Here is a 144,179-nt window from a genome sequence, read left to right as displayed (position 1 = left end):
TCTAAATCTCACAGCACTAATCTACTGCAGAATGTAGTCATCTGGCTTTAGATTAATAAGCAATGTTCCAGAGCATTGGTCTAATTCGCCAGCAGTGTTTTGCCAATATTGTTTGAGTCTCTGATATATATCGATCTGCAGTTCATTTTAAATATAAATGGTATAAGTGTAATTTGTCATAAAGTGTAAAATAGCACATTAAGTTTCTATATACATAGAATGTTTGCTGTTTTCACAGTTTGAAGAATGTTTGTATATTGCTGTGAATGGGGACGGTGAGGAGACTGATGAGGATCTAAAAAGAAAGATCTTTGTACTGAAGAAATTTACAGAGATCCTGTTTGGCATGGTGACCCTCAGCAGCTCCCTCTACAGAAAAGAGTAATAACTTCATTCATGTTGCTAGATGTTCTTTACTATTTCAAACCAGTTTGAAATGGCACCGCAACATTTTTTCACAACTTGTGGTACTTGGCATTAATTACCACATTATTATCATTTTGATTTTTTTTTTTTTCTTTTTCATTTTACTTATATTCAGATTGCGGCCGCCAGACACAGAGCAGAGAAACCGTGTATGGAAAAAGCTGCAGAGACTCCTTGAAACATACAGCCGCTTACGAGAGCAGGACCAAAGTTTTCTAGTTGAGGTAAGTTTTATAATGTATACTATCCCCTCCAAAAGTATTGGATTAACGTCAGTTCTTTTGTACACTGAAGAAATTTCTGTTTGAGGTCATAAGATGAATAGTCTATATTATATTATGTTAACACAATGGTATAATAATATATATTATTCTGAATATTTTCTATATAACTCTTTATACTTTAAATATATATTATTCTAATGTATTTTAGAATGTCTGTCTGTGTTATCAAATTGCAATTACAGAGAACAGTTTTAATGTTTATGCATAAACTTTGCTTTTATTAGGCGGTTGAGAGGTTAATCCACCCCACACTGTGTGAGCAGTGCATTGAGTTTTTGGAGCGGCGACTGATGCAGCAAATAAACAGCAGTGCAGAGAGAGCAGGAGAGGAGGTGCTGCATGCCTTCATACTTGTGCACACCAAGTTGTTAGCTTTCTATTCAAGGTATTGCATGTGCTTACTCAAACAAGAAAAATGTAACAGTTATGTAGAAATTTGTTTTGTTTAAGGCTAATAAAATGTCGTAAACTTTTAAAAATGGCTTGTTCTTGTAAATCTGTAACAAGACAATTTTTAGTTTTAAAAAAGGGGGAATTTAATTTCCCATGTGCCTAGTTCATATAGATATTATAAATATATATACAAATATATACTATAAAAATATATAAATATATAAAAATATATACTATATTTGTTCATATAGATATTATAAAATAAATCGTACATTTGTATTGCATACATGAATGAGGAACACAATGTAGGGAACAGACCAGAAGGATTAAGAAATGGTTTGTCCATTCTGTGATTAACTCAGAGGTCAACTTGTGAAACCCCACACAGAAATGAGTCTTCACATGGTTTGTAATGTGTTTTTTTTTTTTTTTTTTGTGCAGTCGTAATGCCAGCACTCTTAGTTCTTCCGACCTGCTAGCAATGATCACTATTGTGCAAGATCTTTATCCCAGCAACATTGAGCCTGACGAAACTCTGTCTGAGGTGCGTTATCTACTATTCATAGTCATCCGTAGTATATTATCTTACTATGTATATATGTATATAATATGTACACTGTTTCTATTATTTATTTTGTACCCTATCCATTGCACGTTTTTATAAGAACCACACACTAGCCATTTATAGTTAGATGTTATGTTGGGGAACATTCTAAAAATCTATTTTTATTCCATTCAGCATCACAGTAGTCTTTGTAAATTAGATGTAATTATAGTAACAATGTCTATTAAGAAAAATAGGATTTGTCTCCCAGCTGACATTACTGTCATTCACACTGTTATAGAAAATGAAACATTTTGACCGAGTAGAACTGAAACTTCAGTCCTGCTGTGGTATAAAATAGATTAATGAATATTGTTTGTGCCTGGTGGTGTGTTTAGGAGGTGGACAGCACATCAGCACCTGAAATTTTCTATACTCCAGAGCCTTCTCCCATTGAGCGAGACTCAGGTGAGCCACATTTTACTCTTTCAAACACACATCGCTTTTAAAATCTGAAGGAGTTTACCTTTTATATAATCAAGAAAGCCAAAAATGAGGGGTTAGGGATAGGATAGTTTCCATGACATTGAGGCAAAAGGTGCTTCTACAAAGTATAAGTTTGGATGGGTGTTCAGACTTTTTTTTTTAATATTCCCAATAATTAGATATTTCTTTTTTCCCCTCTGGATTTCTGTTTGTTGGAATGTTGGTTTATATATCGTCGCTGAGGGCGGAATCCTCGTATCTCCAAAACCGTTATTTTTCAGGAAATTAAAAAAACGGCGTACCTTATCTGCAATGCACAGGGTTTAGTCCGCGTTGCAGTGGATTGTCTTGCGCTAAATTCCTGTCATCAGATGAGCACCAGAACTAGCGGGGGGTCAAGATTTTTTTTCTTTGAGCCCAGTGTTTTGAAGACATTTACCTCAGAAGACGTGTTGATTCGTTGCGACTCTTCTTGAGGAGAAATATGCCGCGAAGCTCTCCCGCGGAGTGAGGAAGAGGTGGACAGTTGAAGTGTCCAATGGAGTTATGAGATTTGCGCTCAAGCTATTTTCAAGACTTTAGATTGGTTAATAACTTGTAAAAATAACAGACACACGTGGGGACTGACCAATAGCATCGATATGTGAAAAAATATGAAATGGACAAAATTTGGACATACGAGGTTTCCGCCCGACAGCGACGATATGTAACAAGGCAGACATTTATGTCGTAGTTAATTCTGTCTTTATAATTTTTTTATATCCACTGTATGCTGAATCTTTTGAATCCACCCACACAGGTCACCTGAGTAATGACGGTGCTCCTGTCTTCCAGTTTGTGGATCCTGATATTCAGGTAAGTAATCTCCATCAATCTGGCATCACTTTTTCTCATACACAGTAGATATCTTTATCTGCATTTATATTTCTGCATCAATAATATTTCTCACAGTGCCGATGTAATTTTAGATGGCTGAAGACAGTCTACAGACTCTTCAGCTCCCATTGCCAGACCCCATGACTCCAACCAGAGTATTCCTGGAAGCAACATATAAAGAGGGATTCTTTCCCATGATGCCCCACTCCATGTATTGTTTACCTCTGTGGCCTGGAATTACACTAGTGCTGCTGACCAAGGTGACATGTTTGATTTGTGTTCTGAAAACTATTATGTTTAACTGTGACTTTTTTTGAACAAATGAAATACTGCATATGACATATAATATATGGCCAAAAGTAAGTGGACACCTAGCCATCACACTCATATGTGTTTCTTTCCCAAACTGCTGCTACAAATGTGGAAGCACACAGTTGTAAAGGATGTCTTTGTATTCAATTACAATTTCCCTTTACTGGAACCTGGCCCAAAACCAAGCATGACAGTGTTTTTGTGCACAAAGCGAGCTCCATGAAGACATAGTTTGTCAAAGTTTTGTGTTGTGGCGCTCAGGTGGCCTGCACAGAGCTTTGACCTCAACCCCATTGAAGGCATTTAGGATGAGTTTAACACTGACTGCATTCCAGGATTTCTCATCTGATATCAGTTTCTAACCTCACTAATGCTGTTGTGGCTAAATAGACAAATCCCCACAGCTTCACTCTAAATCTAGCAGAAATCCTTCCCAGAAGAGTGGAGGGTATTATAAAGGGGGAGCTAAATCTGGAATGGGATATTCTCACCAGGCAAATGTAAGACTGATGAAAAGATGTCCACATGCTTTCGCCATATAGATTATATAACATATAAAACCCTATAGAATTATTTAAACATTTTTTTTAAGGATCACTTGTTGTATATCCAGTTTTCTTTAATGTAATCAGTGTGAACACTGGTCATATTCTAATCCAAATTGTTACTGTAGTGAAGCACAGTTTGAAGAGCAAAGAAGTTGAAATAGTTCAGTGAAGCAGGATCATTTTGGTTTCATATAGTAGTTGCTAGTATAATATGACAGAGAGCCACTAGGTGGCACTACTGCCTGAATGCTATATTACATTAACACTTCAGTGTTTTCCTGATTTAACAAATCTTGAGAAATATTGCATGACAGCTGTATACACTGAAAAATCTGGTTCCAGTATAACAATTGCTTTCCAATGTGCAATGGAACTTGTTTTGTTTGGATCTGTAGGATATCTTTCAACACAGAGACTTTAAATGTTCAGTTTATTTTTAATGTTTGGATTTTCTGAGGATTTGATCAGAGACTGTGGCTGTTTCTGTTTGCTTCCCTAGATTCCTAACAGCCAGGTGGCCATGTCTGTTTACGTGTTACTGGAGGCTTTTGCTAAGCTCGAAAAGAGGCTGGGTGAAGGTTTAGAAGGGACAGCGGCCTTGCGTGGTCAACCCCCAATCCAGGAACTCCGTAACAGGGTGGACAAGTTCATCAGAATGCTGACCAGCATGGACATCCTGGTTAGGATTTAGTGAAATATATTTTCAATAAGAAGATTTTCAATATTTAATACTATATATTAAATATATAGTAAATTCATTATATATTAAGTGCATTAGAATTTAATCTGTGTAAGGTTTATAATTGCTTTTTAGTGTGTAACTTTCATTCATTTGGTTTCACTATTCGTATGTTTAGACCACTCAACTTCAAAACACCTGGGCAGAGTTCAAGAACAAGGCTTTCACCCGGGCTGGACACGGCATCACAAAAGCGTAAGAGACTGTTTTTGTAAATCTTAAGCAGGGGTTTCAGTTGGTGGGTGACAGTTCACATCAGTCACATCTAGACAATCTATCTATATATTAGTGGACTGAACAGAGTATTTGAAAAAGTTGGCATAATGACGCTAGTTTTCTAACATGAACATTATACACTCATGTATTTTTGTCAATGATATAGGCAGCTCATCAGACCAAAGACTACTAATAAGCTTAAGACATTGGTTTATTTACACTCTTTGGCTTACTGTAGCAAACATCATATGGTTTATTAAAAAAAGAAAAAAGTATTATCCTACATCAAATTCGAAACAGTCGTCTCATCTTTTCTTTATTCGCTTCATTTTCATAGCTATGATCTAACATTAATTAATATTAACATTAATTTTAATCGATAACTGTTGTTGTCATTCAGTCATGTTAATTTCTTTTTTTGAAATAAATTTTTTTTTTTAGCTGAAACACTTCTAGACTGTAGGATTATCCATATGAGCCACTATATTGTTGGAATTTTGGCATGCCTGAATTCTCTCCCCTTGAATAGTGCACGATTTAATCCCAGTGTTTTATGGCTTATGTTTGTGCAGGTTGTTGCCTACATGTCGTAACATTAGGACTCAGCTGTGTGGTGTGTACCAGCAGTGTTTCGCAGCTGTGTGTATGGGTGCTAATCAGCGTCTGGCCACTACACTTCAAGCACGGGCCCTGAACATGATGCAGTATGTTTGATGAGTATGTTTAAAAATTGGATAATTTCATACAGAGCTTCAGCATGCATCCCTCTCTGTTTCAGAGAAAAACTGATGGACTGGAAGGACTTTCTGTTGGTGAAGAGTAAGAGAAATATAACCATGGTGTCATATCCTTGCTTTCAGTGGCACTGTGTGGTCCTTTACTCTAATACAGTGTAGTATTACAGTACATCACAGTGTATTTGTTAAGCTGAGGTCTACGGTTAGGTTTTCTGTGCAGTCGGTACTTAGATATTTCCACATTTGTGGGTGTAAAGGTAAATCTTTACAGATTCAATCAGATAAATAAATTCACTGAAATGGGAAGTGGGTGTGGGATACATGCTTCTACCTGAGGCTATTTTCAGCTTACAATAACTTCAGTCTAGGTGAAGTTTGATCTTGTAGTGCAATAGACTTGACATGTCTTGTGAGGCAATAGAATGCAGTGGGGTGGGACTGTGGTATGTTTGGTCAGGTTAAAATCACCCTGAATTATGCCTTGCTAAATGATTACTGTTGCTTGTCACACATCTGATTAAAAATAAACTGAGCAGAAATTCCACTGACATACAATAGAGTTCTGTTGTTTTCTCTATGCCTTTTTAGAAATGTTGCCATCTCTGCTATCAGATGTGGTGAGAAAATAGATATATAATGATGTCAATGTTAATTTTGGATATATTACTGGATATTCTCAATATTCTGGGTATATTACTAACACCATTTGTAATATTCAATAATTATACAAATGAGTTCCCTTAAACCTATATTCCGTCAGCTTGTTATTAATTCCAGTGTGCTTATATTGAACAGAGTTGGATACGTGATTAAACGAGTAAATGCAGACTGCTTAGAAAATAAGTATGCATTTCTTGTATTTGGGTGTATTTACTTTAACCATGTTCTCACTTACCTGGAGGAATTCCCGGGTCTAGTGCATTTTATTTACGTGGATCGCACTGCAGGACAAATGATTGCGCCATCGCTCAGTGTGACCGAGGGCTCTGCTTCAGAGCTGGGAAAAGGCCCCATAGCACACTTTATTAAAAACAAGGTTTGTATGAAACATACCATCGCACCGCACACTTGTTCTGTTGTGTAATTTGTATATATAAAGCACGTATGGGGCTGTGTTTATTCTGAACTCTTACCCTTTGCCGTGTCCTGTACATTAACCACTGTCATAACATTACACTGTTTGTTTTCTGACAGCTTTGGAGTCTTGTTGCAACAACAAGGCATTGTTTGCAGAAAGGCTATACCACTGTGACTCTACGAGATGGAGACTTCTACTTCTGCTACTTCTTGTGGTTTGAGAATGAAACGGTATGTGTAAAAATCATTGTTATTTTTAAGCCTCAGGGTTTGTCTGAGGTACAGCAGAGGTGAAACGGTGTGCAAACACATCTAAACTTTAATGAGTGCATCCAAATACAAGAAACTAAGATATCTTTGTTCAAATGAAGTTCGTTTGTGTCTTGATTCTTGGCAGGGTTACAAGCTAGAGGTGGTAGATATTCCTAACCTACCTGATGACTCCGCTCCCATAGGAATGCTTGCTTGGGATTATTACAGGTAACATATTTAGCAAATATCAGTCTAGGAGTGAAATGAAAAATTTCTTATAGAATATATACAACAGGTTATATATACATTACAGCACAGTGAATTGAATAATATTTTTGCATATCCCTGCTTAGGAGGTTGGGTTCGGGCTGAGTTGCAAAGTCAACCATGACACGGAGTCCCTATATAACTTACGTTGCCACTCTAAAGCTGACTATTGACCAGTATTCCTCTTATGCCTGAGCGATTTGTCAAGAATTATCTCTTCATCTTAATTCATTAATGAACGACAAACCTTACTTTTACTAGCCAACACATAATATAAATGCCTGTTATGTTACCAAAAAAGGCAAAAGCAAAGAAAATCATACTGACTGCTACCAACTAGTGACTGTCAAGACTCAATAAATGTCCCCTTTTGGAACATTTCACCACATAGTCAATATGTTTTTCTTTGTTAAATGACATGTTTTTTTATGTGTGTACTAGTCAAGTCCCTTCAAATAGGCTATGAGAATATTAATTATGAACCAACAAGTTGCCTTACAGCCTTTACAGAAAATTAAACACCTTCTGATTCTGACTGATTGGTTAATTCAACAGCAATGTGCTGTATAAGGAATTTATCACAAAAGTCAATTGCTAGCACTATAAATAACTAGCAAATAAAGAAATAGTTTAAATCAATATTAGTAAAATTATTTTTTCTAAAAACAGTTAACATATATATGCATATATATGTTTAAATCAATATTAGTAAAATTATTTTTTCTAAAAACAGTTAACATATATATGCATATATATGTTAACTGTTTTTAGAAAAAATAATTTTACTAATATTGATTTAAACTATTTCTTTATTTGCTAGTTATTTATAGTGCTAGCAATTGACTTTTGTGATAAATTTCTTATACAGCACATTGCTGTTGAATTGCAGGCTTTTGGCATGCAATATGACTTTAGCAGCTCTTTTGTCCTACAGGAAGCTGCTGCGCTTCTACAGTAAGAGTCACCAGAATGAGCTGGTGAAGTGCTATGAGCTGCTGACCATGCACCTCGGTGTTGTCCCCACAGAGTACATCCTTCAGCACTGCAGCCAGCTGGCCCGCAAGTTGTGGGAGCCATCGCGCATTCCACTCTTATGAACACCTCAGAGTGCTTCCTGTGTGCTGCATATGAGAGCTTATTGAGGCCATCTTTATTCCACAGCTGCTGAAATGCTTTGCAATGAGTCACTGCGCATACACCCATGCAATAATCTCATTCTGCTGTGTTCATCCCCGATTGAGGATTCTTGTTCCTGCCCAGCTCAGACAATAATGACAAATTTATCAGGAAAAATGTGTCTTGTTGATTGGTCAAGATCAAGCCTCTTTCCAGATGTTGCACTGATGCTTTCTAAACACAAAATGTAGAATCATATGCTAAGGATTTGCTCATTCTGCTAATGTTGGGACAATAGTTAACCCACTGCATTTTTCACCATTTCTGTCTTTTAGGATAGTATTGTGTGACTAAACACAATGTTTAATATTATTGAATTTTTATCGAAAAACCATCTCATAATAACATCTGCTATTATACTGTAGAATAACTTCTAATACGCTTTAAATTATTTGGTCATACAAATCTGTTCATCTGGTTTCTGGTTAAAACTCTTGACCACATATACTGTATACATCTAATTCTAATTCCAGGATTGTAACGGAAAATCCCAGACTTAATTTTAGATTTATACATGTACTAGCAGTAACATTGAGGTATGTTGTTTTAAAAAATAAGGAAATGACTATATTGCCTTGAATACTTAATTATAACCTGCTATATAAATATTTTCTTCTTTTCTAATAACTCATAATATTGTCATGGAAATTCATATTTGAAAGCAGTGCATATTTATTAAAAATAAATTGAACTGTATGTAACTATGTATTTTTACATATTTTTCACAGTATGGTTTAAAGAATCAGTGTTTATTTAAATAAATTGATTTAGGTAATGTGGTATTGCAGTATGTGTATATTATGAGTCTTTTGTCATTTTCTGAACCAAACTTGTGCCAAAAGGAGCAGCTAACAAATGTCATAAACTGTCTCTACGTAGTAGTTTGGAATTTTGTCAATTTATAAAAATCCACTTCAGGCAAATAAAAAAAAAAAATAGTATGACTTTATGTAGTATGGATGTCCTTACATATGAATAAAATATGTGGCATCTCTATGCTAGCTTCAGGGGTAAGCTGTAATATAAGAACAATTCTGTATCTCTTATCCATGTAAAAGCTGCTTGCTGGGGTAAGTGTTCGTGAACGACTGCAATAGAGGATCATCGTAATGTCTTGTTAATTTTTTACTTGATTTTTTTTGGACATTGTACCTGGAGTGCTTTGGTTGCTTTCACCTTTTTGCTGAAATGACTAAATCTCACACAATCTTTAGTTACAAAAGATCTGAAGCAACTATGTTCAATTCAGTTCAAGTTCAACGTACAAACACTGAGCCACTTACTTATTCTAAATGTTTCTAATTTTAATTGTGAAGTAAAAGTGGTTTCATAGACCATACCAAAGTTTTTTTAATGCAAATTTTCTTTGCATTCATGCGCAGATGTTGATAAAAGTGAATCACACATAAGTCACCTAATATGCTTAGGCTAATCAAATGTAGTAACACCAACAAAACAAAAACAAACAAATAAAATTGTCAAGTAATGGAGCTCAGCCACTGTTTCAGTGTATAACATTTGCATTCCATGGAGCTTTCATATGACTAACGTGATTTTCTAACACGATCAACACTAACACCATTTTCATGAATAACAAATTTCTTGTGTACGTGCTTCTTTGAACAGTTTATTAATAAATACATTTCTATTCATTTTGATATATGAGGTCTACTGTTAATTACACTGCACCTGTGACATCATACACGACTCCAGACTCAACAAGGTCATGCAGTAAACTACGTTCTGAGCTCACATCATGCACTACTTGTGCCATCATTTGGTTCATGCGCACAGTCCCGTAGTAATGGAGCATTGATCCAGGATGTTTGAAGTCATAGCCAAAACCTGCCAGGCTAACTTCATCACACAGCTGTAATGCTAACACCACACCAGTGAAGCCTAATGTAGGCACCGTCTACAACAGAACACGAAGCACACATGAGTGTACACCTGCTTCTCTAGCTTAAAAGTAAACACACATATTATAATAATACAAGAAATATCAATATATCCAGACAGACATACTGTATGTCCAACCAATTTACAGATATGAATAAGACAGAAAACTATTATATATTTCTGATGGGAAATATTGTTAAATATTTATAAGCAAATATCTAAGCATACCTTGCGTTCATGTTTTCCATAGGTTTGCAGCACATGCCATGTCCGGCTGAGTATTTCAGGATTTAAGATGCGGAAGTTTCTTGGCTGAAGTGGAATATCATTTACAACTTCTCTCCAGAACCACAGTTTAGACCACCAGCTCTGGAGAAAGGGATCAATTTTCATTTAATTTTGTTTTTTTTTTCTATTTCTTTCAATTACATTTTGATATATTGTAAGACAGACTGGAAGAATAAGAACCCATGATGCTCACCAAAGGTTTTTTCGTTACAATAGAGGTCAACCACTCTAAATCCAGTTTCTTGAATACAACTAAAGCTACTATAGCTGTATTCTGATATTCTTGTGCCAAGAAAGATGCTGCTTCAGGATATATCAGTCGAATTGTGGTTCTTGAGCCTGCGTCTTCCTCAAATCCAAACACTGGTGCATCGTTCATTCTGAAAGTGTTAAAATCTAACTTCTAGCATCATTCTTATCATATATATATATATATATATATATATATATATATATATATATATATATATAAATATATATATATATAAATATATATATATATATATATATATATATATATATATATATATATATATATATATACATCAGAGTGCTATATCAGAGTGATATATATATATATATATATATATATATATATATATATACATATATATATACAGTGAGGAAAATAAGTATTTGCACACCCTGCTATTTTGCAAGTTCTCCCACTTAGAAATCATGGAGGGGTCTGAAATTGTCATCGTAGGTGCATGTCCACTGTGAGAGACATAATCTAAAAAAAAAAATCCAGAAATCACAATGTATGATTTTTTAACTATTTATTTGTATGATACGGGGGGCACGGTGGCTTAGTGGTTAGCACGTTCGCCTCACACCTCCAGGGTCGGGGTTCGATTCCCGCCTCCACCTTGTGTGTGTGGAGTTTGCATGTTCTCCCCGTGCCTCGGGGGTTTCCTCCGGGTACTCCGGTTTCCTCCCCCGGTCCAAAGACATGCATGGTAGGTTGATTGGCATCTCTGGAAAATTGTCCCTAGTGTGTGATTGCGTGAGTGAATGAGAGTGTGTGTGCCCTGTGATGGGTTGGCACTCCGTCCAGGGTGTATCCTGCCTTGATGCCCGATGACGCCTGAGATAGGCACAGGCTCCCCGTGACCCGAGGTAGTTCGGATAAGCGGTAGAAGATGAATGATGAATGAATGATTTGTATGATACAGCTGCAAATAAGTATTTGAACACCTGAGAAAATCAATGTTAATATTTGGTACAGTAGCCTTTGTTTGCAATTACAGAGGTCAAACGTTTTCTGTAGTTTTTCACCAGGTAGTTTTTGCACACACTGCAGGAGGGATTTTGGCCCACTCCTCCACATAGATCAGTCAGATTTCTGACCTGTCGCTGAGAAACACGGAGTTTGAGCTCCCTCCAAAGATTCTCTATTGGGTTTAGGTCTGGAGACTGGCTAGGCCATGCCAGAACCTTCTTACAGAGCCACTCCTTGGTTATCCTGGCTGTGTGCTTCAGGTCATTGTCATGTTGGAAGATGCAGCCTCGACCCATCTTCAATGCTCTAACTGAGGGAAGGAGGTTTTCCCCAAAATCTCGCAATACATGGCCCTGGTCATCCTCTCCTTAATACAGTGCAGTTGCCCTGTCCCATGTGCAAAAAAACACCCCCAAAGCATGATGCTACCACCCCCATGCTTCACAGTAGGGATGGTGTTCTTGGGATGGTACTCATCATTCTTTTTCCTCCAAACACGTTTAGTGGAATTATGACCAAAAAGTTCTATTTTGGTCTCATCTGACCACATGACTTTCTCCCATGACTCCTCTGGATCATCCAAATGGTCATTGGCAAACTTAAGACAGGCCTGGACATGTGCTGGTTTAAGCAGGGGAACCTTCCGTGCCATGCATGATTTCAAACCATGACGTCTTAGTGTATTACCAACAGTAACCTTGGAAACGGTGGTCCCAGCTCTTTTCAGGTCATTGACCAGCTCCTCCTGTGTAGTTCTGGGCTGATTTCTCACCTTTCTTAGGATCATTGAGACCCCACGAGGTGAGATCTTGCATGGAGCCCCAGTCCGAGGGAGATTGACAGTCATGTTTAGCTTTTTCCATTTTCTAATGATTGCTCCAACAGTGGACCTTTTTTCACCAAGCTGCTTGGCAATTTCCCCGTAGCCCTTTCCAGCCTTGTGGAGATGTACAATTTTGTCTCTAGTGTCTTTGGACAGCTCTTTGGTCTTGGCCATGTTAGTAGTGGATAAGTGGATTCTTACTGATTGTATGGGGTGGACAGGTGTCTTTATGCAGCTAACGACCTCAAACAGGTGCATCTAATTTAGGATAATAAATGGAGCGGAGGTGGACATTTTAAAGGCAGACTAACAGGTCTTTGAGGGTCAGAATTCTAGCTGATAGACAGGTGTTCAAATACTTATTTGCATCTGTATCATACAAATAAATAGTTAAAAAATCATATATTGTGATTTCTGGATTTTTTTTTTTAGATTATGTCTCTCACAGTGGACATGCACCTACGATGACAATTTCAGACCCCTCCATGATTTCTAAGTGGGAGAACTTGAAAAATAGCAGGGTGTTCAAATACTTATTTTCCTCACTGTATATATATATATATATATATATATATATATATATATATATATATATATATATAATATATATATATTAGGTATACACAATATATAGACAGTATATAAACTAACCTTATAATGACATCATATTTATCAATATGGACTCCAAGATGTTTGCCATGTAAGATTCCTCCACTCCCAACCACCATACATCTCCTGCAACGGTCGGGAACAGAGGGCAGTCCAGAGAGAGGCAGGACTGTAAGTGCTTGTGCCAACGTACCCTCACTACCTAGAAGACCAAGTGGAGGTGTCTGTTCCCAGTGTCCAGTCCCATTCTGGAGGAATGCAGGAATCTGAAGCAGGCTGTGGAGATTCAGCACTTTCTGCAGCTTTGCCTTAGCCAGGCCGCTTATACACGGCCGAGACAGCAGAGCTGCCGAGTCATTCAGTATCGCCTAGAGGAAGATTACATTTACAACGGTCAAGGTGATGATGGATTACCATTCCATCACCGGTCACCATGCACACATAAACTTTCACATAATCATTCACAAGTAGAGTAAATGGATCTACGGCAATTACCCCATGGCATGTTTTTTTTTTGAGAAGTGGGAGGAATCCAGAGAACCTGGAGGAAACCCAAACAGATAAAGGGAGAGCATACCAAACTCGTCATAGTCTGATAAAGAATTCACTTTGAGCTTGAATCCCTGGCACTGTGAGGCAGCAACACTACTGCACAATCTTTCCATTTCTGAACCCATATTATAGGCAAGACAATGCGAAATTAAATGTATATACCATATATTCTTCTGTGGAGCTTTCAGTCCAGGTCAGTTGTTTAGTAGGCAAATAAGCAGGGACAAGGATTGCTGAATAACAGCTCAGGAGCAGAACAACACTCAGGCCAAGGTTTTTCCACCTTCACAGAGAAAGAATTGACATTGCTATATTCCATTAACGAATATACTCTTATATATACAGTATATAAAAATAAAAAATAAAAGAATTCAAAAGATGCTTCCTCTAATTCATGCAAATCACTAGATTTTCTTGTTTTCTATTTTGTCTGAACTCACTGTGCAAGGAAGAATTCTCTGGACTCCCTTCTGTTTCTAATGCCTGGGTTTTCTGTGCTGTTTTCTTCACCCAGCAGTGGAGCACCAGTCTCCTCATACTCCTTCATGCTCATGTGCTTTAAAGTCACCATTAAGCCACCATGGGGTCCCGAGCGTCTATTAACACTTCCTGAGCATTCTTCCTGTAATTAGTATAACACAAGCCTCCACTGTAAAATCAGAAAGTCAATAACAACAGCAATTTCCAAAAATGGTTGCACACTTACTTTGTTTTTCAGATGTGATTCTTGGCCTAAAAGAGCAGTCAGTTTTGAGTAAAATAGAGATCAGTGGCAGCTTTTACAAAACAGCAGTTTTGTGAGTGTTTATCTTGGACTGATCTTCACTGCCACGGTTAATGATTCACCTGCCACTGAGGACCCTTCTATACAAAAAACAGTACTATCCAAAAGACAACTTTTCTCGTCTATATCTAATATGTACCATTTCCATATGTTAAAATATGCGTATTATATAAACACATTTTTTGTATCCTTTAAGCAGATGTTTAACATCTGTCAAGGATTCTCATTCACAGCTTAAATCAATTTGAATTAAAAACACAGTTTCTGCAATCTTTTTATTGTCACATTTGAACACGTATCCCCTAGTAAAGTTAACTAAAAGCACAGTGATGAGTGATCCCTGACTTTTCTCATCTAGTTAAACCATTTACCTCTGAGCTTACATTGTAAGAGGAATGACAGATTGTGTGGTGAGGTACTGGATTAATAAACAACCACTCTTATTACTTTTCATATATGCAAACATCCTTCTGCATTTTATAAGCATGAGAGAAACAATGGCCCTGAATGCTTGGTAAGTGATGCGTCATTATGTGTAATGACAGTAGTAAGTACTTATAAGCTATCACTTGACACCAGTGAAATAATTCTAAATAACATAATCCCCAAAACAGCTTGTTTATTGAGCAGATCCATAATATAAAAAAAAACAAAAACATTTGAGTGGAAGAACACAGTGCAAGCAAGTTGATGGTCCTGGTCTATGATGTGTCATGTGTCAGTGTGGAGTCCAGCTCCTGACCACACCTGTCACACAAAGCAGTAGGCTTTGCATGCCTGCTATGGGGTATAAGAGCTCCCATACTGCCTTCCATTCTCTAAAGGCCTTTCTCACTGAGCACATTCAATAGAGTGGTTATTTATAGGTGTCAGTTACTCCTCATATTCTAATTCATAATTCAGTATCATCAATCTAAAGGCAATTTTACTTGTTTCTAACTGGAATAATATTGTTATATCTATATTGATTAATTTGAACAGGATGGATAAGGATATCCTGTGGGCCACGACGATAGTGGACCAAAAAGCTGAGCTGAACCAACAAGAGCAGGTATACAATATTGTACTTTATTTATGGGATATTATACAGATATTAAATTTACACATTCACAACTAATAAGTTATATAGAATTATTACAATTCATATGTTGTACATCAAATTTTCTATGCAGATAGAAATTATTATAAATAAAGCAAAATTAGCATTATTACCAAAATATTACATTAAGTCTTGCTAGCAGATTCACTTCATCTGTGGGATTGCTCATGAAAATTGTCGATATAACTTTGATATAGCACTTTATAACACTGCACTTTTTATTTTACAGATAAGTTGATACACTGAATGTATTAAACAAACAAACACACAAAAAAACCCACACATTTAAATATTCCAGAAGAACTTGTTTATATTCAAATGTTTATGAGGTCCTATATACAATATTTAATTTTTTAATCCTTCTTTTCTATTTCAATGACCAAATTAGCAATTAATTCCTTACAGAAACATAAAATTTTATTAAAAGCTACACGCAACTGAATTTATCTTGCTTTTGCCTCATTTGAACCTGTACGAACCTCATTGTTTTCAGAAACATAGGACACGTGCACGGAAGCTGGGAATTTTGATTGTGGATGAAAGTAAAGCTCAAAAACAGATGAGTGATGAAACACTCAATCAGAGTATTGCAAATATTCAGGTAAGCAATTTTAAGATTTGCTTTGCCTATCCGTTTAAAGAAATTGAAAAGAAAAAAAGAAAAAGTTTTCTAGTTTTGGAAGGGAGGGAAAAAACTATACTTTCAAATTGTGATTTATCATATCAGTAGAACGAGATCATTGTGGAGTTGTTAGTAATGTAGGTTCAGAACTCTCAAATGGTCAGATTTAGTCACTCCGCAGTATAACCACTATAGTCCAAAGCCAGCACCTTGGTATATCATGGTTTTATAAGCTTCAAGCTTGGCATTGGTCATACGTCCTACATTACAGCAACACTTTATGTATATCGACAACATAGTTGTATTTCAGTGATATGAGCAGTGACATCATCAGGTGAACGAGCGGGTGATCTTATCTTCCGTATAAGATAGTGGATCTGGGTAGTGCTAAGAATAATACTTAGTTCTGTTTGAGGAAAAAGACAAATAATAAAGCATCAAAATCCAGTAACCTAAGCAATATTTATGTAATAAGGTATTACAAACATGTTTATTTGAGTTATTACATAGTTTCATTTATCATTGCTTTGTATCATATAGTGTCCTGTGGATTGTGAAAACTTCTTAAAGGCAGCCATAAATGGAAACGTCAAAGTTGTTGATAAGTTTTTAGAAGTCGGAGGAGACCCAAACACAGCTGATGAGGTATTTCTGAAGAATGTTACATTTACATTTCAATAAATGTTTTTTTATCTACTGAAAAAAAAAAAACAATTCTAATGATGATGATGATGATGATGATGATGATGATGATGATGATTATATCATTTTATATTATATATTTATATTATTAATATTATTGATACTACTACTACTACTACTACTACTACTACTACTAATAATAATAATAATAATAATAATAATAATAATGTTTAGTTCAGAAAATCAGCACTTCACATGGCTGCCTTTGAGGGTCATGTTAAGATTGTGGAGAGATTACTGGATAAGGGAGCAAACATTGACTTCCGTGACCGGGTGAGAAAGCAGATAGATAGCAGTCAGCATTCACTTGAGTTTTCTTTTATTTATGGCACAGTAATGAATTCTATATTTTTGGTTATTTACTCAGTTGGCTTGTACGGCTGTGCACTGGGCCTGCCGGGGTGGACGTGTAGCTGCTCTTAAACTCCTGCAGTGCAGAGGCGCTGACTTAAACGTCAAAGACAAAGTAAAAAAACTTTAAAGTATTGAGATTCATTGTATGACCAAAAATGTCTAGACAAACGTCCATCATGCCCATGCGTGACTTCACTCAAAAAGCACTTATGGGTGTGATGGTCAGGTGCAAACCTTTGGACATATTGCGTATTAATGAATTATTGTGAATGCTTAATGAAAGTATTCGTTATACATCAGTGCATGGTTTCTGATGCCCACAGCTTTTGAGCACTCCTTTACATGTGGCTACCAGAACAGGCCATTGGGAAGTCGTGGAGCATCTTATATCCAGTGGTGTCCAGATTAATGCCAAAGACTGGGTATGAACTACAAGCTTTCAAGCAAATAGAACATATTAATAAATGTAATAATTGTGTGAAACTCATATAGTCCATATCATTACCATGACTCAATTTGTTTTAAGGAGGGTGACACTGCATTGCATGATGCTGTCCGACTGAACCGATACAAAATAGCCAAGGTGCTAATACTGGCTGGAGCAGACATGACGATTAAGAATGCTGTAAGTATTGCAGAGCTCTGAAAGTGCAGGGAATCGAATGTGTTTTGTCTTATATTCATAGGAAAAAGGTCAAATAATTTTTAGATACACTATATGGCCAAAGGTTTGTGGACATCAGAATATCAACTCCATGTGTGGTTTATTCACCAAAAACTGCTGCCACCTAATTTGGAAACATTTAGTTGTCTTCTCTAGTTTAGAAGATGCCCCTGTGCACAAAGTGAGATCCATGAAGACATGAAGTATTAAGAATTGGGTGTTGGAAGAATTTGAGTAGCCTGCACAGAGCCCACCAACATGTAGGATGAACTGGAACGTGACTAGAACATGGACTTTCCTGCCCAACCTCAGTACCTATCATCACTAAAGCCTTCCCAGAAGAATGGAGGCTATTTTAACAGCAAACTGGTGACTTGAATATGATGTCCAATACTTTTGGCCATACAGTGTATAATAGAGTGGAAATCCATGTTTTCAGGAGGGTGTTACAGCGAGGGAGCAGGTGAAGATGTGGCAGTGTGACACTAAGGAGATGCTGGAGAAACTGGACCAGATGAAATAGTATTTCATTTCATAAAGCACAGTTGAGGGCTCACATGAAAAGATTTATGCTCCCTTTCACTGGATTAGAATTATTGATTGAATTTTATCTGTACAATACACATGGGGTTTGTATAGAAATTTTTGCATTGCTGTGTATTTTAGCTTAGCGTCATTTTAGCTTAATTTAAATGATCAATTTGTTTCGTTTCCAACCTACAGCCATATAATACAGATATGAATACAACAGATTAGATTTAGATTGATATAAATCACCTCTATTACAGCAGCTTACTGAGTATTTGTTTGAATAAACTATCTCAGGATTTTTATGTTTTCATTTAACTGAATTTGTTTTAATTATCCAAAAAAAAAAATTCAATATATTCTTTCAAGCATTTTAGCAAAGCCACATTATTGAGTTGAACTTGCCATGGTAAAACAGTAACCAACACTATTAACTTATGTGCAGTTCATCTTCTGTTGACATTGTGATTGAAATGATGTTATGTATGCAGAGACATATTTACCCACATTAATGTTAACTGCATTAAAGCACAAATGCGCTGCTATGTTCTAGGGACAATGAAGAAAGCAGGGTTAGGATTTCTGTTTTGTCCCTGACTTAACAGTAGGCTTTGTGATGAGGCATTAGTGCATAGTTTCCGGTTACTATCAGCGGGTTACCCTTTTGTACAACTGAAATGGATATACTGTACCCTTGCCAGTCACATGGATCAGCAATATCATGCTTTGTAATAATGTAATTAAAACTTAAATAAAGAAACCTGTTGCTCCATCATCTTTAAACCCTTAACATGTTGAGTTAAGGAAATCAATGTGAGATTTTTTTGTAAACCTTACATACATATTAACACATACACCCACACACTGTAGAGGCTTCATGAGACTGGAAATTTCTGTGTTTGGCTCTGCTTACATCTGACCTCTACGTATCTGGCACTTTGTCCATGGTGAGAGATTGATTTCTACCACCATTTGTTCAAGCACTGATGTTTTAAGCAGACCAGGAATTGCCTTCATTTTCATTTCGCATATCCACGTGTTTTTAAAAGATTAACAATGACTTTGATTGTTATGCATATTCTTTTGTGTTTTAAATAATTGTTGGAGAAGCAAAGAAGGCCGTTTACCAGCGTCATTCCTTTGACCTATTCACAGACTAGATTATCTGCACTGTAAGACATGCCATAAAACAATATATAAATAAAATCTATTTAAATATCTTTATATTTCAAATGATCATCTAGCTGGTACACTTAAAAAATCTGGAAGTAATTATTTAATTCTGATTCTGTACGCTAACTGCCAGTATGCACACTAGAGGGCGCCGTTTTGTGAAATAAACCCTGTCCAGTCCTCAGTGTTAGACAGAAATGTGTTTTCTCTATAAATTACTCTTCTAGACTGGCAATTTGTGAAACAAAGCATCTGTTGATCATTTGCTGTGGTGGCAAAAACTAATCTTGCAAATAACTTTTGTGATATAATAAAAAAAAAAAAACGCCTAGTTGCATGTATCGCAGGGCATGTGATTTTTGTACAAATGAAAAGTCAGGCGTTGATGTTTAATGTTGCAGAGAGTGATTCAACAAATAAAAGTCACTTAGAAACTTTTTAATTCCTTTTTTTTCTTAAAGAAAAACAGATTTTCTGCATTTTCATTCTTTCCAAACTTTTCAAGCAAATACTGAAGTTAGTACACATTTTGGTATCGGAAAATAGACAAATTAAGTTTGTACAGCTCTTTTTGAAAACATTGCACATGGTAAAACAGTGTAACTACAGTTAGCTAAACAAACAAAAAAAAAACAAGAAATGTATTATTTAAAATTGTGTTGTGTATCAGTTATATTTTTTTCAGCTGTATAGTTAATATTTAGGCATCTACTATATCAGTGTAAAGCCATAACACTAATACCTTGTCGGTATTAAGAATAGGTGTAGTTTCCCTTAAGGCAGAGAAGATAGTGTCCATCACTATTTTTAATATCTAGTTTTTGTTCCTCCCCCTGCCTAACCGCGGGTTTCGGATCCGTTTACTCAATATCCGGCAGTCATTACGTGGATGATAAAAATAGAATCATTACACAAACTGAGTGACAAGTAGAATACTCCTCTGACATACAGATCAATGGACTACAGCCACATCCATGGTTATGTTGTCCTTAGAAGACGCACACCATTACTGAATGAATACTATTATGAAGATAGAGATGAAGCGTTTCCAGTCCTCCTCATAACCATTTGGAATAAAAAAAAAGATCAAATACATGCTTTTACAGTGCAGGTACCATAATTAGTCAGTCTAGCCTGACTTCAACTTTCGAGCCTCACATGTATCAGAACATATTACACAAAGTGCATGAAGAAAAATAAAACATACTGGTTAGAACGCACACAGCCAGGAGGATCACCTGTGTGGCGCTCTTCATTGTCCAGACTGCCTGATTTTAATTAAGAGCACATCACTGGCTTTGTACTCAAAATATGTCCACTGCATGTATAGGCTTAGAATGAACTCGAACATCAATACTGGATATCCAGTGTCTTTTTTTTTATGAGGTATATACAAATATTACATTTTCATATACATTTAAGTGAATTTATATTCAAGTCAGATTGTTTCTACCTAAATAAAAAGTGCCTGAAATAACATTTAAATATCATGTTAAATAAATAGATAAATAATAAAGAAGATGCACAATCAGTCTCACAAAGGCAAATAATCTCACTGTTACACACAAACTCCTCATTTCCAACACTCAATAGCCCCATGTTGTAGATGGTGACTTTGGTTTCTCCATTATTCAAGATGAAATAGTTCACACTGATGCATTAATAATAAATTTTGCACACAGTTTATATATACATACATACATACATATATATTAATATATTCTAAGCTAGAGGCATCAGATGCAGACCAGCACTGAAAAAAAGGAGACAGAGGGAAAAGAAACCCTGTTATCCACTCCTGAGGGTCTGCTTCAACGCCCACATGAAAAAGAGCTCTATGTGCAGATCCTCAGTTCTCTATGTTTACCTCTGCAGTAGGAGTGGAGTTTGAGAAGCTGATCTGAGAGCAGCAGCATGGTGATTATCAGATCATTTGTGTGTTGATCATACAGAGAGACTGCGTGCAGTGCAGGCTGAGCTCCGGGCCCTCTGCACCACCGCCTGGCTCTTCTCCCGCTTCAGTAGCTTGTTGTCAGAAAAGACCCCCTCATTCCGTGGAATACCATGGGAACCATCCGGAAATGTCAGTAAGCCTGCAAAAGATGCCAAAAAACAGTCAATATCCTTATTTATTCTCAATTATAAATGTTCTGCAAAAAAAAGACCATTAATGGTAAAACAATGTAATATTGTAAATGGCTGAAATTCCTGGGTAGGACCTGCTGGGGCTACTGGTGTACTGCAAGTCCAATGTGTTTATTGTATAGGATGATTATAATGCTAAATCCATGGATGAAAAAATTACAAGGGTCTCATTTATAACAACTAACTCTTAGCTTAGGCAGATCAGGCACATCTTTTATTTCATTTATGTAATTTTATTTTCATTTTCCACCCACTGCTCTTTTAAGTTCTTCTAAGTATTTACAGTCCCAGGTGAACAGTCAAATTCATGACTAAATCAGAACAGTAAAGAAAAAAAACGTAGTTACCATGTCCTTCCACACGACCATTTTTGAATTCTCCTTCAAACTTCATACCATCAAATCTGCTAAAAACTCCAACACCTTGGAATTTTCCTTGGGCAAATTCACCTTCATACCTTAAATTGAACAGCGGCAGATTGATTTGTATTGTACGCATTAAAACATACAACAGCCTTTAAAATCTCATAAAGCATGCCTGTTCAATAAGTATCAGGTTTCCACATTTACAGTAAATTATTAGTTTGACAAATGTTTAAATGTCACTGCAATCTGATTACATAATCTCATACCTGGATCCATCAGGGAACATTAAGATCCCAGAGCCATGAAACAGGCCGTTCTCGAAGTGACCCTTGTAACAAGTGCCGTCAGAGAACTTCAGCTGCCCTACTCCATGTCTCCTTCCTGAACAGGACACGTTATGCAAAACTTTATATTTCAATTTGGATATCTGAGGTAATACAAATTGTAATCAAATGTTTTAGATGTTGGGCAGTGCTTTTTCCATTTTACAATCGCACGGTATGAATAATTCAGGTTCTCCTTTCAGCAGGCCTCTTTTTCCAAGCTACCATCATCACTCGATACGTTACCGCAGCTCACTGACTATAATATACTGAAAGCTTTTAAATGCGGTCAGAGGGATATCTTGAGGGATTGAGTCATACGGTGGCATCTAACATTCGGCTGTTTGGCAAGTCTATGAACAGTGGATCCTATGTTGCATAAATAGACAAAACATACCCATGATTTACAAAACATTACAAAATGTGTTTCCTGAAAATGTAAGATTTAATATTGTATAGAAGCCACTGTATCCTACACACGCTAAAGCTGACAGTAATCCTGAACGTGCCACAGAAAAAATCTAACATGTCAAGCGATCAGAGTCGAAAGCAAATAGTCTGGAACAGCAGGAGCTGAGTTTCATAATGAAGCAGGAACTATACTGTAGATGAAACTTGCCTTCCTTCCATTCACCACTGTACTCTTCTCCAGTTGAGTAAGTGAAGGAGCCCCTGGTCAGTGTCATACCTCGACCACCCTGACAACACAAATTCACACAAACAGAAAACGATTACAACAACTTACACCTTCAACTACAGTGTAAGTTATATGTGCATATATACAACTACACCTATATGTGTAGCTCAAGGGTTTACACGAGGGAAGCATATGAGGGAATGTTATTTATATTGCTGTAGACTGGAACATATGGTTTAATTAAGACACCAAAAGCTGTCTCGACGGTACAGTTAACAGCATTATTACTGTTTCATTTTTTTATGTGAGGAGACTAAAGCAGAAATAATGGTCTAGTAATAATAATAATAATAATAATAATATTTAGGTGCATCTGTAGCACACACACAGCGAGCTAAAGCAGGAGGAGACTTCAGGCTAACCAGCGCTTTGCTCTGAGGGGACGAGACGCAATAAGAAGGCTGTTACCTGTATTATGTCCTTGTTGTCGCAAAAGCATGAAAACTCCTTTAGAAATGTGTAATTATGCCGGATTTCAGACGGGAGAAATAAAGCGGTATCGAGCTCTGCGGCAGCCTCTAGCTCGCTTCTCCTCTCCTGGCAACGCAAACCTGCACGGTGCACTTCCTGAAGATCGGCCTGTGTTATTGAACGCTTTTCTTAGCTATGCATTCAAACCGCATGCTGATTGGCTGGCTGTGGAACTTACGGGAACGCCGTTACTCAGTAGAGTGCTCGTGTGTCTGGGAATGTGATTGTAGATTCATTGCTGGGAAAGTGGGAAGGTGGGAAGGTGTTTAAAGCGATAACGCGTGAGGTAAGATCTACAAAAATACAGAGATGAAAACATTTACTGCGTCTAATAGACTAACACAGTCTATTCATCTGGAACAGTGACGGAACCTAATGTAAATGATTCTACACTGAAATGTAAACACACACGTGCTTCTCCATCACGGTTTATTCAGTGTACCAAATTGAACATATGAAGCTTTCAGTCACTGCACATTTTAGTCAAGTCTTCAGATTATTTTACATTCATGTATATATATATTTATTTAGTGGACTTGTTTACTCGGCTTATGCCACAATGTCATAACCATTTAATGTCATAACCTTATAACCTTCTACTTGTTGTTCCTTTAATGACAAAGCCTCAGAACTATTTACTTGTAATTTTCAACAATGTCCACACATCTCTGCACTGCTATAGCCTTTCTATTTATTCACTGTACATATATTACATGCTGTACATGTGTTTACATATATATCTATTTATATTACATACTGTACACATGCTACATATTTATCTGCACTTGTCTATTTGCACAATTGCTACTCTTTGCACTTCTAGTAGACACCAAACTGCATTTCGTTGCTGTGTACCTGTACCATGCAATGACAATAAAGCTGTCTATCTATCTATCTATCTATCTATCTATCTATCTATCTATCTATCTATCTGTCTGTCTGTCTGTCTGTCTGTCTATCTATCTATTACGCCGCATAGTACGTGTTTATCAGATAGACATACACATACACAGACATCTGACAATCTGCTAAAACAAAATGGTAGCTCATTTGCCAGCTAGTAAGTTATTTTCCAGCTTTCTTATTACTTGTCCAAATTGATCAATGAAGATTTTCTTATTGTCATACAATCTACATTCATCTACAAGCTCATATCAGTTTGAAAACAACATTTAACCATCTCGACATATTTTGTAGCTTTTCTGAGCAAGCCTGTAAGCAATCCATGCTGAATCTTTATTTCATAATACGGTCTGCATTTAGACCTCTGTCTTAATGCAGTGCCATCTAAGTCTCCTTCAGAAAGTTGGTGAGCTTATTATATAGTCTGTCTGACCCACTAGCTCTGTGTGACACCTAACTCAACACATCTGACAATTGATCTCTTCATCCTACACAGAACCATCCCAATTTTGAACTGGAGAGGATATTTATGACGGACTCTATAAACCTGAAGAGTCGGTAATGGGAAATGTCGATAAAAATCACTCCCTTGAGATGTATTGCTTGTAATACTGAGGATGAGTTGTTCTTGCTGGAGAATGGCCGTGAATTATATGGGGCTATAAGTCAGAGACCATCAGAATTGTCGGAAAAATGGCCCGGCATCATTGGACGTAATTTTTCAAAGAATTGGTACTATATTTTGCAAAGATTTGTGATATTAAATAGCCTAATGTGGTCTAATATTTTGGTCTTAGACTACCTCCATCTGGTTCATTTAATTTTGGTCTCATTTATTTTCAGCACATCCACACACATGGACAGAGTGTGAGAGACAGCAGGGGAAAGAGAGAATTTCTCTGTCTTTGACCTTCAGTGCCTCAACATCAAGCTCATAAGTACATGTACACACACAGGCACACACACATGCACAAAACCAGGGACTAATTTGCCCTCCTTTAGAGATCATTGCCCTTTACTGGTAATAAATCAGCATTGTGTTCATTCTCAGGGGAAATGGATGGTCAATTCCATAGCCCCCAGAGTGACAGGATGGGTTGTGCAAGCATCACTACACAAGCTGCCATTTAGCACCACATAATACACACACAAATACACACACACTGGGAGTCTACACAGTGAGGTGAGTCTGTTCTCCTTGCTAGAAAAATCCCAGAGGTCAACCCCAAAGGTAGATGGGGGTGGAACACAGGTTGTTGATGGTCATCTCTCTCTGAAGCTTAATTGGCCCATAAATCTCTGCATGCCAGATCATACAACAAGAGTTGTGAAAACCTAAGGTTCAAAAGCAAGGTGATCAGGATTATGGTGTCTCATTGTCATAATCACTACTTCTAAATTTCCAAGTCCAGAGTGCAAATGGAATTGTGTTTATAGAATAATAATTTAAAATATTTTAACAAGGCATTAATTTAATTGTTTATTTTCAGTAAGTGCTTTGTCGTGTTCAGGGTTTTAATAGATCCAGAACACTATCCAATTAACACTTGGCACTGGGTAGATGATTAACCTGGGATGTGATGCCAGTCCATCGCACACCACACACACATTCACACGAAGGGGAAATTTAATGTAGTCAGTCTGCCTACCATCATGTTTTTTCAGGACACTGGAAACCTGCACAGACACATGAGGAACATACCAAACTCCATACAGAAAGTAACTTGAGCTCAGAATCGAACCCTAGTAGTGATGTCTCACTGCTTCGCTGCTCCACCTGTTACACCATTATAACGTCCTTGTAATTAAGTTAATTAGGCCTATACAATGATATTACTTGTATGCATCAAATGGCAATGTAGTGCAAACAGAAAGAACTTGAAAGAATTGTAATTCAAATTCAAAGAGGTTTCTGGTCTATCTCAGTAGGATACTGTGAGTATATTTAAGTCAGAACAGCCTGTGCGGAATAGTCCTCTGCACATTTTGCAATGTGAAACTAAAGATTAAGATCAAAATGGTTCTTAAAAAATGTGACATGGTATACGGTGCTACCATCAACTGAACACCATATGTCAATAATGTGTCGGTACAGTCCTTTGCAGTCCTAGGGCCAAAGAGGGATATAGAGTTAAAATGGAGCATATCACACAGGGACACACACACACACACACACACACACCTTCCTCACGGCACAGAACCTTGTCAGACGAAAAAGAGCAATTAGGATAGAAATGAGGGGAAGTCACAGGGGATGTGGACGATGAAGACTTTATTGATTAGCGCGATTTCACAGATCAAGCTTTCACTGTAGCAATTACACTGAAGTCATTAGAGACCAGTGCTACAGGAGTAGCAAAAATGATTGTCTACACTGACTGTGATAGCAAAGTTAGCATAGTTACTGTAGCATAGTTACTTCTCTAAGAAACTATTAATGAACACCTTTTAGAAAAGATCAAAAATGAATTCCAATTAAATAAAAGCTTTTTTTGAAATCAATATACATGTCAGAGACCATAATGAAGAAATAGGAAAGGTTGATGAATAGGATGGATGGATGACACTTTGGCATTAAAGTCATTAGAGACATATCTGAGGAGGTGTGATGTGTAGTTGTAGGCTTTGGATTTATTATAAGCCGATGAGATAAATATACATAACAAATAACATAAGCTGAAAACAGTATGCATGGAAAGTGCAATATGTCTATGCTAAATATTTGATTATTATATTTAAAAAAAAACAGGCTAGAATAGCTTACTCATATTCTTATAGCTGTTGTTTTAGAAAGTATTAATTAGTAATAAGTAAAAAATTACTTAGTAATAAGTTACTAAGACAAATTAATAATACTGAGCAAAGGTCTGTTTGTAAAGGTTTCTGCTTCAGACCGATGGTACACACTCTACTGTTTAAGTGGTGTATAACCCTGGCGTACCCCTTCTTTAACTTTTCACATACAAGGTAGAGCATCTTTAAACCTTTAAACACAATTTAACCATCTTCAAACCATATTCCTTGCTCTCATATTTATTGTACATCTTCCCTATTCACTGCAATTATTGGTAACTAAAGGTTCCTGAATAATATGGTCTAAGATAAATAACTTTCTTAAGATGTTAATATGCCTGATGTTTAAGATGTACACATGAACACATTATGCTCATAAATGAATTGAGAGGATATCTGTGAGTACTGAACTTTTATAACTAGAAGCATGAATACCAAGGACAGTAGGATGAGCGGAGAGGTTAGCAGAGAGTGAAGCGGTGTGTGTTAAAGGGACAAACACAATCTGTTTCGTTCCTAAATAGAGATGAATCCGGCTTTGCTTCCTTTCTCTCAATCAGCCATGCTCGGCCAGTTTCGCCATGCCTCGCTCCCGCTAAACACCCATAACCATTAATCCCAGACATATTATTTATATTGTATAATTGTAAAGAGGATGAATTACCAATTATGGTTAGTGCTTAATTGCCCTTCATAAAGTTAGCTTCCCCCTGGCTTTAAAGTGGGCTATTTAAACAACGTAACTAATAACCCTATCCTTTACATGGAGAATACATCTTCATTGTTGAGAGCAGCGAGTGTGAGAGTCACTCCTAATTTAACGGGCAATCGAGGGAAGGCATGCAGGTGGCACCACAGGGACTCGTTAAGCGTTAATGAATTATGACACGACCTTCTGAGAACAATGAAGAATTAATGCAAGCTGTGACAGACAGAAGCTTGCATCTGCCTAAGTCCTGTATCTGTATCGCAAGGTCCTATACAGGATACTGCAGCTTGCACATTTGGATTTGTATGGCTTTGTATGTATGTCCACTTCAAAATGTAGTTATTTGAATATTCTCTGTCCTAAACATGCAGTACCTCTCTCCATAACTACATTGCAAACATCTGATACACTCCAACATCATATAACACTCCATACAGGACGGTGGCTTAGTGGTTAGCACGTTCGCCTCATCCCTCCAGGGTCGGGGTTCGATTCCCGCCTCCGCCTTGTGTGTGTGGAGTTTGCATGTTCTCCCCGTGCCTCGGGGGTTTCCTCCGGGTACTCCGGTTTCCTCCCCCGGTCCAAAGACATGCATGGTAGGTTGCCCAATGACGCCTGAGATAGGCACAGGCTCCCCGTGACCCGAGGTAGTTCGGATAAGTGGTAGAAGATGAATGAATGAATGATACACTCCATGAGTATATACAAGAATAGTATGACAGAAGCCATCAGTCCTTTACAGTGTCTTCAATGGACTGACAATTAAAGTGTCACATGAAGGCTAGCAGAGATATTTTAAAGAAAAATAATATTATTTTTTTGTTCTACAAAATAAAAGTGTCCAAATATTTTGATATTTTAATATTACCTTCCCACTGGAGACTGAGGAATTGTAAAACTTTTTACAGTAGATATTGGAGTAGGTGAACTGACCTTTACCTGTGTATTTGTTTGTGTGTGGGTGGGTGTAGGCTGGAGTGGTGATCTGTTAGTGAGGGAATGACAGAGTCTCTTGGTGTAATTACCCTCTCCTGCAATGATGCAGCCCTTTAACAAATTGCTCACCGACTTTCCACATCTGCTCCATGTCAGCATCTGGCAGAGGCGCTCAGCCATCCCGGACGCAGTGAAGAGCCCTCATTAGAGCCAATGCTGAACAACTAGCAGTGCTAGGACAATTATGGGGCAATGAAGGCGACCTTGTACACACCTCAACACCCTAATATTTTTTCATTTGTAGTAGAGAGCCAAAAGAGTATCTCGACATTCTTGACATTGATTTAAACATTCATATTATAACACACAAAGCAAATGAATTTATTGATGCTTTTAGACAATTTAATCTTTTTTGTATTGATGATGTATAACTGCCTCATTTAACATGAAATGGGTTTTTCTATGCTGTCTGTTGGAGTCTTCAGTGCATCTACTGTCTACAGTACTTTTTATTCGCACCAGAATACCTCATTCAGGATTTCCTGTTCTCACATTTCAGACTTCAAAAGACACGGTGGACCCTCTATTCCTTTGTCCAAACCTAATTTGGACATGAACAGAAGGGACATGGGCTGACAAAGGGAATAGCTCTGTCTGTGAAGGGACCCACCCAGTGATGTGAATTCCACATTATACAAATTATCCAATGTTTAGCAGACTGCACGTCTTCCTGGTGTGCTGCTGATTTTATGGAAGTGGGAATGCAGAAACAGTGGGAGATTTTGTCCATAAGTGTGCCCTCTCCACAGGCACCCTTGGTCCCTGGCTGTGATCTCTTCAGATCTCTGCTGCCTGGAGCATCGCTCTGTGGACATAACTGTTCCCAGCAGCTGCTGCTCTTTTTAGGAAGCCTACTTTCCTCTTGCAACTTTTGTACTAACAATACCTGTATTCTAATTGTTACTGAGACACACTTTTGTTTCCTAGCCCTGTGTAAACAAATGTGTGTGCGGTGTGGGCCACAGAGAGGAAGTTGTAAACCATCAATAAGAGCTCATTCATATGGAGTTCCCAGTTACTGGTCTTACATATGCTAATTAAGACAAACAGCACGCTCAGTGGGGACACAGACTGGCTCATGTTTGACCGTTGCAGTCAAGAAACATGGTGGGTCACCTACTACTGAAAAAGAAGGCAGAAAAAAATCTTTTGTGCAGGAATTTGCAGGATGGCCTACAAACTAATTTGATTTCATTTTATAATTATTTTCAGACATTTTTGCCAAATTGGAAGGAGGAATACAGTTTAATCATAAAATTATTTGGGTAATCTTTGTCAGTTCTGGGATTATAAACCCACAACCTTCATTAGTACTAGTACATAGAACTGAGTATATCTACTATATTATCCAGGTGGATTGACCAGTGGATTTTTAAGATATTTCATATATATCTAAAAAAAAAAAAGAGAGAGAGAGAGAGAGCTATTTCTAGCTTCTAAGATTTTATGTTACCTTAAACATTGTTACTTGAAATCCGATGGAGTGAAAGCATCCATAAAAAACCCATATAAAGGACAACATTTTAGACATTGTGTTTAGTAAGCGTAGTAAGTGAACTACCTAATCGTACAGTCACATGACTTAATGGTTCAATGATAAACCCCTCTTTAGTGAGACCAAGCATTATTGGGCTCTTTTATCAGTGTTGGACAGCCGCTGAGCGCATTGATCCGCAATGTAGGTGGCCTGAGTCCTAGCAACAGTTACGTTATAAATATGATCAAAACTATGATCAGATAGTACATGGCAATGCAAAGTGATCATAATAATCCTGAACACATGTAGGAGATCCAGTCACCTTAAACAAAAAAAAGGTGTGTATTCTCTTACATAGACCCCTACTGACAGAAACCCCTAACAGAAAAGACTTTTTTTTACTAATTAATTTATCTTTACATATCTTTTTTTTTTACATAACACGTTGTGTACATGTGTTTTAGTTTCATCCCATATGAAAGCACATACACATACATGTGAAATGTATGTTATTCTTCAGTAAGGTTAATTTCATTTCTAAAAAAAAAAAAGGTTAAGCTTTATTATGTGTAAACATTTTGATGTTTGAAATGTTAATATGTGAAAAGAGAAGCGAAATGTTTATGGTTATAATTTTCTGAATAGCTGATTAGACAAATTAAAGATGAGTTTTAGAAAAATTGCTCTTCAGTGGTTACTCATTAGATAATAATGTTCTGTTTGGAACATTTGCTAACTGGGAATTATGCTACTATTTATAAATATGCTATGTGGGGTTACTTCTAAGGGACAAATACAGAACCCTTAAACGTTCTCAATTTTCTGAGTGTGTAGTGATTTTTCCCATTTTGTAGAAATAGCCAAGCCTGTGGCAATTACCTGTAAATTTGTACCAGGATTTTGTTCACAAAATAAAATAAATAAATAAATAACATTATGAAAAACACATTATGACAAACACTTTTTTCGGATTCTTTTATTTACCTGTGCTGAAGACAGCTTGTGAATTAGACTTAATTTCTATTGATGGGGTTAAACGGTCCAGTGCTCTCGTCTTGCCACCTGCCACTCCAGCCTCCCTGTGGAGCAGAGCATTTTATTGATTTAAATGTGTAGGAATTTAAGCGCCGGCTTGTTTAAGCCAATTAAGAGAGACCAGCTTAACGTCTAAACGTCACCTTGTCAGTCACGTGTCCTGAGAGCGCGCGTGTCTGTTTGAAAGCGGCTCTCGGTAAAGAGCGCGCCCCTTTCCTTCTATACATTCCGCGAAGTGGACGCACACCTCTCCATCTACACAGACGACGGGAAGAGCTCGCACACCACTCCATTCACACACACTTTAGTAGTCACCAACGCACTAGCAAGAGTGGACACATCTCTCCATGCACACATATTCACACCTCTCCAATCACCGTCAAGAGCCGCATCCGCACCAGTGTATCTCCGACGTTAAACAGCAAAGGGTCAGGAGCGCGAGGATAAACAAGGCACATCTCTAACGTCCTCATTCTCCTGACAAATTGCCCATTCTGGGCAGCGCGCCCGACTTAACATGTTTGAACTGCAGGACCCCGCGCTGAAAACAACAACTAGTCGCAGAATTTCCTTTTCAATTATGGACATTCTGGACCCACACAAGTTCACAGGTAAAAAGCTAGATGGACTTTTCACAGAGAACAACGAGACGACTTTCTGGAGCACAGAGTTTGGAAACATGTCCAGTTCACTCTCTGGCAGAGAGACTCCTTCTCAAACGGAGTCGTTAATTATCAGTAATAATCCAGGTAAAACACGATACTTTTTTTTTTTTTTTTTTTAATGGTGCATGGTTTAATCTGTGTGCAACACCCTTAAACTCCAATCAAGGTGAAATTGCATTACCGTTTAAAGATGAATATCTGCTTATGCAATGTCAGGGCACTTTTTTATTACAATTATTCAAGTAAAAATGTTAAAAGGTACCCAAAAGTACTGCACAGTGGTTTGTGGTTGTAGAGAAAGAGTCTAGTTTTTAGACGTGCTTATTTATTTATTTATTTATTAATTTATTTATTTATTTGCCAATTTTTACTCATCTGTATACGACCTTCCCCTAATTTCCAAGGCCGTGTTTCCTTCCCTAGTCACAAAGAGCCTCTTGCTGCAGTTGAGAGTGTGATTGGCATAGGGGCAGGGAGGGCAGATAATTGTTTAAATCGTCCCATTGAGGATGCCTGCGCTCACTTTGATCGATATTCCATTACTGGATCCTGCATATCTCCCTCCAGCACCTTGCAGGTAGCTACAAACTTTAAACCCCCTTCCATGTCTGATCCCAAATATCGCTCGATTAAAACTTCCCTTTAAATAGATGACATTTATCGATTTGCCGACAAATATGAAACTCTATTAGCACGTCACGGGTAGATGGTAGGGCTGGATTTAACCGGGATTTCTTTCTGCGACATGACATTTGAAGCGATGTGTGATTTATAAATTATTACGGGATTATAGCCCAATCCACCCAAGTCCCCTTTTTAACCTTCGCTTGGTTGCTCACACATAACCGTCGATCTATATATCCACCTTGTCCATGGTCCTGATCCTGCGCTATACCAGGCGAATATTTTATTACAGACTGAATTACTAGGAAGAAATGTCTCATTTTTAGTTCTCTGTTTGTTTGTGTTTTGTTTGTGTGTAGCCTTTAAACAATGAATGTTGTCGAACACATTCTATACAATTGTGTTTTTTTTTTTTGTTTGTTTTTTTTAATAAAAATTTGTTTGGGAATTCTTTTAATATAATTTTCTCCATCTCCATTAACTTTACATTAGCAGACATGATTACTGTTATTATTTTTAATATCATGCTGAATTGATGGAGTATTTATTTTTGAAGCTGTCAACATTACTAGGAAAGGAGTTTACGGTCATATATAGTGGAAGGATTTACATTCAGGATAATTCAATTCAATTAATTGCGTAAAAATTATACTTTTGAGCGTTGGGATTCAACACTGCATCACATTTGAAAATGGATTGTATTAAACTTATGAATTCTTGATGTTATTTTACGGTGGTGGCCCTATTCTGACAGTAAGTGTTTGAAAATTAACAGGTGGGTGCACAGAAGAAGAGCAGTGTAACTCGCTCCTCACACCTGATGTGGAGACAACCACCTCCCTTGGAGACACACACCCACGGCTCTCGTGTCCTAATGACCCGGATGATGCGGACGGCGATGAAGAAAGCAGCAGCGTTAACAGTGTTGCAGACTCGTCGGGTACAGAGGATCCCGCGCGCCGCCGCCGCCGGTCCCGGTCCGATCAGGGGAGCGCGCGCCCCCGACGCGCCAGAACCGCCTTCACCTACGAGCAGCTGGTGGCGCTGGAGAACAAGTTCCGCGCAACGCGCTACCTGTCCGTGTGCGAGAGACTAAACCTGGCGCTGGCGCTCAGCCTGACAGAGACACAGGTAAAGATTTGGTTTCAGAACCGCAGAACAAAATGGAAGAAACAAAACCCGGGGGCTGCAGACAATATCCTGCAACCCCCGAGCTCGAGCGTGAGTCCGGGTGTGGGACTTTGCGGGTCAGCCGTGGCGGGATTTCACACTTTCCCACCTTTCAGCGGGGGAAATGGTATTTTCCACTCTTCCAGCGCTGTACCATTATCACCATCTGGTACGCTCCTGCGCCCCTTCTTTTCTAGCGGCTACCTGCAGCCCACCTTCTTCCAGCCTCATTTATAAAAGGACGAAAAAGTGACCTGCTAAAGGAATGGAAGTGGAATGACGAACAAAACATAATCACAGGACATTAAACTGGTCTTTTTCATGCCATTCTGGTAGCTCCAAGACACATGATTATGCAGAACGAATGCCAAAATATTTCCAAGATAGTTATTCTAGGACTGAAGATAAAACACATATAATTCAGCCATGAGTCGCATTTTATAAACTAAGAACAAACCCTGTTAATATTTGATACAACTGCAGCAAAATTTATCTTGTTGCAGGATGCATTAGCGGATCCTCTCATTTAAAAATGTGTTTATTTCATTGATATAAATCATGTAAGTCTTATAAATGCCATTAAATTCAACTATTTAACAGTATATTCTGAAAAACGGAACGTGAAGAAAGGAAATGTATAATAATAAAACCAGATTGAGTAAAGCGGTTTGAATTCTTAATTTCACATGTCTGGTTTAACAGCAAGAGGTATTGTACACACACACCACACACACACACACACACGCACACACACACACACACACACACACACAGAGGAAGAGAGAGAGAGAGAGAGAGAGAGAGAGAGAGAGAGAGAGAGAGAGAGAGACCTTGTTACACTGTGGGTAAATAAATGAATAAAATCGTTGCAACTGATACAACCAATCAAGCATGCATACACACACAGGGGTCCATGGAAACGTACAGTATTACACAGTCGGTCTTAGTAAGTTGTATAAGGAAATGGGTAATAATAAAACTCTTAAGCGATACAGAGATTTCTGTGTTTCAATGTTACTGTGTTTCCACTGGGTGGCAGTACAGACTAATTTATATTGAAGCTACTGCAAGCAATCTTTCATTTAATCTACACATACCCAGTGATTTGATTCAAATATTTGATTTCCAAACTTCACTGGACGATTCAATGTATGGAATAAAACATTATTGACAGTGAGGACAGGGGAAAATAAGCACCACCGGTGTAGTTAACCAGCTGCAGGTTTATTCATAGCAATTTGTTAAATTTAATGATGAATGAGGTAGTATATTTATTTTTTTTTAATATATTTAATTTTGTAGAATATCTGTCAAGAATTCAACAGTGTGTTACAAAATTAAAGCAACATACAACACGCAAAAGAAATAACAAAACTCATATGTTGTCTAGATCTATTCCTTGTACGGTGTGTGTGTGTGTGTGTGTGTGTGTGTGTGTGTGTGTGTGAGTGTGTGAGTGTGTGTGAGTGTGAGAGAGAGACAGAGAGAGAGACAGACAGACAGACAGACAAACAGACAAACAGACTAAGAAGCTTTCTGAGAACTGTGTGATTTCTATTCTTCTTATCCAGTCTGTTCTTCAATCTGGGCCCTTTCTATTCAGCCCACCTCAAGCTGTTTCATTCTGCCTTTTAAACTACCACATGCTCAGAGCTGTACAAGATTTTATATAATAATAGTTCACATCTATCAGTCTGTATTCAACAAATAATGAATAAGATTTATCAAATTGTATAGAGTAAAAGTCTCTACAGTTTGTCTCTTTCTTTATTTATACATTTTTGCACATTGACTATACGCTGAAATCAAAAAATCATTGCATTCTGAAATTGAGCAGTAGTGGAGGATGTCTTTTTATGTGTGTGTCTGTGTGTGTGTGTGTGTGTGTGTGTGTGTGTGAGAGAGAGAGAGAGAGAGAGAGAGAGGGAGAGGAGGAGAGAAAGAGAATTTTAGACAGAGCCTGGGAGGATGTTGTCAGCTCCATATTGGGGCAACTGGGAAATGAAAAATGAATAAAGTACCATTTGAGTTTGAGGATTTAAGAATTTCATCATGCCTCAGTACTCACACCCTGCTTTTTTTCTCTCACTAGCTCTCTCTCATATTTTTATGGTTTTGGTGTAAAAGGGTACACAAAAAGGCTGCACCACTGCTGATCAATATTATATCTATTTTTTGCAGATTGCAGAAATTGGAGTGAGGTGTGGTGCTGTATAGCTAATGTGTAAGGATGAACTGTATTTGCTGCTGTCCTGACACACACCTTGCATACAAAGATGTACAGCTCTCTTCGTTATTATGTGCTGTCATTTCCACATGTATGGGGAGATCACGAATTGTAAAATCATCAGTGGTAAAATCATATCTCTACTTTATACAGAGCATGTGTGGTAGTGTTGGAAAACCCATGACATGTTGGTGTGGCTGCAAACAAGTGTATCTTACCAAAATAAAGCTTTCTGACAGTGTAGTTAAGGTATATTTTCACTCACAGGATTAACCACACTCAATAACCTCCCCTTAGTTGTAGTTTTAGATAATTTTATTATTGTAGACTGCACAAATAGTAAACACAATACCAGGTCAGTAATCTTTATAATTCCATACTTTATTTTGCAGCTCATAATTTGCGGAGTAGCTTGTCTGGTCTCCAAGACCACTTCACATCTGTCAAGACCACTTGCTGTGGGCTGGTATGTAATTATTGTTTAACGTTAAATTGCACTGCAAGCCTGCATCATAGTTTCTCTTTAGTCCTTGATTATGGTTTGTTCTTTTTGTGATCCTTTTGTGCTTGATTCTCCTTTATCATTATACGTGTGTATAGTGTGCTTATATCTCTTCTGGGGTTTACTTTCAATAAGTCATTGTATCTTTTTAATGAAAGCCAATTCTCCTGCTTCTTGATATGACAAACCTAAGCATCTTAACTGAAATAGTGTACAAATTTCTCTATCTGAATACCCGACTGTGGTGTTGTTGCAGACTCACTCTCTAGTTGCAGCCCCTAATGTAATACTATCACGCCACATTCTGGTGTATTCAGGAGGATTACTTTAGGGTATTGCATCAGCTTTTAATACAATTCATCCTTCTAGCTTTACCACATTTGCTGTAGTTGTATACCTTCTATATAGATAGAGTATATACTGTAGTTTCAGCTATTAATGCAATTTCCCTTGTCTACACAGACACAGAGATCATGTTCAGTATATAAAGAACCAGTTTAACAAATAAATCTGGAAAAAATATTTGTCTGCTTATAGGAGTTTTAAATGGCAGCATAATTTCTAACCTCATGTACTGAATGATGTGGCATGGTAGCACAGTGGCTAGCATTGCTGACCTGTCAGCATTAGGGTACTTGGTTTGTTCCTTCGTATGCGCTCAGATGTCTGTCTGTGTGGAGTTTTTCATATTTTCCCCATGTAAACATCTGGTTCTTCAGATACTCTAGTTTCCTTCCTCCTGACAAAAGCATGATTATAGGTAGATTTGCTACACTAAATTGTCCCTAGATGGGAATTTATGTGTGCATAGTGCCCTCTGATGGACAGTCGTTCCATCTGGAATGAATTTTCCTGTCTTGAGTTCTGTGTTCCTGGGAAAGGCTTCAGACCCACTGTAAACCAGACCAGGATAAAGTTTTTGCTGAATGAATGATGAATGAATGTAGTGAAACAGTGTGCTGTTTATAAATACTGTAAATACCAGCTGTACCTACCAAATTATCCACAATGCATATTTACTGTTGCTTAAACTGTAACACAAGGAATTTAGCCAACAGAAGAACCTCACAGAATTAATTAGTAATTTACGTTGGCCGAAAAGTGCAAAACAAATTAACAAATCCGAAAACAAATTAACAAATCCGAAAACACATTAACAAATCCGAAAACAAATTAACAAATCCGAAAACAAATTAACAAATCCGAAAACAAATAAACAAATCCGAAAACACATTAACAAATCTGAAAACAAATTAACAAATCCAAAAACAAATTAACAAATCCAAAAACAAATTAACAAATCTGAAAACACAACGACAAGTCAGACAACCCGGAAGAGGTTGGTATAGATTGTGAATGGAAACTTACCGATCATTGGACGAGACACCTTTCATTCACATGTATATCTTGAATGACAGGTGTCTTGTCCAATGATCGGTATGTGTTCCAATCACAAACTATACCAACCTCTTCCGGGTTGTGTGTTCGTGCACCGATTCAGACAACCCGGAAGAGGTAGGTATAGTTTGTGAAGACACCTGTCACTTAAGGTATACATGAAGTTCAACAGTCTGCCGCAGGGAAAAGTTGGAATGGATGGATGGAATGGATTACTGTGGATTAATTCTGTTATTTTCTTATATTTAAACGGAGAACTTTACACATTACACATAAGATTCCATACCTGTATATCTTGAGTGACAGGTGTCTTGTCCAATGATCTGTAAGTTTCCATTCAAAAACGATACATTACCATTTCCGGGTTGTCTGACTTGTTGTTGTGTTTGTAGATTTGTTAATGTGTTTTTCGGATTTGTTAATGTGTTTTGCACTTCTCGGCCACCGTAGGTAGTAATTGCCTCAGCACTGATTTAAAAGTTATAAGACTCCAAAGACCGATGTGGATGATGCTTAGTACTGAAGTGTACTTAATATACTTCAAATATCTGTTCCATTAAAAATGTTTGCTATAATGTTTTAGGCTACCTGATAATAAATGAGGTTTCATGTGAGGTAATATAGTCATGACAACAGAGTACCCAAAGACTTAGATATACTGAATTCTAGGAATCTATAAAGGTTTCAATATCCTCTTTTCAATTTTATTGAAATCCTATTTCAATATCCTTTAATTTTTTTCAATTTCCAACCATTTCTGAGAAAGATTTCTAAATAGAATCACAAAGTGGAATTTACTTAATCGTCATTTTGCCTAGGGTTAAAAGTTAAGGCTTTTATAAAGATACATTTATTCTTTTATTTATGTAAAAAATGCATTAAACAGTCATGTTTATTAATATATTAATATATATTACATTTTCTGCAAATTATATAAAGAGCAGCTGTTTTTACTCAAGATGTGTTGGCATCTCGCAGCATAGTCAGAACAGAATCTGTAAATGAAACTTTCTGCCATTTTAGGGGTAAATACATTTTAAATGCTAAAACTTCTTGAAGATTTATACAACAGAAAAACGCACTGCAGTTCAGTTAAATATGAAGTTTTCAGAACTTTGTATAAAGAAAAATAAACTTTCCCCATGTGAATCGTATCCATGTTTTACATTCATTCTCTACAGGACATCTTTACTCTATACACGACTACAGAACATTATTTCCAGTCAAAACACACTGAATGTAAAGGAGACCACTGGGGAAACACTAGCTATTTTTATTGGTTTATTTAAGACCTAGATTTTTATAAATCAACATGGATTTATTTTGGTATTGCCTCTGGGGAGATTCTCATGCCATAGTCTCACAAACCAGACTTCTAGCATTCACTAGAGAAGTGAATTAGGTTTTCAGCATTAGGTTTTTGGCCATTTTAAGATTAAAACTTTAAATTCCTCTTATCAAATTAATTCCAGTTAACTGTAATGAAAACCATTTCAGAGAGAGAGAGAGAGAGAGAGAGAGAGAGAGAGAAAGATAAAGAGATAGGTAGATCACTTTTTTTTTTACCAATGTTATACCTTACACAACAGGGGGACGGTGCTATATTGGCTGCTTTTATGATTATTATTTTACCTTTCCAAAAATAAGCATATGATATTGCATATGATAGCATTAGCAATATTATCTTTCAGCTATGGTGTTATGTCAATGTAAAAATCAATCAAAAGAGACAGCTTTTTGTATGTTTGAGTGAGATTCTTATATTGATCTAATGCCATTCTCTGCTCAGTCTAATGATAGCACCAGGCTTGTGTATATTGCAATGCAGCTTATTAAAGACAGAACACAGTTGAAAGTATGCATGTCATCCAACATAAAATGCTAGAGGACCCAGTTGTGACCCAGCTTTAACGTTCTGGCTGTCTTGAGGTGTTGCTTTGCTATTTAAAGATAATTCCTCGTCCACATAATTCCATTATATTTTAATTTCCACCAATCCCTTTTCCATCCCCATGCTTCACAGTTGGGACAGTGGCATTATCTTGAGATTAAAATACACAACTTTTTTGTTCCAGATATAGCACTAATCATTATGAACAAACACTCAAATTCATGTATCAGCTGACCAGAAAACACTTCTCCTCTGGCTTTTTGATGCTGGTTTAAGAGTACCAGTCTATGCAATGATCAACAATCTCAATGATGGATGTGCATAAATAGATGTGATATTAAAATTTGTGCCTACTTCTTGAATGCCTCAGTGTCTGTGTGTTTCCCAAGATTTTTATATTTGCATACAGCTGTTTGAACAAACAGTTCCGATAGCTTCAGTTGTTGGGAAATTGCTGCTAAGCAGGAATTTGTGGTGGTCCAGAATTTCTTTATGAGATCTAAGCTGAGTTGCCTGGAGTTTCCCATGGTATTAAGAGCAAACAAAGCATTGTTTCTAAAGGTAGACACTTTACAGCCACAGGCGCAAGCCCAAAAAACTCCTAATTAAGAAATGTGGCCAGATTTTATCAGAAAAAAAGACAATAAACCAATTTCTGGAATTTTCCATACTGTAAAGATACATTTAACTAAACTAGACTAATGTAAACTTATCCTATTCAAATTCTGATATTGTGAAATAATGGGATGTGGAAGCTTATTGGTAAAGGTGTTAGACTACCAGTTGAAATGTTGTGAGTTTAAATCCCAGGGACACCAAGCTACTTCTACCCTGAGCAAGGTTCTTAACCTTCAGTTATGTAAGTAAATGTAAGTTGTTCTGGATCAGGGTGGTCTGCTGTTAAATATCATGTCTCTAATTCACTGTTTTAAAATGATAACTGATGTGAACAGAGTAGAAAAACTGAGACTAAATATGTTTAACATATGTGAATACAAGCCTTTAGTCACAACTGAACGTGCTACTATTTCCTGCAATATGTATTGTTAACTGTATTGTTAATGTATTGTTCTCACTTAAAAAAGTAACTGTGCTGTGCGAAAAAAATACCCTTTACCAAAGTTCGGTGTACATGCCACTTCATTTAACATGAGATCCTGTTAAAAATAAGGCTGTTGTGAACTGTTTTAAGAATAGCGCCAGGTTAAATGAGGGTTAATAAAACTTTTACTAATAATAATACCATGATAACTTTAATCTTTATTAATAATCTTTAATCTTAAAGATTTCCATACACCAAAAATTACAAATAAACTTTTGGCTTATCTTTGAATCCTAAAACACTCTTTTTTGTATTTCAATGTTCACTGGTTTTCTGTTGCAAATACTGCACAGAAGTACATACACTGTGCATGGAAGTGCAGATAGACAATCAAAATGCAGTCTTCAGAATTCTGACACGTGTGGCCCATGGACAGAACATCTGAGAGTAAGAGTAAAGCGTGCAATCTCTTTCTGTCTGTCTGGAACCATAAATCAGTTTTGTGTAATCTGGGCTTACTGGCTCTTTCTCTATTGCCAATAGATGGCAGGATGTAGGTCATTAGACATTTGTTGTAAATCTTTCCATTGTCTTGTCTCTTCTTTTTTTTGCTCTGTGTCTTTGCACCAACACTTTCTTTTTCGTCTCTTTCATTCTCGTTGTTTTAATGATTGTTTATATTTATTCTTGCTAAATGGCTTGAATTGTAAAATATAGTAATAGATCATATTACAATTTGCTTTAAAGATTTTCTAGCATCCTTTGACTGTCTTTACAATATCTTGGTATTTTTGAAATCTTCATTTTTTTTCTCTGCTATGTAAACAGCACAAAAATGTCATGTTTCTGCTAAGCTATTGCCTATGTTTTAATATCCAGACTGATATAGACACACTCAAATGAGAATTGTTTTCCATCCTGGGTCTGGTTAGTGACCTTACTGAATAAACTGATTGAATAGGTCTGTCCTTTTCTGTAGACTAGATGGCAACAGATTGAGAGGAACATTGCCTGATTGTGCTATAATGCACCTTTTTATGAAAACTGATTGATCACTTTCGTATTCAGCTTTACAATGTGTCACCAAAAGATAGCCTTTTGAATTGGGAACTTGAATAAAGATCATTATTTTGGGGCCTGGCAGCTGCTTGTGAATTTCAGACTCAAGCTATTCATATCATTAGAACTGATCTATTGTTTCCAAGCGTGACCTGAATATTTGATGTTGCAAATCATGTTACCATAATAAGAAGATAGAAAGGACTGAATGATAAAGAGCCAAGTATATGAAAGCCCTTTGTTTTTCATAAAAGTTTGTCTGATTAACAGGCTGGTACTCAAACATGACCACCATGCAAAACTTGCAGAATAAAACCAGGGTCCTGAGAGACCCTGAAAAACAAAACACATGAGTATTTTTAGGCTCTTACATGAAGGCTTGAACTTTTTGCTCTGAGGATTTTATTGGCTTGTAAATTCAGACATGTATGTGCAGATACACCACCTCCTGTATATACTGCACTCTACTTCTATAAACAATCTTTACACTGTGTCTTGCATTAAGTTGTCCATTTGGACTTGTGGCTGCTTCTCTGGTTATGTCAACAGAAATGCAAGAGGGTTAACAACATCTACCAGGCAACCACTGCTAAACAACATAAATAGCCATGTACAAACCAGAAACTAAAAACAAATGGACTGTCTCTTCCATCATCATCTGTCAGAGACCTGGACTCAGCTCCATATGAGGAAATGACTCCCTCACTTGATTAGTAGGGAAGCTCTGGGCCACGTTGTTTTGCAGGAAGATTAAGTTTGTATTTTAGTTTGGATTTACTTCACTTGAAAAGATCATATTCTTCAGAAACTGTGATTGCTGTTGGGGTGGTTATAATATTAAACTTTTCTCTTCCCTGCACCTCAGCCATGAACTGCTTACTAAAAACAGCATAAAAATAAAGTGGACATGTGTGATTTTTATGATCACTGCTGCTGTCACTTAGTTTCTAGTTTCATTGCTGTGGAAGCCACTGGGGAAATATAGGATTTGAGAGGCCTGGTGAAATCATGGCTGCATTGACTATCTCTCTGGGGACTATAACAGGCAGACAGATAAGGACACATACAGGCACACACACAGAGCGTGTATTCACACACATGGATGAAGAAAACATGGCTGTAGGGAAGTGAAAATGGTTTGAAAGTCTTGGGGAAGCTGATAGATAAAAAAAAAACACTGAAAAAAAAAAGGCAACACACTGGTGAAAAAAGTATGGTATTGGAGTTAAAAGAACAAATTAAGTCAACTAAAAAATTAGTTTTTGGTTAAAGATAAAGATTTTTATTTTATATTTGGAAGATTTACTTTGGAAACTGGAAATGTTTACATATAAAAAACGGTGATATTTTTGTTAGGTCTGGTGTGATTTATGATCTTTTAAACTTTCTTTTTTATTATATGTATTTTTTTTTTTTTTTTGCAATGTACATGAAAGAGATTTTTAACACTGAGGTTTTTTTAAGTCATATCTTTTGTATCCTTATCTTTTTTATTTTTCTCTGGTTTTTGACATGATTCCTAAACATTTTTAAATGGAAAACATTGAAGCTGAGTAGTTTTTTTAAGGAGGAAATCAAGGTTAGGACTTATCTTGTTATCAGAAAACAAAAGTGGTATCTCTACAATGGCTCCATCATTCTTATATGTATATATGTGTATATGTATATTACACATATTTGTATTTTAACATATCCATGTTAAAATTCCAAGTATTTGTGATGTAAGAATAAAAGCATAAATTGTCATCCTTTCAGATATTTTTCCATATTTAATATGATAGAGCATCCAACAAAAAAAGAAGGTAAAGAAATAGAAAAATCCACAGCCTATAAGTCCACACCCCTTAACTAATACTTTGTTAAAGCACTTTTTGCTTTTTTTCCAAGAGTCTACCAACATAGCACATCTTGATTAGACAGCTTTATTCAATTCTAGATCTTGTCCAGATCTTGGCCAGTTCTCTTCAAACCATTCCACAGGACTGAGGCATTTTCAAAACATTAATCTTCTTCTTCTTAAACCATTTCTTTGTTGACTTGGACCTGTGTATTTTGGTTGTTATTATGCTGAAAGGTAAAATTCTTTAGGTAAGAAAAAGGTTTTCTTTAAATTTAGCAGTTAACAAAGCCTACGGGTTTTGTCTGAAAATAGATTGATGCTTGGTGCTAGCCATGATTCCCTTTATCGTGACTGAAGCAATAGTCCCTGTAAGAGAAGTAGCCCCATAGCATAATGCTGCCACCACCGTGCTTTACTGTGATCTATGATTTGGTGATCTTTGGGTGACGAGTCTTGTTTTTGCACCAAACATATCTTTTAGAATTATGCTCAAAAAGATCTCTCTTGCTCTTATCAAACAGCACATTTTGCCACACGATTTTGCCACAAGTCTGGGATGATTAAGGCATTTTTGGTTGTTTTAGGTCTTTTGACTAAAAACTTTCTACCCCAGAGCCCAGATGCATGAAAAACCAAAATTTACACATGCAAGTAGTGACCAGTATTTTCCATTGTTTCTGTAGCTCCTTTATTGCAGGACTCTTGACAACCAACTTGATAAGTTTTTGTCAATTTTAAGGAACCTCCTGTTCTTGGTAATGTCAGTGCAGTGCCCCATTTTCACCACTGGTTGATGATAACTTTAGTTGTGTTCCATGGTACATCTAAAGTTTTGGAAATTCTTTTGTATTCCTCCCCTGATCTATTCCTTTCAAAAATGAGATGACATACATACTTTGTAACAGCTGCTTTGGAATTTCCATGAAACCAAGAAAATCCAACAGAAACAACCAAACATTTTACAGAATCACTTCCTCAATGACATGTAGATGATAATTACATTCGAACATGAATTACAATGTGATTGGTTAATTCAGAGCACAGTCACATGCTCCATTATAAAAGGACACTTTATTTTAAATGATTCTTTATTTTTATTGTATACAACAACATTTAGTGTGGCAACTCTCAGACTACTATGAGGACATTTAAACAAAACATACTGAAATACATTTAAATAACAAAATAATAATTAAAAACTGTAAAATATATACAAGATTGCACATAAGTTTAATGATTTGATTATTGAAATGTATAGTGAGATGTACTATATTTGTATATTATGTAATGTACTGTATAATTTATATTGCACAGTGAATAATATGACAAAGTGTGCTGTAGTGTATACAAAGTGTAGTGCATTTATCAAGGAGTATACGTATAGTCTAACATGGTGCAGAACTTTACATGGTTAGAACTTTACAGCTGGAAAGGACTGAGGAATTACTAGTGGGATGTGGGAAACTTTCAACTTTGGAAAAGAAGCTGCATTTCAGCCTGTTTGTGTGGGACTTGATGGCCCTATACCTTGTTCCAGACATTAAGGGGACAAACATTCTGTGTTGTTGGTTGAACAGAGTCTTTGATGATGCTACAGGCCTTTGTCTGTAGTTGGCCATAAATTGTGTGTTTTTTTTTCCATTGTTTTATATGTTGTATTTATTGTTCACTTGAATATTCTTGGCTGCTATATAACATTAAAAGTAAAAAAAATCTGCCATGATTTATCATGGTTTATTTTTTTTCCATCAAAACCCTTCAATTGTAAAAGGTGTGTGAAGACTATTATTTATATCCAATAACTTACAACACATACAAAATTAATATGAAAACTTTTTTTTTTTTTTTTTTTTACAAGATGTCCTTCCCTATTAGCGTCTGCTTTGTGGACATCTTTATAATTTTACCACCCCTTAATCATATGTTTGGTGAGTTATGCAGGTGGTCAGTCTATGGAATGCATGGCTGGAGGGGGCAGAGATGAGGTCTGAGGTCTCTACAGGTCATAGGACTGTTTTGGGCACTTAACCACCTGGTGTGCAGTTCACAGAGAAAGGCAAGGCCACTGCATTTTTAACACAATGGTCAGGCCTTTACTGCTACTGACAGGAGAACAGTAAAACACAGCAGTCTTGTTTTCTTAAGAAGACACTAGAGTGCTTGACGTTTGACTCGCTTTTGGTGGGATTAGTGATGTCACTAAGAAAGCCCTTAAACACAGGGGCATGGGTTTAATTCCAGAACTGAAATATGCAGTATGTAGTTTTAATGGGGCTCTTATGCTGGTGATTTACAGCTACTCAATGAGTCACTTATGGCTATCTTTAGCAGCCTGGGCTTTTATGAGCCTGAGCTGATGACCACACAACACAGGCTCTGCTTTGTGTAAATAAACATAACCGGCATACCTGCCTGCATACCTCACACACCAGCTAACAGAAACATACTTACTCCTTTCTCGTTGCATCATTCCTTGCTACTGTCACTTTTATCTTGCTTATGAGCAGTTACAGTTAAAGTAGTTATGGCTGCCAAAACGTCTCTGGAACAAATTGTATTTTAGATCATTATCAAAATAAAATTGTATTATATATCTAACAGAAATTACAGCAGCATATTATTTTAGGTGGTATGTAAACTGCCCTCTAGCTGAACTCCTGTCCTGACCATCTGCACTGCTTCTGTCTTTCCTGCAAATTTGCTAACCTGCATGTAGGAATAATCTCACTATCCAATGAGAACTGAAAACTGTAAGCACAACAGAAACTGTTCTCTGTGAAATGACAAGATCTATTGTTTGCATAGCAATCAAGTTCAGTTGGTCATAAAATGGACAGTATTTTTGTTACCTTTTAAATTTATTACAGCGCACATACAACAGCTCTCAGCTAATAAGTGCTCTTGTTCACCCTAATTAACACCCTAATTGGGGAGATATATCAAGAAGTCAAGATGTCAAACAGAAACTATTAGCTCTCACTGTTTGCAGATGGTGTGGACAGCCAGTGAATATGTTTCAAATATATTGATTAAATATATGATTTAGCTGAATAGCATAATTTTACAATGAATTGAAGATTTAATTTTAGTAAACTGAAAGTGCACATTGAGCTGCATTGTAATAAATCATACATACAGTACAATGCATTGCAGAATATTGCACAATGACACTAATTCTACCCTTAGACTTAAATGGTTTTCCACAGATCTATTTAGCTACAAACCTGCCTAAACATTTTCAACGTATTCATGTAAAAGTGACATGCAGTTGTAGAGTAATTTGTTATTTTGAGCTCAGCTCAAGTGGAAATGGTGTATCCCTTTGGAACTGGGTCTGTTCCACTACACAGCCAGTGTAGTATGTCTTTAGCATTTTTAATGGGCTATTAAATTTTTCCCACATGGTTCCTGCCTTTATAATTTATTATTGGATTTGACTTTTTTTTTTAAACAAAGTCTGAACAACTAAAACACCTTTTTATTTAATTTAATTTATTTATTTTGTATTTATTTATTTATTTTTATTTTATTATTAAACACACACACAAATGCACACTACATGCACATATTTACTGAGGTTGTACACAAATGCAAACGTACAGTAACATACAGTAGAGTACACAGCATATGCAAGTGAATTTTGAGCTGCAGTTATAATTAGGACAGGTGATAAGCAGGAAGCTAGTATTTAAGGCAATTGTGCTGTTTAGTAAAATTAAGCAGCCATGTGTTAACTTCTGAACTGTTCTACAAATAATATGTGGAGCTCTCTCTGCTATCTTCAGCCCAGTGACGGGAAGAGGGATCTTTTACTGCTTACCTCAAAAGAGACACTCCATTTAAGGCCCGTGTTATGCTGCACTCTTTGCAATTAATATCACTTGACACAGCTTAGCTGACTTAGGGGACTTTATGCTTTATGAGATGTTACAACCAGTGCCTACAGAACAGCTTAGCACCATAGGAATGTGAGGCTGCAAATGAAAAGCATGTGAAGCCATTCAGACAGATGAATATACAAATAACACATTAGCAGACTATGTTGAAAATAAGGACTGTCATACTGCCTGTCATACTGCTATACATACTGCTGTAGCAAAGGTTCACATTAATTGACATGACACCTGACATGACACATCTAGGTGAATGAGAAAGTAATACAATGTAAGACAATAAATGAGATTAAAGAGAAACAGATGATGATGGGAAAATCAAGTTAGCCAAAGAGCAGGAAACGCAGCATGATGAGTTTAAACCAGCAGAATCTGAGCAGTAAATGTTTGATTGTTAGAGGAAAAGACACAGGCTTCTCTCTGACCTGGGGATTCCTAACTGACTGCTCCAGTTTACACACAATCCCAATATTTCAAAAGCACATACAAAGATATTTCTGCTCCTTATTACAGCTATAACAGCTCGTTTAATCTTTAGTTCAGGTTCAAAATCTTAAGCAATGTAAATATGCAGATCTTTCATTACTAGCTAAATGAAATTAAATAGCATTACAATCTGAAAGCAGACATTAGTAATGTTTTTATATATGGAATCTTATCTTTGCCAATTTTTGCATGAATTCATGCACACACACACACACACACACACACACACACACACACACACACACACACACACACACACACACACACACACAAACCCTGCACTCCTCCACACCAAGCTTCTTTTATTTGGGGTTGTTTTATTATTCAGCCAGTACTTACATTATACACTTAAGCAATACAGCATAAGCAAGAGTGCAGTTACTGTATACTGAATATAGGCACAGATGTGTTTCTGCATAGGCATAGGGTCACAGAATGAGTAGCTAACACAGCTGTGCTAATATTTCGTATAACCACACTCTTGCTTATGCAATACTGCTTTTATGTAGCAGATCTATAAATAAAGACAATATGTGTATAAAGACAAATGCTCTGTTTATTTTTGCTTTGTTAGCAGAAGTAGATCCCCAAGAAGAAAACACTCATTTTATAGTATGTCAGCTAGCTAGCACACATTGATGTATATTGTATATTCCCCTTAAAGGTACTTCTGGTAAAATGTATGTCCCCTTTTCCTTTTCATCTCCTTCTAATAAGCTTTCATACTAGAAAATCATTGTTTGCCATGTACACGTTGCCATGTTGATTATGTCACTAACACTTCTTTAGTAACTGTTTCAAAGTAGGAAGGAGGAATTTATTTAGCAAATGGAGTGATACAGTACACACAGTGAAACATCCCAGTGTAGTTCTCCTAAATATCAGCACTCATGGAATTCCACCTCACCTTGCATAAATAACAGCCTATGTATTAGCACACTTTTATTGCTGTCAGCCATATAAGTGCAATATCAGAGACATTTTATCTCCACTATTCTGCATCTCATTCCAGTGCAAAGAATTATCAAGAGGTGATGACAGTGTCACCTTGTCCACTAAATCTTGCCTTTCGGTGGGTACTGTAACACGACTGAGATGAGTAATGTCTCCTACCCAGGAGCCTACCGTCAAACACCTGTAATCTTATCTGTCCCTCAGGTGAACAGGGGAACACTGCATTAGTGGAGAGAGAGAGAGAGAGAGAGAGAGAGAGAGAGAGAGAGAGAGAGAGAGAGAGAGAGAGAGAGAGAGAGAGAGAGAGAATATAATAAAATACAGAACAAACCTATGATTACTACACAGACATCTGGCTTTTGTTTCTCAACATTATGTTTAACAAATGAAAATACTGCATGTAATAACTACATTTAGATATTTATATTCTCAGTTCAGCACCGAGACAGTTACATAAATTTAAATTAAAATATTTCATTCATTGTTTGTAATCAGTCAGGCTTAGCAGTTTATATATGATGTCTTTCATTAGTTATGAGACGTTTTGACCATTTTGTCCTGCTCATAACCAACATTTCTACCGCCGAGTCTCTGTCGAAATTAATATTTGTCCACACAACACAACACAACACAACTCGAGTCGAGTTACACTCAGCTACGTCATTTCTTTCTGCCACGTGACTCTCCCGAGGCGCCGAGCTCTGAGTTCAGATGGACGCTGAGCTCTCGAGTGAGTGTTTGTAGTAATTCCGGATTTGCTTCATCTCGGAAATGAATGACTAATCAGGGACGGCTGTGATTCTTCTCTCCTTTCGTGCTAGTCTCTGTGTGTGCGCGTGTGTTTGTATGTGTGTGTGTGTGTGTGTGTGTGTGTGTGTGTGTGTGTGCATGTGTGTGTGAAGTGACGGGGCGGAAGAGGTGATCATCCCCATTAGCGCCCCGCCGCTGTCAATCCTCCCGGTGAGTTCGATCGAGCGCAAACACGTGGACTACCGACGCCGCTCCCTTCACAACGGACTTCTGCTCTTAAAAGCAAGCACTTTCCTTGTCGTCTAGTAGAATTTCCTTCACTCTCTTTGCGCGCATCTTGTCGGGATTAAACTTTTGGCGCGCCTCAAAGATGAACGACCTGGAAGAAGAGTTTGCCAAGATCTTGATTTTGAAGGAGGAGAGAATTCGGGACCTAGAGAGGCGTCTGGGAGAGAGAGAGGATGAGATACAAGAGCTGAAGCGGAAACTGCACAAGTGTCAGTCCGTTTTACCGAGCGCGCAAGTGATCGAGCCGAGGACGCGGCGCGCGCAGGGCATTTCAGCCGAGCCGCAGACGCACCAAGACTTAACGAGGCAAAGCTTCCCCAAACACGCCAAATCTGACAGGTGAGCCTTAAGCTGCCATAATGCACTTAGTATTAAATAACACGCATTTATCCTAACTTTCTAAGATGTTATTAGTGTATTGTCACAAATAAAAGAAAGAAAGAAAGAAAGAAAGAAAGAAAGAAAGAAAGAAAGAAAGAAAGAAAGAAAGAAAACACCAATTTTCCTGTGCGTGTGCAATTAAATTAGTGCTGAGACTTATTTCTATTGTGAAAGATGAGTGTGAATGGTGCAGCTCTTTCATTTCTATTCGCTGATGATGACCGCGCATCTTTCTGTAACAGGGAAAGGGGGAGTGAGAGGAAGAAAGAGAGTGTATAATTGATCCAAACCATCATCGTGTTCCCAGCGGGCGGCAGCACAGGAAGCTTCGTACATTATCGGCTTTTAGGGTCTAAACGCGCAGCGCCCGAGCGCCTGTCTGAGGATATTTAATACGCCATTAGAAAGTGCTCTGTTTGACCATATGTTCAACCCCCTTCCCAGCCTGATTTTTTTAAACAGACATATTTGCTTAAAATGTGCATGAAGAACATTCTTTAGGAAATGCATCAGTTCAGGCATTAGGCATATCACACTTTGTCTAAAGTAGTGGTACTATGAATGTTACATCTTTCATATTTATCTATATTTATATTTAGATGTATGTAGTTATATATATATATATATATATATATATATATATATATATATATATATATATATATATATATATATAAATTATACATATATAAAATGGTCAAAACTTTATCTTATTTTTAATGAGATCTAATGGTTGAAAAAAAAAAAGATGACGTTAAGTCTTGAACCTTAATCATGAGAACCTTGAGAATTTTGTCCTCTGGCCAAGAGCCATACAGTATTAGAGACATTTATGCTAATGTCAGATAAGGTCTGTACACATGTGCTGTTAAAGCAAGTGGAGATGCAATTTAGATAAGCCATAAAACAAAAATAGCCTACTTCTGTTAAATTATGCTTATTATTTTGCAGTGGCTGACATACAGGCGCTTTTTATACCTGACTGGCATAATAGTGATTTGCCCCGGGCTAGTATTATTATTATTATTATTATTATTATTATTATTATTATTATTATTATTATTATTATTATTAATCTTATTAATCTTATTAATAGTATTATTATTATCTCATATTGCTTAATAACAAATCCACAAGAGGGCAGCAACCTCATATTGTTTTGAACAAATATGTTTTCAGGCTTGAAAAGTGTAAAGCAGCTAAAAATCAGAGAATGTATACAACCCAAAATTAATCGACACCATAAAAATTTTAGAAAATTATTTCTGCCTTTTATTTTAAGCAAAATGTTAATAATGGGCATGTTGTTTCTTTCTTTAAGCGTCAAAGTGCTAACTTGTACTAGAGTGTCCACCCACCCTCACTACCCACCCCACAGTCATATCTTCTTGAACCCAAGTGAGTAACAACATTGTCTATGTCCTGCTGCAGAGTGCTAGATTTTTTTGGAGCATACTCGAGGCACACACATTTGGAGACAGAAAACATCTTTAGTCTTGACAAGGCCAGCTAAACATTGTCCAAACTCAAACAGGATTTCACAAAATGTTAGAAAAGGAGCAATTACCTAAAATTGACTCAAAGATAATAAGGCAAAAATGCATTAAATTTATTGTATCTGTGATGAACAGGTCCCTAAAGACAAAGTTTCAGGGAGGACATGACCTGTTTGTTGTTTCTGAATGACTATGTGCTGAGTCACATGTGATAGTACAGAACAAATACTGAATGTCTGATGCTCTGATGCATAGTGGTCTCTCAGTGACTTTAAGCCAAGTCAAGCAGCATTATGAAAGCTACATATGGCATTTATTATTCATTTAAAAGTTTCATTTCCACAGAATCTTTCAAGAATTGCATAAAAATTCACCACACTCAGATGGGATTATCTGTATCACATGACCATTTAGATTATGCAGTTGAGTGATTAGTTGCTTAGCAATGGTGAAAAGAGAGACTCTACTATAATTTGTCTCCAGTTATGGAGATATCCCATAGTGCCATCTAATTCATGGCTTGCTGTTTGTTCAGTTGTCACTGATTCAGGGGTCAGAGACAGAACACTGGCTGTTATGAGTCTGTGGCACCACAGAACAGCAGCACTCATCATATTACAACAGATTCCCTTACCATCGATCTATATAGGAAGAGTCAGGCAAAAAGAGTTTGTAGAGGTGAAATTTAAAGCCTAATAGAGGTTTTCTGAAGGACATACACACAGGAATATACAATATATATATATATATATATATATATATATATATATATATATATATATATATATATATATATATATATATACTGTATGTGTGTGTGTGTGTGTGTGTATCCTTTGTTGAACATAATGCTGAATTAAAGCAAGCTTATATAAGCCCTATGATTCAGTAACATGTAGTAAGATGTTTAGCAGCCATACATTTTATAGCACTTGTTTGCTATAACTCGTTTGTTCAGTCATTCGTTTCTACACAGCTCTTTTAAGAGCGCTTAGAGAGCTGATGCCACAGCAACTCAATGGGGTTGAGATCTGGACTTTGACTTGACCGTTAAAACACCTTCAATAGTCATTCAGACGTCAATTTGCTGGTGTGCTTGGTAGCATTGCTCTTTTACATGACCTATTTATGGCCCATCTTGCTGATCATTTGCCTCAAATATTTTTGTATAAAATGGAGTTCATTAATATAAGCCCAAATCATAACCCCTGCACCGCCATGCTTGACAGTTGGTATGAGGTGTTTCTCCAACCATGGTGCTGTGCATGATGACCAAACATGTCCTTCTTGGTCATGTCAGTCTGAAGGAAATTGTATCAGAAATTTAGTGGTTGGTTTAGATGCAGTTTTGCCATTATAAGTTGGGCTGAAATATTGTTTAAAAAAAAAATAAATCCCACATTATTATGAAAACTATGTTTTTTTTCACCCTTTTCTCATTTATTATGTACATAAACATTTAATAACTGACTTCCTGTCTTCTTGCTATGATGTGGACATACACCATAGTTCTCCAGAATAACACACTGAATAGTGAACTGGGATACATATTTTGTTTTCCCTATCGTTCCCCACTATATGCATTTTGTGCAATGTATAGTGTCTCCAAGATTGGAGTAAAAATCTCTCCAGTAACCAACGTTTTGGAAAAATAAGACATTAGAAAAGAAAATTGCTATTCCTGTACACCAGAGGGTGCCTTTGGGTCTTTGTTGCACAGACATCATTTTCACATCTCACTGTCCACAAATCTCTATACAGAATTAGTGTAATTTACAGATTTTGTGCACTTGCACCACCACATTGTCTTTATGCCCTGCCCTTTTTATCATTCATCATATCTTATGTAGTATTCTATCCCTGAAACATGTTACCTGGTATAGCTATAATATGTCAGTTTGTATTATTATGATAAATTATATAAAAACATATTAAAATCCTCACTTACTACTGTAGAAAAGCATCAAATCCCATTTCTATTGTTTCTTCCAATACTCAGAGCCAAACCTATCAGGTCCTGGGTGACCTTTATTTATATTTACTTAGTGAATTATATTGTTATTACACAGAATATTGATTGTTGAACTAACAACAATGCTGAAAATTCCTGACAATAATAAAGTGATATTTCAAAACTTTTCCCATGAAAAGTTATGCAAATTATGTCCCAAATTTGTCCCAAAACTAGATATGCAAATTATGCAAATTTATGCACAGACCCAAGGCTTCATTTGCATAGATTTAATAGATTTAATAAATAAAAGTTAAAATAATAAATAATTGAAAAACATTTTAAGAATATCAACTGGCAAATATTCACCTGGCTCGTTTTTTCTTTACAGTACACGTGTAATGATTCAGTTACCACGTGATAATTCCTTTATTAGAACCTTCTGGGAGAAACACGGAAATTCGGTCAGTGATGTATTTAACCTGCCCTAGTTGTCAAAAAACCTCCAAACGACATAATTCACTATTCATTGTACGTCTTAAAGACCTGAATGCCGTAATGGTCGCTATGGTAACCTGCTGACGTACTATTTTTAATCCTAGTTAGCAGAATAGTATGTAGTTTAGTGGGTCGTATCGTAGTTGAGGAATCCTAGTCGTGAGGAAGTCCCGCACGTGTGACGCACGCGAGAAAGAGCCGGAACTGTCACAGCGCGAGGACACACCACATTCTCCAGCACAGATGCGTGTGCTGCGTGTGTTGATCACGTCGTTACCTTTTTCTAGACGCGGCCAACTTCGCTGTTCCTCTAGGATTAAACACATAAGTGCGTTGTGTGTCTGTCAGAAGCGGATCGAATAGTGAGGAAAGTTAGAAAAGTGTCGCGCGGCAGGGAGAGAGAGAGGGAGAGTGTGTGCGTGCGTGTGTGCGTGTGTGTGTGAGTAAGAGAGCGCGCGCGAGCCATGGGCACTTTGAGAGACCTTCAGTACGCGTTACAGGAGAAGATCGAAGAGCTGAGACAGAGAGATGCGCTCATTGATGAACTGGAGCTTGAACTGGACCAGAAAGACGAACTCATTCAGAAACTACAGAACGAGTTGGATAAATACCGCTCCGTGATCCGACCGGCGACTCAGCGCGTGCACAAGGAAAGAGACCTGCAGGAGCAGCAGCGCACCAAGAGGCAGGCGATCTCCGCTGAGCCCACTGCCTTCGACATCCAGGACCTGAACCATGTTACGCTACCCTTCTACACCAAGAGTTCACAGTAGGTTTACTCTAAAGCGACTTTCTCGCAGTGAGTTTCTGCCTTTGATTACACAAGTGTAGCAAGCACAGTGTATTGTACTGCAGAGACTCCTGAATCTGCTCCAGGAGAACCACCTGTCTTGCACGTGAAGAATTTCCCCTGCTATAACACACACACTTCACCCCAGGAAGGACTGTTAATTAGCTAATTAACTGGCTGATTTGTTGCATCAGGTTTGTTAGGGGTAGTGAAAACACTTAAATGTGCAGGAAAGGGAGACCTGGGTCAGGAAACAAGCTGTAAAACGAGGATGAAACCTATTCATTCTATTAATCCTAGCTCAGAAAGGAGAAGAGCTAATGTAAAAAAAAATACTTCTTGTGTTTGTTTGCTATAGTAGACTGCTATAGCAAGTAATACATGTATGAAATGGGAAGGACTGTCTGCAATTAAAAAAAGTGTAAACCCAAATTTACTGTAATCTGTGCCCTGATTTAAAAAAAAAAAAAAAAAGGCCTATTCCTTTAAGCTGTTCATTCAGACTGTTGCATATTAATATATTGTGCTCAATATGGAAGACATTTCCATGTCACTGAAATACATTTTCACAGCTGGAAGATCAGAAATAGACCTAACAAAACCCAATATGTGAGTACTGTTCAGCACAGTGGGCTACCAATTCCTGATTGCTGAAAAGCTTGAATATGCTTTTGTTAATGGAGAGATCATTTGCTTATCAAAGTAGTTCTATGAAAATTGATGCTGTGCGTCATTCTGGTGGCATGGCAGCTTTTCCAGCACTGAATTATTAAATATAAATTATATTTACATTTACTATATATATTTAATATATATACATATATAAACATTTAAAGTTAATGTTTATCTAATACAGTATCAATAACAAAGTGATGTAGGAATGACTCATTGTTGATGTACAGTGTGATAGCTGTAGGATTTGCTCACCTGTTGATTTACATATATACTCTTAGAGAATGGATCTCTCTAATGTAATTTGCATCCAGGGAACGGAAAACAGCGGAAGGTTTGTTGTATAGTAGGAGAAATGTAACACAGCTTTAACACTTCTATTCTTACTCAATTACGCAGTGGCAATGTGATCAGAAGCTGTGAATTCAGCTCCAAATAAAGTGTATTTCAGTACTACGTTTTTCTGCCATTTCTACCTTGATTTGCAGGTAATCATGAAAGGTTTGTGTTTAACAAAATCATATAAAATTATTGTCTAGCTGCAACAAGATGTAGATATGTGGATATGTGCAGTATTTTATAGCAAAAAAACAAAATTGGATCAAAAGTGAATTTTTAGGCATTTAATTCACAATTATATTTGTGTGCCTATATTTTAATTACCATGATATTATATTGTAAATAGGGCAAAGAATAAAAATGCTTCTATACAAAACAATGAGCTATAGTCAGTCCTGCTTTACTGAAGAATGTTCTATGTAGCACACTCACTATTCAATAAATGGCAAAATATATAAATACACAGTAATATATGCATGCTTACTAAAGACCAATCTTTAAAAATTTGTTTTAATTTTGTAGCCATTTACATAACATTGCACCATGACAAATGTATACGGGTTAGAATCTGACTTGAAGCCTTGTTTAAACAAAACCATTGAAGTCTCGATCTATAGAGACTGTAATTTGATATGGTAATCTACATAGGTGTAGACTTACTTTTTTATTGCCCATCAGTTTCTATGAGCATCTCAGGATAAGAAGTCAAGTTAGTATGATATCCTGTAACGAAAGATAAACGATCACCAGCTCAATGTATACAATGGCACATGAACCAGGCTTTTATTTATGTTGGTTTTATTTATGTTGGCTATCTTGCAGTTTAACAAAGACAGAGCATATATCATATTTAGGTAGCAAATAGTTAAGGGCATGTGTATGAATTTATATGTTGGTATTGTAACTGAGAGAATGTGCACAAGTGTGAATGTAACATTTGTGTAGGACTTTCCCTTGTTTACATAGTACTACGCAAGTTCAACTGAATGTTTAATGCTAATGTTTCCTTGACTAGAAGTTCGGTGAAAAAGGGTAACTCTGCATTGTCTGCCACTGACCCATTATCATTTATCTGACCCTGTTGTCAATTCACATTTGTTATTGCAAAAAAAAAGAATAAAATCTGTTGCTTTAGAAAGCAATTATACTGAATTGCCAAACAGGGTTTAAGATAAAGAATGGATAAGCATGTTACTATGCCATCAATGAAAGAGCAGAGGATTTATCTGTTTGTGTTCAGTAATTGTTTCAGAAACAGACATTGTTCTTTATTCTACTTGTCTGTGCTTTTCTGAGATATATTTGAAAGGATCATTAATCAGTACCATTTTTCAATGTTTTGCTTTTAGGAGATAAGTGTCTGTATTGTTTGCTCTGCATTAAGAAGAGTGCTATAGAAGGAAGGACTCAAAATGTCACATAGTCAACATATTAGCTAACTCTTTACATCGGCTTTTTTTTAAAAAAAGCTTTTTTAATATTAAGCTTTTAGAAGTATGACATGAATGTTAAGGAATTAAATCAACAGCATTTACATTTATACTTTCCAGTTAGTGTATACAGCATTTATAGAAAGTCCTACTTCTGAAATAAGAGAGATCTAAGGCTATTGAATCGTGATTGCTACATTGTGGGATAGATTAGCCTAGAAAAGAGTGTGGGACATATTCATACGTTCGGGAGTGTGGGATTGGCAGGTCAGAGATGACGTTTGCAATGCAGAGCTAAAACATTGAATAATTTTCTGACGTTTCATTAACAGTCTGAAAAAGTCTTACTTAAAATGAGCAAAATGTGTAGGTGTATATTTTGTCTTATTTCAGTACGCATTATAAAAAGCTGTACTAATGACATTATTTTTGTCTCAGGCAATAACATAAACAACTTACAGCTCCAGGTTCCTTGGCTAAAGTTTTGTTCATGTTTCCTCCTGTATCTTCAAATTCTATACAAAAAAAAAATTCTACAAGCCACTGATTTACAAATGAAGCAAAAACACAATTTGTAGACTATTAATAGTCACGGCACTGATAAAAAAAGAAATAGCATATTGTGTCTTTGTCTAATTTTTAACCAATGTGTAGTAGGATATTGGACCACTTCTTCATGTAGATAACTACTTACTTTTGTGTGTGTTGGTCTGCTAGTGAAATTCAGACCACAGCATGGTTCAAATGCAAAGAGTGAGATAAAATTGCCAAACATGGATTTTGTGTTACTTTAAACATTACCTTGCTGATTTGGAAGATGGCCATCATCTTGCTAGAAGCTCTATCTATAGCAATGTCTGAAATTCCTAGCAAAGCCAACCAAGTTTCTGGCTGAAATATCCCATATCCCACCACCTTATTTTACTGTGGGTATCAGGTACGTTTTTTTGCATGCAGGACATTCTGATGTTGTGCATGACAAAGATGCATTGTTTTTTGCATTGTTTCTACACAACATTTACTGCCAGCTTTACTGAGCAATAATAACTTTATTAATCTGAGTCAACCATGTATTACTTTCACAGGATGTGTGGTCATGCGTTTAGGGGTGTAAAGCAGTAGAATTAAAGTAGAAGTAAAGTTTTAATTAGAAACTTGACGTCCATAAGAATCAGCTATACTGAAGTCCTATATTTTGGCCCTTTTATATTCGGTGCTTTTATATTTTTATGCTTTTTCTCCTTTACCATCGCTTTTACATTTTTATGCTTTTTATCCTTTTCCATTGTTTCCATTATCACAACATTCAGAAATACCATAAATATATTATTTTAGTTTATAGTCACTCAGACTGACATTTAAATTGCTTTGACTTTTGGCTTATACCTGAACCCGAATCAGTCATTCAGACAAACTGTGTCTGTGTGCTTTTTGACACATTTATTCCTTTCTTTCCTTTGCTAGTGTCTTTCTTTTGTCTTTTTTGTCACGGCCTCAGTTTCCCAATCTCCTTGACTCTCATCTTTATCCTTTTAAGGAAAGTAGTCTGTGTTTGTTCATGTAGACATCTAGGATATGAATATCTTCTTACTAAAGGAAATAAGTAAAAACCACAAGTCAAACAGAAAAAGAAGTGTGGAGTGTGTTAAGAAGGGCAATTCACTGGAAACTCCAGGGCTCATTTGCTGTAAATGAGGCCAGTACCATGCTCCTCCTTTGAGTATAAATCTGACAACCTCCCTGACTATGCCTTCTCAGGAGCTCAATCTCTAATTATAACACTTACCCCTAAAAACCACGAGCAAAGTAATATCCTCAAACTCTAGTTTTCTCTCTACAGCTGTTAAATAAAAGCTACTCATACATGCATTAAACTACAAATACCAAGATCTTTAAAAACAAGGTTACATAGTATATTCACTGAATTAGCCAGTACTAATCTCAAGATAAAAAGTCATCCATATTGATTTTTTAGTGGCAAACAAGATGAAGAATAAACATTCGTCAACTATGAAAACATATGCTCATTGAAAGTCCACACTGCTAAGTGTTTATAGGAAGTGTAACAGAAGAATAGATGTAGATGTCAGTATATTGTTTTGTGTATGACAGAACTTTGAATTTGGACCTACGTTTGGTTTACTAAAATGCATTTGAAAGATAAAGAGCCATTGTTAGACTGTTGAATAAGGCTCTTATGCATCAGATTATTAAGTGTATCTTTAAAATGAATAAATGTTAAATGATCTTTTGAGTATTGAGTGTTTTTTATTTATTTATGTTTGAGACAAAGTATGCCGAATAAAGGATGTCAGAGCATGAGGCTGTCCATACAGTATGTGCTGGAGAAGAGGGAAAGTACCGACTAGGAGGAATCATGCAGAGCCTGAAATGGGTACTGTTTTTCTTTATGGGTGCAGCATACCTGTGGAATGTAAACAGTATGTGGTGAATGGGAGAGTTTGTGTGTTTTAGCAGCTAAATCTGATGTCTGGCATATGTCCAGTATCACTGACCTTGATTTAGAAAGACACAAATGAGATTCTGTTAGAGCTAACGCCACACTGACATGAAATGATGACATGGCTGTTGAACAGATGAAATGGAATCAATGAGAAGCTTCTTTATCTTCATTTATAGAAAATAGTAGGATAGTAATGAATGATTTTCGAGCCCTAGGCTGTGTCTGGCTTTACATGACTACTTTACAAGTTTGTGGAATGTAGCTCGCTGATTCTATATCAGAAATACTGCTAGTATGGCTTATAATCTGGGTTAGTTATATATATATATATATATATATATATATATATATATACAGTTGAGGCCAAAATTATTAGCCCCCTTATGAAATTAGACAAAACTCTTGATTTCTCCATGGAAATGACCATTAACAACAAGTGTTTTATAGTGTGTTTGTTTCCAAAATAACAAAGACAAAATCTCCACTAAGTTTGATTAGGATATTTAATTGAAATAGTGAGTTGAAACAAGAAAGGGCAAAAATGAAACGTCCAAAATTATTAGCCCCCGGTCATTAATAGTCAATAGTGAACCCTTTCTGAGCCACAACTGACAACAACCTCTTAGAGTAGTTCTTTACTAGGTTGGCACAGGTTTCCTGAGGGATTTTAGCCCATTCTTCCATTGCAAATTGCTCCAGCTGGTCCAAATTACGTGGTTTCCGAGCATGGACATTCACTTTGAGCACTCGCCACAGATTCTCAATAGGATTGAGGTCTGGGCTCTGTGCGGGCCACTCCAGGACCTTTGTTTTGGTATCCTTCAGGAACTGTTGGACCAATTTCGATGTATGCTTTGGGTCATTGTCTTGTTGGAAGACCCAGCGACGACCTAAGGCTAGACTACGAGCAGATTTCTGCATATTATCCCTCAAAATGTCAACATAATTTTCTTTTTTCATGATGCCATGCACCCGAACAAGGCTCCCTGTGCCTGAAGCTGCAAAACAGCCCCACAGCATGATGCTCCCACCACCATGTTTAACTGTGGGAACTGTGTTCTTAGGGTTGAAGGCCTCACCCTTTCTTCGCCAAACATAAGCAACATCCATGTGCCCAAACAGTTCCAGTTTAGTCTCATCAGACCAAAGCACAGACTCCCAAAACTCATCTTTACCTTTCAAATGTTCACGGGCAAACCTCAGTCTAGCTGTGATGTGCCGCTATTTGAGTAAAGGGGTTCTTCTGGGACGATGGCCCTGAAGCCCACCACGATGAAGAGCCCTCACAACTGTGTTCCTTGAAACATCAACTCCAGAAGAGGCCAGGTCAGCAACAATCATCTTGGCAGATGTCTGGGGCATCTTGCTGATATCTCTGACTATTTTCCTCTCCAGGGTTCTTGAAATCTTGCGCTTACGACCACGCCCAGGTTTGTTTCTTACAGAATTTGTCTCCTTGTACTTGGCAATGATGCAACGTATGGCGGTTCTAGACACTGTGAAAAGCTTGGAAATGGCAGTATAGCCTTCCCCCTTATCATGAGCCTCCACTATCTTCTTTCTGAGCTCAAGACTGATTTCCTTTGTCTTTGGCATGGTGAGTAAAAGTAGTCTCTCCCAATAATGTGTTCAAGTGCCCTGTTCCTTGGAGTCCTTTAATGCTGATTGAATGCCCAGGTGTTGTTAGGAAGCCAATTGACTGCACAGGTGTGGTTTGAAAGCTGATTGATTAATTAGGTGTGTTTTGAAAGCTGATTGATTAATTGGGTGTGTTTTGAAAGCAAATATTCACAAGGGGCTAATATTTTTGACCACCCCATTTTCACTATATTTGATTATAAAGCAAGCCTAAAAATGTATTTTATATTCCAAAATGTACCAAAAGCTACTAAATAGCACTGGCGAATGTTTGATTATATCAAGTTTTATCAATGCTGCAAACATTGGAAAGATCTTTAGGAAAATGTTCCAAAATTCCTGGGGGGCTAATAATTTTGGCCTCAACTGTATATATATATGAGCAAGCAGGGCTTTCTCCTGTCTGGAAACAAATGACTTAAGGCCGATTATTTTGGACTTTTTGCTGTAGTGCAACAGCACCAATAAGAGAAATGAACTGAATCATATGAAGAATCAAGACTGGGGCTGAATTCTTTCTAACCTAGAGAGTAGAATCATGCTGTATTTGAATGACTATGTATTTACTCTGACTGAAACAAACCCTTTTTTAGCCTGTGTTGCTGATTCCTCAATAACACATTGTCAGCAGTGATTGAGTAAATGTATGTATAATGTACATCTCAAACACAGGATCATTATCATTTTCACCTAAAATGGCTGTGGAAGAGAAAGTCTACACAAAAGGTTTACACAAAGCGTGTGTGATAGCTTGCCCCATATCATGCAACTGTATTGATCCTTACTAGGTTTGTTGTTGAGCTATTGTTTGTGATTATTATTATATTTTAGCACTCCCATCTAATATCATGGTCAGTCATCACCACATGTCCAAGTACCATGTAACCATTTTGTGAGTGAACATTTTGCATGTCAGCAAACACGATACAGTTATTTAGAAACTATTTCTTTTCTTCTTTTATTTCATCATATTTTTTGTGAGGTATAATACTTTTGAGTATGTGTTTATACAACCAGCATTCCACCTGAAACTTGAGGGTTTGCTTTTATTGCTTTAGAGAGAGGCTACTTTGCTGTGAGGTGATATGTAATTCAAACTAAAACCTTATTTCTGATGATTATAATATTCTATGTCTGTTTTTTCCAAGAGAGAAAGGTTACATTGCATATTCATTACTGAGAGCTGTTGTGTGAATGACTGTACTGTGAAAAAAACTGTGTGTATGTGTGTGCAGGTTTTCACTTGAAATATGATTGAAATCTAATCAATTCCCATTTAATAAATGTCCTCTGAGGCATTCTGATATGGTACAATTCTGGATAAGATCTTATCTAATCACACGTTGTCCCAAAAATGGTATTTGTTTTCTATGCAAATGGAATCTGCTGGTTTCAACCAAAACAGTAGGACCAGAGATGAGCTGAGTGGCAACTCATGGTTGGTCATAATGATGTACTGGTTTGTGTGTTATTTTTAATGTGTTAGATCATTTTCATATTGTTATTTTTCACAGGTCCAAGGACTTGATCAAAGAAGCCATCTTAGACAATGACTTCATGAAGAACCTGGAGCTGTCCCAGATCCAGGAGATAGTGGACTGCATGTATCCAGTAGAATATGGCAAGGACAGCTGCATCATTAAAGAGGGTGACGTAGGGTCGCTCGTCTATGTAATGGAAGGTAAGCGACAGGTTTGAAATAGTTGCAAACACATAGAATCATAGTACAGTGTTGTAAATGCTCTTACAGTACTCTATTTTAAACCCCATATTTGTCTTTTTAGCCCTGCTTAGACTTTGACATACTTCATTGCATAGAGATGTTCTCTCAGCTGCATAAAAAGCCTTAACAGGCTTCAGCATATCCAACATTAAGCCTCCAACATCTCTATGTCACACACAGATCACAATCTGTAAATTGCACCCATAATACACTCACTGCTTTTCTTTTCTCCCCTAAATCCTCAAAAAAAAACCTAACCCCTTATACCCGAGGACCTGTCAGTTGGTACTGATTGTTATTCACCATTGTTATCATGCTAAAAAAATTCCTTAACTACATTATGATTTAAACTACAGTATATTTCCCTGTTAAAGTACTGCTAATTAATCATTTAGTAATTGCTATTGATATTGATATGTCAGAAATGGTAGAGGTAATGCTGTGAAGCTTACAGTATTCGTATCTCATTACAACAATACAATAGTTTGCAGATTAGCTATATGATCCCTAATCTGAAAACAAGGCTTGAAAGTGTGTGGAAACTCACACTCTATTCTCTATCAAATTATAATCTATATTTTTTTTTTGTGCTTTCCCTGTTTGTCATTTTTCTTGTACTCCATGCTCATAATCTGAATGTGAACTAAATAAAAGAATGATGAAGAAAACCTTTAAGGATGTAAATGTTTTTAAGTTTTATTGTCGGGTTGTTTGTAGGGTAGGGTTTGTTTGGTTTGTTTAAAGAAAAGGCAGGTTTAGTAGATTACTAAGGTTAAGGTTAGAATTAGATTTAGGGGCAGACACAGCATGAATTATCTGCATTATTAATTCTGTCTGTGGAAGGTCCTCACAAGGATAACAAGATAAATCTGTGTGCGCGTGTGTGTGCGCGTGTGTGTGCGTGCGTGTGCGTGCGTGTGTGTGCATGTGTGCATGTGTGTGGTAGCTCAGGGGGTATGTGGTAGCTCAGTGGTTAAGGTGTTGGACTACCGATTGGAAGGTCATATGTTCGTACCCCAGGACCAAGCTGCCACTGCTGGGCCCCTGAGCAAGGCCCTTAACCTTAACTCAATTGCTCAGTTGTAAGTCACTCTGGATAAGGGTGTCTGCTAAATGCCATAAATGTCAATGTGTGTGTGTGTGAGGGGTTATTTGATGCCTTATGGCACAGTCTTTTGATTCATTATTCTTATACCATTCGGTCAGATGCTTAGATGCCGCTTTGCTCCCTGCTTTTGTCTGTCAATTTTGACTTGAGGCCATTGATCCTTATCATCTGATAGGATTGAGAGCAGGGAGGTTTAATCCAGTGATTCAGAGAATGTGTTCTTCAGCAAAAAGGAAACTGCTGTCTCGCTGTCGCCATCATGTATGCCACGCTTTTTCCTGACATCACTGTGCTCAGGTTTGAAGTTTAGAATAGAGGCACTTGTGTTTTCTCATTCAACTGTGTACTGTCCTGAGAGAAGGGTGAATTTTATTACCAGCACAAGTTGTTTATTCTGAGGGCGAGAGGATTCTTTGTTCCTCTATAGAAGGAATGTAAGCATTTTCATTCATTTCTTTGAGTTCTGTGCCATCTTTTTCAGACTGTTTAGTTATAAATTCACAAGAGCACCAGGGTTCCCTTGTTTGATCCTGAGCTCAGGTCAGTTACTGAGCAGAATCTCTGTACATGTTCTCCACTGGGTTTTCCGGTTTTCTCAAACCTACCAATAACTTGCAAGTAAGTGGATTGGGAAAGATAAATTGCCCCTAGCACTGCATAAATGTGTTAAAATATATGTTAATGTGTGTGCTTGGTACCCTGTGATGGACAGGTGTCCCACCCAAGGCATATATCTGTCTCACACCCATCATTTACTCGAAAGACTCCATATTTGCCAGCTGAGATACAGTATTGCGCTGTAAATCAGATGTTACTTTCAAAAACCTGTCTAGTTACTTGGTCAGAGATACAGTGTTCCAGCCTTTATAGCTTCTTTAGTGACAGAAATGTGGGTGGTGTCCCCCATTCATGCCCTTGTAGATCAGCAGGGCTACACATATATTGTCAAAAAGTCTGTGAACACCTGACCTTCAAACGCATATGCTTTTTTGACCATCCCATATGAGATTTAGATCAACAAAATCATTTGTTCTGTCATAGATTGATGTTGCACTAAAGGCCTGGATCATGGTGGTGTTCCTGCTTATCTTAGAAGTGTTCAGTAGGGATGAGGACAGGGCTCTGTGAAGGCCACTTGAGTTTTTCCACACCAACCTTTGCAAACCATGTCTTCATAGTCCTTGTTTTGTTCACAGGAACATTGTCATGCTGGAAAAGGTTAGTGCCAATGAAGGGAAATTTACATTTAGGGCATTTGGCAAAGGCCCTTATCTAGAAGGACAGATTTATCCTGTTTTCACAACCATGCCATTAAGGGGTTAGGGCCTTAATCAGTGGTCAAGAAGGGACAGCTTGGCTGTGTTAGGATTTTATCTCACAACCCTTTAAGCCCAAGGAAAGCGTTTTAACCACCAAGCTACAGCAATACTGCAGAATATAAGTGTGATATGAGTGTAATACCCAAACTTTTGACTCTATAGCATATACACTCTTTTTCTTGTGCAGCATGACACATAAACCATAATATGTCATAATATGCCAAATAAATATGCCACTTACCTCTTATTTATTCTTTTTTCTGTCATGGTTTTCATGGAAAAGATTATACGATTCACTGAATGTCCTTGTGCGTTATGACATTATTTCTCTGGTGGTATTTAGAGCCTATTGATCAGGTGCTGGGGGCACGGTGGCTTAGTGGTTAGCACGTTCGCCTCACACCTCCAGGGTCGGGGTTCAATTCCCGCCTCCACCTTGTGTGTGTGGAGTTTGCATGTTCTCCCCGTGCCTCAGGGGTTTCCTCCGGGTACACTGGGGGAGGAAACCGGAGTACCCGGAGAAGTCGATCAAACTTGACTATCTAGAGGAAGTAAAAGTCGTAACAAGGTTTCCGTAGGTGAACCTGCGAAGGATCATTAACGGGGCTTCACGTCGTCACGGAGCCGAGGCCTTGTTTTTTTTTTTTTATCCGCCTGGGAAAAAAAAAGAAAACGACAAAGGCCGAGGTCCCTTTTACGGTCTCCCACGTCACGAACCGGGGGCGAGGGGGAAGAAAAAAAAGAAAGAGAAATTGGATTTAATTGTGTGATTGCGTGAGTGAATGAGAGTGTGTGTGTGTGCCCTGCGATGGGTTGGCACTCCGTCCAGGGTGTATCCTGCCTTGATGCCCAATGACGCCTGAGATAGGCACAGGCTCCCCGTGACCCGAGGTAGTTCGGATAAGCGGTAGAAGATGAATGAATGAATGAATGAATGAATGAATGATCAGGTGCTGAATAATTTGTTCGGTTTGCACAGAATTAGGACTAGAATAAATGACTGAATTGCTTTTAAACATTCATGTTTGATGACTGAGAAAGGACAAACATGGACATATAATGACAGGATCATGGGAATTAATATTTGTCTTCCTACTTCTGGTTACCCAGCCAAGACATAATCTGCTCACATGCAATTTGTACATGTTCTACCTTGCAAATATTTAATCTGAATACTAAATATTAAAACATGGTTGTTCTACACATCAATACTGAGCTATGATTAAATGTACATCATTATGATTAAATGTACATTAGTTATTCATTAAATGCTTCTTTATTATTATAGTTATCTTATATCTATATTATTTTTAGAAATTGAAGAGTGCTCTAACAAATAAGTTATTATGCTTCCTGGTTGATCATTTAATACCATTTAGACATTAAAAGAACAAAGTTTTTTCTTGGTATTTCAGGGTATGATAGAGAACATGATAAGTTCTGTAAAGCAGAATGTTTTGTTTCTTGCCTAGAAGAGTTATAACTTCCTGTGCCTGGCTCAGAGAGTGGACAGAGGTCATGTTGCTTATACATGACTTCCTGCTCTTTTGGACCATTAGTGCTTTGGGACAGCATGTGCTGAGAAAAAAAGAACACATTGTTTGACCTAAAGGCTGACTCTGAACTTCCTATTGCCCATTCAGCAGGCCTTTTTGGGGGAAAAGAGTGTGAGCATGAACACATCCTATTAGTAACAGCTGGAACACATCCTGTCACCAGCATCGTGTATACGTGAGTTCATGAATGATGCTTGTGACCACATAAGCTTAATTCTTTTTTCAATCTGTTTTCAAGATTTGAATTTTAGCATTGATGTTCCTGTAACTGAGGATTTAATTGAATGTGGGATGAAATTGGAGAACTCATAAGAACATGCACATGGGGAGAACATGCACAGAAACTCTACACAGACAGAGTCAGAAACCCTGGAACCCCCTGTGAGATGACATTGCTATCACTGCACCACTGTGCTGCCTTTGTAGGAATAAGAAAATAAATAAATAAATAAAATGCTAAAAAACTGCAAGGAAGCTGACGGTGAAAGGATTTTTTGTTCCTTTTTCTTATTACTCATAAACAACATTTCTAACTTCTCTCAAAGTGACTTTATAGGGCAAAGAGACTGAGGTCTCATTTATGCATAGAATAACATCAAACAAGCCAGAAAAAAAAAAAATACATTTATATAAAAATCAAAATAAAAATCAGTTCTCTCATGATTAGAAAGAAGGGTATTGTATAAAGATCTAGTTTATGGTATGTTTGGCAAAAAAGAATATTGATCATAGAAACACAAATGATGAGAATATGATAATGGGTCAGTATTATTCTTCAGTAATAATACCTCTATGGAGCCATTGAACATTCTGCCCCATGAATGCAAATACCATCAATAAAGACAAGTCAGTCAGTGGAACATTGGCTTACATCTATCAAATAAAAATAATGTTAAATATACCGTATGTAGTCTCTACTGCATTTCACACTTCTTTGAATATTAATTAAAGAGATTTTGTTGAGTGGGTTAACTAGTGATGCACTGGTTTAATCCAGAGTAACAGTGTTAGTTTCGATTCCGTCCGGAAATTCTGATCCGCTGATAATACATATTTTATTTTTTCCCTAAAAACTGTTCTATTATATATTTCATGCCATGGATGCTTGGAAATTTGACTGACAGTTTTGCAGTTTTCACAAAATTTCTGTCATGTTTCATAAAACGTCTTCATTATACAGTGCACAGTAAAGGCTGTGCTACTTCTGCGAGCACATCAGTATAGGATTTTGATTAATTCTCAGGTTTCAGTATCTTATTGAAGATGCTAAAGAAGAGTCAGGTTTTAACTAAGATTGAAGTCAATGTCAAATCTCCCATGTCAGTGAAAGCTATTTCAAGTCAAAGCTAGATGGATTTCTCCCTATCTACTCACTTAACCTCGGATTATGTCTTCATTCCCTCTGTGTTTTATGATTCTTTTAATGGTTCTATTAAATTGCCATCTGAAAGAACTATCATCAATCTTCTCTTCTCTCCCTTTTTGATTTTCTTCTATTTCCTTTCTTTTGGAAGTGCTGCCCTTCAGCTGTCAGAGATGTCCTTCATACCTTATTTACTTGCAGATTTCTCTAGACGTTTATCATTCGCTTATGTTCACTGACTCCTCATAGTTTGAAAATGAAAAACATAATCCTCATTTACACATTTCTTCATGTCGCTGTATCACAGTGTGCTTTGTGTTATATTAAATAACCCACACCTGCTCCGTTTTGACAGTTCGTTACAAATGGCCAGTGACATTAAAACAGTTTTTGTTTTGATATAACAGTACTGAAAGGCTGCTTTTATCTGTTTGGCAGCTGATAGCATCCCTGACAGACGGCAAGTGAGAGAGAGAGAGAGAGAGAGAGAGAGAGAGAGAGAGAGATATGGATTTGAAATGAAAGATTTCTACCAGAAAATGACTCTTTTTGACTCTTAAAGGAGCACAGTACAAACATATCTGCCACTGTTTACATGCACGTGCAGAGGCTTAGCCATGAAAGTGTGATCACACCTCACAAACATGCAATCATTCTCCCTTTGTGAGCTTTCTCAGTAGGCAAACCATACTTAAATCTTATTCCTATTCACAATGTTATTCTTTTGTCCTTGTTCAATACATATTTTTAGTAAACAAAGGCTTGTAACAAAAATCCTATATCCTGAGACACCATTAAAGAAGTAATAGGTAAGAAGTAAAAACTGTCACAGAGGATACAGTGAGAAACTGGTCCATGACTTTTATAATATTATCTTCAGACTATAATTGATATTCCATGTGTCATTCAGGGAAATAAATTGAATAACAGTGTAATACAGTGTAGTTTGTATGTTTGTCTGTGTTGGTGATCCTTTTCCCTTTGATTTCCAGATGGTAAAGTGGAGGTAACAAAAGAAGGCTTGAAGCTGTGCACTATGGGGCCTGGGAAAGTGTTTGGAGAGCTTGCCATTCTTTATAATTGCACACGAACGGCCACAGTGAAGAGTGAGTACACACACAAACACACACACACACATGCTGTGAGCCAGTAACAGTTGAGGCTTGTGGCTATTTGCCTGTTATCATGTAGTGCTGTTCATGTAAATGAGTTCTTAGACAGTATAGTTCATTTGGTGAGATTAAAATGACCCGAGTCACAGTGATATAGAGGATATAATTCAACTAAAATACTTTCTATTTGAGTAACCAACAATTAAAAAAAAACTTTGCTATTTGTGCTGATATTCTGTTGATTGATGTTGCTTTTCTGTGATATGCTGCATTTACTTTCATTACTCAGAAGCGGAAGGCTAGAGTTTGGATAAACCGAGCTCTCAGCAGTGCAGAATTATTTTTATTTAGTGTGGTGCTTGAGATGGAAATTTTGCACAATCCTGGCAGCCATGGATAATTAACCATATTGTGCGTGTTGTGTCAAAAGCCAGTTAAACAAATGTATGGATATAACCAGGTGCAAGACTTTATGCCAGCTAGTGAGTTTTTAAAGTACCCGCATAATATGCAGCATACTATGCGGGTACTTTAAAAACTCATTAGCTGGCAAACTGTAGCACAAGCCATATGTTACAACTTCTCAATTAAAAATTTTTTGAGGCTGATCATTAATATCATCCTGTCTGACCAAAATCTATAGTCATGAGCCACTGTTTTTTATAGACCTCACTTTTCCTCTGCCTGAGGTGTTTTTCAGACTGAGCATGTTTGCTGTTTGCTTCTGTCTGAATCCCTGAGTGATTGAAAGATACCCCGCTTCCTCAAACTCAGTGCGTTTGGGTTCATCTTACATCTTCCCAAATGCACAGAGAGAATAACTCAGCATATTTTTTTTATTATTATTAGTAAGCGCTGTAGAGAACCTCATCCCTTCTGTCACAATACTGTTCCCCTGACACTCATGGTAAACGTGTTATGGAAACTAATGTTGTCATTATTAGTGTGCACTCAAAAATGAGCTAAGTTCACATTCACAGATCCAGTGCAACTGAACTCAGACCACCTCCCACAGATCTCAGGTTTTCTCTGTTTCGGACTAAACTGCCAGTGTGAAAGCCTCCTAAAAACCCCATAGAGTCTGTGTGAACATTTGCAGGCGTGTGTGTGTGTGTGTGTGTGTGTGTGTGTGTGTGTGTTAGGACTGACAAACAACATAATGTAGCAACATTACTGCAATGTTGCAATCTTAAAGTCCCCTAACACTAACTGATAAACCAATAAGCCTATGATGTGACACAGTTCACACAATTTCAACTAGTTCAAATTAGCCATAGGTTTAATGACTGATGAATTCTTTAGTTTTGGAAGTGGAACTTTAGGCTCATTTTTTAATAGAAAAAAGAAACGATGTCAGTTTGATTTCTCTCTTCTTCTAGAAATTGGATTGTTACAGCACAACCATATGCAGTTTATCTTGAAAGCTTAAATGCTTAATAATTGCATGGGAGTATAAATCTAAAGAAAATTGATGTTTAAATCTCATATCTTATATATTGTATACATTATGAAAAGGGTGTTTTAGATTGATCCACTGTTTATAATCAGGGTTTTGTTTTTTTTAACCTCTCCACTCCTCCATCATGTGATCCTGACACATTTTTAGTGAAAGAAGCACATGCAGGCACTTTTCTCCTGGGAGATGAAGCAGTATCTGTGAGCTCAGGGCCTGAAAGCTGTGGGACTGCATCTGTTCTGAGTTTATTGTTACATTAGTAATTGTACAGCACTCCAGAGAGCTCTAGAAATTGCTATCCTGCAGGGTGTTTTGAAGTAGAGTGTGTTTTACCTAACAGCAAACGCATGAAGAGATGTTAAAGAGAGATGGCACAAAGTGGGAAAAGGGAAATGTGGAGTCACACGGAGGAGAGAGAAATTAAGTAGTAGAATATAAATAAGTAGAAAGTAAATAGTAGCTAATCAAATGTGGTCTTTTGAGTACAGGGGCACTGTCTGTGCCCTACTGCTCAGCTAAGTAATAGGCTATCACGTCCACCTGCACCACTAATCTATCTAGCTATTTATTGAGAGAATATGACCAGAGACAGAGAGATCATTATTACTGTAAATGTGCTCTCCTACCTTAATCCATTAAGTGACTTTAAATTTGTTTTTCTCTGTCCTTCTTCTTTGTTTAATTCAGCTTAAACATTACCAGACAGTCCTTTTAAACTAAGCTGACTTGAGGAGTCTGTTTTGTTCCTCAGTGTTTATGTTTATGCAACTGAATTATTCTTGATGGATCACTGTCTCACTCGCTTTCTGGTTTATGTCTGGTTTATTCACCACCCTTTTTTCCTAGGTCTCCCAATGTTTGGCTGATTCTCATCCTTTTATTTCTGGATCACCTTCTCCCTCCATTTAGTTTCATTCTACATGCCTCTTCCTCATCACGTATTATGACCTCCAGCCTCTTCTTTGCCCTGTCAGCTCTGTTTATTCCCCTACTCCCGTCTTTTCCTCTTTCTCTGGCTCTCACAAGCACAAGCCCCAGCTGTGGCCCCTGCTCTCTCCCCTGGGCTCTGTTTATCGTTTGCCGGTGCCTCAGCTCCTCTGCTTGCTGGCTCTGGTCCTCTGCTTAGTGTCTGAGGCAGGAAGTGGGGTATGGATTGGCCAAGTCGGAGCAGCATGCTCGGGTTTGTGTTTGAGCATCTAATCTCTCCTCTCACACAGACGGATGTGAGCATGACCCCTGCACACTTCCAACACTTACCCATCACTGTGTATAAACAGCCTACCAACCCTTTCATTGTACCTGTTGAACAAAACCATGCTATGATTTTTAAAGACATCAAAGTAAAAATTTTCATCCTTTACAGATCTCTTTCTGTCAGTCTCTTCCTCTCTTACACACACACTCACACGCACACACATACTCACTCTCTTACTTACTAGCTCACTAGCTCTCTCACTCACTCACTCACTCACTCACTCACTCACTCACAGAGACACACAGGAGATATTGTCGGTGGCTGGCAAAATGTAAGTGCCATTTGGGAACAGTAGAAGATGGCACATCTTATTATCCATTGTTTTAATATTGTAATGTAAGAATGTTTTCAATGTACATTTCAATATATACATTCTTTCAATATATGTCTTAATTGCTTATTTTTATCAATTTAAAAAATGCAAAGTGAGCAAACAGAAGGAAATATCAATTTGCTACTAAGGTGAGGATGTGGAAGACAGTTTCATGTTACAGGTCATAACACAATGGCAAGACTGAGCACAGCAACAAGACAAAAGGTAGTTATACTGCATCAGCAAGGTCACTCCCAGGCAAAGATTTCAAAGCAGACTGATGTTTTGTTCAAGCTGTTTTGAAGAAGCACAAATAAATGGGCAATGTTGAGGACAGTACATGCCAGGGTCGAAAAAGGAAACTTAATGAAGCCGGTGAAACCAGTGGGACCTGTACATCCATCTCCTGTCTGAATAAGTCTAGCCAGAACTATGGACTATGAACACACTTTTTCATGGAAGAATTATGGCTATAAATCCATACCTCCAACATGGAAACAAGGCTAAGCGATTCAACTATGCACAGAAACATAGGAACTGGTGTGCAGACAAATGGCAGCAGGTCATCTGGAACATTTTGCTGTAGGAGGAGGCAGTTTGTTTGTTGAAGGGCTGGAGAGTGGTACAGTAATGTGTGTATGCAGGCAACAGTGAAGCATGGTGGAGGATCCTTGCAAGTTTATGGATGCATTTCTGAAAATGGATTTGGAGATTTGGTCAAGATTAAAGGTGTCCTCAATGCCGAGAAATACAGGCAGATACTTAGCCATCATGCAGTACCATCAGGGAGGTGTCTGAATATCCCCAAATTTATTCTGCAGCAGGAAAATGACCCCATACATACAGTACTGCCAATGTCATTAAGACCTACCGTCAGCATGGAGAAGAATAAGGAGTCCTAGAACTGATGGTTTGGCCCCCAGAGAGCACTGATCTCAACATCATCATGTCTGTCTGGAATAATATGAAGAGTCAGAAGGATTTAAGGCAGCCTACAGCCACAGAAGGCCTGTGGTTATTTCTCCAAGATGTTTGAAACAACCTACCTGCCGAGTTCCTTCAAAAACTGTGCAAGTGTACTGTGTGCAACCAAGATGCTGAATGCTGTTCTGCAAGCAAAGTGTGGTCACACCAAATATTGATTTCATTTAGATTCCTTTTTTGTTTATTTACTTTCTATAATGTTACTTGATAAAAATTAACTATTTATACTACTACTTTAAAAGCATCAACAGATATATCAGTTAAGTGAGCAAATAAGGAAATCTTTCTAAATTGGTTATGCTTGGATCCTTGGTTGTTGTCTGACAGGAGACCTTAAGTCAAGTCAAGAGCTATTGTCTGTTATTTGGTATATACAGCCAGTGTAGTACACAGTGAAATGAAGCAACATTCCTCCAGGACCATGAAGCTACTTAAAAAAACAACACAAAAACAAGTACACTACAAAGTACTACATAAAGTACTTTTGTGAAAACATGTGTAAACAGTGCAAGACAGAAGACAGTACAAGGAGACCGTATAATACAATAGTTTTGACAGTGCAGTGATGATCAGTACACACAGTTCTGTAATGAGAAAAAGTGCAATAGTAAAAAAGATAAGGTCCTGATGAAATGGTTGTAGAACTCAAGAGTAAATATTTGAGTTACAATAACTCAATACTTTCCTGGCAGCTCAAACGGAATGGCCATTTTTTTCTGACCTCTTATCAACAAGTCCTTTCCATCCACAGAACCACTGTTCACTCAATGTTTATCTTTTGTTCTTCTTATCATTCTTTGTAAAGTCTATAGAGAAAATCCCAGGAGATCTGCACCATAGAATGTTTTTGCAGCCTTGCTGTAACATGATTAAAACTACTGTATGCTTGTTTATTCATATGCAATAAAGTTCATATAAATGCTTAAAGGGTTCTTTAGATCTACTGGATGAGTTGAAATGAACAAATTTGTGTATACATTTTCTGATATCAAAACTGATGCACAATGAATGTGTAAAAAAAAACAGACAAACTTAAACTTGATTTCGAAATCACAGGCAAATGTGGCTTGAATCTGAAAAAGTTCATAATTTCTTTGCACACTGTCTCAAATTAGAACTGCTGAAAATCTCATTTTAACTTGTCAGCTGAGACGATGCGACTCTACTGTTGCTTGAATGTCCTCTTGCTTATGAAATTCAGATAAAAAACTAGACAGTTGTAAATGTGATATTGATGTCTAATTTTCCACTTGGACGGATATGAATCACAAGGCCACTGATATCCTAAAGTACTGGAATAAGATCATTTTAAGCACTGTGCTGTTAAATTAACAGCCTTCACTTAATCCATCCATCCTTCATTTTACCTGTATGGACTTGTAAATGAATGTAATATGACACCACTGACTACACGATAATGGCAGGAGATGCTTTTATGCTTTAGATAAACAGTCAAGTTTACAAGTGATACTTGTAGTTCTTTCCTTGTCCCTTTTGGTTAAACCATGGCAGTGTCGACCGGTACGTCTGAAGGGTTTCTGTCTAGCAAAGAAGCCTTGTGTTAATTCGACTTGCTTAATCAATTGGTCTCACTCTTCAAATGACAGATGAGTCATATCAGGTGTGATGTCGCTTGCCTCAAATAAAAAGACACAGCTGCACAGTCCTTTTGAGGATAAGATTAGACTTGTTGAGCTAAAACTCTGTTTCCAGTCCTTTATGATTTTCAAAGAAATAACAAAAAATTTATGCACACTAAAACGGTTTATTTTGACTCACTTAATCTACTAAGTGAATTTATATAATTTGTGTATTTTTGTGTAAATTGTGTACTTTATCTGCATTTTTAGCAGAGAAGCTTTGCTAAAACTGTATCACTAAGGCTAAATCAGATTATGCCTGAGGTTGATGTTGCACATCTGGGAAAAATTAGTTTGAGTGTGTAAGAGTATATGTGCATGAACATGTTTGTGTGTATTTATACTTGCTGATGTTATCAGGCTTGGAAAAGAAAAAAAAGGTTTTGCTACTTCATCTTGTTGCTTGAGATGTGGAGTGGCTTAAAATGAGTTTTATCTTGATGCACTTTTCACTGAGAAAAAGAAGAGGGAGTTTGAGCACTGGGACAAGGAGGATGGGCAAATAGAAGACCGAAGTAAAATGACAGAGATTGAAAAGAAAGACGAGAGTGGGATGAATATAGGCTGGTGGTTTGATGGTGGTGTTTATTAGTGAGACTGAAAACAAAAATGATCATCCTCCTATCTGCTTCCATGGTAACATGTGTGTGTGTGTGTGTGTGTGTGTGTGTGTGTGTGTGTGTGTGTTATCTTACAGAGTGATTTTTAAAAGAGCTTTTTGTTCAGTAAGATGGAGCTGACTCATCTTAGTATCTTATAGAGGTCAATGTCAAGTCACTCTGACCCTTTTGATATTGTGTGTGTGTCCATGTGTCTGTGTATGGTGTGCTTGTGTCATTTTCTGACCGTATTTGCTGCCTGTGTTTCTGTGTAGTGTGCCTGGGGTTAATATTTTTTTTACAACTGATGTTAAGCCCCCTGACATTAGAAAGCAGTGTTTAAGATTCAAGACATGACTAGTAAGAAATGTGTAATAAGAACTTGTCTGCATGACCTGGTGAATATTAAAAATGGAACCTCACAGCTCTAGGCAATGAAAATATGTTTTAGATCATTATATTTTCATACTGGTGTCTAAAGCATGAAGCAGGTGTACATGGTATTGTTTTCAGGTCATAAACAAAAAAAATGCATATCATAAAACAATTCTTTTGGTCCAGATAAGTATGCAAAATGTGACATGCCTCCTGGCAGCCGATTTAGTTCCATTGTGACAGAATTCCCAGAATATGACTGTGGATGTGATGCTTGTCAAAAAGCTAAAGGATTTCACAGGATGCAAACTGAATGTCATGAATTCCACCTGTCAGCATGAGGCATATTTAACACTAGTTATGTTTGTGCTCTTCATGTGTTTTGGTTTCTGTCCTAGTCCTGTCTTCACCCTGTTCTGACATTGGTTGATTACTCTAAAATGTTCACCTGTTCTGTGTCAAATCCTTATTTATTTTGTCTCAATATATACTGCTGTTTCTGTACCTTGTTGTTACTTCGTACTATACGTTTATCTCATCCAATTTTTCCCCATTATTAATATGGATTCTTCTTTATTATTTCTGTTTGCTTGTGTTTTGACCTGAGCCATAGACTTTGATTGGACTATGATTTTCAGATTATTTCTAATAAATCACACATTTGCATCCTGCCTTCACAAACTGCACGTTATAGCGGGACAGCTACAAATACATAAGTGGCAATAAGAATAGAAACATAAACAAAACATTTTAACGGACAGAAATCTTAATTAATTCTCAAATCTCACTCTGTTTATGCAAACCCGTTTTCTGCACAAATCCCACTGGTTGATGACATGGGCAGACAGTAATTTTAATCACAGTTCTGTCATTACAGGATCTTCATATATAATCTGACATGGTGTACAAGTTATCGCAGTCTGTGAGAATTCCGACAAGATCATTTCATACAGTGACAAGTAATAAGCTTAGAAATCATAGAAGCTGCAGAGCCTAAAACGTAAAGGAATTAGGAGAATAAATGTTGTGAGTCTTTGTTTAATGAAATATTCCTGTCTTACTATGTTAATAGGTTTTTAATTATTACATATTTAGGGAAAGTTTTGAGATGTGGAAAAGGAGATTCTTGCAATGATCACCTCATCTTCAGTCTCATTCATTCATTCATTCATCTTCTACCGCTTATCCGAACTACCTCGGGTCACGGGTCTTCAGTCTCAGTATTTTCTTTATTTCACTTACTGATGTCTTGTATTCAGAAAGATCTTCAGTGCAAACCCGATATTCAAATTTCATTTCTTTTTAAGAAAGAAACACAGGAGGAAATGTCCATTTCTCATAGCCAGTTGGAGACTCCTTCTAACTCGTCAAACAAAATATAGATTCTCAACTAACAGTGACATTTCTCATTATGTGTAGCAGTAGGAAATGGTGGATGTCCTGTGAATTGTGGCTTCTCCCACCATGATCTACTCTACTTAAAAATAAATCTGTCCAATGCAATTATCTAAGAGACATAAACAAATGGGATTTTCTTCTAAAAAAACCACATTTGTATTGTTCAGTCATTCTTGTTGATTTCCTGTGAGGTCTAGCAGTTTATTTAAGCAGATCTCCACAGAGAAATGTCACAATCTATGAGAACTCGGTAGGATTTGGATCTCCTACTGTAGAGATAACAGTTGTTTTCTTAGACCACATGTGCAGCCCTGGTTTATCCATCCACACAAACTGCTCACAGACATTGAACAAATTTAGATTACTTCCACTTTTGTGTTCAGTGTGTAATTGGTGTTTTTATGTGAGCCCAGCTCTCTGCAAATATTTGTAAGGGGACTCCATCATCATTCCTTTGTCGTTAGTGTTGTCTCACACAGAAATAGCATGCTGGGAAGAACAGCTCCCTTTTTGATGTGCGAATCCGAACACAAAAGGTTCAGCTCGCTTGAAGATCGTTTTGTTGATAACAGTCTGAAGTGTACAATCCCATCTGTCTATCACAAAATACTCATTACTCAATGCTAGCTCTCTTTCTCATCACATTTTTTTTTTTGTATGTCTCACTCTGTTGGAGTCTTGCGTTTAGAAAGCTCTTGTCTCCTGAGTTTGACACCTGCCCTTTCAGGACACCTGATCCACTGTGGAGTGAAGAGTCTCACTGACTATGATGTTCTATTAAACAATAGAAAATTTATCAAAAAGCTACGTGACTTTTTGACATGGGCTTTTTCAGGACAAGGAACAAAAATGTCAGTCATTTCTCTGTGTCCTGGGGGCATGTGTTTATCTGGATTTCCACATGACCCTGTTTGAGTGAGGGGAATTTGTTGGACAATTCTTCCTGGAATTCGTCTGTTCCAGGAAGTCTCAGCTTTTGTTTATATTTGCAATGTTTTCTGATTGTCCAAATAGAAGTATAGTAAATAGTCATATATTAATAAAGTGTTTAAAGTAACACTGTTCAAAATGTTTGAAATGTGCACAAGCTTACTGAAATTGAAAATGCTTTACACTTGTATGAGTAAATGTTACATTTTCCATCTCACAGTCATCATCCCTTGATACTCTCTGGCCTTGTTCTTTCTACTGGATTATTTTGCCACCACACATTATAGAGTAAAATCTTTTTTTTTTTATTACAGTTTACAACCAGATTTACAAATCATCTAAGTCAGCGAGGTTGCAAGCCAACAGAGCTATAACAACAACAAAAAAAACCCAGTAGGAACCAAAAAATGATTTAATAGTCAGAAATAAGTGTACTAATGTAGTAGTTATGACTGGATCATTAACTGTGAGTTAAGCAGAAACCTGTAGTTCAGTACACAGGATCAGGAATGTTGTATCATCTGGATAAAAACCTCTGAGCTGGTGCAGAAATTCTTCTGGAATGGAGCCCTTATATTCATGTGGGTTTCTGGATCCAGTCATCAACGTGAGGTACTCTAGACAGGATCAGGAGATTGTAGTCCCTTAAAGAAGACCAGAGGCTTTTAGGATCAGGGAATTTCAGTCCTCTGGACAGGAGCAGGAAGTTGAATAGGGGTGTGTAGTTCTCTAGTCAAGAATAGAAGCTTTTAGTTCCCAGGCGATTGTATATTCGAGGAAGGCAGAAGTACAGTAGAAGCTTTTAGGCACGATGGCTTGTAGAGCTCAGAGGGTAAGAGTAGGATTGGTATACCCTAATTTTCTGTAATATTTAGTAATCCTGAAATGGACTTACCTTCAGTGAGGAGCCGATTGGCTCTGTGGAATACTTATTATCGTATGATGCCATCCTCTGCTTTGTCTTGAGCTGTCTATTCAGTATACAGTGAACAGGCTGAGCAGAATGAATCATGCCAAGGCAGGTTCTCAAGTGGTGTGTTTCCTCTCCCTCATGAATAACATTAACACAGGCTCAATCAGGGAGCATGCTGGGGCCTGAATTCTGTCTCACCACACCTCTAACATCTTTATTTTAATTCTCAGCATCCATAGCATATCACAGCTTGTTTGAATGTTTTGTGTTGTGCTAAATGCTTTGCAAGGAATTGAATGAATTCAAATAAAAATAATTTTGATTTACTCACAAAACTGATTGATGAACTGATGAAGGTTTCTGTGTTGTTACCTTTGCTGGGTTGATTAATATCCGGTGTAATCACTAACTGAAAGGTTTAGGTAGCAGGTGCCTTCAGGCTTGCATTATCTGTAGACAGAATGAGTGGGTGTGTGGATGCTCTGCTGGAAACCTGAATGTTATTGTTAATCTGTGGAGTAGAGCTCCTGTGGAATTTAGTACTAAGAGCTGTGTGTAAGAGCGTGAAAGCTGTGTGAATGCGACTCCACACTGGCAGATTCATCGCTAATTTTCACATTATACCTCTTTTCTTTCTATCCTTTCTCAGATGACAAGGTTCACAAAGCTGACAGATCAATATGTTTAGCTGGGAGTCAGTGAAGCCCAATCAAAAAAAAATAGTTCCAATGAATTAATCATATAGCAAATTGAACATTGGTTTGCGACCCATATATTATTAGGACAAGATTTAAAGCAAGAATTTCTTACTTTAAGTACAAAATTCCTGCAAAAGCTTTTCATGCCATTTAGTAATATTATCTTTGTTTATCTACATCATGTACTGTAGCTGGTTGACATTTTATTGTGATTATTTTTTTTGGAAAAAGATGTGAAGCAGAACAGAGGATTTAAAGACACAAAGTTATTTAAAGTAGATTGTTATTAAACTTATGGAAGCCAATACCATTCTTATTGACCTGAAGACTGCCTTAGCCTTGATGCTCTTTCAATCTTTACATTATAGGACTGAACTCGTCTCATCTCGTGGCTCACAGAATAATTAGTCATCTTTATACCTTGTTCTCATTACTGATATCTTGAGAGCAGCTCCCAGGAGTAACAGAGGGAGAGAATAAGCATGATGATAGATTACAGAAAGCTCAGTAAGAATTGTATATATATATATTTCAGAATTAAGGCAGCCCTGAGTTTGGGAGCTTGCTTCTTATTATTATTCTTCATCATTCTGTGGTATTATCGATTTGTCTGTTTGCTGCCCAATTTTGAAGGAGAAATGTTCTTCAAATCCCAATATGAGAAGTGTGGTAGAGACAGTCCTACCACGACTCATCATATTGGCATCTAGGTTGCATGTTTCCTTTTTAAAATATGTTTAATAAAAAATAGTATCAAGCAAGTTCAATAGGATGGAAAGGCGGTGTTGTATGTAGCATTGGCACCTCACAGTTCAAAGGTCCTTATTTCCTTATTTCTGTCTTACTGAGTTACTGTCTGTGGGGTTTTGCAGGTTCTTCTCATGTTTGTGTAGGTTTTGTGTTGGTTCTTCAGGTTCTCTTCCAAAAATTATAAGGGTAGCTCGATTGGACATACTAAATTGCCTCTAGGTGTGAATATGTGTATGCATAACACCATAAGTTGGACCATGAATATTCCCCAGTGATCCTGGAATAGACTCCTGATTTTGTACTGTCTATGACAATATCAGAAATCATTTGAAGACCAATGATAGTGGAAATAGGACTGAGGACTACAAATAAATATCTCTTCTACATCTGTATGTACTATAGTATAAAGCCACTGCACTGAATTAACTCTCATCAGTCCTTGGTTTTCTGTAGCATAATAAACAGAGTCTGTTTTAATGCAGTTTTAACTGCATTTTTCTAGTTGAGGCATGAAGGATGATGCTATAACAAATATTTGTATGTATCTGGATTAAAGCACTCATACCACTGCATTACACCCAATACAGTTAGAATTAGTTAGAATTGTGTTAATGTCAGTAAGGTATGTGCAAAGAGATATGTCTCTGATACTTCTGTATCTGAACCTTTCCTTTATTTTTCTGAGTATGCATCACTTGTTTGTAATTCGTTGTATGGGAAGCTTTTTCCACCTTGATTTATGCCCTTGAGCAGGGTTATTGAATTTGTCAGTATTAAATGATAAAGCCTAATCACCGCCAGCAAAGCCTGATGAATATCTAATGCGCTAGGGCAGTGAGAGAAGCGCAGTTGTCTTTGTTCTCTTATTTTATCAGTGTCTCCGACTGCTTCATTTAAGCCTCATCCTTTTGGTTGTCTATCCAGTCAAATATTCCTGCAAGCAAACTAAGTGTTGTGGATATTATTTCGAGTCAGTCATCAGACTTCAAACCGTTAAAACCTTATGGAATTGATCATAAATAATAAATGTGATAGTTGCACCGAAGATTATGTCAAATTGTCTGATTATTTGTGCTATTGTAAATATCAGTAATCATGTTTGCATAAAGAGACATGTGTTTTCATGTTACATAGAAAGATGGGGTAAGATAAATATGACTGTTGTTGTACATATCTCAAAGCATTTCTCAAAACCAAGTATACACACATTTCATTACTTGCACATTTAGGTGCCTTTCCACTGATTTCTTCTATTTTGTAAAGATATTTCGAGTGTACTTATAATTACTGGTACTCTTAATAAAAAAGCAAGAGTCTGTCAAAAATAAACATTACACCCAATATATTTTGTAAGTGTTTCATTGTTTAATTCAGTTTTGAAATGTTGCCAGCAACATCTGACACAATGAAGTGTACGTGAGTCTTAGCTGCTCATATCTGTGTGGTTTGTTTATTAGCGCACAGTCTAGCGCTGATAATTCCTCACTCTCAGCACTCAGGCTTTTGTTTGAACTCTGTTATATTTATCAACTCATCACACAGCAGTCAATATATTCTAACTTTTGTCAACAGATGAATCCTCATTCCAGTAATCTTGCAGTAATTAGTGCACTGTATGATACTGAAAAACCATTTCTGTGTATTCAATACTAACACTTATGCTCTTTTTAATTCCCTTACAGCTCTAACCAATGTGAAGTTATGGGCCATCGACAGGCAGTGCTTTCAGACCATCATGATGAGGACTGGCCTGATAAAACACGCAGAGTACATGGAGTTTCTCAAAAGGTTCGAAACTTAAAGTGTGTGCATGTGTGTGTATGTGTGTGTGTTAGAGCGTACATTGACACTGCAGCTGTCATGCTAGTCTTTTGTGTATCTATGAGGGAGTCTTCTCTGCATCCAACTAAAAGAGCCTCCTTTCCTCATTCTCTTCTTCCTTTCTTTTTTCAGCTTTCATCTGAAGATCATATTTGCATAATAGCATACTGAAAAGAAAGCATGGGAAATATTTTACATATTAAAGACAGAATGCTGCATGGATGCGTTTATGAGTGAAATGTTACTTGAAAGAAATCTTCACTGAATGATGGTTGCGTAATAGAACAGTTCTTTGGAAGCTTCACTGCTCCTCTGGCACAAAGCATTTGTGTATAAAGCATTTTGCAGTCTCTCAATGGCTAATCCATCCATCCTCTTTTTTCCTTCTGATTCTCTGTCGCCTTCTGGTATAAATCGACAATGACTATAGGTCTGTAATCATTTTAATCAACACAATCCTGCCACAGTTACCATAATCTACGTCTACATCTAAACTAAGCTTTACAGTTTGTCCTTTATTTACTCGTCTCTTATTAAGGTTTGGCCATGGCATTGTTGTTTATTAGGAAGTTGAAACTTTTTTTAAATAATGCTCAATTTTTAAGAACCCATAATCAAACTAAAAGATATGCAGAAGATATGATCAGTGGCTAATCAATAGAATAATCTACCTAGTCATTTGACCCTAAAAGAAGATGCTGACAAAAAGTATAATACAGCTTTAATTAAAATGGATTATTCTGCAGTAAATACTCTCTTTACAGAGAATTGTTTTGGTTTAGCTACCAGTTTGTATACCAGGTACTAAGGGACTGTTGCTCTGGACAGGCTATCTGTGGGTGGCCTGTGTGGATGCTTTTTTCTGTCACCAGCTGGCTCACTAGAGATAGCAGTTAATTGCAGATTAATGGTACAGATAGTAACATTGTGATAACTTTATTTAGATCAGCATAAATTATTTTACAGATTGTACTCATCACATGCAATTGCTTCAATTCACAATTAGAGAGCGATATCTAGGCATACATTAGTCAGAACACAACAACGGTGGCTCTGAGAAGTTCAATGAAAGGCAACGAGAGCTACAGTACAAGCCTCAACAGACTAAAATCTAGTAGGAACTCACAGAATAATAAGCGAGACTTCCAAAGTTAGACAAAAATAAGTCTCTAAAGTAAATACATGTTTGTAGCCAGAAACAATGGTTTCAGATTACAAACAAGAAAGCTGAGATTAGGAACAACTGTACTGTATATACGTAATTATGGATGTATAATGTCTTTCCTTTTAAATAACGTTTACTCTTTATGCACTAAAATGACAGGGTGTGCTGAAATTATCAACACCATCATTCCCTATCACCGAACAACCTGCACTGTTTTTTCATATATACTTATAATGAATATTTTTGGAAAGTCTATGAAACAGTCTTATACTATATAGCATATTTTTGTGTTGGAATGACCCAGTCAAAGTCCAGACCTCAATCCAATTGAGAATCTGTGGCAAGTCTTGAAAATTGCTGTTTCACAAACGCTCTCCATCCAGTCTGACTGAGCTTGAGCTATTTTGCAAAGAAGAATAGGCAAAATCTCTAGATGTGCAAAGCTAGAAGAGACATACCCCAAAAGACTTGCAGCTTTAATTGCAGAGAAAGGTGGTTCTACAGAGTATTGAGTCAGGAGTTGCTGAATACAGTTGCATGCCACACGTTTCAGATATTTATTTGTAAAAGATTTTGAACACCATTTATCATTTTCCTTCCACTTCACTAGTATGTGCAACTTTGTGTTGTATGTCTATCACATAAAAATCCCAATAAAATACATTTTTTTTCTGGTTGTAACGTGACAAAATGTGGAAAAGTTTTAAGGGTGTGAATACTTTGCCAGGCACTGTATAGGGATGTATAATGTATGAATTTAAACAGATACTAAAAACTTCAAAGATCACTGTTTATCAGTTATTAGTTTTCCACTCAGTAAATGACTAAGTACTAAATGTTTAAGCTTTAATTTGGGTATTTAGAACATAAAGCTTTTGGGAGCTGCAGCTGTTTGGGGGAAAAATTTTATTTAGGTCAAGTTTAAGATTTTTTTTATGTCTAATAATAATATAAATAATAACAAAGAAGTGACTGCAATGTTGACTTGAATGCTGTAAATCTTCTCTTTTGCAGTGTTCCAACATTCCATAGTCTTCCAGAAGAAATACTAAGCAAGCTGGCTGATGTCCTCGAGGAGGTAATCGTTTATTTAGCTAATCCTTCAGAGTAGAGCTTTATGAATTACACTTCACACATTCTTGTTGAGAACAATTGTTGGTCAAAAATGGTCAAAAAAAGACTAAAAAAAAAACCGTTGTTTTGAGTACCTTTTGCTTGAAGAAGATATGTTATATACTAAACTATGATAATTTATGCCACTGTGTCTCAAGGCTTTTATTATTTGAACTGTCTGTCTTTGGAAGGCCAACAATAAACACACCATCTGTCAGCTCAAGTTTATCAAATCATTGCAGTCCCACTCAAAACTACCAAAATGTTAAATTCTGGTGGATGTTGCCAATGTTTGCTCTTACATAACACAACATTACAACATATTTACATAATTATTTGGTGTTCTAATCCTGATATTTTTAATTTGGTACAGTATTTGCTATGGAACGAAAACTTGGAGTGGAGTTCTGAAGAAATTTGTTTTAGACAAAAACAAAAGATTTTTTGACCATAGCACACGCATATTTTTTTTATTTTTTTTAAATGTATGATTGTGGTGTTTGACATCTAGTGAACAATTTCATAGTGAAAGAAATGACCAACTGACTGAAAAATTCTGTATTTTCTGTCTGCCACTAGACTTTACATCAATATTTCAGTGGCAGTGTTAAAATTCAGGGGACTAGCTATAAGTGCAGTTTTATTTTGAATCGTAACAGTCCAAAACAGGCAAGCGGGTCAAATATAGAGATATTGTAAGACTGCTAATTCAAAGCTCTATCATATTTTATAGTTTGTTTCCACAGTGTTTTTTATCAGTGGAACTGAAGCTCATGAAGTCACTAAATAGTAATTCTACCCGATTGCAATACAGTTCAAACATTTTAGATGATCTTTAGCATCTTTATCTTCAGAATTATTGTGAATTAATGAAGGAGAAAGTGCTTGTGAAGTGCATATGAGTTAATGACACTATCCCTGTTTTTTTTTTTTTTGTGTGTGTGATCATTTATGAACACCAAAATAGCAACACAGTCAAATTTGAAAAAAAAAAAAATGGCATGTATTCAACCAAAATTCTGGCATTCACTAGCAGATGACACTTGTGTTGGCATGAAACTAGAGTCCACAGGCTGTTAAACAGCTGTTCCTTCAAAAAGGATCAAATACTGTTTGCTAAAAATTAGAAAACTGAAAATATCAATTAGAAATTGAATGTGATCCAATTTTTCTGTTGTAACATATAACGGCCTGCAGTCTCATTGTTTAACCAGTGACTATCTGGGGCGAACTCTCAGTGAAAATATTTAGCTAGTGTGCATTTAACAGGTATTCTTATGGACATATTGGCTTTAATTATGGCGGGTTTTATTCACTGTCTTTTTTCAGTTCAGTAGAAAATGTTTTTTATATTTAACGTATTTTTCTCAAAACACTTTTCTTATAATGCTAAGCTAGAATGGCCTAGGCTATGTGTGTGTTTGTGTGTGTGTGTTGGCTTGGTAGGGGTGAGGGAGGGGCATATCTTTAATACTAATACTAATTTAATCAAGAGCTTTGATAAATTAAGCATTTAAAATTAGTTAATATTTGTGGTATTATACAGTAAGAGGTTTGAGGCTGTACTGAGGCTCAAACCGGATTGAGCCCTGGGCAGTAAACCCTTGGCTGTAAGATATGCAAACTTTTTCTTTAGATAAGCAAGCATGTTATTTGATTATGCAAGTCTTGATGAATACAAACATCTAGTTAATAAACAAAGATATATGACAGAGGATGTAATGTACTGAAAACAGTAGATAAAGTGTGGCAGTGTCGTTGAGTCACCTCCTCGTCACTGTACAATTACTAAAAGTACCAATTGTCCTCTTGTCCTTTTCCTTCTCCAACTAATTGTGTGACTCACTCTGTAAAGCAATTGTTATGAAAAGGCTAGGTGAAAAATGAAACACTATACAATTCATAAAGAACTATGACTTAAAATGTACATTTAATGTATTAGAGATATTTTTGTTGTAACTTGGTAGCGGGAGGAGGGAAAAGCCCCTCTCGTGATCATTCCTTCTTCTTTTGCCATGACATGATCTGTTTCTTTCACTCAGTAGAGCTTTTCACAGTGTACTTAACCCTGTTATTCTTGTTCTAATCGCATACTTTTAACCCCAGTTAGCACCACTTTTTTACCTGGGATTATAAAACCCTGCTCTGAAGCAGCTTTAGTATCACTTTTGTAATGTTAAGTTCACATTTATGTGCCAAACATGTAGTCGAAACAATGTATTGTAAGAATGTTAAAAGCTTAGCAACAGACACCCAATCATAAATAATAGAACACGTCACATATCACTTGCTTTGCAGTCACACAAAACCTGCGTGTTGTAGAAATAGTGGTTAAAATGATTTGTTTATTCTGTCTTCTCTTTTGCCTTTTTTCTATCTTTTCTTGACTTTTTGCATCCCAGGAGGCTTAAAACAGTCTAGTTGCATTTACACAGCGACATTTTACTCACTGATGCAAAAGCATGAAACAGTCCTTTATTTGAAAAACATTGTGTGCTGTATTTATCCACAAATGGTCCTAAATTTGCAATTTTGAGCATTAACCCAGGGTTTAGGAATCTACATCGTGAAAGGTCAGCTTATGAATACCCAGGATTAACGTATAATTTAACTTTTGTTCTTGTGATTCTCTATATCCTGTTCGATTGATTTGAAACTTCCTCTGTTAGAAATTGTAGACTCCAGCAGCAGTCATGTGAAAATGGGGCTGTTAAACCAACCTCAGCTCATTGAAATCCACTTAAGAATGAAAGGAAATGAATAGCAGTAATTCCCCCTCATATCTTCACTCATCTCTCCGTTCTATCTCCACCTGTTTTTCATTTTCTGCCTATTATGTATGTCATGACATAGCAAAATCTGATTGGAATTGTTCATTAGTTGACCAACATGGAACCACCCTAATTACACTCCAGATTATTGACAGTAAGCCAATTTTAAGATCTGGATTTAGAGCATACAGTAGCTGTGCAACAACAATAACATTTTTACTACTGCAATTTACAACCAGCCAGAACAGATCCGTAAATACAATCTAAAAGTGAGCCATTTACATCTCAGACATCCAAGGATTTATTTTGTTGATGTTGATTTTTTATGTATGTTGGTTCTAATATTGTTTTCTGGATGTCTATCATTATACATTGTAAGTTTTAATGTTTTTTTTTTTTAGTTGTTTCATTTTAGCATTGTGGTTTTAAATATTGGATATTTCTATAGTAAATACTGTATAAAGGATTATAGATGTATAGAATTTTATAGATATATAAACACAGACTAATTTACTGTAGACATTTTTAGATTAGATTCAACTTTATTGTCATTACAAATGTACAAGTACAAGGCAACAAAATTCTGTTTGGCATCTAACCAGAAGTGCAATAAGCAGCAAGTGCAAGATGTACAGTATTTAAAATATAAGTAAAGTATTTATAGTATGAACAGGTTAATATACAGAGGAATATGCTATGGATATACAGGTATTGATGTACAAGATATACAGGTTAGGTGCTGTAGACATATACATGGTGTTATATATTATATTGATAAATATACAGGTGATATTGACATAATATACAGAGGCGGGTGGTCACCGGCAGGCAGAGGTCAGTAAGGAGACAGCCCTAGGGAAAAAGCTGTTCCTCAGTCTACTGGTTTTTGTCCAGAGGCTCCTGAAGCACCTACCGGACAAACAATCTATGGGCAGGGTGAGAGGGGCCTTTAAGAATAGACGGTGATAAGGCTGTGTTAAGGGTGATGGTGGCAGAGCGGATGTAGCCTGACCTGATATGCTGGGGTCTGTTGGTAATAATTATTAACATATATTATTTATTAATGTATATTAACATGTTTTATTAGGATACCACTGTCCAATTTGCATTTGACATTTACAGCATTTGCCAGCTTCCCTTATTCAGAGCTACTTACATTATCTAATTTTTAAACACCTGAGCAATTGAGTGTTAAGGGCCTTGCACAGGGGCCTAATATTGGTAGCTTGGTGGACCTGGGATTGAACTCACAACCTTCCGAATGGTAGCCCAACACATTAACCACTAGGCTACCACATGCCCACCATGTGTTTGTAACGATTGTCAAATTTGATCTAAAAATTGGTGCAGAAGTGTAAGAAGACAGAACGCTGTGTCAGAATATCAGTTTATTGCCTCTACAAATTATCAAAGTTCTGTCATTCAGACCTGTAGACCTATACATATGGCTGATTCATTATGCATTGATATGAGAATTTGTTGCCCAATTAAATAATACAAAATACTGCTTTCAGCATTTTTTTTATTCAATCCAGTTGACCAAATACATTTTAATTGTTTTAATTGATTTAGAAATATTAATGAACAGCAAATCTGCAGGCTAACACACCACTTGTCGATCCAAGGATTCCAATAAGAAACATATAGGAAATGTCTTGGGACAAGACATACATTTAAAAATTATATGGTTGGGTTGTCTGTTGGGTTTCCATAAGGTCTATATGTGATTTCAATGTGATATATTAAAAAGAATCCGAATTGTGAATGTGCTGTTTTTAACAGGATAAAAAACATCACATCTAGTGCTTAGATTGAACTTTCACACTATATGTAAGCTGTTTACAACTTTATGTACCATTAAATATTAACCATTAATGACCAATACAGATTGAGATGTTTACAGCATGGTTTCCTCATCATATATTTGGATATTTGTGATACTTTTTTGTTTGGGATATGTAGACCTAATTTAGATGTATATTTTAAATTTTGGTGCCTTAAAGGTCATGTTCTAGGTCGTATAGGGAGAATTTTGGCTTCAGTCAAATTGGGGGTACTGTTTCGTCTGTGCTGTCTGTGCGCCTTTACATCTCTTGTTACATCTGTCTAGAGGACAGTGATGGCACGCAAAATAGCAGGAGGGCATGTGTCCAAAAAAAAGTGCTTTCTCCCTCTGGCAGCATGTTAGGACTTAGAGGCTAAGTGATATGGTGTAAAAGGAATAAGGAATAGTGTTCCAGTGTCTTTCTTTCTTTCTTTCTTTCTTTCTTTCTTTCTTTCTTTCTTTCTTTCTTTCTTTCTTTATTTATTTATTTATTTGGTGGTGGGTTAAAAATGATGCACTGGCAACTAAAAAGTCAATCTGATCACACACTTCGCATATTTACAAAGAGGCTGAAATGAGTTCTGTTGTGGTATTCATGTAAAGGGTATTCGCTCTACCATTGTTTTTTTCTTCTCTTACTCCCTTCTTTCCTTGTCCCATCCTCTCGTGTCTTATGCTCATTTCTGTGTTTGGTAACCAGACGCATTATGAAGAGGGAGATTATATAATCAGACAGGGAGCCAGGGGAGACACCTTCTTCATCATTAGCAAAGGAAAGGTAAGTACAATTTTTAGCACAGCAGAAGTATGATGTTTAAATGTTAATATGCCGCAGAGATCTTCTCGACTTTGCTATTTGGATCAAGGCTTTTTGATAACGTGGCCCTGTCTTGTAGGTGACCGTGACCCGAGAGGACTCTGCCAGTCAGGATACTATGTACCTGCGCTCTTTGGTGAAGGGCGATTGGTTCGGAGAGAAAGCCTTGCAAGGGTAGGATTGTCCTCTTTAACCATCAGATAAGTCATCAAATGCATCAGGGCTGAACTCATGCAGCTGTAGCACACTGAGTTCCTTTATACACTGCTGCTTTGACCCAAATCCAGTATATACATTAAGAGCTGTAGTGCTGTGCCACCTAGTGGTCTCTCTCTCTCTCTCTCTCTCTCTCTCTCTCTCTCTCTCACTCTCGCTCTCGCTCTCGCTCTCTCTCTCTCTTTCTCTTTCTCTTTGATATTTGATTTCCAAAGTGTAATATCAAAACCAAAGCATGAAACACTTGGCCCTATGAATGCGTTGTGTTCAGCAGCCAATACTTATGAGGCAATCTCATAGACTTAGATAAGATGCAAACACTCTTTCATAAAGTTCCTAAACATGCTGCAAAATAACACTGAGAAGAAGTCAAGTGTCTTCCATGCCCTCCCTAATTACTATTTTTAACCATCAATCCACTTTTATGGATTCCTGAAACACAGAATTCAAAACAGATATTAAACTTCATCCATTAAAGAACTGAATTATTATAACTTGAAAAATGGTCCAACATCCCAAAACGACCCAGGACCGGTATGACAGTATTCCAGGAAGAGTTGTGTATGTAGGATTATAGCTTTGTCATGTTGTAAAGTTTTCTGTTTATTTTATTTTATTCTGTGTAGAACTCAATATAGATATCTCAATATGTTATATGTAAATGTATGGTTATAATGTGCATACATTTTTATTCATAGCCCTTGTATGACCCCAATGTGTGTATGTGTGTACAGTATGTGTGTGAGATCCTTGTACTGCACTGCAAACAATAACATCTTTGAAAGTGGAAATACTAATGAACCAAATATCAGATTATTCGATCTATTTCTAGATTGTTTTTACTAATTTCAAGTTTGAAATTATCTTGTTCTATTGGCAAATAATTACCATATATTTCTAGAAAGAAGCACAATTATCTGCCAATAAGAAAAATTAAAACTTGAAGCTTATTGTTTTTATCTTACTCAAAAAAAGACTGCGTTGTGGCATTTTTTTTGCAGTGTGTGTGTGTGTGTTTGTGTGTGTGAGAGAGCTATCACATATAGCAGCTCTCTGTTATCACTCATTCCTTCTCCATATAAAAACAGACTGAATGATTACTGTATTAATCTCCAGTCCAGGCTCCAGACGCCTCAGTTTCAGAGATTTTTCATCAGATAGATAGCAGGGATGCACTTGTCAAATCCTTTCAGTCAAGCCGATTTAAGAAGAGCTTGAAATATTATTTCCGTGCCTTTTTTGTGATATAGATTGATAATATTTGTAAAGAAATATCCTACTGTTTTGCTGAGAATAACAATACAGAACTAAAAATATAAATCCCCTATTGGCTGAGATTAAATCTACTAGAAAGGTCCATGCAAGGCCAGCTGTTTTATCCTCAGTAATAACGTCCAGCACCTGCATGCCTCTTCCAATCATTTGCAGTAATTTGTTGCTGTTATTATTATACTAATTTCTAGTTTATGAAAGATGATGTGGTATTTTCTTGCTTGGAGCTGAGGATTTGAGGATTTATCCTGGGTGTATTAGATGAATGAGTGGAATACAGAAACTCGGTGCTCATAAATATGAACAATTCTGCTTCTACTTCCTTCATCCCTCTGTAATCCCTTTTAGTGTGACAGCTTCCATTCGAGTGCACACTCTATTGCAGGAGGCTACAGTGTATTCTTGGCTGCGTTGTGGACTTTTGCAATCAATTTCTAAAACGATTGCCTGGTTTATGTCTGAGCTGAACTTCCAGTAAGCAATCTGATCTGAGAGAGTTCTGGGCTGGTGTACACAGTGAACAGTTTGTGTGTGGACTCCAGGTATTCAGTTTGTCCTCATGAACTGTAAATGATTAATGGGCATGTATGTATGCCAGGGTAGACCATGTGTGAATGTGTGTAACTATTTGGAAGCAGACGGCCATTTTTCGCAGCACACGTGTCATGTTTTGAGATGGGTCTTTATATACTACAAGTAGGGCATTTCTATCCACTTAACGTCTCTTACGAAGCCTCTTATGGAGAGCACTCAGGCCATAATTACACTCATCAGCCCTGGTGCTTACACTCCATGATTGCACTTTAAAATAGTGACAGAATCCCTCCTGTGCTTTTCTGTTGTCTGTTCTCTGCTGTGGTGTGGAGCAGCTGTGACCTTCTCTGGGTGTGTTTGTGTATTTGTGTTGTGGGGGATTTAAGGTTGTGCAGTGGAGAATTGTCACCTCTGTCTGAGACTTTGGGATTGGCGCATGTGTGTACGTACTCTGTTTACATTAACATCTACTCTTCTTTCTTGTCAGCTAGGGTGTCATACAGTGCATGTGGTGTGTGTGTGTGAGCTTTGAGCTTTTTGCAGGACTGAATGGTTCTCGCTGAGGTAGCAGTGAGGGGTGTAATTGGTAGTGATTGTTTGTAAAGTGTTTAAAGTGTTGTAAAACTAAAAAGCCTTGAAAAAAAAAGAAACTGTGTGTGTTCGAGCATTATGGATTCAGTCTCGGATTCTGACTCGTGCGCATGGAGTGACGATTCCTCAGAATTCAACGAGAGAGAGGAGGTTAACGATGGCGTGCATAGAGTCTCTGAGTAATGGCTGATGTTTTAAAATTGCCTTATCTGGATATTTTTTTCCTGTGATATAATTAAACCTCATATTTTATATATACCTATAGCTGAAGTTATTTGTGTAAAGTAAAACTTTTAATCTCTTTTTTCTTGTTTGACTGATAATCTTGCTTTACTGACCCAGTTGTTAAGCATGTTACCCTGAGTCTAATTTGAATTATCTTACATAAATTATATAAGCTTATACTTAATTCCTATGTTGCATAGGTTATTTTTCACTCACTTCTTTTGGTTTTTGCACAGAGAGGACATCAGGACAGCCAGCGTCATTGCTGCAGAGACTGTTACATGCCTAGTAATTGACAGAGAGTGAGTATTACTTGTTATATCATTCATTATGCTTTGTTACACTTTGTTACACTTGTTACACAGTATACTTACTATATAGGCAACTTAAGAATTATTCACATGGTTAATAAAAGAACAAAAAAGACTAATTTATGCACAGAATGATCCTAAACATTGCCTGAGCATAAAGTCGTTCTTGGAAGCAAAGTGATTTATTTTATTTCTTTTCACAAAGATTATTTGATTTTATTGCGTATATAATTTTCTATTATTTTCTCAGACAAGAAAAAAAAATTGTTAAGCATTTATAAGCATTTGATTTTAGGATTTTTAGTTACAAGAGGGTTTCTCCAATCATTTAATTGAAATTTGTAATTGTGGTGTGTAATGTTTGTCACAGAGTCAATTTGCCTGTTCACTTAAAGTCTGCCAATAATTCTGGACACAAGTGCATATTATTATTATTATTATTATTATTATTATTATTATTATTATTATTTACTATTACTATTATTTTACCTTATATTACTATTATTATCGAAACCTACAACATGGGTATCATGGTGAAATAATCTAATAATATTTCTGGACAGAATTCATCTAGTCAAATGTAGTGTTTTCTAGCTGGCATTTTTGCCTGTTTACTGTGAGTTTGTGTGAAAGCTTTATTCATTCAGTGTCTGTGTCGGTTTGTCTATTCAAAGGGGTGTTTGTTTGAATAAATGTAGCTCATGCTGAATAGTTGTTGTGTGTCAGTGGTCTATGCAGACAGCTTGTCTCCTTGGCAATGCACTTATTCTGCTCTTTATGGGATGTTACAAGGTAACAGGCCTTCATCCATCAGCACTCTGTGTGAAGTTCCGTTACACCGTCATTTAAATGATAGACTTTACCGATGTTAAGAAATAATGATAAGTCTGATTCATGCATTCGTCACAATTGTTGGGGACACCTGAGCATCACACACATACAGTATATAGTTTTTCCCCAAACTGATTGTGGAAGTTGGAAGCACATAATTGTATGCCATTTCCATTTGGCAGAACTAAAAGGCCCAAGCCTGTTCTAACACGACAACACAAGGTCTATGAGGAAATGGTTTGCTGAGGTTGGTGTGGAAGAGCTTAAGCAGCCTGCACAGAGCCCTGACCACATCCTTACTGGGATAAACTGGAACACTGACTGCACATCAGGCCTCCTTGTCCTACATCAGTGCCTGACTTTGCTAATTCTCTTGTGGCTGAATGAGCACAAATCCCCACAGCCACACTCCAACATCTTGTGGAAACAAACACATACTGTATGAGTCTTATGGTCAGGAGTGCATATTTGTCCATAGAGTGTATTTTATCTACAGGCTGCTGAGATATATACACAGGAGACACATGGATACGGAAATATATAAATTATGGCTATTTATTATGGTGGCTGTAGAACAGTAAGTTTGCCGATTAAAACATATAAACCTGTAACCACCAACTATAAAATAAAAAGCTCACTGCATGACATGCCATAAAACCTGATATTGTAGATGACACATGAACAGACAATATCCTATATTCGAAGTGTTTTGCTATTTGCTGAATCACCATGAAAAATAGACTTTAAAATCTCACTGAAGTACATTGCCATAAAATGTATTAAATGCAATTTAAGGATACCCTTGAATTATGTTCAGAATAATATAATGCCGTTGTTTTTTTTAGTATGTTCCTGTTAAACATGTCCCTCTTTGGGATAGGAGATGTGTCGTGGTAGAGGGCGAGAGAATTTAAATATTTATGTGGATTGATTAAACCTGTGATGCCGAAGCTGCCATTTTTGGTATAAACACCTGAACAGAAGCTCATCCCTAGCATTACTACCATTTCTCCCTGTGATATTATCAACCAGAATGCACACACAAACACACACAAGTATTCTCCTGAAAATACAGAGGGACTTTCATCATTATTGCTAATATTTAGGGGTCATACATAATTAAATACTCTTTTTCTCAGAGCAAAAAAGAAACACTTATTTTAATTAGGCCAGTCTTTCAAATGTTATTAATTTCTTCTTTACAAATCACTAAAATCCTGTAGCCTCTTAGTGGTCCAGCAGCAGGCTCCCTTTACTCCGATGCTGTCTCTGCCGTGGCCCGGGATTGATTCCTAGGCAGGTAGCTAAAACAGCCATTGAAGCACTATCTCCTAGTGCCAAGAGATAAAATTGGAGGGCTGCGTCAGGAAGGGCATCCATTGTAAAACCTGAGCCAAATCAAATATGTGGACCAGATGATCTGCTGTGGCGACCCTGAACAGGCAGCTGCTGAAAGAAGCCTGTGATCCTCCGTTTACCTTTTCTCATTCTACAAAACAATCATTTTACATTCATATTTACTTTAGGTGTGTGTCATTTTTCACCTTTCTGAAAAATATTTCCGCCTTATCATTTTCTGTTTTAGATCTTATAAGCACCTTATTGGAGGTTTGGAGGATGTGTCCAACAAAGGATCAGAAGATGCAGAGGCTAAAGCAAAGTAAGAACATCTCTTATGCACTTATATTATCAGTATTATTAGTGTTGCTTGTATTAATGTAAGTTTCCAGTGTTAGCTCCTGGAAGGAAAATCCTTCCAGTGCCATTACAGGAATTGTGCTATATAAGAAGTTCTATATAAGAACAGCTATTCTGCTGTGTCTGAACGAGAGACAAAAGGCATCCGCACAGCTGTGTTACAGCCAACTACCACTGACACATTGTTTTTAATGAACAGTAACATGAGAGGAGAGACAGTGACCTCTCAGGCAGTTTGAGGTGATGTGAAACCAAAGAACTGCAAAGGCTAGAGTAATGTGAACTCTCAGATACATCATCAGCCAATTCGCACACACAAAGAAGAATTATTGTCCCAACAGTAATTACTCAGTCGAGGCTTGCAAATGATGTAAACCTCTGCTGTCTGCAGAACTTCCTTCTATCAGATCAAAGCAGCAGTAGAAACTTTCCGCTTTCTCCGTCCTCATTTGCATTGTAAATTAGCTGAGCTGATGCATCAATGATGTATATCCAAAATATTTTCTTGTCAAGATTATAACACTGTTTCAGTTGGTCTGGCTTTGAGAATCATTCACTAACAATTTATCATGTTTTCTTTGCACTAATCAGACACTATTTTCTATTCTATTTTATACCCTAAAGCAATCATTCTTCCAGAGAGCATATCATGAACAATAAGTTTACCTGACAAGTAATAAAGCCAGTTTAATTTAATATCTGAAATAGGCCATTATTGTATCAGTTATTATTGTATTATTATTATTGTATCAGGGTTCAGCAATTTTTTATTTTTATTTTTTTTTGAAAGGTGGTTAAATTTGACAGCTGACATCCAGCTGCACTGATAGACCACTGATCTGGTCTCTAGTGGCCAAAGAGCTCTAGTTGGGCATCTATGATACAGCAGAAAGCCTAAAGCCTGGGCCATTAGGGAGCACTTTCAGCCGTGCACTCATATATAGAAGCCAATAATACCAGCACTCGGTCCTGAGAGAGGGATCAAAACTCCTTAACAGTTCATCTACCGGAAACACAAACCCAGAGGCATTACATCATACACCATGAGCTCATAAGAGCTCCTTAGACGCATACATACGTTTATTACAATCCTAATTCTTTTATATTATTCTGCATTATTAGCTGAAACCTGATTAATCTTATAAAGCTATTATCTCTATTTCTATCTATATCTCTTTCTCTATCTATATATTTATAGATAGATAGATAGATAGATAGATAGATAGATAGATAGATAGATAGATAGATAGATAGATAGACACACACATTAGTCCTTTCATCATGTAGGGGAAAGCAGGTACAATTGTAAGGTTAATTAATCAGGGGTTCACATTAAACTTAACATAAACTTAAACATAAACTTTTTTATTCAAGCACAGGTTTATCTATATCACCACCAGGTTCTGTACATTTTCTCTGAATCCCAAAGAACTGTTGTGTTCCAACTGTTCCAGCAAAGTGCATGGGTCAGTTGTATCTCCACTGTATCCTTACATGTATATCAGGAAAATCTAATTAAACCATCATACATTCATTACATGATCAAGCTTTGTGGTTAGCTTGGAAAATTCAATGAAGTGAATTCGATAAATCATAAGATGTTCATTATGAATGTATGGGGAGCACACGCATAAAACTCCCTCCAGTTATATTTTACACTTACCTGAAAAATTTATTATTATTTATTTATTTAACAAATATCTCCAGCAACATTGAACAGATAAGATGACAACATCCATGATTTTATACCTGTAACTATCATTTTAATAGCACTTTATTATGTAAATCTCATGCTAAAATGTACAATATATGTTATATGACCCATACCAGTAAATTGTTAAGACTCTTCCAGACCATTGTGTATTTATTAAGCGTTTCATAAGAATGCACTGGCTGGGGAACACAATATGGTCAATAGAAGCAGTGAAAAAACTTTCCAAGTCTAGCTGGTAGCATGTGTTGGCAAAATCTGAGAGGAGTCTAATCAAATGACCTCAGATGATCCAAGAGCAGCAAACACTAAGTAATTTATTTGAATTTTTCTCTTAGTGAAGGAGGTAAAAGAACAAGAATTTAAGAAATAAATCTCTGTGGTGCAAATTTTCTATTCAAACTGTCAAGCAGTGTGTCCTAAAAATGGTGTCAAACCAAAAAGTTAGGTCAGTGTCTCCACCATGTGGTGAAATTAAATTTCACACCTTTTAGGAAAAAAATGTTAAGTTAGTACATAAACATCAATGACATTGCACCAATCTCGTTTAAAAGTTACATAAACAGTGTGTGTTCCCAACTAAAGGCCACCGAATGCTGCACTGAATATGGAGATTATGAGGTTTAGAGCCCTAGCTTATGAGCTATTTATGCACTGTTCCCGACATCTGTGCATGATAAGCATTATTCCATCTTGTCGTCATGGTGCAAATCACAGCCACTTATTGAGTAGAGATATCTCCTGCTATCACATATCACCATGTAGCTAAGCTCTCTCTGAATGTGCGCAGAGCAGCAAGCTAGCATTGCACAAATGCTTCAGCTCATTTCAATGGTAAAATAACATTTAAATCGTAGTATTAATAATAATAATAATAATAATAATAATAATAATAATAATAATAATAATAATATAGAAAATAGTATATCATAATAAGCTTTGTTTCTGTATGATTTTTCATTGTTAGTTTAGAAAATCTAAAAGTACTTTAAATACAAGATTATAAAGTATTGCTAATTAAGTGCATAGAATCTGTTTAAATCCCTAATGAATTAACTACAACTTCATTAAAAGGACCATCATTAAAAGTAATTTTAACTAAAAAAAAGACACAAGAACTATGAAGTATGCGGTTAATCTCGAGCTTGCACTCCTAATTCCAGAGTTTTATGGCAATATTCCACTGTCTGAGTTCTGACTAATCCTTGGGATTAACAGCAGCCCTGTGTTTGGGCTTGGCAGTGTACCATGCGCTATACCAGACTTTTTATTTTCCCATCGTATTGAGAGCTGTCTGCCATCTACTGGCTGAGCTGTGAGCTGTGTGCTACTCCTGGAGCTCAGGCCACCCTATAGTATGCCAAACGTATATTTATGTCTGATGCAGAGAAACCTTTATCCTTCACAAGACAGAAATCTAGTCAGTATTAATTGAAATCAGTATCAGCAGATGATTAAACTCCAACCAGAGAATATTTTGTGTGTGTGGTAGTGGTGGTGCTCGGTGCAGGTTTCTATATCTTTTAAGAACTAACGTCCCAATAAAAAAGAATATCTGACAGTCATTCACAAGAAAAAGGTCAGGGTGAGCTTTAGGTGTAGGCAGAGTATTAATTAGCTACACTATTAATGATGTCTGTGTAAGGTCCTGACAAAGATTATAAGACTGTTTGTGTGTGTGTGTGTGTGTGTGTGTCAGTGTCCTTGGCAGTGTACTTGGAAAATAATGACCCCTGTTTGACACCAGGCAGCCAAACACAGCCATGACTGTGTTATTACTCACATGCTCACGTGACGCCGTTTTAAAAAGATCCAGCTGGAGGATCTGCCACCTCTTTCGCTCTCTCTCTCTCTCTCTCTCTCTCTCTCTCTCTCTCTCTCCTTATGGGACGTCACTGGCTGTAAGCAATAAGTCAAAGATTGCAATCAGGCACAAAGAATAATCACAGTATTCCAGGAAAACCTAGATATGTTCTGAAACCTTTGGAATTTAATGGATTTGATTAATGTGAGGTTTAGTTATTTTCCCTATAAGTATAGGAATTTACTGAAAATTTATTTAACCATTCTTAAAGTTTGAAGGACATGCTTCTGCTTTTTAGGTTATTATTTATCATAAAAATTGATAGAAACAAGTTTGTTAAAACCAGGTTGGTCAAAGAGGATCAGCCACATTCTCAGAAATGTGAAACTACATGAAACATCAAGCATCGAGCAGGTTGTCTTACTAAAAATACACAGTCCAAATAGATACCATGTCAGTGAAAGCACCTCTGTTAGCTCAATGGATTAAAGAGGAAGCTGTAGACAGTACTGGACTGTAGACAGTAGTTTTGAATTAATTAAAATGATTTATTGTTTGTGGCCCTGGGTTTGTGCAGAAGTGAGATGAAAAGAATCTTGGTTTCTGGTGTTAAAGGATAAAGATGAAAATTGTCCCAGTCCAGCTCTCTTTTCCTTCAGGTTAAATTCCTCTAAACGCTTCGCATTTTTCTGCTTGGTGTTATGCAGGTACGATGCAGAGAATGCCTTCTTCTTCAACCTGCACCTGTCAGACTTCAACATCATAGACACACTTGGAGTTGGAGGATTTGGACGTGTCGAATTGGTAAATATCAATTTTGATCTTGCTTGCAAACCACTTTCAAACACAAGGACCTTTTCTTTAGTACTGTATGTGGAGCATGTATACAATGCTCATGCCTTAATTCACTTAAACTAATTAAAAGCCTGTATTAAGAAAAAATCTGTTTAAGGAATTACATGGAACTTTGCTGCTTAATTTGTAATCCCAGGTGCAGCTGAAGAGTGATGAGTATAAGACATTTGCTATGAAGATCCTTAAGAAGCGCCACATTGTAGACACCAGACAACAGGAGCACATCCGCTCAGAGAAACTCATAATGCAGGAAGCTCATTCAGACTTCATCGTCAGGTATTCACAATACCAAACTCAGATCTTGCACATTAACACCTCAAAACTCTCACACACTGCCCGGATAAATAAAACTGTATAATCAATTAAATAAATCAATAATAGTTTGTACATTTTGTACATTTTTTAAATAATATGTACAACACACATACAGTAGTTGCTCTGAAATATTCAACATGAGCAAATAATCTTGCCTTTCATTTATCAACCCAGAGAAGACTCTATGCACAGAAGTGCTTCTTTATATACATTAGTTCTTATTGTATATTTATGCCAAAACATAAATCATGTACAAACACATATACTACTTTTTAGCTCATAATAAGCTTTAATAAGCATTAAGCTATGGTATTAGCATGATAGCAGAGAGTGGAGTAAACGGGTGTGACTGTCTATACAATGACTGACAGTAAGGCCATGTACACTCACCGGCCACTTTATTAGGTACACCTTACTAGTACCGGTGTGGTCTTCTGCTGCTGTAGCCCAGCCGCCTCAAGGTTTGACGTGTTGTGCATTCAGAGATGCTCTTCTGCATACCTCGGTTGTAACGAGTGGTTATTTGAGTTACTGTTGCCTTTCTATCAGCTCGAACCAGTCTGGCCATTCTCCTCTGATCTCTGGCAACAACAAGGCATTTACGCCCACAGAACTGTTGCTCATTGGATATTTTCTCTTTATCGGACCATTCTCTGTAAACCCTAGAGATGGTTGTGCGTGAAAATTGCAGTAGATCAGCAGTTTCTGAAATACTCAGACCAGCCCGTCTGGCACCAACAACCGTGCCACGTTCAGAGTCACTTAAATCACCTTTCTTCCCCATTCTGACGCTCTCGTTTGAACTGCAGCAGATCGTCTTGACCATGTCTACATGCCTAAATGCATTGAGCTGCTTCCATGTGATTGGCTGATTAGAAATTTGCGTTAACGAGCAGTTGGATAGGTGTACCTAATAAAGTGGCCGGTGAGGGTAAATACAAATATAACAGATTTCAAAAAGGTTTTTTTTTTTTTTTTTTCAGCGAAGTAATTCTTTTGTTTTGCAATCACGGCTTTAACCATCTCTTTTAATCATGTTCTACATGATTATCCATCATGATTTTTCGTAAGAAAACAAATCTGAATATTGCAACTTTAAACAAAGAGTTTCAGGTATCATAGATAGACACAAAAGACATTTGATTGGCTAAAAAATTTAACAAACAGACAGTTAATAGATGGAAATTCTTTTAAAGCCTTTTGGAAAAAGTCAACGGTGAAGTCGACGATGTGCTGGGACTCATTGTGAAATGGTAATACCACAACCTTAATGGTAGTGTTTTTTTTTCAGACTATACAGGACCTTTAAGGACAGTAAATACTTGTATATGTTGATGGAGGCGTGTCTGGGAGGGGAATTATGGACCATCCTCAGAGACAGGTCAGCTCTACATACCTATACTCACTCTAGCTCCTCGGTTACTGTTTATTTCTGCATTTCCACCATGATCCAACATCATAACTCTATCTGGATTTCATTCTTACCTTTGTTTCTTTTGTCTAATCCAGAGGTTCATTTGAAGATTCTACTACACGATTTTACACGGCATGTGTAGTGGAGGCTTTCGCCTATCTGCATTCCAAAGGCATTATTTACAGAGACCTCAAACCAGAAAACCTTATACTGGACCACCGGGGCTATGCCAAACTGGTAAACTCATATCAGTTTCTGATGTGTATCCAGCATCTATTAAATATTGAATGTAGAAGGAACTGTAAAATATTCCCTTTACCTTCTTGAAGGTGGACTTTGGCTTTGCTAAGAAGATCGGATTCGGTAAGAAGACTTGGACATTCTGTGGTACACCAGAGTACGTAGCACCTGAGATCATTCTTAACAAAGGTCACGATATCTCAGCAGACTACTGGTCCTTGGGCATCCTCATGTATGAACTACTAACAGGCAGGTAAATAAAAGTGCATTGTGTGGTAAATAAATAACACCTCATTTAGCAGTCACATTTATAAATATCTAACAGAAACATTTGAATGTCTAATCATTAATCCTCCAAATATATTTTAGCCCTCCTTTTTCAGGCCCTGACCCCATGAAGACTTACAACATCATCCTTAGAGGCATTGACATGATTGAGTTTCCAAAGAAGATTACAAAAAATGCTGCCAATCTCATTAAAAAGCTATGCAGGTGTGTTCAAGTGCACATTTAAATAACCAACGCCTACTGCTGTTACAATAGCACTCAGTTACTTTTAGTTGTTGTTGTTTGTTGTTTGTTTATTTTTTTTTTTTTTTATTCTAGGGACACTCCTTCTGAAAGATTAGGAAATCTGAAAAATGGCGTCAAGGATATTCAAAAGCACAAGTGAGTGTACAGCATTTATGGATTTGTGTTGTATACCTAACTCTTGGGTGTAGATATCTTATTATTTACATTAACTTACATGATTAACTTTACTCTTGCTGTAAAAAATGACTATAAATTTTACAGTAATTTAATTAGCAGCAGGTTTGGGAATAAAGTAATGTAAGAAATAATAATAAACACACTATAAACATATTTATAGTAAAGTAGTGAAATATCTTAAGGCAAATCTTAAGGAGTTATTCAGCAATGTACTGGATTTTTTAAAAAAAATTAAACATTCATTCAGCTCCTTTAGTGCTTATGATTGTGTTTGTACAGGTGGTTTGAAGGCTTTAACTGGGACGGATTAAGGAAGGGAACGCTCACACCTCCAATCATCCCTACTGTAAGTGTAGAACTGCATACTCATACTTAAAATACCACATAAAATTCTACAAGCATAAAATTCCACAGGTTTATCTGAATTTGGTCCCACTTTATATTAAGGGGGCTTTTACACTGTTTGTTTAATCCAAATCACAGCACGGTTTGCATGAAAAATTGGTAATGTGCAAAACTGTCATACAGACCAGGAAGCACACACATGGTACTGAATCCGAAACCCAATTCCTCAACTCTTGGGTCCGTGTACTTTGCGTCTGCACTTGTTCAGATAGCGAGTTAACCCGTGCATGTGTTTTAGCTGATGACGTTCTAAAACACAATGATTAGCTGAGGGGGAACTCTGTGGGACACAGAAGAGACGATAATAACAATAATATGGTGAGGGATGTGTTCATGTGGGTTTGTGATGATGTTAGATAAACGTAAATACACCAGGGTTTGATAGAATCAAATGAGTCTTATACCAGACCAATGCTGGAATGCCACCACAAACAATCACAGTGTGAAAACCATCTAAATGTGTCTAATAACAGTGTAGTGATTACTCTAAATGGTGGCAGTAATACCGGTGGATCTTCTGTAAATATAATTTAGCAGCTTCAGCTTTGATTTGTGTGACTGTTACAGTTTCTGCTAGCTTTTAATAACATTTTCTTTCTGGTTGTGGAAATATCCAAATACTAACTCCACAGAAACTGGACTTATTTTAAACTGCACAGAAATGTGGACATAGGTAGAGTATAAGTATATTGTCGCTTTCGGGCGGAATCCTCGTATCTCCAAAACCATTATTTTTCAGGAAATAAAAAAAAACGCCGTATTTTTTTGAGTTATTAAACATTGTATCGTTAAAGTTGTTATTATACCTTATATTGCTATCATATACTGTTGTGTACAAACATTAACACAACATTTTCCCAAAGTCACGTTTTATCGGAGATACAAGCTTTATGACTTGGGAGCAGGGAGATACGAGATTATGCTGTCATTGATAAGAATGGTACGGACACAGACGTCGCTGCTGCCAGCAGTGTTCAATAAAGTCTGCGGTCACGTTGAGCCTTTTGACAAGAGAAAAGGCTTCAATAGTTAACCAAAGCTAATGACTGTAGTTACATATATCTTCCTAAACTCTATTTTAAAAGTGATGCAATACAAAACACGATAAGCTGATTAGGCTGTCTAATAGGTGGAAATTAGTCTAATCTGCTCGCAAACTTACCTTCGTGGCTCACGGGTTTCTTTCTGCACAGAAGCATTACAGCTATCGATTTTTAACAAAACAGACAGTGTTTTACATGCACAGTGCCAAGAGAGGCATTGTCTATAAGTAGGCTGACTTAAAGTCAGTAAAATAATAATAAAAACAATAATTTAATAGTGGTATCCAAAACATTCAATTTAATTCAAATATTATATTATAAAAAAACATTTTAAAACGTCAATGAACATGTATAATAAGCAGTAATAAATAGATATTTAAAATACATCAATAACACAGATAAACATCAATAAAATCATAGTTAAAGGGATAGTTCACCCAAAAAATAAAATTAATAAAGTTCAAATTATCGTTTTACTACGTTATACAGCATGTTTGCGTATAATAATGAGGTAAAAAGCCAGCCAGCTTGCTTAAAGTGATGAGCATGACGGCAAAGGCAGCTACTTTTTGAACATAACGGTTTGCCTTGACATTGTAAGATACAATCCTATCTTATCTGCAATGCACAGGGTTTAGTCCGCGTTGCAGTGGATTGTCTTGTGCTAAATTCTTGTTGTCCTCAGACGAGCACCAGAACTAGCGGGGGTCAAGATTTTTTTTTCTTTGAGCCCCACGAAAATCACTTTAGATATCACTTTAAGACGTGTTGATTCGTTGCGACTTTAATCTTGAGGAGAAATATGCCGCGCAGCTCTCCCGCGGAGTGAAGAAGAGGTGTAGTTATGAGATTTCTCAGACAGTTGAAGTGTCCAGTGGAGTTAAGAGATTTGCGTTCAAGCTATTTTCAAGACTTTAGATTGATTAATAACTTGTAAAAATAACAGACCCATGTGGGGACTGACCAATAGCATCGAATATGAAATTGACCAAATTTGGACATACGAGGTTTCCGCCCGACAGCGACGATATAGAGCATACAGATTTCTATTCCTCCAGCTGATTTTGTTGGTTTTGCTTGCTTTATCTAGCGCCTGCAAGAAAGCAGATTAACCAGCAAGTACCGTTAACACAGTTTGCTTGATCTTTTATTGGCAAACACACACTAGCAAAACACAACAACAGACTTGGTGGTTAGCTGCAAAACTGCTAAAAGAGGGAAAACCAGCAGGTGGTAACAAAACCCTACTGTGCTTCTGCTGAACAGTAAACAAAGATCACATATCAGTGTGTCTGTCTAGGAATTTCAGGCACAGATAAACCTATAAACACCAAGTCTGTTGTTATGTAGCTTAAAGAAAGGCATGTACCATGCAGCTGGGGAGGCTCACAGGGATGGAAATGAGCAAACACTGCACTAATGCTAGGTTCACTCATCCAGTAACAAAGCAACCAGAGTTTGTTCATTTTCAATGGCAGCTGGCAACTTTTTCTGATATTATGGATAGCAGCTGATGATGACTAGATGTAGCCATGTCCAGTAATGTGACAAATTTGAGAATAGTTTAACTTTATGGAAATATGAAGTGACAGATGCAGCAACTACCAATGAGAGTGAAGAAAGTAGCGCACATGCAATCTGTGGCAATGAGCAGGCACTGGTTCTACTTCATCTCTTATGATATGGCAAGTATATACACTGATCATTTTATATACAAACTCCAAATCTCCCTCTAGAATGTTTCATTTTAATGGGAAGACAAGACGAGAAATACCAGAGGCGTTATCCATTGATAAACATTATTACTACGGCAACTAGTAAACTTGCAAAGATAAAATTGCTGTTTGTGTAAATGTAGCTTACAATGTATGCTACTGACAATAGGAGGTACGGTGGCCAAGAAGTGCAAAACAAATTAACAAATCCGAAAATACATTAACAAATCCGAAAACAAATTAACAAATCCGAAAACACATTAACAAATCCGAAAACAAATTAACAAATCCGAAAACAAATTAACAAATCCGAAAACACATTAACAAATCCGAAAACACATTAACAAATCCGAAAACAAATTAACAAATCCAAAAACAAATTAACAAATCCGAAAACAAATTAACAAATCCGAAAACACATTAACAAATCCAAAAACAAATTAACAAATCCAAAAACAAATTAACAAATCCGAAAACACATTAACAAATCCAAAAACAAATTAACAAATCCAAAAACAAATTAACAAATCCGAAAACACATTAACAAATCCGAAAACAAATTAAGTTTGTTTAAGTAAGTTTTCGGATTTGTTAATTTGTTTTTGGATTTGTTAATTTGTTTTGCACTTCTCGGCCACTGTAAGGATGTCATAAGATATTAAATTAGTATTCTGTATTATACATTTGTAGTTGCATGCATAGTTTGCTAGGACAAGCTTTTACAACCTGCTCTATGCTATACTCCCAGGTCACATCAGCTACAGACACAAGCAACTTTGACAGCTTTCCTGAGGACAATGAGGACCCTCCTCCTGATGATAACTCTGGCTGGGATATAGATTTCTAAATCTGGACACTACAAGCAAATCCACACCAAACTAAAGACCTGTTCCACTGTTGCCTGGAACAGAGCTGCTTCTTTTCGGACAGGCTGCATTAAAAACTGCTTGAAGAGAAAGAAAGAAAGAAAGAAAGAAAGAGAGAGAGAGAGAGAGAGAGAGAGAGAGAGAGAGAGAGAGAGAGAGAGAGAACAGACCAATTCGAGGGAAAGAAAAACAATTAACTTTTTTGGTCTTGCAGGAGAGGAATTAAAGTCCCCGTGGATTTATGGTACACTGGACTGCATATACATCAGTCCTAATGACAAAGGGGGGCAGGGTAATATATTCATATTGTGTGTGTGTGTGTGTGTGTGTGTGTGTGTGTGTGTTTGTGTGTGTGTGTGTGTGTGCGCGCGCGCGCGCCTGCCACAAGCCCATCTTCACAAAGGATATTGTGGATATGTTGTAGCAGGTTGTGACCTCAACTGTTTGCTTTTACTCCGTGATTGGAAAGTCTTTTCTAACTCTTGTGCAGACTATTCAGTACAGTGTGCTGCACAAAACTAAATTCAAACACTACACATAAAGGTCAGGAATCTGGGTGTCCAGACAGGCCTGTAAGTTATGATTATAGGTTATTCCAAAACATGTACATATTAATATATTACCCTAAAATGTTATGCTTTAGCTGATGAGGCAGACAGCTGTATAATAATGTAAGAAATACATTATTACATTATTGTTGAGTAAAAGTTAAGGTTGAATGGTTTGTGATGTAACCAGCCTGTTTATCACAGCTCCCAGTCTGCCTCAGATTCTTGACATTATTAATATAATGTGCCCAAGAAGCTCACTGAATTTAGGTAATCGGTTTTGTTTATAATATGATACAGCCTGTTATGCTGTGTTCACATTACAAGGTTGAAGCTGGCCCAGGTTTTTTTTTTTTTTTACTTAAATGTGGCATAAATCTATTTCTTTGATATTTTTAGCTTATTGCATATTACCTTAAATCATAAAAATACAAAAAGTCAGATTCTTTTAAAAATATTTAAAAAAAAAAAATTCTTTTAAAGGTATTTAACATTATGCATGCACACTTCACTGCTGTCTCTGCTCTCACACCCACACACCTGTAAACACAGACGTGCCAGTACGAGACGGGGAAAAGCGCAAAAGCTATGCAGCAGGACATTTTCTGCCTTCTTAATCTTATCATGAACAGCCAACAAGCTGCCTGTTGAGCACATGAGCAAATAAACTTTGTGCTGATTTGATTGCCTTGATAATGATGGATTGTCAAAAATATTTAGTTTATGTTTACAGAGCATGATGATCATTATTGGGTCGGAAAAAGGTGTGTGAGTGCTTCAGGGTCTGATTACATTAATGACAGACACGGGTCACTAACTTACGAATGTGAGCCATCAAAGCTGATCAGACCTAAGCAAATAAAAAATGGAATTGAGCAATAAGTCTTGTAATGTGAACACAGCTGTAAGGCAAGGCTGAAGTGAGACATAATTGTTTGTCACCAGTAACCACTGTGATCAGGCAGGTTTTTAACAGACCTCTGAAGTGAGCTTTGAGGAATTGAGCTTTTAACAGCCTCATATCTGGGTGCATCTACTGATATGATCAAATAGCTTTAGATGAATTCAGGTGTTTCACAGATACAACATTTTACTTTAAAATGTGCTGACCATAAAAAGAAACAGTGCCTTAAGTCAATGGCATCCTAATCCTCTCTATTGATCTGTGTGCTGCACCAAAGCCTCAACGCTCACCATAACAACACAACAATTTCCTCTAATACTGCAAGCATATTTTAGACAATCTATAGTGAAAAGTCACTTACCTTTTTTAACTTAATCTGCACACAGCTTGACACTGTGAAATTGGACAGAGACACAGAATTACATGTTGCTAAGGCATGATAATACCGATGCCTCAGTATTTTTATGTGGCTTGACCGGCAGCATAGATGAAAACTAATAGCACTGCATTTTCTGTTTCATCCTGTTTGTGAATTTGTACTGAGCTCCAGTAATCAATGCTGAATATTATACCATATAGCATACCATGTCTTACGAAGCTGCATTGAAGTGCCCTCCTCATCCAAGTCCTCCCTTCTCTACTTACTGATCTGACATAGTCACTGCAACTAATCCAAGAGGAGACGGCAATCATGATTTGCAGTAAATTGCATCTAATGCCTACTATACAGCCCAAAATGGACACAATATAAAACTAGGACATTATTTATCTTTTTTTTTTTTTTTTTTTTGGTTTCTTTGGTTGTTTTGACTCCAGTGTTTGGCAAGGACATGATTCATCTGTTAAATATCAGCAGTGTAATTTCTACGTCCTTGAAAATGTTCCAGCCCTGTATAAGAATAATAAACATTTCTTGATTTGCATAAAGATTTGTTGTAATATTGTACATGTTCATCACATTAATTGTAAAGCTGTTCAGCCCTAGCAGGCATTAGCAATGGTATTGAAAAACATTAATATATAATGCCTTAGATTATACAATATTTGACATTTCTTCATGTAGTAAAAGAACCAGTCTTAAGTGTCTTAACTCTTTCAAATGCCTTTACTGTCCAAATCTGCACCACATTTTTTTCTTTCTTTCTTTCTTTCTTTCTTTCTTTCTTTCTTTCTTTCTTTCTTTCTTTCTTTCTTTCCTTTTTTCTGAGTGGCGTGAATTTTTTGCCAAAATGTTTATTTTATATGACTGTATTCTGAGGTCCTTGTAGTGCATTGCCACTTGGAGAGTGGCTGCTGTTAACTTTATAAAGCTGAAATAAAGTCAAATTACTTTTAATCGTTGATGTAGCCCTGTCTCTGTCTTTAGTGTAGCTTATTATTTTACGCCAACAGAGGGCGCCAGACTATTAAAAATCAGGGATTTCTTTACCAACCTTAAGAATTCCACAGTTCTACATAGTGTGGTTAGTTTTGTTGTGTGTTTGTTTTTTTATTTCTGAAGGGCTTGGTAATACACTGGTGTGTTGAATAAAATGTGTTCAAAGCAGGTAAAACTATATATGCACTTCAAATGTGAGAACTTCTACTAATTAAAATTTGGTGACAAACTATCAGAAGTTTAATATCTGAATTCCCTGTACATTTCCCATGAAAAAAGTACACCAAAACCTTTCCCCATGCAATAGTAGTCAGATGGTATTTTAGTATTTTTATTTACACAATACAGAGTTTATGCAGGTTAGAGATGACCGAAGACAAATTTAGATATCAGAAACTAGATAGATAGATTAAACAGACAGACCTACAGATCTACAGACAGGTAGATAGATAGATAGATAGATAGATAGATAGATAGATAGATAGATAGATAGATAGATAGATAGATACATATATAGATAGATTATATAATAAAACCAGATTGAGGTAATATCAAATGAAATCTCTGAGCAGTAGAGGAAAGACAAACTACTGTGAACAATGTTGTTCTTTCAGCCAACAATACCCTCAGCACTACCATCTTGTGCTTTGAGCCTCTGATTGTGGGATCTCCAGCAGAAAAGCCTGAAGGCACAGCTGAATGAAAGCATGAAGAAGTTCTAATCATCTTCTATTCTTGACATTCTATAGAAGTCAGGTTGCTCTCGGGTCAGCAAGCATCAGCTACACATTCAGTCTCTGAGAGTCATACCTGCTGGAGCAATAATATAGAATAAATGTGTGTCTGTGTTTTGACCTAAATTATAAATTAAACACGTACAATTGTTTTTTCATGAATTGCTGTAATGAATGTCCAGAGCAGCACCAAACATAACGCACATACGAATGGTTAAGTTAATACCTCCTAGATGTTTAAGGGCAGGAAATGTAGAGTTTAATGATAGCCTTTAAACCCCGCTTTAAGACATGCATCCTAGTCTGTGCGTTTGTTTGGAAGGTGTAGGTTATTGTGACAGAGAACAAAGAGAGAGAAGGGGGAGAGGGGGGGAGAGAGAGATGAGAGAGAGAGAGAGAGAGAGAGAGAGAGAGAGAGAGAGAGAGAGAGATCGTATCTTATGAATTGTCAGTGCTCTGGCCTCATTACCCTACACACAGCGAGGCGGGGCGGGTGTACACAAAGTGCACGTGTATAAAGCTCATGCCACTCTGCTGCTCTGCACACACGTTTTGTCGGACACTCGGAGGCATCATCATCATCATCATCATCATCCTCCTCCCGGACACCGATCGTCCACTCACACGGCTTGATTTTTTCCCGCGGCTACTTTGAACACACCGGAGGAATTAACTCCGTTTAGGATATGACCATGAGGCCCCTCTGTTTGTCTGCATTCGTAGCTGTGCATCTCGCTATATGCATCGCTGATGCCGGAACGTCTTCCCGGAACTCTATCAAGAACCTGCAGCCTGGAGCAGCGGGAAGTCCAGCTGAGCCGGTGAGCGCGAGCCCGCACGTGCCAAAGACAGAGCCGGCAGCCGGAGTGCGCACAGTGGTACGTTAGTATTTTACTTTCATTTCTTTTCACTCACAATCTAAGATGTAGTAAAAGTAATGTCATTTGATTGCCCCCTCCACCGTCAGCCTCAGGGCTGTAGCGGGGTTTCTCTGTGCGGTGCTGCTGAGTTCTGTTCCCGTGGGACCTGTCAGCCGTGCCGCAAACGCAGGAAGAGATGCGCTCGAGACTCCATGTGCTGCACAGGAAACCGCTGCATTAACGGTGAGAATTGTAACGAACTGTCCCTGAAGGTCAAAAACATGACAATACATAGTTTGGTGCTATGAAAACTGTTAGTGTGATCCGACTTGCGCTCACTTGCAGGTGTTTGCCAAGCAGATGAAGTAAACGCCACTCAGTCTGTCAGCACTACAATTAGCACTAAGCAGGGTACCGAGGTTCAAGGAAATCCTACAAGCGATTTAGGTGACCAAAACAAGACAGTGGTGACACAGGAGGCTAAAAATACAACTGTCATCTCTCCAAGACCACCTGATCTACTGAAAGGTATGCACTTCGCTTTTCTCTGAAACTGCTTAAGAAATTGCACACATGTTCTTCTCGTCTTGTAATTACATCACCAATCCCATTCTTTCTCTTGTGTCTGACAGGTCTTGAAGGGGAGTCGTGTCTGAGGTCCTCAGACTGCTCCAAGGGTCTGTGCTGCGCTCGCCACTTCTGGTCACGTATCTGTAAGCCAGTGCTGACTGAGGGCCAGGTGTGCACGCGTCACCACCGCAAAGACACTCACGGCCTGGAGCTCTTCCAGCGTTGCGACTGCGATCAGGGCTTGGTGTGCCGGGCCAAGAAAGAACAAGGGTCAAAAAAGCAGCAACAGAATATACAGCAGCAAGAGCAGCAGCAACAGCAACAGCCACGCAAAAACAACAGAAACCTCCACATATGCCAGCTACACTGAGGCAGCAGGACTTTTTATTTTTTATTTATGACAACTGGCTTATAATATGCCCAAACTCACACACATGCATATTCACACACATACACATACATTCAATATCACATGTGCATGCATGGACAAATGCAGAAGGGATACAGAAAACTGACTCCGGGAAAGGATGCTCCACTAAAAGGATTGATCATATTTTGCAGATGGATGCAGAAAAAGCACACTGTGTGGAAGACTGAATGCAGGACTCTGCTACTGAAGACAGATATTCCTTTTATTTCTTATCAGAGTCTTTACAAAGGCAGAAAGATGCTTCCCTTTATAAGGGAACTATAAATATATTTGCAGTAAATTACTGTATTGTACGTGGCACTTAACTGAACTTATCAATTCTGTAACAGTAGTATGAGACCAGGTGCTGCATGACACTATGCTAATAATGTAAATATGCAAATGATATGATTTATATTGTTATTTAGTGTGATATCAAAACCCTATTTTTATTTTAAACTTAATTAAGATATCGCTTTTATTAAAACTATTACAGTTTGATCCAGAAATAAAACACTGATTCTTTGGCCTTTTCCAGAGCCAACGAGAACCTATGCTAGATTTCACATAAATTGCTGTAAAGTTGAAAAGTTAACCCCTTAAATTCCCAGGACTCATCAACGTCTCTAGACTTTCCTCACCCTTGTATCTACAGACCTTTTGCTAATACTTTGACCATATTGTTTAGAAATAGCTAGGAAAAGATAAACAATGCTAAAGAGTACTGAGAAATAGTACTGGGTAATATGCTGAAAGTTTAAGGGGATGCTTAAATAAAATAATTGTTTTTACCAAGAGAAAACGTCTGCTATGTGACCTAAAGCAGAATGTCTTGCATTATGTTCTGATTTTACATGAGAACTGGACAAATATACAGTTATTATAGTTTGTCCACACTGGGGAAAAAACTCTTATTTAAATTTCTTAAAGTTCTTATTATAATTAATGCACAAGAGTCATTCATGGGGGAAAACACCACACATTTAGCAATAAGTTTAATCTTTATGAATCTAAACATTTTTAGCTACTAATCAGTACTGCACAGATCATTCGCCCATATACACAAAATACATCTTTATATAAGAATGCCCTCCTTAAATTCCCGGGATTTTCTTATGACAAAGCATTTCAGTAGGATAAAGGAACGGACTTTGACTTGTCTATTTATAACATTTGCGTTCTCACATTATACACAGATGTCCTGACACTCTCTTGTCCATTTGGAAGCCAACCAGGCCTTAAGGCAGGAAATGAGCTCCATACTATAATATTCCCAGCATGCCTGGGAAATGGGATGAGGTTTTCATGTTGGTCTCCAAAACTGTTTTCTCCAAACATAACACCTTGTATTTTTAACAAAAGCTCTACTCACACAACATTTCTCCAGTAGCACTGTGGAATATCTGTCACAATTAATACTGAGTGGTTTATGCCATGATATCTACTCATATAAACATCCCACTTTGTAGACTCATTCAGACATTATATAAAAGTGCAAGATCCTCAGCTGAAACAATGTGTTTCTTTGTCATTTGTTTGTGCATTCTGTGGTGTGCTCTTGCATTAAACATTGTCCCAATGGTGCTATTTTCTGTTCTAAGTGTAGACTATACTAAGTTCTTCGAAATCCTTTTCTAACCATTTACAGTCTTAGGAGCCTCAACAACTTCTTCTCTTCTCTTCTCTTCTCTTCTCTTCTCTTCTCTTCTCTTCTCTTCTCTTCTCTTCTCTTCTCTTCTCTTCTCTTCTCTTCTCTTCTCTTCTCTTCTCTTCTCTTCTCTTGAAATCTCTGTTGATGGGGTTGTATTAAACAGAATTCAGTTTTAAATACCAGGTAGTCAAAATTGTGTTTTATATGTCAGTGGCGTCCAAACCCACATCTGGCCGGAAAGTTTTTAAGAGGTCATTATCATTATTTCATACTTTTTACTATTCATATTTAATAATGATATAGCAATGAAAAAAAAGTCCATTCAATAAGTAGGAAGTGTTATTATTGTGATGTGGATGATTCCATTAAAAAAAACATTCATGTAAATATCCACTTTGTGATCCAGACTTATTGTCTAGCCAATTTATATTAGCTGCTAACCTGACTTTAGAAAAGAGAGTCTACATTATTTAAATGTATGAAATTTGTATCAACCTGTTTTTTTTTTTTCAAATTCAGATGGTGTTCATACATTTCAGAGCAATAAAATACAAGTCTTTGCTACAGCATAAAATTTTACTGAGGTAGGGCCAGGGTGTTCATCCTGAAGTTCTACAATGCAGTCTTGTGGCTTATCCATCTTTAACCACACACAAATAGCTCAAGCTCTAAACACATTGAGCAGCATGAGAAAGATTATTGATCGTTTTTTTTTTTTTGCACATGCTGAATTGATTGATGTATAGAACACAGTTATTGGCAGAAGAAGAGGAGAAATGATTTCTAACAAGTACTTTGAAAGTCTAGAAAATTGAAAGGACAAAAAAGCACATTCTTTTTTTGCTTGGAAATGGGTTAGGGTTAGGGAAAAAAAGGGTTAAAATATACTCAAGTAAATAGCTATTTCATCAATACATTACTAAAGATCAGTAACAAAAAATAATTTCTCAAGTTTTAACCCACACTGTGTTTAACCCACTCAATTTGTTTCAGTTTTAACACTGCAGTTCATGAGGCCTAGCTTTCACCTAAACAGTGTATCTTCCCATCTGTCACGTCCCACACGATCCTAAATTCATACATTCAATTGTATCTCAGCACTTCATATTGGTTCCTAAATTTATTCACTATAGACTTTCAGTCCTGAAGGTGTTTTGATTGTCACACCTTGAATAAGGTATGCAGTGGAAAAAATCCCTCAAACAAATTGGTAGCACTGGGTTTGATCATTATCACCTAAAACAAACCCATGCACTCATTCAGCACAATGAACCCGTCTTAAAATATTCTGCACTGAAATAGAAGAAACTGCTTTAAATAGCTTATCATGTTGCATGGTCTTACACAACATTTCCCCTGAGAATTGCTTGCCTTTGGCCCCAAGGAGGAAGTCATCATGTCAGATAAACAGGTTGCTGAGAGTGTTCTGATTGTGACATGTAATCCCTTGGACTGCCATCTCTAGTTTGATGGGAAAAAACACCCGACCACATGAAAGCTGAAACATGGCAAAACAGCAGGAAACTACAAAGCCAACAGAAGGATAGAAAATAAAAAGGGTCCAGAGGAAGTAGCAGGGGTTCAGCTGCAAGGACCTTCTCTTCCCTTCCTTTGGTGTGCCTTGGCTAACTTCTAATTAGTCCTGCACCCAGGCCCGGATTGCAGGTTAATCACAGAGATATCTTATCCTCTAATTACTTTATCATACCCCATTGCTGACATACAGGTAGCATGTTCAGCAAAGACTCTGAGCTAGGGTGGTGTTTGAGAAGTTTACGCTAAGGCTGTGACAGCAATTACTATATGCAATGGAAATAAAGTTAGGAGAATTATAGTGTAATTTTTCCCCTACTGTGTAATTTAATGTAGGCCTAACATGGAATAAAAAATATCTGCATTCCTTGTCAGAGTGTTCTTTTTTGGAACTGGAATTGAAGTTGTAGTAAACAACCACTGTGATGGGCAACCACATTAGCTTATGTGTAATCAATCAATTTAATGTTCATGTCGTAGTGTATTGCTAAAAACTTCTTGCCAAGGAAGGCACTGGGAGAATGAGACAATGCTGAATCTCTCAAAATCAAAGGGAGGAATTTGAAAAGCGCAACATTACAGTATTGCACTGTTGCATCTCCGTAAAATGCCAAGGCAAGATGTTTTGTTGGGCAAGATAAAAAAGTTTGAAAACAGTCACTGTGAAGTTTTCCATACACTTACACTCATACTGTAGGACCTCTTTCTCTCTCTCTCATTCTCTCTGGTGACAGACTGTGGCTTAAAATTACAGACATGCAGATCTCTGTTTAATGATGTCGGGCGTCACAGATTCGAGGGCTCGCTAAAATGGACTATTTTAACTGTGTGTGCAGAGACTAGAGGGGGAGACATGCGTCTAAGCGACACAGACACACACACACACACACACACACACACACACACACACACACACACACACACACACACACACACACACACAAATTATGATCAGGCGTCCACTTTCAGTGGTTGTACAAGGGCCCATGCCTCTGAGCACATCTCCCTGAAGAGTTTCTCATGCGGCACAACTACACACCTCAAATCACAGCCAAACCAGAAAAGTACTCATAGACGTGTCCAAACAAAACCAATGAAAAGCATTCACTCTCATTTCACCAGAGCTGGCCAGCTGTGTGTGTGCGCGCACGTAAAGAAGAGTCTATTTCGAATTCTGGATATGCCTGGAATATTTTGGCATAGAAAAGCACATTATGGCAATGAAACACAGTACAATGCACAGAGTATGCCATTTTTAACTCAGCACCATCACTACACTTCTCTTTCTTGGACACTGCACAGGTGTAAATGGCAGACACTAATTAACTTGGACAGATGTGTACATTGGACTGCTTGAAGCTGCACAGCAAACAGCTGTCCCTGATGCTTCCATATTGAACGAGTAGTGAGGGAGAGTGTCCTTAGAGATGCAGCTAAGTAAACATTCAGCACAAGTGATGAGCTCAAATAAGTCAAAACACTCTCCAGGTCTCCTAAAAGACTTGTCAGGTTGTCACAGAAAACAGTAATCCCTTTATATATATTAATATAGTATATTTTAAAGTTGCATGCTGCCATGACAAATAAAGCATCATTGTGAAGAATTAACATATAAGCTTTTCCATTTAAATATTATTATTTTAATAGAGTTAAGACCATAATACCATGTGGTACTTCTATGCACACACACACACACAGTGACAGACAGAGTATTGTGAGTAACAGCAGTGTGAAGGCAGAGCCAGAGGCGTTTGGGGTTTGGGACAGTCTGGAAACTGTGTTTACGCTGAACTGCTCGTTACTGGCCTGACCACAGACCTCTGCTGGCCACAGGCATGTGTGTATGTGTGTAAGTGTGTTTGTGGTGACAGCTTTCGGGGGGTTGGGGGGCGGTTAGTTTGGGGATCTGTGCTCGAATACAGCAGCTAAACTCAAACTGGGCTGATGTGAAACGAAGAGCCATGGAGCCAAGCCCGCTTTCTGTGACAACAGAGAATTATGACGCTCTCGCCAAACACATATTTCAGCCTTTAACTTTTGTTTATGATAGGATCGTGACAAAATAATGAGGCACATTTTTTAATACCAATGATCAAATACAGAAAAACTTATGTCAATACAATTTTCTATAGGTTATTAAGCCCTCTCACAATACATTTATTGTTAACTTGCTTGGTTGCCTAACCTGCTCTTCAGATACCTTGTCCCACACAAACAAACCCAAAGCACACTCCCTGTCAGGAAAAAGGAAATAAGATCTTGTTCTCAGCAGCATTAAACAATTCTTCCGACACTTCAAAAGGGCCTCTCATTTGGCACACAGTGTCCTATCAGCCCATTATCCAAACAGAGCACCCAGGAAGGGTGTCACTCCTGGAGCCTTTTGCTCCTCTGCACAATGCATTCCATTCTTCTTTGTATCACTATGTTCAAGTCAATCAGAAGTAGGTGAGCAACGTATTTGTGCAAACAGGTGAGAAATTTCCCTTACCCTATTAGAATCCATAATAACAACCCGCTCATGGGCTGTGCTTGGCATTTGTGCTGTAAAAAAGTGTGCACCGAAGACCTCTGGGCTATTAGAAAGCCACATTTTATGAGTGAACTGGAAGAGATGGCTTTGAAGTCTCTGGTTATCGTAAGTGGTTATTAACCACCAACCCACCCCTTCCATCCCAGTCGCCCCAAATGCTGTTCTGTCGTCATGGCGGCATTATTTTTTGTCTGTGAAGTTGGCTGTCTCGTGTGGGAGCCAGGATGCAGGCACTCATCCATCAGAAAAGTGGGATGCTTGTTGGCTCCTGCTTCCCAAGAACCATGCTCAGCTCCCAAACACTTTCCTTGGAGTACACTCTTTGATCCCTGCTGGTGTCCTGACAGTCTGACGTGTGCCTTTTTGGCTCTCACACTGCCTGACATACAAATAAAGAAACATTCTTAGCCTGATGTGTCATTGTGCAAGGAATGGGATCTTAAGAACAATTTACAGTTTCTTGGCAAGTTCTAGGTTCTGCCTTGCCTTCTGGAGTCCAGAGTGATCTGGTGTAAGCATACAAATAAAGGATGCATTAAAATGTGAGAAACATTAGTGTCTTTTTGCTGGATGGTCATAAATCTAGGCATAGCCCTGTGTCCGATAGGGAAAAACAGATGCAACTGATGTTTCGAAGCAGATTTTCCAAACAGATGCAACTGTGTGACAGCAAGGTTTTTATTATGGTAGAAGTGAGCAGTCAGATATAAACTGTGTGATTGTGGGGGAAAAAAACAGTTCACATCTAGTTGAGACAAAGTATGAACTTGAATGATATAGCTGTGAAACTGAGAGCCATAATTTACACAGGCAGACACACGCAAGTTGATAGTTCTGGTCAAGCCATGTCTGCTTTGAGTTTAAATCCAACAACAGATATGGATATTAGGGTCGCTAAACAGACCCAGATAATGGCACTGTATTACACCCAACAGTATTCTCAGCTTTATCTTCTCTGAACATGATTAATCTTAAAACTCAACAGTTTTTTCTGCCTGCTACTGACTGACTGTGTCCATTGCAGATCTTTCTGCTCTCATTAGATGACTCTAGCCTGACTGGCTTGTGTCTGTGTTAAACAAACAGCTGAACATTCCAACAATCTCTCCATTGTTTACTAATAGAACAACACAATACACGACGTCTGGAGTTGCTGCCAGACCAAACAGAACAAATAAACGACCCAGGGGGTCAGGGGGATGGGGCTCTGGCAGGCCAAAGAGGGAGCCTGCTCTGAATTAGCCCACATTCTCATTTGTGAGCATTAGTGCTATTTCTTCACCGCTACTTAAGAAGCCACAGAATGAGGTGGCACATATAGTGTACCTCTTTTGGTGTGTTCATGTATGAATGTAAGTATATATATATATATATATATATATATATATATATATATATATATATATATATATATATATATATATATATATATATATATATATATATATATATAAAAACATAAACATTCTGCATATTGCCCATAATATTCCAATTACATTTGGTGTCTGCTAAATACATTTATTTTTACAGAAAGATGAATTGCTGTGCATGCGAAAATATTTTCATAGCTCTGCTAATGACATGACTACTAAATGCTACAATGTGTAATCTGCAGTTCAAGCCTGTTTCCATTTTCACCCATTCTAGAGCAATCCTTAAAGAGACATGAGAATTTTCTGATTTGGAGTTCAAAAGCTTTCATCTATACAAGTATACATAAGAGAGTTGATAATGAAAGACATGATAGAATAAGCATGATTCCTACTTGATTATCTAAGATTATTTAAGCCTGATTATCTGCTTCATTCTGAGTCGGTCTGGTGTTTTGTCCTGCACCTGAACCTGTAATGTGTAAGTGACTGTTGGTGAGTTAACCCAGACAGCAAAAGTACACTACAACATATAAGGACTAAATGTAGTGCTGCAGCCATGTAACAGACCTGGACCAGCATCTTTGTGCAGAACAGGTCAATACCAGTGCTGTGTTTGTGGTGCCTTGCAATTCATAATTTGCAAGTTGTAATAATGTTATTGCACAATTTGGCAAGCTTGATAGAAACTTTAACTCCAGATATAGAGATACAGGACTTCAAACAATCATGCAACAATCATTTTCAAATGAATTTGTAGTACAGCCACAATAATGAGTAGTGTTTGCAACAAGCTAGCCAGCAGGCCATAGCCAGTGGCAATAACAACAAGCTAGCAAGCAAACAGTTATAATTTTAATGCTGATGATTACCTTCACAAAAGAGTACAGTGTTATAGATTTAACCAGGTATCGTGTCTGTGTTTTAATCTATAGAATGCCAATACAGCTATAAACTATTTTAAAAGTAGAGAATGAGAATAGGGTACTTTACACTGTTAATGTTAACAGTGGGAATTGGTAGTTGAGAAGACAACCCTAAGTTGACATATCAAGTTGTGGGAGTAATTTCAGACACAGCACAAAGCTCAACACAGAACACGTTTTTTGGACCTGTACCAAAGGAGATTTAGAACTGACCCAGGTTAACAAAAAATATTGTTAGATCTGTTCTTCAGTTAGCACACTTCAACACAGACCTGGTACAGAAACAGTTCACACTTTAGTTTATACACATCCCACAGGCATATCCTTGTGCATAAAAAAATGTCAAAAATAAATACACAAATATTAGCGTAATGTATCACAATTTACAATATTACAATAATCTTATCTCAATAAACAAAATGATTGCAAATATAATTTTCAACAAGCACACAAAATAACATCAAATTAAAAAAAAAACATTTATAGCAAGATGCTTATAAGACAGTTCAGGAGCTTAGCACTGCTATGGTTGTTAATTGAATGGTCCTGTCCTTCGAAATGGTAATAAATGCTTTTTATGATTACCTCCATGCCATCAAAGATTAACTCTGATCAGAGATTACCTCTGATGGCAAGTAAAAACCATCTGACAACATGTTTGTTAATGTGTTCACGGTGTGGCTGTTAAGACAAAGAGGTTCATGTAAACTCAAATCAGTGGTTCATAGCAGTAAATATAAATGTAACTGATTAACCAAAACATGGTGACAATGGCAAATTTGAGGGAATTTTTTAAATTTGAGATGTAACCTGTTTTCAGTCTGCCTCACTGACATAGCACTCTGTGTTTTTAACAGATGATTGGCTTGAACATGTTACAAGCCTGCATGGTTGATGTGATTGCTCATATTATTTCATACCTTGGTTATCTGGCTGAAACATGCTTGCTGTCAGAGAACAGAAGAGTGAGGAGACTCACATTTTTGCTTAGACAGAAATCAAAGAAGAGTCTTTGATCTCAGCAAGAAGCTGATGGCAATTGTCTCTCTTACTCCCACTCTCCCCTGCTGAGCTGAGGTGATGGGTTAAACCAGAGGTGTCAATCTACACAAAGGCCAATACAGACCTGTTACAGTGTTTGTTCATTCTCAAGTGCTCCTGCCGTGAAGGTTCAGTAGGTTAGCAGCTACTATCAGAGACAATTAGGACTGTCTAGATCTGAGGACTTCAGATGAAATAATGAAATATGTATGCCTGGTTGCAAAGGTGATATTTAACACAGATACCACAATCTACAGTGGACACCAGATATCCTATCAGTTTAAAAATAACTGTAATTGAACAGATAGGGAATTTTCACAAAGAAAGAAATATAATCTGTTTAAGGATTGCAAAATCAGTAGTTATAAAAAGCAAAGTTAAATAAAACAAAAATAAAGTCAAATTCTGTTGAATCGGCTAATTAGCATGACTAAAATTAGATACAAACCTAAAAACAACACTACTGACACTTTACAAATCACATAGTTCAATCTGATTGAGAATTTCTAAAGTCATTTGAAAGTCTTTTCAACCTACTGTATACAGTACATACCTACATATGTGCTTCATGCAAGTGTATCGCTTGTGTATTCTGCAGTGTTGGGGAGAATCTTATGTACCATACCTCCATCCATTCATCCATCCATAATTAATTAATTAATTCATTTATTCATTTGGCTGCATGCGATACAGCTCAACCATGAGACGAGCAGTTGATCTACTCAGAGGTGCTCTTGGACTGCCAAGCAACAAGCTAACTAATATGAGTGATGTACAGTTTTTGAAGGAAAATGTACATCACTCATATTAGTTAGCTTGCTAACTTCCCACGTTAAAGTGTTCCTTTGTGTGTAGCCATATTGACTTGAGTCAATATGACTTCTGGGTTATGAAAATATAAGCCACATGGATACTTCCAGCAAGAGGTACTTACAGTTTAGATTAGATTACTTACTGAGATTCTGAGTTGTTCATTGCCTTACTTTCATTATGTATCTCACTTATGCTATTGTTATTCGGATTTACGTGTTTTATTTATTTACTGTGCTGACAGATATTTTGGTTTATGAACTCTTGCCTGTTTCTCCCATACTGATTACTTGTCTGCTGATTTCATTTGTTTGCCCTGTGTTTGTTATTTAATAAACCCTGCAAATGGATTCAACACTGCCTACCTCAGCCTCTCCATTACAAATTACTTTACCTACCATTATTCCAGCAGATACTGTACCACACAACCTAAGGCTTTAGTGATCCAACAGGGGGAAGCCCTGGAACTGACTACATGGAACAGTTGGCAGCACATCAAACCAATAATGCTCATCTCCTTCAGGCCCTCATAGGACACCCTGCTCCCGAGCCAGAACAGCCATGGATGGCTCTACCAGACTAGTTCGATAGATCAGCCGACTAGTGTAAGGATTCTTACGTAGTGTGACGTCTTCTTCTCACACCAGCCAGAGACATTCGGGGAGGAGTCGACAAAGTGCACCTTCCTCATGACCAGGGAGAGCCTTCGACTGGGCTGTGGCAGTATGGGACTCAGACTGTCAGGTATGTGCCTCTTATAGCCACTTTTTCCCAATTCCTACATAATGATTTTGAGTACCCAGCGGCTACGTAAAATTTCTCTGTGGAGATGCTCCAGCTCCATCATGGCCGCAGTAATGGTCTGTACCTTTGCAGCTTAGATTGGGTGGAACAACACTGCTTTATAAGCCCTTTTTTGGATTATAGGCCAAACATGCCTGCAGAGATCAGGGCTGAGTTCTCTCGAAAAATATCAATCTGGCTCTATGCCCAGATATCCTCCTCAGAACCCAAATCTCCCACCATCCCTCATCTGCATTCCCCCATTTTAGAGAGGTGGAATTCAGATCTTCTCCACCTAGACCCATTCAGTTCGGAAGGGCCTGGGTGACCTCTGGGGGAATGTATCCAGCTGGTGCAATAGGTAGGACTGGTATTCATTTCTACTATGGACAAAGCTGGACAGTGTTGTGCATCCTGAATGGAAAAAAACAGCCTTCAGAACCACTAAGGTGAGCCTCACTCCCTGCCCACATAGTTTGCACATCACTGTCTAGATGAGTCATGCTAACCAAACTCACCTTGTCCCAGACCTGATAGGCCCTAGCTCAGCAATCAACCTGATCAACTGCAAACTGCTTGAAGATCTCCAGCTCCATATCAATTCATGCACAGCCCCTCGAAAGATAATGGCAGTGGACTATCAACCCATAGAAGAAGGCTTCTTGACACATCAAACTGTCCCCATTACACTTCAGATTGAACTTTTTCGTGTTGTAGAATGAGCATTTTACCTCACCTTGTCACCTAATAACCTCATTATCTTGGGATTTGTTTGGCTTTGCACACATGACCCTCGCATCTCCTAGCGGACCAAAGAACTCTCTCACTGGTCTACACATTGTTTTTGATCACTGTTTCCAGAAAGCCTCCAACACCCCTGCTGCACAACGTCCATAGTAAGCCCATAACTCACACTACCAATTCATGTTCCATGACATTAGGGAGGTCTTCAGCAAGGACCGAGCCTCATTTCTACCTGCACACAGACCCGGGGACTGTGCAATCGAGCTCCTATGCAATACCATACTTCCCAAGAGCAAAGTTTACCCCTTTTTCATTCCTGAAACTCATGCTATGGAATAATACATTGAGGAAGCCCTAGCTGAAAGCCTCATCTGGCCCTCAACTTCCCCAACTGTGCCAGGAATTTTCTTAAAAGAAAAAAGCAGAGGGGCCTCTGGCCATGCATTAATTACCGAGATCATACATTGATTACATTGATTCAGTATCCCCCCATAGCCCTGTTATGAGGAAAACCCAGTAAACTCCTAAGAGCGCCATCTTAGACTTTCAGAGGAGGAGAGGCCAACTCCAGCATCTGGTAAATTGGGAGAGGTACCATCCAGAGGAACAACCATGGGTCAGAGACAATGAAATCCTTTACTCTGCCCTAACCACTGAGTTTCACCAGTTACACCATGACCAACCCACTCACAGACCACGGGAGAACACCTGAAAGTGGTCCTTAGAAAGTGGGAGTCTTTTATAACATCACACGCGATTCCTCCTGCGACCCGGCAGAGGAAGCTGTCACCAGAATACTGGGACTTCCAGGTCACTCAGCACTTCTGGGTTACAGAAATATAAGCCACATGCATGCTGACTTTCAGTGGAATGTAGTTCAGTTGTCACAGTTCTGCTGTGATTTTGAGCCATTTACTGTTCTTGCACTGTTTTCATTGTGCATCGGACTTTTGCCATTGTATTTCAGGTTTATTATTTATTATGTGTTTTGGATTTGTTCACTGTTCTGACTGATATTTAAGTTTATGAACTCTTGCCTGTTTCTCCCGTGCTGATTATTTGCCCTCTTTAATTCCTTTGCCCTGAGTTTGTTATTTAATAAACGCCTCAGATAGATTCAACACCACCTGCATCAGCCTCTCTGTTACCATAACATCACTACTTGCATGTAATAGTATTAGACTTTGATCATAACCTTTACTGTTCATAGCCAAAACATAAAAAATTACTGGCAAAGAAAAATGAGTTCTAAATAAGGTATTGTTATGATTCCTGGCCTAAGGAAACACTCACAAATTTCTTTAATATGTATTTAATCAACACACATAAAAGTTGGTTTAAAACTGCTAAAGTGTGCTTGTCGTAATAGAGAACAAATATCAGAACGGTTCGTTGTATGATTATCTTTATAATGGTCATTGAAATTTAAGACTGTGTTTGAGAGAGGAGCATTAATTCAGCTGTTCCTCATTGAAGTACTGCCCCCGAGGAAGTGTATTCACGGCATTCTGCTGTCCGTGATTATCATGCCACAGCAGAGTCATTGTAAGAGCTTGTGGAGATCTTTGCTGTAATTTGCATTCCTTCCTGATAAAGCGGTGATCAGTGCACAGCATGAAGCTAGCCTCAAAGGAAGTGACCTCAAGGCCTGATGGTATCCTCTGATTAAAGAGACGTCCATGACATAATGTTTTAATTCACACGTATCCATTCTTTGTTTACAGCACTATTTTCTCTGTCATTCTTTTCTTTGTTTTTTTTCTTTTCAGTCAAGCCCACATCTTAGTCCTCTCTGTCTATCTCTCCTCAGGCTTTGTCCATGCCCTATACTTCCAGTATCTTTATCATTGATCATGTCTCTCTAATGTAAGGCGCTGGCTTCATTTTAAGAGAAATGTGTCCCCTGTTAATGTCGATTTGGAAATACTTCACAGTGGCTTTTCTTTGCTCTTCCATTGAGCACTGGTATTCATTCTAGAGTACATAAAGAAAGATGATCTCAAACAATGAGCTGAGATAAATTTCTTGTGTATTAACACACAAGAGTTACCTGAAGAATAACCAAGGCTATTTTATTTTATTATGCAGAAGTTGTTGCAGGAAAAACTATAAAGGATAACCCTACCCCTCCTCCTAACCTTAGTCATTCATCCCTAGGGTTGGGCAGAAGAACTGAATACACCTTATTAATTGTATTCAGTGATGTATTCTGTTACAATACAATACATACAATACACAATTTCCTCTGTGTTCCGCAAGTGAATGGTGAGTATAATAATACACAGATGACACAGTAAATGTATACTGCATTGCATATATCTTAGAAGTAAGAAAAACATGCTTCTCAAAATCAGAACAAAATGACAAAGCATGCATCAGTATTCAATATAAATGATAGACATACATTTTTGCTAAGTAAAGATGTGTCATGCAACTCTTTTTGTTAATCCAACACCAACATCAATGGAGCATGGAAATGAAAGCATGAAAATGTTATTTATATATATGTATATATATGTATATATATGTATATATATATATATATATATATATATATATATATATATATATATATATATATACAAGCCCAGCTCCTGCGGTGTAGTTAAATCTCAGTGCCAGTCACATGCGCGGATAAAATGGGTGGGATGTGCCAGGAGGGGAATCCAAAATCAAAAATGTTAATATAAGCTGTAGCAACCCCAAACAAGGAGCAGCCAAAAGACAACAACAACTTGCAAGAGGTCAGCATTTACACAGTAAAGCATGGTGGTGGCAGGATCATGCTATGGTGTAGCACCTCTTTAACTGCGACTGGTCTCTAGTCAAGATAAAAGAAACTTTTGGATGGCACCAAACACCAATATATTTTGGCACAAACCTGCAGACCTTTGTTAAACAACTGAAGATGAAGAAAAAAGTATCCCTTACCAGCATGATAATGACCCAAAGCACAAATCAAAGTCATCGAAGGAAGGTCTTCAGGAGAAGGGGTTCTGTTTTATAGTGGGCAAGTCAGAGCCTAGATCTAAATCCTATTGAAACCAGTGGAAGGACTTGACGGTTGTGCACAGCAGATCTCCACAAAGTTTGATAGATCTGAAACAGTTTTGCAAAGAAGATCAAATCAAAATGTGCAATGTTGATAGACTCTTATTACAAGCTATATGTGCTTTAAAAATAATTAGTTAAGGGTTGTGCACCAGGTTATTGCAAGTTATTTATTTTATTTTGCTATAACACAGTTGTGGTGTAAAAGGTGTAAAACCTGACACGATTTAACTGTTTCATTTACATCAAAAAACTCTACACAGGGATGTGAAGACTGCTTATATCCACTCTACTTAGTTCTGCTAAACACTAACCATGTTCATAGTTTTTCAAACATACATGTGGCTTAAGAATTTGCAATAATGCTGACTCAATAGTTCAACACACATGGTTAATTTGAAATTGCCCCAGCTGTAGACCAATAATTTTACCAGGGTAAATTCACCCTAAATAAAGCTATTACATTTAACTACTGGGACATAATTATTGTTAACTTCGCAGTGGTTAAAACACTGAAATGCTGATGTGTGGTCACACAACAGTAGTCATTTAGATAGGGGCTGATTGCCTATATGCCATTTCTTACCTTAGCTGCCAAAAATTCAGTCAGCATATAATATACATATTGGACTCCTGGCTGAGAGGTTCTCATCTATTTAATTATGGATCATGAGTATAATTTCCGTTACACCCGTTATAATAACTGTTTTGATGATTGCTGTACATTACATACGTTGATGTAATTTTCACCAAAAAAATCATGAGCTCATATAGAATACCAATTAAATGTTTGATTTTGAATACATTTCTGTAATCTAAAATCTGAAACCAGCGATTATACAAATTGGGTTAAACCTGGAACTAACTGATGTAGCACACAGTAATTTGACACAGACACTCATTTCATCTGTGTGCAAAGATAAGCCTGTGGACTGGACTACAGGTGGTAGCCATCTACACAAACATGTTTACACACAGCAAGGAGAGAGCATTCCTGCTGTGCCCCAGCCTGGGTCCTGTCCAGCTCGCTCTGGCTGCCTCACTTCAGCACTGATTGTCTGGGGCTCAACAGCCAGGCAGCATTTTTTTATTGAGCACTTAGTTGTTAGTTATCCAAGAAAGCCACAAAGTGGTTTCTGAAAGAGTCACTAAGGCAAACACTTGAGCTTTGTCTCTCTCCGCATGTTATTTACGATCTAGTTGATGCATGCACGTAAAATTTGCTACTCTTCTCTCCCACAATGTGTATTGTGAAAACTCATATTTTAAGAACTGCTAAGTCAATGTTTTGGTCTGGGTTTAGAATCAGCAGTGGTTCTCTCTCTCTCACTCACTCAGAGATCCTTCTGTGTTCTGAAGCTTATTTACAGCTGCACAAGTATAAAACCTTGCAATGGAGCTGTTAATTAATACCAATAACAAGAGCTCTAAATGTTCCTTATTTTAATTCAATTCAATTCAATTGTATAGTGCTTTTAACAATTCACATTGTCTCAAAGCAGTTTTACAGAAGTATAAATAGAGAATTTTATTTAAAATAAATGTATTTATTTTAAATAAATGTTTTAATTTTATAAATGTTTTTATTTTAAATAAATTGTTTTGGGGAAAAGTTATAGGTAATTACTGGATGATTTATGTTACCTTGTATACATGAATCTGTATGTTTTGGTGCAAGAATATATACAAATAGGTGAAAATCAGTGTTTTATATTTTATATGTTTTCATATAATCAGTGTTTTATAAAATGTAGATTTATAACAGGATTAAATGTAATACATAAAACCGAACTTACCAGTCTTTACATGTCAGGGATGTCAAGTTGCTACATCACCTGTCGTTGAAAGATGGAGAGGTATGTGTATTAATGTATTCTATTATCTCTGAACCAGTACCCAATGAAGCATATAGTATTTTATTATGCAATAAAGTATATATTATGTTGGGTGTCTTACTGTTCATGTTCAGTAAATCAAAATGTATTATACACACACTTCTCTTGCCTCTTGAGCAAGCTAGGCTGTTTGAATTAGGTCTGAGGAATGTGTTCACTTCCTGGCATTACTGCTTCTTTTATCCTGGAGAGGATGCTGGAAGATGTTAGGATGTTAGTTGTTTGAAGCCCTTGGGCAGGAAAAAGAAGCCTTTTGTGCTCTGCCTTATCACAAAGGATATGAAGCAATGCTGAATGGCAGCCATTTAGCCAAATAGTTTCCTTCAATGGGCACTGAATGTGACCTGGGGTTGACCTGTCAACAGGACACGCCACTGTCCACTGTCTGGGAAAGTGAGAGAGATTTAAGATGAGAGATAGGCCACTGATCAAAGTGAAATTTAGAATGACATTTAAAGCAGTGGAAAGCAATACCATTGCAATTAGTCAAACTCTGTGTTTCAGATCATTCCAAGACTGAAGGTACAAGGACACTCGGGCATAGTCAGTGAGAATTTCACAGTGTAGAATTAATCACTGGCTGTATATTAATATTTTATGCCCCTAACATGAGTACAAGAACACACTTTAGATAAGGGCTAGCTTTGACAGAAAATTTACATCCTGCTGCCTTGAAGTTTTAAACACATGGCAAAGATTTCCACTGATGGCCATACATACTACATCTCTACAAAAAGAAATATCTTGCCAGAACTGCCACACTATGACTCATCATATGTAACAAAGTACTTTGCAATCTAAAACCACAGTAATAAATTTGGATTTATAAAAATATTTTTTCCTATGTATGTATTTTCAAATTAGTCAACACTGTTGAATGCAGACACAAAGAGAGAAACACAAATCTGAATCAAATGGTTCCTGTAATGGGGCTGATACGCATTATGGCCAAAAACACAAATGACTTTGCTATGACTATAAGCATATTTGTTGGATTTCAAAGTAGAATGAAATTTACGTAACATCACATTCTGAAAAGTTCTCTTCTTACGATTTGAGTCAAACTGCTGGTCAGTTAGAGACATTTCTGGACGGTCCACTTAGTGCTGATGTAATGTTCTCTCTTCTAAACATTACTAAATTAAAACTTAATCATAAGAAGATTTAGATCTCAAATAAAAAGAAAGTACTATAAAAAAGGATGAAAGCATTTTAAAGATCTTTTTTCTTTTATTACTGTCCTCATATGATCTTCCAGTCTTTCAACAGTTCTGAGCTTTTATGTGTTCAATCTTGTCATTCCGATTTTATGTGTACTCCTCATACGATGCATGAGCTGGCCTCAATAACTTACAGGTTATTCATGTGAGTTGAAGAAAAGGTTTCCTATATAAACTGCTATTGTCCCTCTTTATAGGTACATCGTTTCTGTCAACAGGTTAAACTACATGACTCATGGAAAAATTGTAAATTTTAAACTTGTAAATTTTTTATTGTAGATCAGGATAAGCAGATGGGTTGATCTGGACCTGAACAGCTGGGAGAGAAGTTGAAAAATAGAGACAATGTCTCTTCCAGCATTACAGTATTTCAGTATGATTTTAACCATTATTTGGACTGATAGCAGCATTTCCAGATGCCATTAATCGATGAAACTGTAAATTAAGTTAAAATTGAAATTATAATTAAGTTAAAATGAAATTAGTTCTATACCTAATAGTTTGTGAAACAGTCATGGAGAGACTGTAATGCACACTGTGTTGTTACACTGGCATATACTAACAAATGAATGTGACTTTGTGGCTGCACCCTCTGCATAGCACACATAGGCAGGCACAGAAGGCCATCCTTTTGCTCCTCTTTGCTCTTAGACAGAACTGCCAAACAGTGACAATTCTGCCCAACATCTTTTCACTCATTTCTTTTAAGAATTGAAATGTAGGGATTAGTAGCCATACACCACCTTTGCTCTTATGTTGGTACCAAATGCAGGAGGTTTTCATGCAGGCATCTGTCATCCAGAAAGTAGTCCAGGTTCCTTATGAACAGTTTAACTCTTTACAGAACAGAGAACAGAGTTATCATCCAATGTTTTACTCAAGATAACTATTCAATTTAATATTTTTTTTGTGAGACTTTGAGCACCTTAAGAATTGTAAGACTCATAATTTCAAGAATCATTTTCCTGAATATGGCTCTGCGTCCACAATGCAACCCTTTGTACGCGCTGAAGGTGCCGGTGAAATACGGGCTCAGCGTCCTCAGTATGTATAATATCACCCCAGGTAAGGGGGCAGTTAAAAATGCTTTGCATACAACCTCTTTGCTTTGGGCAGGAGGCAAAGTCTGGAGATCCGAAGCAGATTCAGCCTCAGGCATAGATAATGAGAAAGGTGCCACAGAGGCAGAGAGCATCAAAATATCTGTCTGAAACAAAATAAAGGATAAAGATATAAAATATTTTTTTAAGACACACATATGCACTCACTACATACATACTAATTTATACAGTTATCCCACCAACCAAAAACATGCCAGCAGAACAATGCATAAAGATCACTCAGATACAGGTCAAGAGCTTCAGTTAATCACATCATACATCAGAATAGGGAAAAATGTGATCTCTCTGAAAGTAACTGTGAAATGATTATTGGTGCAAGATGGGCTGGCTTGGTTCGTCTTGCAGACTCGCTGCTCAGAAGATCTTTTTTGTTTATTACACCATTCTGTGTAAACTCTAGCGACTGTTTTTAACAGGAGACCAGTCCATTTGGTACACACATCCATGCTGCAATCAAAGTCAAACAGATCACTTTTTTCTTCATTTCGATATGAACATCACAGCTCTTGTTCAAATTTTGAGCAAGATGTCAAATGTTGTATATTAACTTCAGGTAATCTTAATATAATATAATATAATATAATATAATATAATATAATATAATATAATATAATATAATATAATATATTAATAGATAAAGTTAATGAGATATTTCTTAAATACCTGTTTCTCTCACATCACTGCCAATTATGTTTGAGAGTCATGGATGGATGAACTATCCTGTACATTAAAAATCAAACAACATTTTGTTGATTTTTTGAAATATAGTAATGATGTGACAACATTTGTATGAAAAGAAGGAAAAAAGTAAGGAAAGAAGAAAAAATACCAATGTGTCACAAATTGAGCTCAGCATAATCAGAGAAAATTAGAAAGAAACTGCTATGACATTGCACTAAATGTATGTCCAACTTCCTACTGGTGGCACTAGTAGACATGCACAGTATCAAATTCCATTAAAATTGTACAAAGGATTGTATGGGCTGCCATAGTGGCTATATATATATATATATATATATATATATATATATATATATATATATATATATATATATATATATATATATATGATAAGAAGAAGAAGAGAAGGAAGAATAAAAGAAGAAGAAAATGAAGAAGAAGGGAAAAAAGAAACAATTACAAAATACAATTGTATTCAGTGTTTGGTCCCCGAATTGCATTACTAAGCACATCACAAATCATCCCAGGTAAATGTATCTGATGTACAGGCTATAACACTTGCATGCCTGAAAATACATTTTATTAATTAATAAATTCTTTTATAATTTTATTATTAAATTATAATGTTTTATAATAAATGAATGAAATCTATATAACACCACATTCTGACAAGTTCTCTTCTCTTCTTACAATTTTTAGAGAGTTTAGGTTATGTACTATCTCGCCCTCTCTCTCTCTCTCTCTCTCTCTCAATATTCCCCTTTAAAACCTTTGGTGAATGTGATTATTAGCATGGCATCACACTCTTGATAAGGTATACTTAAAGCAAGTGTATTAAAGGCCTGAGCTGTCTCCACTAGAGCAGAGGCACATCGTAATATAACTGAGATGTAGTGATTACAGTGGCGCAGGCCTCACTAGCACAGGCCCAGCATTACACTATAATGACAAAGACTGGCAGTTATGTAAAGTTTTCATTTAGCTCCTGCCCTACTGACCCATGGCTGGCAATGGCGACACAGAGACTGATATTCTTGCGTAAGGCCATGGACTGCTTTCTGTACTGCCACCACTTCCTGCCTGATCACTTAGTACAACTTATTCAATTACTGAGTTAGTTAATTTGCCTTTGGGAAATCTATGCTTAGTGGAGGACATCTGAACAGACCTGTTCCCAAAGCTTGCTCTGGAATTAGTATAAAATATGCATTATTTGAGAAACAGAGGAGATATGCAAAGACTTTTTAGCATGTTATTAGCAGAGATTATCAGATGACATTGATTATTTATATTATAATTAAGACAACATATATTAATTGGTTTTGATAACAATACCACATGAATTGTATTCACTGTCTCGCTATAGTTGTCAGTCTTGTTTTCTTTTACTCAGCACTCAGTGAAAGGAAGTAGTGAAAAACTTTAAACGACATTTAGCAGAATGATAATAGAAGCCTCTTCTCAGAATAGATCACAGAGAGTTAATGATAATATATATCATATGTATCACTATCTTTATTCTACTACAAAGGCTCGATCACAGATATAAATAATCCTAAATTATCACCAGTTTGGGGGATACTTGGTAATGGACTCTGTGAGCTGGTTGTAGTTCTCTTATCAGAATGGAGCAGTGCTGCCTGAAGCATGGGAACATCTGTCTAATCAGCCTGACTGATAGTCATCACAAACCACCTGCTAGTAGCATTGACAATTAGCATAGTGAAGACCTTCCTAAACAGCCTCTGGTTGTACATTCTTCCATTCTCACTTGATATGCCTTGTCTTACAAATCTCAACCACACTTATTCAAAGGAGCATTCCAACTTAAATGAGTAATAGGCCTAAACATGCTTCCCTAATTATAAGGATTTCTAGTGATGTTATTTATAATATGGGATTATATATAAGATGGCTGGTAATATGTAAAGGATAAAACATGACAGGGCATGAAGCTCTAGGAAACTAATCAAAGTTGTTCTATTTTACCACCTAGGAGTTTAATAGTTTTCAAATAAATGCATACTGTTGTAGTTCTTTTAAACCACCGCTATTTTTATTTGTATTTATCTTTTATACCACAGATTTTATTTATTGAAGAACAGAATGTTCAATTTATCAATTTATAATTCTATTTAATGCTGTGGAACTCTCATAAAACATTATTAAAACGTTATTTTACATTATATTATCTATAAACTGTTGCTCCCTCACCAGGCTCAGGCTCTCTCTCTCTCTCTCTCTCTCTCTCTCTCTCTCTTTCTCTTTTTCAGTCTTTCTCTCTAAACTATGATGACAATTAAATGCAGATAACAAAACTGGAAAACCACAAAGCAGAAATTCCTAAAGAATTAGATTTAACTCAGAATGCTGACACCATCTGAAGTCTTTTTTCCTTTCAATTAACTTTATCAGAGCATTGATAATACATTTTACAATTTTAACATTATGTAATATCAATAAAGTATATGTTATTTTTATTTATGTTTGCAGTATGTGAGTCTCATACCTGTAATTTGCCTTGCAGATGTTGAATATGTGGATATCATCTAGGAAATGTCCTAATGCTCTACTGAGAAAAAAGTCTTCAAATATTCACAATATCTGACATAAAGGTAGTTTGGATGGTTGAAAACAATTAATCAATCAATCAATTAATCAATCAATCAAACAAACAAACAACATTGTTTTCTGTAAATATGGCTTTAATAAAATAATAAAAAAAAATAAATGAATAAAATATAAATAATAACTTTAATAAAAGTAGTGAACTTGACTTTTCTGCTTGTATAATGAAGAATATTTTAACTACATCAAGATATTGCTAATATTTACTTGCTTTGCATATAATATTGTATATCAGTTTGTGTTCACAGTGTGCCAGACGTTATTGCTGTAGTAGACTTATCTTAGCCTACCTAGCTAGCAGATCTCCCTAATTATTTTGCAGGTGATGACAAAAATGTTTGTGTAAATGCTAACTAGCCAGCTATAAAGGTCTTCTGTGGAAAAAAAAATAGCTGCTAATATTGAATTGTTTAGGGAAGTGAAGACTCTGAATTTTGTGAACTTTGTCTCTATTTGGGGACTGACTGTCTCCACCTGGTCAGATTATAGTCCTGTCTATAGTATATACAGATTTACAAAATAAACATACTTTAGTTAACAAGCTGCACATGCTTGCAAGCTACATATCCTCCCTGAAACACCAATGCTAACAAAAACAATTTCCCCCTCAGTATTCCAATTATTCAGTATTCCAGTTATTTTATAGTTCAACAAGCTGTTGATTGTTGAAAGAACACCACTCAGAATAAATGGCTTTTCTTGAATGGCAAGTTCCAGTTGAGGGGTATGGGTTTGGTGCCAATGTCCAGATCTTTCAATTCCTTGAAAATGCTTCTGTTATGGGACTGTTAGGGGCTATTTTATGGAGATAAATGTTTGAGTCTGCAAGCATATGTTTTATCCTTTTAAGAACGCAGACATCTTTGGTGTCAGTATTTATATTGCCCTGCCAAAAGAGCCCTACTCAAGCTGTATATGTCAATGGCCAGGGAAGGCTATTGCCAAACACATGTACTGTCATTCAGTACTCTCTGATCATTGTCTTCAAACCACAAAAAGTGTAAAAAGTCATGGTGGTCCTGCCAGACAATAAAGCAATAGAATATTTGTTGCCATTTTTGCCATTACAGTGATAGGTTCTCTAAGGAAATGTAGGAGGACTCCATGGAGAGTTTTGTTCAAGTCTGGGCCACTCAAGAGGACATTATTCAGGTAGACAACACCATGGCAAGGCTGGTAGACACTAAAGTTTGGTAGGTACCAGCACTCTTGATCAATGTTGAATTGTGGAGCTGGTTCAGCATAGCCTGACTCAAAGAGTTTCATCATAAGGCCAAAAAACGTCAAGAAAATTTTTTCATGTCCAGCCGTTTTTCCAGCATGCGGCATAGTGACGCAAGAAGCTTAGCTACTTGGTCTCGATTGTATGCCTCGTTCTTCTGAAGGGTAAAGGTGCTACCCAAAGGTTCCATACCAATACAATCAGTTTTGTCAAAGTTACTAGTAGCAATGCTTGAAGGAGTACAGTGGAATACTGCAGTGTTGATGCACTCTTTAATGTGGATGCTGTTACATGGATCAAGAAGTGATATGCGGCCATTGTTCAGTGCACATGTCCTGTAAGCATTTACATTAACTGGCAAATGAGCACCCCTAGGCAGACTCCTATTATGACCAAGCCAAGGATGAGGCGCTGGGCTTATGGGGCATTATTGGGCCCACAACAGTGTCCTCTGACTTTGTGAACCCGTGATATATATATCGGCCCAGGAAAAGGTTTGCTCCTAAAACCACTGCACTTCTTTAGAGGATGTAGTTTGTTATATATTGGGCACTGTATGTCTGTCTCGACCATTCTTTTATCTGAAGGATAGCGGTTGATATCTTATGTTACATAGCAATTTTAACAATTCATTAAGCTTGCTTATGCTCCTACTAGAACATCCAGACAAGCATTACAGTAATCCAACCTAGAGGTAACAAATGTTTCTGCATCATGTAGTATCATGAACGGTGTCAATAATCACACCAAGATCTTTTACTGCTGCACATGATGAAACAGAAAGACCATCCAGAGTTCAAAAAGCTTACTTCTGGCTGTGGTCCTAGTAAAAACAATTCTGTGCTTTTAAGAGATAAGCAGAATCTTCACACAATGTTCAAGCTCATTAATCTGGTTTCTTACATCTGACTTATCATCAGGATAAAAGTGGGAGCCAATACCATGTTTATGAATAATTCCATCAAGGGGTAGCATATATAGGGAGAAAAGCAATGGGCTTAAAACAGAACCTTGCAAAACACAGAACATTTCCTTAGTATGTTCAGAGTAGTCACCATTTAGATATGTGAACTGATATCAATCAGTCAAATAAGACCTGAGCCAGGAGAGGGCTGACCCTTTAAAACCAACAACATGTTCTAGCCTATCAAGTAAAATAGCTTGGGCAATGGTGTCAAAAGCTGCACTAAGATCAAGTAACGCCAGCAAAGAGACACAACGCTGATCAGAGGAAAGTAACAGGTTATTTACCAGTGCTGTCTTTGTGCTATGATGAAGCATAAATCCTGACTGATAAAATGCATGAATATTATTCCTATGTAGGTATGAGCATAACTGCTGTGCTACATTATTTTCTCGGATCTTGAAGATAATAGGGATGTTTGATATTGGCCTATAGTTGGACAGGAGCTTAAAGAAGTTATTATTTTTATAATGGGTTTGGTAGCTACTGGTAATATCTGTTTAAAAAAAACATGTGGATAAGGGAGCAAGTATAAAGGTTGATAATTCTAGAGAAGAAATCAGTGAAATCGAAGGGGAATAAATACTCTAAGTGGTGATCAAGAACAGAAATATTATCTAAGGCATTATCGATCAAATTGACTGGTATTAATTTAATGCTCTGAATTCTGCCTGATGTTATAACTTTTTCCATTGAAATAATTAATGAAGCCATTACTGTTACAAATATATGGCGTGTGCTTTTTCAACAGTTTTTATTTCTAGTTAATTTTGCTACAGTATTAAATAAAAATTTAGGACTGTTTTTGTTATTTTTAATTAGGCTGGAGAAATACACTGATCTAGCAGCACAAAGATGTTTTGTAGCTATGGAGGCTTTCTCTCCATGTTAACCGAAATAATAATAATTTAGTTTGATGCCATTTAAGTTCTAATTTCCTATCTGATTGTTTTACATTTTGTGTGGTCTTGGTACCAGGGTGCTAGTTTTTTCTATTAAATTACTTTCTTTTTAAGTGGAGCTATAATATCTAGGGTGTAACAAAACACTGACTCTAAATAGTCAATAAATTATCAAGTTCTGTGGGATCAGATGGCGAAACAATCATGGATGATGATTCTGGGAGACTATTGGTACATCTCTCTGCAGTAACAAACATAAAGGTAAGTTTAACACAGTGACGTGGGAAATTGCAAATATCATGTCTGAGTGATGCCACAGGGTAGTTAAGACCAGGTAGGAATCCATCTGTACAAGCTGTGTGGAGCTCCATTAGAACGTCTCCCAATTCTCTCAGTCTGTGATTTTCTCTATTCATGATTTTTGCAAAAAAGTTTTTAGAAGGGAATTTTCTATTATTTCAGGCAACCTATAGCAGCCCTGCACCCTTTGCCACACTTTACTGACTCCTGCTCTTGTGTCATTAATGTGCACAGCCCTCAACATCTTTGTATGCTTTGATGATTTTGGACCGTCATTTACAGAAAAGATCAACTTCCTCTCTTGTTGGTGTTTTTTGTTCAGTAGAATTAATATAGGATGCCTTCCATGCATGCAAGCTGGCATTAAGTGCAGCTTTCTTCTTAGCAACTTTGGCTGTGGCCTTTTGTTGTTCCTCTTCGATATAGGCTTGTGCCCTTATCATTCCTGCTTCTTTCCGAGCAAATGATCCTTGTGTTCGTCCAGCCTCTACTTTTGCATGTGCCTTGGCCACCATAACACTGGCCGAGGAATGCTGACTGGAACGTGAGATGCTGGAAAACTGAGATCATGTTGATCATGTAGAGTTTTCTTTATATAATCTGTGTTACTTTAATAAATGAAGAATGCTGTGTTTCTGTGCCAATATCTCTTCTTTAGCTGCCCGTAGACGTCTGTCTTTTCACTATTCTGTCCTTGCTAGTGTAGTGTGCTGCTTCTAGCTTGACAGATAGCTAACAGGTTTTTTAACATTTTCTTTCAGATTAAATAGCTAATGATTAGCCTGATGCTAATATATGGAAACCAGATACTGACATAAGTTATACAAATTAAAACTTTGTACTTACAGACATATGTTATTTAGGTATAAAAAAAAAGTAACAGTAAAAAAAAAAACAGCCACTAACTCAATTAATTATAACTTTCTGTCGCAAAGATAAACTACGGCATGTCTGGAAGGATAAAAATCTCAAACACAGTTTCTCCCTTTGGAGGCAGCACAATTATTATTATTATTATTATTATTATTATTATTATTATTATTATTATTATTATTATAATTATTATTTATTTATTATTTTTATTATCATCTTATTCATAAATCCACTACAGAAGTGCTTGTGAACTAGCAGCTATTGTAAAAACAATAATTTATAAGAATAAGCTTATAATAGAAACCTGTGATTTAAATGAAAAAATCTAGTCAGAACTACTGTCAGAGCAGCTTTTAATCAATCTGAAAATTAATTAAAACATTCTAAACCAATCAAAATAGAGAATCAGCAGTACTGTGATATAATGATAATTCCTTGAATTTGACCACAGATATCTGGATTAGACATAAAACACATAAAAAATCCAGACACATGCTTCTATCTAATGTATACACTACTCAAAATATATATTCTATGTACACACACACACACACACACACAGTCACACAGGGCCCAAGCCCTTTTCCAGACATCTTTATAAAGCTGTTTTTACAGACTGAGAGATCATTTAGCGGATGCTTAGCAGGGTCATAAAATTAAAAGCTGGTAGCAACGGTAGTGCAGACTCAGCTCCGGGGGACTGATGGGACCAGAGCAAGAGGACCAGCCGCAACTGAAACCTGACTCTCCGCCTGTGTGGCATTAGCAGAACCCCACACAGACCCAGTGGCACCATCAGCACCAGAGGAAGGAAGCAGGACGGAAAAGCAGTGGGGCAAAAAGGAAAAAAAGCATTAGAGGAGAGTGACATTAAGAAAGATTAGAGAGCTACAAAGGGGATAACATGCAGGAAAATAAATAAGTTAAGTTTGCCACCCCCATCAAAAGCACACAGACACACACACAGACACACACATTAGTTTGTCTGGTATCCTGTTTGTTAGATGTACTAATTCCATCTAATGCAAATCATTTATTTACTTATTCTTTTGTCTCAACGAGGTAAATCAGTCACAGGGCCAACAAATTGTGAAACATACCAGGAATTCTAGAAATTTACACACCCACCAGAGAGAATATATATATATATATATAGATTTATGCTTGTATTTATTCTGTATGTCCACTAAAGCAAACTGAGATGAATTCTGCCCTACTAAAGCTTAATCCTGCTATGACACTAGAGCCTTGAAAGTAAGGGAGGAAATCCTGGCTGCCCTGAGAGGAGAGAGGAGAGACTGTGGGCTCAGTGCAGGCTAAGACAGAGGTGGATTGCATGTGTAATATTAATACAAATGAAACCTAATTTCTGCCAGCTAGAAGGAGATCCACAATTAAATTGTCCATTAAATCAAAGACAGGGACAACAAAGTGTGAAATTTGTCAGAACACTTGAACTAGCACCTTTTCCCTCTTTGATGTATGTGTATATTTATATAAAAAAACCTTGATCTCAAACATGTACAACATTACAAGCTGCATTACACTAGATGGTCCCATGAGAAACATTCAACCTGGAAGTGGAAAGTTAAAACTCAAGATGCTCCTAAATGGCATTCTACACACTATGCACATATATACTATGTACTTCACAGTCTAGTGTATGAAGTGTATACTGGGATTTTAGGTGAGAAAATGCCTGAGGAATGCAGGAGAAGTGTTCTAGTCCCAATCTTTAAGAACAAGGGTACTGTGCAGAGTTGTAGAAACTACTGTACAAAGGTATACAGTTGGCTCATCAACACAATGAAGCCATGGGAAAGAGTAGTGGAAGCTAGATTAAGAAAGGAAGTGGATATTTGTGAGCAGCAGTATGGCTTCATGTAAAGAAAGGACACTATTGATGCAATTTTTGCTCTGAGAATGTTAATGGAGAAGTACAGCGATGGTCAGAAGGAGCTGCACTGTGTCTTTATTACAAGGTGCCAAGAGAGGAGTTATGGTACTGTATGGGGATATCAGGAGTGGCAGAGAAGTACATCAGAGTAGTTCAGGATATGTATGAGAGGAGTATGACAGCAGTGAGATGTGCTGTAGGTCAGACAGGGGAGTTCGAGGTGGAGATGGGGCTGCATCACGGATCAGCTTTGAGTCCCTTCTGGTTTGCTATGGTGATGGACAGGTTGACAGATAAAGTCAGACTGGAATCTTCATGGACAATGTTTACGGATGACATTGTGATCTACAGTGAAAGTAGAGAGTGGATGTCTGCTCTGGAAAGAAGAGGAATAAAAGCCAGTTGTAGTAAGATGTGTTTGAACAAGACGGAGGGAAGTAGAACAGTGAAGTTACAGGGGGCTGAGTTCATTAAGGAGTTTAAGTATTTGGGGTCAACCGTCCAGTGCGACAGGGAGTATGGAAAAGAGGTGAAGAGGCGAGTGCAGGTGGTTTGGAGTGGGTGGAGAAAGGTGTCATGAGTGTTGTGTGACAGAAGAGTGTCAGCAAGATTCAAAAGAAAGGTGTACAATGCAGTAGGAAATAGAGACTATTTACAGTTGTATTGGTAAAACGATGTTGGAGAGGGAGCTGCCAGGTAAGGGGTCAAGAGGAAGGACAAAGAGGAGATTTATGGATGTGTTAAAAAAGGACATGAAGTCAATTGGTGCGAGAGTAGAGGATGCCGAGGATAGAGTTAGGTGGAAACAGAAGATTTGCTGTGGTGAAACCTAATGGGAAAATCCAAAAGTAACTAACCATTTTTGTTTTTATTATCGGAGTATGCGTTTGTTTCTCAATACAACTTTATTTTTCTGTCTTATGTAAATGTAAAGTATTTTCCCTCTTTAGAAAACCTAATGCCCTCGGTACCGGAAGGGAGATTGTAATAAACGAGACATGGCCCAGTACTAATCCAAGGTGCCGTGGTTGGAAACCTCTAGAGCATGACAAACTCGCAATGGACACATTGGCAGTGTGAAATCCTACACAGCTGAAAATATGACTATATATGAAATAAATTACCTCTCAGCTGCATCATTTATCTGGTATGCTCTACCAGAGCTGAGTTTGTTAGTCTCAGCAGGAGGTGTGGAGTATCGTAACTGCTGTTGGCTGTTGTGAAAATTAATCAGTGCTGACAGGACTGGTTTCCCTCACTGATTTGCTTTTTGAAGTAAATATATCAACAATTGGAATCAAATCATAATGCCAAAACCATTTTATAAGGACTTTACAAGCCATTTGGAATCAGGAGAGGGCAATACATCAGTAGTTTTACTTTGTTTACTATGTATTTGGTGTACTTATACTTTACTTGAAAATTCCTGAATTTGAATACTTGTAAGTATTTTAAACAAACATAGATTTTACTCGTTTTATTTCTATTTAAACCTTGTTAAAAACAAAGTCTCTTCTCTTTGTGCCTTCTCAATGCCTGTACACTACACATGCTCAGTGTAGCATCCAGTATTTTCAGTTTAATACACAGTCAAGTTCATTAGCGTAGAAAAACAGGTAATTGAGATTTTTTTCCAATTTATCATTGGCTATAACCTTTAATGTTAGCAATATAGCTATCTGTGTTTGTTTCTAATATATATAATATATGTGTGTGTGTTGTATATGTATAAACCACCAGACTTCATTTTGCTTGAGCAAGCAAAGACTTCTGTGAAATAAGGCATGAATTAAAGAAAGTTGAAGTAATTTTCACAAATTTGCTAACACTAACTAGCTATAATTTATAAGTTAGCATGTTTTCTTTGCTAATGGCAGGTTAGACTAGCACTGATTACAGTAGCGAAAACAATTTGTTAGATTCTAATTGAAACTCTATTTAATGGTAAATATTACAAACTTACGATTAAATGATGATTTCAGGCAAAGTGGCAGAGTTGCTATAGAATAGACACGGTTTAACAGTATTAAATGTTTCTATTCATCTGCATGACAGCCATATCGTTTTATTAGTTATTTATATTTTAATTTGAAAGATTTTTGGCTTGATGTGGGATACACAACAGGGTTCCCTGCAAAAAAAGCTTACAGAGTGTCACAGCCGGAAGGACAGGGCGGCACCAAACGATCCTCTTTCTTTAACTGTTATGTGATTTGCTTATTTCTTCTTTCATACATCATTCATTTATTCATTCAAGAATTTGTAAGTATTAATCAGTGAGTAAGTAAGTGAGTAAGTATTGCAGTGTTCTGTATGTGAACAGATACTGGTAAAATGATGTACCAGTTTAATTTATAATCCAATTGATTTACTTGATCTATTTTAACCTTAACGCCGGTAAAGCATTCTTACTGACCAGAGAGAGTGTGTGTGTGTGTGTGAGAGAGAGAGATGAGGGTGAAATGTATTAGGTGTAATGACGGTTTATGCTTTCTTTTACACACTTCTGGCATAAAGGAAGTCTGGGCCTCAGAAGAGAATTTGATGAGGTATATTGTGGACATACTGAGCAATCAAGTGGTCTACAGTTGGGAAGGGTAGTGTACCAGTTAAGAGGAATTTGGAGCAGAGGACTGTGGTATATTTTGGGCAACTTAGTGGCTCTCCTGAGGTTTACTAGCTCCGTGTGTGTGTGTGTGTGTGTGAGTGTGTGTGTGTGTGTGTGTGTGTGTGTGTGTGTGTGTGTGTGTGTGTGTGTGTGAGGGGGGTTAATGAGCAGGTCTGTCTGTTTTTCTCTTTCTTTCGTCTCCTTGTCTCTCCACTGTGGCGTCAGGGCTGTCCAGGCACTCTGTGTAC

General features: G+C 37.2%; 7 protein-coding genes across 9 annotated transcripts in view; 5 read left to right on the top strand and 2 right to left on the bottom strand.

The window, feature by feature from the left end:
* hps1 (HPS1 biogenesis of lysosomal organelles complex 3 subunit 1) overlaps positions 1-9,108 on the top strand; it is a 10,100-nt gene extending 992 nt beyond the window's left edge. Inside the window, exons 4-18 of the mRNA XM_060872454.1 lie at positions 239-381; positions 542-650; positions 935-1,095; positions 1,545-1,647; positions 2,046-2,115; positions 2,933-2,988; positions 3,102-3,269; positions 4,369-4,548; positions 4,727-4,803; positions 5,397-5,528; positions 5,603-5,668; positions 6,453-6,597; positions 6,756-6,869; positions 7,036-7,118; positions 8,092-9,108. Coding sequence (XP_060728437.1) covers positions 239-381; positions 542-650; positions 935-1,095; positions 1,545-1,647; positions 2,046-2,115; positions 2,933-2,988; positions 3,102-3,269; positions 4,369-4,548; positions 4,727-4,803; positions 5,397-5,528; positions 5,603-5,668; positions 6,453-6,597; positions 6,756-6,869; positions 7,036-7,118; positions 8,092-8,254 — 1,770 coding nt within the window. The 3' untranslated portion in view covers positions 8,255-9,108. The remainder of the gene's footprint in view (positions 1-238; positions 382-541; positions 651-934; positions 1,096-1,544; positions 1,648-2,045; positions 2,116-2,932; positions 2,989-3,101; positions 3,270-4,368; positions 4,549-4,726; positions 4,804-5,396; positions 5,529-5,602; positions 5,669-6,452; positions 6,598-6,755; positions 6,870-7,035; positions 7,119-8,091) is intronic.
* A 364-nt stretch (positions 9,109-9,472) lies between these two features.
* st3gal7 (ST3 beta-galactoside alpha-2,3-sialyltransferase 7) lies at positions 9,473-14,562 on the bottom strand. The gene is made up of 7 exons (XM_060872455.1): positions 14,433-14,562; positions 14,167-14,348; positions 13,889-14,009; positions 13,217-13,542; positions 10,714-10,900; positions 10,461-10,601; positions 9,473-10,248 (listed from the first exon to the last, which is right to left on the bottom strand). The coding sequence occupies exons 2-7, from the start codon at positions 14,295-14,297 to the stop codon at positions 10,012-10,014; spliced, it is 1,143 nt and encodes a 380-aa protein (XP_060728438.1). The 5' UTR covers positions 14,298-14,348; positions 14,433-14,562; the 3' UTR covers positions 9,473-10,011.
* An 836-nt stretch (positions 14,563-15,398) lies between these two features.
* Positions 15,399-18,807, top strand: ankrd2 (ankyrin repeat domain 2 (stretch responsive muscle)). Its single transcript, XM_060871501.1, has 8 exons — positions 15,399-15,561; positions 16,103-16,210; positions 16,772-16,876; positions 17,108-17,206; positions 17,301-17,399; positions 17,611-17,709; positions 17,814-17,912; positions 18,391-18,807. Exons 1-8 carry the CDS (start codon positions 15,493-15,495, stop codon positions 18,472-18,474), a joined length of 762 nt encoding a protein of 253 aa, XP_060727484.1. The 5' UTR covers positions 15,399-15,492; the 3' UTR covers positions 18,475-18,807.
* A 1,323-nt stretch (positions 18,808-20,130) lies between these two features.
* morn4 (MORN repeat containing 4) lies at positions 20,131-23,775 on the bottom strand. Its single transcript, XM_060871375.1, has 5 exons — positions 23,591-23,775; positions 23,101-23,183; positions 22,429-22,539; positions 22,145-22,254; positions 20,131-21,745 (listed from the first exon to the last, which is right to left on the bottom strand). The coding sequence occupies exons 2-5, from the start codon at positions 23,169-23,171 to the stop codon at positions 21,597-21,599; spliced, it is 441 nt and encodes a 146-aa protein (XP_060727358.1). The 5' UTR covers positions 23,172-23,183; positions 23,591-23,775; the 3' UTR covers positions 20,131-21,596.
* An 8,164-nt stretch (positions 23,776-31,939) lies between these two features.
* nkx1.2la (NK1 transcription factor related 2-like,a) lies at positions 31,940-34,262 on the top strand. The gene is made up of 3 exons (XM_060871500.1): positions 31,940-32,184; positions 32,269-32,315; positions 33,631-34,262. Exons 1-3 carry the CDS (start codon positions 32,084-32,086, stop codon positions 34,260-34,262), a joined length of 780 nt encoding a protein of 259 aa, XP_060727483.1. The 5' UTR covers positions 31,940-32,083.
* Positions 34,263-50,171: 15,909 nt separating this feature from the next.
* prkg1a (protein kinase cGMP-dependent 1a) lies at positions 50,172-110,563 on the top strand. Of its 3 annotated transcripts, XM_060872453.1 has the most exons (19): positions 50,564-50,694; positions 52,058-52,134; positions 63,529-63,695; positions 70,076-70,189; positions 83,189-83,294; positions 85,507-85,570; positions 90,902-90,979; positions 91,098-91,192; positions 94,093-94,158; positions 96,584-96,658; positions 100,919-101,015; positions 101,203-101,342; positions 102,673-102,762; positions 102,891-103,032; positions 103,125-103,288; positions 103,405-103,527; positions 103,642-103,704; positions 104,026-104,092; positions 107,658-110,563. In XM_060872453.1, exons 3-19 carry the CDS (start codon positions 63,572-63,574, stop codon positions 107,754-107,756), a joined length of 1,707 nt encoding a protein of 568 aa, XP_060728436.1. In that variant the 5' UTR covers positions 50,564-50,694; positions 52,058-52,134; positions 63,529-63,571; the 3' UTR covers positions 107,757-110,563. The 3 variants fall into 3 exon arrangements, with proteins under 3 accessions (XP_060728435.1, XP_060728436.1, XP_060728434.1); XM_060872452.1 differs by lacking the exon at positions 52,058-52,134 and having other exon boundaries at positions 50,172-50,694; XM_060872451.1 differs by lacking the exons at positions 50,564-50,694; positions 52,058-52,134 and adding an exon at positions 54,785-55,450.
* A 1,261-nt stretch (positions 110,564-111,824) lies between these two features.
* Positions 111,825-114,674, top strand: dkk1a (dickkopf WNT signaling pathway inhibitor 1a). Its single transcript, XM_060871374.1, has 4 exons — positions 111,825-112,217; positions 112,307-112,442; positions 112,545-112,727; positions 112,832-114,674. Exons 1-4 carry the CDS (start codon positions 112,026-112,028, stop codon positions 113,137-113,139), a joined length of 819 nt encoding a protein of 272 aa, XP_060727357.1. The 5' UTR covers positions 111,825-112,025; the 3' UTR covers positions 113,140-114,674.
* Positions 114,675-144,179: the final 29,505 nt, after the last annotated feature.

The sequence above is a fragment of the Tachysurus vachellii genome, chromosome 6 (genome assembly GCF_030014155.1).
Source record: "Tachysurus vachellii isolate PV-2020 chromosome 6, HZAU_Pvac_v1, whole genome shotgun sequence".
Lineage (NCBI taxonomy): Eukaryota > Metazoa > Chordata > Actinopteri > Siluriformes > Bagridae > Tachysurus > Tachysurus vachellii.
The sequence above is the reverse complement of the archived record's forward strand: the minus strand, read 5'-3'. Positions and strand labels throughout refer to the sequence as shown.

Coding starts and splice junctions, on each gene's coding strand:
- prkg1a (XM_060872451.1), top strand. CDS start 55,146: ATGGGCACTTTGAGAGACCTTCAGTACGCGTTACAGGAGAAGATCGAA. Junction 103,033..103,124: donor ACCGGGGCTATGCCAAACTG/GTAAACTCATAT, acceptor ACCTTCTTGAAG/GTGGACTTTGGCTTTGCTAA. Junction 104,093..107,657: donor CACCTCCAATCATCCCTACT/GTAAGTGTAGAA, acceptor CTATACTCCCAG/GTCACATCAGCTACAGACAC.
- ankrd2 (XM_060871501.1), top strand. CDS start 15,493: ATGGATAAGGATATCCTGTGGGCCACGACGATAGTGGACCAAAAAGCT. Junction 17,400..17,610: donor ACTTAAACGTCAAAGACAAA/GTAAAAAAACTT, acceptor TGATGCCCACAG/CTTTTGAGCACTCCTTTACA. Junction 17,710..17,813: donor AGATTAATGCCAAAGACTGG/GTATGAACTACA, acceptor ATTTGTTTTAAG/GAGGGTGACACTGCATTGCA.
- st3gal7 (XM_060872455.1), bottom strand. CDS start 14,297: ATGGTGACTTTAAAGCACATGAGCATGAAGGAGTATGAGGAGACTGGT. Junction 10,901..13,216: donor AAATATGATGTCATTATAAG/GTTAGTTTATAT, acceptor TAACACTTTCAG/AATGAACGATGCACCAGTGT. Junction 10,602..10,713: donor TTGTAACGAAAAAACCTTTG/GTGAGCATCATG, acceptor CCCTTTCTCCAG/AGCTGGTGGTCTAAACTGTG.
- nkx1.2la (XM_060871500.1), top strand. CDS start 32,084: ATGTTTGAACTGCAGGACCCCGCGCTGAAAACAACAACTAGTCGCAGA. Junction 32,185..32,268: donor CACAAGTTCACAGGTAAAAA/GCTAGATGGACT, acceptor ACTCTCTGGCAG/AGAGACTCCTTCTCAAACGG. Junction 32,316..33,630: donor AATTATCAGTAATAATCCAG/GTAAAACACGAT, acceptor GAAAATTAACAG/GTGGGTGCACAGAAGAAGAG.
- morn4 (XM_060871375.1), bottom strand. CDS start 23,171: ATGACACTGACCAGGGGCTCCTTCACTTACTCAACTGGAGAAGAGTAC. Junction 22,255..22,428: donor ATGTTCCCTGATGGATCCAG/GTATGAGATTAT, acceptor GTTCAATTTAAG/GTATGAAGGTGAATTTGCCC. Junction 21,746..22,144: donor TGGTCGTGTGGAAGGACATG/GTAACTACGTTT, acceptor CATCTTTTGCAG/GCTTACTGACATTTCCGGAT.
- dkk1a (XM_060871374.1), top strand. CDS start 112,026: ATGACCATGAGGCCCCTCTGTTTGTCTGCATTCGTAGCTGTGCATCTC. Junction 112,218..112,306: donor CAGCCGGAGTGCGCACAGTG/GTACGTTAGTAT, acceptor CTCCACCGTCAG/CCTCAGGGCTGTAGCGGGGT. Junction 112,443..112,544: donor AGGAAACCGCTGCATTAACG/GTGAGAATTGTA, acceptor GCTCACTTGCAG/GTGTTTGCCAAGCAGATGAA.